Source organism: Pecten maximus, chromosome 15 (genome assembly GCF_902652985.1).
Source record: "Pecten maximus chromosome 15, xPecMax1.1, whole genome shotgun sequence".
NCBI lineage: Eukaryota > Metazoa > Mollusca > Bivalvia > Pectinida > Pectinidae > Pecten > Pecten maximus.
In genome coordinates this window covers 3365208-3477541 of record NC_047029.1, presented here as the reverse complement: position 1 = coordinate 3477541, position 112334 = coordinate 3365208, and the positions used below count along the sequence as shown (strand labels likewise).

Genomic DNA, 112334 nt, shown 5'->3' with positions numbered 1-112334 from the left:
CCATTAGCCTTCAGATGGCAGCACGCTCTTGTATAGTACACCATGTGCTTGGTAGAGGGCACTAATGATACAAGGCTACTACAGTGACCACTAGATGGCAACACTGGTACAATAACAAAGCGACTGACTGCTAATATATAATAAAACGTAAATGACTGACCTGTACAATGATAAGCAGAGGACATTGGAAGGACTCGTGCACTACCAGGTACAGTATCCGACGTATATAGTCCTAATAGACCAAGGGTAATAACCGGCATAGGCCACAGCTGCTTAAAGTCATCAGTAGTTATACAAAACCTGGTTCTGCAACAAGACATGAGAGCTTTTAATGAAGAGCAGGAAATGCTTTATAGCACGGAAACAACAATAGATGGCAGCACCAATGCCTCCATGTAATGGTATCTAGCAGTGGGAACGGATACCGAACTATAGATGGCAGCACCGTGGAATCTTGCAGTGGTCACTAGAGGCCAGCACCGATACATTACAGAAGATGGCAGCACAGTGGCACTGATATTTTACAGCATATGACAGTAACTCTGATCTCCTGCAGTAGAAATTTAGATATCGAGAATGTTCAACTAGAGGTCATCGCTGAAGCATCACATAAGATGGCAGCACGTGTATCTAACATTGAACATTGACAACAGAGGTCAGCATTGATGCATCACAGAAAATGGTAGCGCTGCAGTAAGTGGTCACAAGATGTCAGCACTTATACATTACACTAGATGGCAGCACGTGCATCTAGCAAAGGGTGACCACCAGACGCCATCACCAATACATTGTACATAACACTAGATGACAACAGCACGTGTATCTAGCAATGGGTGACCACCAGAGGCCATCACCAGTACACTTCACATCCCACCAGATGACAACACGTACGTGTACCATGAAATGGGCGGCCACCAGCGGTCATCACCAGTATACTTAGGATCAGACTTCATGACAACACGTACGTGTACAATGCAATGTATGGCCACCAGAAGTCAGTGCTGATGAACTGCGGTAGATGGCAGCACTGGTACATAACAGCAATCAGACGAACACTTGTTTTCTTTATATCAGTCAAGGCTGACTTTGTTCTAATTGTAGGTCAGATACTTTATTTCGAATCAATAGGGTTATCAACATGATGATTATTTATCTTTCATTACTATCTCTATTGCTCCTCTATTTCCAATTCCTTCCCTACAAGCCACATGTGGCTATGGCCATAAAGCGCGCGCAGTAATTACCCAAGATTACCACTGTAATCGTCCCTGTCATTACAAGTAGTCACGGGCTGGCTGAAGTGGGGTCAAACGGTTATACATTTGTATATTGAAATATCGCCTAGCTTGCGACTGGTCACGTGATATCATCGTTTCGTCGTGTATGACAAAGACTGACCGTTATATTTGATTGACAATTACATAGACGTGTTCCTCATGATGTTGCTACCAAATTAAGTATTCAGAAATAAGGGAATACAGAAACCAAAACTGATAATGAACATACATCATTGTCATTGTTTAAATGTAGAGTTGGATGACATTCTGGCTTCCCTGTAGAGTTGGATGACATTTTGGCTTCCCTGTAGTAGTTGGATGACATTTTGGATTCCCTGTAGAGTTGGTTGACATTTTGGATTCCCTGTAGAGTTTGATGACATTTTGACTTCCCTGTAGAGTTTGATGACATTTTGGCTTCCCTGTAGAGTTGGATGACATTCTGGCTTCCCTGTAGAGTTGGATGACATTTTGGCTTCCCTGTAGAGTTGGATGACATTTTGGATTACCTGTAGAGTTGGATGACATTTTGACTTCCCTGTAGAGTTGGATGACATTTTGGCTTCCCTGTAGAGTTGGATGACATTTTGGATTCCCTGTAGAGTTTGATGACATTTCGGCTTCCCTGTAGAGTTGGATGACATTTTGGCTTCCCTGTAGAGATAAATAACAGTTTGACTTCCCTGTAGAGTTGGATGACATTTTGACTTCCCTGTAGAGTTTGATGACATTTCGGCTTCCCTGTAGAGTTGGATGACATTTTGCTTCCCTGTAGAGTTTGATGACATTTTGGCTTCCCTGTAGAGTTTGATGACATTTTGGATTCCCTGTAGAGTTGGATGACATTTTGGCTTCCCTGTAGATTTGGATGACATTTTGGCTTCCCTGTAGAGTTGGATGACATTTTGGCTTCCCTGTAGAGTTGGATGACATTTTGGCTTCCCTGTAGAGTTGGATGACATTTTGGATTCCCTGTAGAGTTTGATGACATTTCGGCTTCCCTGTAGAGTTGGATGACATTTTGGCTTCCCTGTAGAGATAAATAACAGTTTGACTTCCCTGTAGAGTTGGATGACATTTTGACTTCCCTGTAGAGTTTGATGACATTTCGGCTTCCCTGTAGAGTTGGATGACATTTTGCTTCCCTGTAGAGTTGGATGACATTTTGGCTTCCCTGTAGAGTTTGATGACATTTTGGATTCCCTGTAGAGTTGGATGACATTTTGGCTTCCCTGTAGATTTGGATGACATTTTGGCTTCCCTGTAGAGTTGGATGACATTTTGGCTTCCCTGTAGAGTTGGATGACATTTTGGCTTCCCTGTAGAGTTGGATGACATTCTGGCTTCCCTGTAGAGTTGGATGACATTTTGGATTACCTGTAGAGTTGGATGACATTTTGACTTCCCTGTAGAGTTGGATGACATTTTGGCTTCCCTGTAGAGTTGGATGACATTTTGGCTTCCCTGTAGAGTTGGATGACATTTTGGATTCCCTGTAGAGTTGGATGACATTTTGGATTCCCTGTAGAGTTGGATGACATTCTGGCTTCCCTGTAGAGTTGGATGACATTTTGGATTCCCTGTAGTTTAGCAGATCATAACTGAATAATCCAGCTGATACACACTAAAATTAAAGTAAATAAAATCACCTATCTAAAGTCGTTTAAAAGGTCAAGAACCAACGGAAGCTCTGAAGAGTTTTATTAGGACACTGCTAAGGATTGTTTTGGATGTTGGAGGAAAATCCACGGGGGAGACCAACGTACCATTGGTGGGGAAACAATTATAAACCTGTACAATAGCCTCAGCCATAGGCGTGCCTCGAACACGTGTTCTAGGGGAGAGCGGTCTGATTGGTCTGTAAGCTTACATTAAGAGGCGACTAACGTGGGGAACCTGTAGAATTAGAGATATGCTTTCCCGGTCCTCTGTTTGGGAACATGCAAGATAACAATGATAACCTGCTGCACTCATTGTAATAGTTTGTATTTCAACATGTACTTTCTAACTCCGTGTTATTTGTAGTTGATTTTCCTTACGCCATCGAAAGCTTATTTACGGTCTGAACCCCCGTCTTGGCAACATAGATCGTAGGCTCTGTACCGTGAGACTGATCCAATCCGAAGTCTTTAGATTTGGTACGTTGGCGTTGAGGACGGATTAGCCCTTTGTCAGTGTAATGTTATCAGATGCCACACTACCATGCCCTGGTTATTTCATCCATTCAATACACTAATCAAGCTGTTTCTAACCGAAAACCATTTTTTTTTTAAATATGTTATACTGTACGCTCGATAACAAACAAACAAACAAACTGGCAAAGCATCAATATAACTCACAAACAAAAGACGATCGTCATGGAGCCATGTGGATACAGCATGCAAACGTATGACAGGTACAACCAAATGTACATGTACCTCCACAGGTATGTAATGATATGAGAGTTCGCGTGATATCTAGATGCCATAAAACATGCAAAGATACTCCAGGCACACGGACAGGCTCAAACACAAACAATGTACACATATAGTGTACCTGTAGAGTATGATACATGTGCATTGTTATTCTTCATGTACGTACTCCTAGGCTCCCAAATTTCTTATTTTTTTTTAATATTTTTTTTATCATAATATGAATATGATATGGTTTATAGACAACATGTTATGGCGAGGGTTGACACAAATTTTATGCTTCATCCCCGCGTTTAATTCCACTTAGCTTGTTACTGACAGCCGACTTTATGTAATTCCCCGGATGTAAGGTAAATTCTGCCAAGATGGATCTTATCCTCGAAGTCGGATGTCACTTTGGATTCCACACTGATGACGGAGATCCGTGGGGGGATTATCGGAGACACAACCGGGCTAGATGTCCTGGTTAGCTTTATGTCGAGTGATTATTTTCCACGAAACCGTCTGCGGACAGACGACCTTTCCTGTTGGTAAGTCTGAAAAGCGTTTCCTGACGAGATTTAAATATGACCGTGTATTATCTGAACGCCACTTTTTCATATTTCAATGTGAAATATAAAATTGTTACATTTTTATTGCAACTCCCAAAACAGCAATTTTCATAATCGTAATAAATCTACAAAAACAATTGGATCAGCGTCATTTAGTCTCTTCTATCGCTAAGCATAGCAAAGGCATTTAGAAGCAAACATTTCGGTGACGTTCGGCAATTCCTAGAAAAATAAGACTGGCACTGCCGATACAAAATGATGTTTAAGTTCGGGGATAGTTTTAGATTGATGTAGATACCGATAATTGATGTATGGTGTAAATAAAACGTGAATTACAACGTACAGGGGATTACGAATCAAATTGGTCCTTTTTTCAAGAATTGATGACGTCACTATTCCGTAATTGCAACGTTATTTTAAACATCGGATAGCTAATTTCATCAACTTCTCAGTTTAGCCTGTTTAAGTGCTCCACGAAGTTATAAAATGCAGGAGATTTTCCATGTAAATCACAGCGTTTGTCATCATTGTCTGAATGGGTTAAACTTGGAACGAGACTTAGCCGTTTTTGCTTGTGGTCGGTACATGTAAGATATGCATATGCAACACATATTTTAATCGGATGAATTGTGTATTGACTACCTGAGTATATATAGAGAATACATGGTCAGTGTCTTAGAATAAAAGCTGTATTTTTGCGAGGGTAAAGAAAGACAAAAGTGGCGAGCCTTTTTCATAAAAAATTAATATTTTTAAATGAAACGGTATCAACAATAATCCAAATATGTTCGCCTTTTTAAACGTCGTTTGACTTGGAAGTTAGCTAGTCGAATTGACGCGCGTGCTAAGATTCCAAATTACAGCTGTTTTCCGTCACTGTCGTATACAGCAAAAATATATATGGTGGGTGTATTGAAACAATGCGGTGGCAGTTGCAGGATAAAAATTGCTATTGCGCTAGTTAACACCTCATTCCGTCTGTGGTAGAAGTTATATAACCCAACCAATATGATATTTAAGAGTGTGACGTTTGGATGAATACACTAGTACTGTCACCTTCATCAGACTAATGACCAATGTGAAGCGTACTAGTACTTAGTGTCCGAGATGGTATAGTAGACCCGATCGACCTTTAGGATGAAATACAGTTTAATTACATTTTAATAAAATATGAAATAATAAGAAATTAACTTTCATAAAAACCTGATTATAGCATAAATTGTATAACTGTATTTTATGGATCTTAATAAATATCGATTTAACATGTAGGCATTATTACCATGTATTAACAATAAAATAAATATTCCTAGTAGACTAAACAAATGTAAATAGTAATACGAACAGAACAAAAGTAATTTGTAAATATCTATTTATTTATAATAAATTATATTAAAAGCATCAAAGTATTAATATTTATATATGATATAGTCTGATTATAGACCCGGGGCAGACACGGTGTCTTATAGGACTCCAGGTAGACTCGGAGTCCACTTGGAGTGCACTCCAAGTTTACCTGGAGTCCAAACGGAGTGCACTCCAAGTCCAAATGGAGTGCACTCGGAGTGCACTTGGGTGTAACCTTTAGTCTACACTCAACTGTAGCAGTACACCTCACTCGTTGTCACTCATACCCAAGAAAAGTAAACAGAACGGAAATGTGTTCGTTTTGAATGTTGTCAACTACCAGAAAAATGTTGCAAGATAAACAAAATACACGGCTAGTATGTTAAGACACAGGGTTTATTTTGGTGCTCGACACGTAAAACCGAGACAACTCGGCAAAGCCTCGCACCAACATAAACCTTGTATTTGCAACATACAAGCCATGCATTCTCTATTTTTCCTACAACTGGCATCTGCATTGTCGGAATACACATACCACATATTAATTTTTTTTTTTTTTTTACTATATTCGGCAGTGACGGAAAACAGCTGCACAGAGGCAAAAATGTGGCTCGCCTTGTGGCTCGCCAAGGCGAGCCACTTTTGTCTTTCTTTAACTCGCCAAAATACAGCTTATATTTTAGGACAGTAGTTTAACCATGTATCCTACTTTATTACATAGTCGGCCTGTGATCAGGTGAACTCGCCAAATTAAGCGTATATGTCAGTATAGTATATACTCTGGAGCGTTTTTCATTGGTTGTGCGTGCCAGTAAGAAATCGTTTGTGACGTCATAATTGAGACAATTGTGTGACGTCATGAATTGTGAATGGTGAATAAGACCTCCATATTTTGACAATAAAATCTGTGTCAAAGTGGAAGTTTTCTGAATCATGTAATAGAAATATCTTGGATTTGTTTTAATCAAGCTAAGACTCGTTTATAAAATAAAATCTCCTACGAAAGGAAAACATTTAAAACCCTATGTGTATTCATACTATAATTGTACATTATACTACGAACTGAAATTTAAGGAATTAGTTGCAATTGATGATGATACGACTTAACCAAATTTTGAACTAGATTTACATATGGCCTGATGGCCGGTGTCTTGGATCTGAATAAATACGGTCACCATAGACGCGACGGGAGAGAGAGCGCGCGCTTTTTGATACAGCCTGGTATCTGTCTTGAAGGCAGCGACTTTTGTTCCAGTAAAGTATCGCATTCGGGTAAAATGAATAATTCGAATTATTAAATGAGGTTGTTTTCTTCTTCTTCTTTTTTATTGTCGTACTTCTCGAACTTGCGGATGCATAGCTGATACCAGGCCCTCTACTACTTTATAGAGAGGAAAATGTCTGTTCATTTGCCTCCTTTCTTTGAGGGGAGAGAGATCGATGTCTTGTAATATCCTAACTACTCAGTACACACTCTGGATCCTAAGATTTGTAATTGGCCCCTTGTCATAAAACGAAGCACGTCTTGGATACGCACTATATTGTCAGAATCCTGAGAAGATATTTTTGTTTTCTACAGTACAGCAGATATTAATATTCAAACAACATATATTCCAGATGTGTGACGACAGCCAACTTCTCCTATTTACCAATACCTTGTTATTCACAATGTTATATATGATGTTTCCGGAAATTTTTACTGACCGATGCCGGGCCTCGATTTAGAACATTCCTGTTTAGATCTCGAGTTGCGTCCCTTGTTGAAAACGAAAGAAGAAATATGGCCGGTGTCGCCGATGCCACGAAACTAAAGGTACAGTACTGTGAGTGTGACGTTTTAATACGTTGCGATCTATTAGACTTTCACACTATATGTCTTATACTTAAAAATGTAGAACTACGAACAATGAGTGATATGTCGTCTTATTGTCTGTAGGAATATGTAACACAGGATCAAGTCAAGTTGGCAGTTTGCAGGTTTTGTAACAGTTAGGCACCAGGTTGGTGTTACCAGGCATGGTGTCAGGGCCAGAGGAAACTCGGGCTAACGTACACGTAGCTAACCGGCCGGTCAGACATGGTGGGACGTAAAACAAATAAAACCAAACCAAACCAAATCAGACATGGTGTCGCTGCCCGACACTCAGGATACATAATGTAATTTGGTAGTGGTTACCACTTGTTGTAGTACACACCTGTGAGCTGGATAAATGTTAATGTAAAGTTATAATAAAGATTGTGTGTCATGTGCAGATGTATATCTTTGTGTAAAGCATACAATGTATGTACCTTGAACTTTCAAGGAGAATTAAATGGACCTTACTTTAGTAAGACATGTCAGACTTCACCTACATGTACTCCTATACATGTACGTATATGTCAGAGGTCTTATTCCACCTGATTATATTGGTGGATATTGCCAGCCTGTCAAAAGTTTCCTGTCGTGTAAACCTCTAATATTATTGGAGTAGACTTCACCAAGTTCAATTCAAGTAAATTTTATTTAACGATGTCGACGATATATATTCAAAACATGACAACTCAAGCTTCTTTGGTGAGCTTTTACAATCGACATTATACATAAAAACAAGGGTTTACATTAATATAACAAGATATGCTCATGCTGTAACATTACATTTATTCAATTTATATGTGCATAGCACAGCATACAGTACTGCCAAATATAAAGGAAGTGTAAGATATCATATAGATTAAATTTTATCACCTATTGCATAGATAAAGATTTTAAGTACATGCATTTACTGTACTCACATGGAACTTGGAAGGTGAGATACGGTGTCATGTTTGTCTTTGTATAATTGTCAAAAAAGGAAGGAATTATACTAATGGAACTACATTGTACATCATACAAATGTAGTCTGTGTGTTGCATTTACCCTCTCCTGTATTGGATGGTCAGATGGCACAGTGGTACATGTAACTCATGATCACTTGCCTTTCATCAAGGTGACAGGGGTTTGATTCCCCGATTGGACTGAAAAGGCATGGGGTCACCTGTCCAACCACAGCAATTATCCCCTGGTATGGTTTCCTTCTACAGTAAGACTGCCTCATGCTTTGAATTAAAAGAAATAAGTCTATTGAGTTTTTTTTTTGCATCCCTTTGGCAACACGCTAAACTGAAAAATAAAGAAATTGAATAAGTTTCATCAATCTTGTAAGCAAAGGAAATACATGTAAGATTCTGTTTACTACATGTAAATAACCAAGATTTGTTGTGTAGCAAAACTGAAGTTGGGGCTGGAAGCCAGTGGCCATATATATCAAATAATTGGACATATTCCTATCAGAATTCTGAGATAACAAGTTCATGTCCTGGTCAATTAAGTCATTATATTTTTCCTTTCTTATTACAAGTGTAAATTCATGACCTTATATTTTAAACCAGAGTTTTGTAGCATGACTATGGGCTAAACACCAGTGGTTACATGCGCTATATGTAGCTAGATGTAGTTAGAGCATCCATCAAAACTTTGGAAGTCCTGGGTTGAAGTCTTGGTCTGCTGGTTGGGTTGAATTCTTGGTCTGGTGGTTGGGTTGAATTCTTGGTCTGGTGGTTGGGTTGAATTCTTGGTCTGGTGGTTGGGTTGAATTCTTGGTCTGCTGGTTGGGTGGAATTCTTGGTCTGCTGGTTGGGTTGAATTCTTGGTCTGGTGGTTGCATTTTTTGTTCTCAGTTTACCTTTTGGGCCCATCTACATGTAAATATCCACAGGAAATGGTATAGGGTCTTGTGTGTGTCTTTGTTGAAGGAGAGAAGAATGTTGTGGAAGTGGACTGGCTAGGTCAGGCAGCTCAAATGGTCAAGCATCTGTCTATAGAGTTCAGTGGTTCCAAGTTTCAGTCCTAGCTGATCTAGATCTGGTCGTTACATTTTCCTCTCCTGCCATAGGTTCAGCCTAAAATCTAAAATGTTGACCGACATATTTTCCCAAGACTTTTTCGCGAGTCACTGAAACCACCATTTGATATGACCAGAGAGGTAGGTCTGAAGATCTATACACGGCCAAAGGTGTAATATCACAATTAATTAAAGCTTGGTTAATTGCAGAAGTAGAACCAATTCATTGCTTCACTTGATAATTTACACGTGTTAATTAACACACTTTATGTATTAAATAGCTGCATGCTATAACACCACTTAATATAATTATATTACTGAGGTGAAATACAGTTCTGATGATAACATAATTTATTATAAAACAAAAGAAAACAGTGGAACTCTGGGATTGGCTTCTAGTCTCAAATACAATAGTCATATTGCCACAAACACAGTAACAACAGCATCAGGACCACTTGACCTCGGCTTAGGAAAGCAAGGAAGAAATATGATGATAAGCTACTTTGATGAAAAGTCAACTGAAAAAGCAATATCCCTTTATTGATTAATGTCTTGAGTCTTGATTGGTCATTCTGTGTGGCGGTCACTTGTTGATGGTTATGGTCAGTTATAAAGGGAATTGTGAACAAGGCTCTGGTCAGTTTGTTGTCAGAATCCCAAGCCGATAAATGTGCTGACCCGGTCACCTCCTCCTTAACAGTCCGTAGAGAAGTTATGGCAGTATTGGTGTTTACGGAGACACTGGACCAGGACCTACATAGAATGTCTCCCACCCTGATGACCCTCCGTCTAGCTTGGGCTAGTTTGGCGGTCTGGTCTCTCTCTCCGTGAGACAGCCTGATGTGAAGTATTTACTCTTAAGCAATCTGAATCTGTCAGTAAAACTGACAAATACTGGTAATGACTCCAATACATTTATAACGTGGGTCTCTTCTTGGGTAATTATCAGAAATACAGCTACCATTGGGTTAATATCAACGACACAGCCAGATTCAGGAAATACATTCCATTTAATTTTTGACAAAATTTTACAATTTCTTCATCTTATCATTAATACTGACTGCTGAGTTTAAAGCATCACTAATATCCGTTGTATGTTGGTTAACAATTTCTTTATATAAATAGAATACCTTGGAATAGTTGTATTTTTAGTAGCATTTTGCTTCTATTATTTTTGCAAATTTCTTTACCTTCCTTTAATTTAGGGTTTGAATCTTATCTGGAAATCTCCTCCCAGAATTTTTAAACAAATCTGAGTTACCTTTGATTTGGTAGATTTAATATGATGATATATAAGCAGTGTGTTTCTTAGAAGTATTTAGATTTGTCTATTTTATTGAAAGCTATTTCCCCTTTCAGTTCATCAGTACATGTGTCCTAAAATCTCCAAGTCAATAAACTCTGATGAGTGAGTCAGGCCTTTAAGCCTCTTATAAGTTTGTAATTATGATGTATATCATTTTTCCAAAATTTTGGATTGGATGTACATTCATTATGAAATAGTGACACAAAAGATTGATAATAGAACCTGTTTCTCACACTCCATCAATCCGCAAACATTAATCATTTATTTTTAAATTCTCAATTTTAAAAATAAAAAAACATTCTTTAATTTTACAAACATATATATCTGAGATTTTGCTGCAGTGGAAGTATAATTTATTTAATTTCATTGATAATTCATCAATATTTCATAATTCACTGTCAGCTGGGAATGTTCTCCCTGTGATTATATCAGATAAGTTATTGGTATCATCTCAACCTTTGTCTCCGTGGTGATATTTTGTTGCACAGCAATCAGGGTTGCTTGGATTCCACAGAGGAGACTTTGTACATTGATGATGTATGAGAGTCAGTAACTTGTCGTTATTGAGTAACATTAGATAGTAAAAATACAGGTGAATTAGTTAAGATGTTCAACTACACGGCAGGACCCCATGTCTTAAAGTAACTCACAGAACTTTACATGTTGTTATGGTGTTCCAGTCTTTGGTAACATGACACATCTACATGTTGTTATAGTGTTCCAGTCTTTGGTAACATGACACAGCGACATGTTGTTATAGTGTTCCAGTCTTTGGTAACATGACACATCTACATGTTGTTATAGTGTTCCAGTCTTTGGTAACATGACACATCTACATGTTGTTATGGTGTTCCAGTCTTTGGTAACATAACACATCTACATGTTGTTATGGTGTTCCAGTCTTTGGTAACATGACACATCTACATGTTGTTATGGTGTTCCAGTCTTTGGTAACATGACACATCTACATGTTGTTATAGTGTTCCAGTCTTTGGTAACATGACACATCTACATGTTGTTATGGTGTTCCAGTCTTTGGTAACATGACACATCTACATGTTGTTATGGTGTTCCAGTCTTTGGTAACATGACACATCTACATGTTGTTATGGTGTTCCAGTCTTTGGTAACATGACACATCTACATGTTGTTATGGTGTTCCAGTCTTTGGTAACATGACACATCTACATGTTGTTATGGTGTTCCAGTCTTTGGTAACATGACACATCCTACATGTTGTTATAGTGTTCCAGTCTTTGGTAACATGACACATCTACATGTTGTTATGGTGTTCCAGTCTTTGGTAACATGACACATCTACATGTTGTTATGGTGTTCCAGTCTTTGGTAACATGACACATCTACATGTTGTTATGGTGTTCCAGTCTTTGGTAACATGACACATCTACATGTTGTTATAGTGTTCCAGTCTTTGGTAACATGACACATCTACATGTTGTTATAGTGTTCCAGTCTTTGGTAACATGACACATCTACATGTTGTTATGGTGTTCCAGTCTTTGGTAACATGACACATCTACATGTTGTTATGGTGTTCCAGTCTTTGGTAACATGACACATCTACATGTTGTTATAGTGTTCCAGTCTTTGGTAACATGACACATCTACATGTTGTTATTGGTGTTCCTAGTCTTTGGTAACATGACACATCTACATGTTGTTATAGTGTTCCAGTCTTTGGTAACATGACACATCTACATGTTGTTATGGTGTTCCAGTCTTTGGTAACATGACACATCTACATGTTGTTATAGGTGTTCCAGTCTTTGGTAACATGACACATCTACATGTTGTTATAGTGTTCCAGTCTTTGGTAACATGACACATCTACATGTTGTTATGGTGTTCCAGTCTTTGGTAACATGACACATCTACATGTTGTTATAGTGTTCCAGTCTTTGGTAACATGACACATCTACATGTTGTTATGGTGTTCCAGTCTTTGGTAACATGACACATCTACATGTTGTTATAGTGTTCCAGTCTTTGGTAACATGACACATCTACATGTTGTTATGGTGTTCCAGTCTTTGGTAACATGACACATCTACATGTTGTTATAGTGTTCCAGTCTTTGGTAACATGACACATCTACATGTTGTTATAGTGTTCCAGTCTTTGGTAACATGACACATCTACATGTTGTTATAGTGTTCCAGTCTTTGGTAACATGACACATCTACATGTTGTTATAGTGTTCCAGTCTTTGGTAACATGACACATCTACATGTTGTTATAGTGTTCCAGTCTTTGGTAACATGACACATCTACATGTTGTTATGGTGTTCCAGTCTTTGGTAACATGACACATCTACATGTTGTTATAGTGTTCCAGTCTTTGGTAACATGACACATCTACATGTTGTTATGGTGTTCCAGTCTTTGGTAACATGACACATCTACATGTTGTTATGGTGTTCCAGTCTTTGGTAACATAACACATCTACATGTTGTTATGGTGTTCCAGTCTTTGGTAACATGACACATCTACATGTTGTTATAGTGTTCCAGTCTTTGGTAACATGACACATCTACATGTTGTTATGGTGTTCCGGTCTTTGGTAACATGACACATCTACATGTTGTTATAGTGTTCCAGTCTTTGGTAACATGACACATCTACATGTTGTTATGGTGTTCCAGTCTTTGGTAACATGACACATCTACATGTTGTTATGGTGTTCCAGTATTTGGTAACATGACACATCTACATGTTGTTATGGTGTTCGTGAGTCTTTGGTAACATGACACATCTACATGTTGTTATAAAAAGTGTTCAAGTCTTTGATTGGTAATATGATACGTTTCCATGTTGTTATAGATACTATTCTGGTCTTTGGTACTTTAACAGAGGAGGTTTAGAGTCTTTTGGGTTGAAGACTTTGTTGAAGGATAGAGGAATATGGAGGAGCTTCACTGAAATATGTCATTCTTTAAAGCTTATGATTCATGTGTAATAGAAAGGGGTAATGAAGATAGTCCCTGCCCGTGCCGGGCTTCAAATAGCGACCTTTCGCTCTCAAGTCAAACATCCTACCACTAGGCTAAAGGGAAATTCCCCCTAGTCTGAGCTGGTAAGGTGACCTTATACTCTCTACTTTTACACATGTAGTTTTATATATATACAAGTCAGTATTTTCATTCGTTTTTGACTTATAGAGCTCTACATTTAGTTGTACACAAGGCAGAACTCTGGTTTTTAATGCTATAACATACAATGTAGCTAGTTGCATGTAGTTTATATACAAGGCAGTGCTCCACTCTTGGGTAACCTAGCTCACTCATCAGTTATCTCACCTCCTGGTGAGTGAAAAGTGAGAACTGATCATGTTATACGAGACCCAGCGTGCCTTCTCTGGACTGGGTGTTCCAACAAATTACTTCTTAACATTGTGGTTTTAAATATTTGAACGATTCTTGTCTGAGGTCTGGGTGGCAATTAGCCACTCTGATGCAGTGTTCGGTGTGGTGACCCAGGGAATCAGGTCCGTGACTTGTGGCCCTGTGTAAAGTGCCACCATATTCATTCACCTTGTTCCACACCTTACACAAAACTTCCAATATGTTCCAACTTACAATTGGAAAATTAATTTCCTCCAAAATGATCCATTTGTTTCCTAGTGTTAGATTAAAGCGATAGATTTATTTGATTGTTCTCTGAACATGTCATTTTTGGACGCAGGGCCACCAATTTGCTAACCAATTCACATGCATTAATAATAACTCACAGCTGTTGTTGCTAGGAGGAAGCTGGCCCCATTTTGACATTAGGTTATTTTCAGGTACTCAATTACCACTTGATATTTCGTAGGTGTACAAGTTAAATTGCTATTGAACACGGAATCCGGGAATTTATAGATCATTTTACTCTAGTTTTTTAGGTCACTTAGAAAGTTTCTGAAATGTATTTGACTCGTAAATCATTAAAACTATTGCAGACTGCATGATTATAAGTTTTGGGTAGCATATATTCAGGACTTATATTTATTATATTTATATTTATTGTGCCAATATTAATCATTATAGGAAACTTGACCCGAAAAGATGTACATGTATGGTCGATATAAACATCATCTGTCTGTCATCTTTATAAATTGATGTAACACATCATAATAAATGTATTTCAATTCTTTTTCATTCTACAATTAACAGGGCTGTTATAATACTGCCATTTTATATGTACCATTTATCCTCTTGTTGGATATACATGTGATCTAGACTGCATTTATGCACTCATAAATGCAGCCCATCAGATTAACATTGAGGTATAATGGTAGACTGTCGCACCAAATTTAAATACAGAGGTACACCAGGGAACAGAGTTAACACTGTGGTTTATACAAATGTACTTCCGGTGTAGGTACATGTATGTTGGTTTGCTGTCCTTCTCAACTGGATACTCGGAGGTATGCAAGACAGCTGGGTCGTAGTAATAATCTGAATAGTTTAAACAACGACAACAGCTTCAGAGTATGGTTTCTTCCATTTATTCCATGATACTCATAAAAAAATCATGTATTGATATTTCAACACCCAGGAGATGAGTATCATGGAATAAAATTAAATACATACGTACATAATACTGTTTTTATATAATTACATTGATATGTGAAAAAATTCAAAGTGGATGGTTTTGTTTAAAACTAAATTAAATTTTTTTGATTAAAACCAAAAACAAACAGTAATGGTATCATATGTCTACGATATTGGACAGCAATCCTAAAATCCCACATCGGGAAACTTGCTGCAGGTAATCATTAGGAATTTGAACTAGAAAAAATTACACGATACCATGTAATTCCTAGTTAATCTGATTTTGGAAGTGACTAAATACTGAAAAACTCATGCATTCTTGCTGAATTAGCTGCCTTCTGTGTTTAAGAACATGAACCTGGTTGACATTTAGGTTTATTAACTTAGATTTGTCTTCATCAGGATTCTGGAGAGCTCAAGTAGAATAGAAGATAAACAAGGATTGGACTGCTGACTGGCGTAATCTCTATACTGAAACACGTTTCACAAATATTTCATGGAACAATTTATCTGTTACTGACATATACTGTACTATTAATGAAAATCTATTATCATACTGATAATATTTCTGTAAAATTATAAAAATGATAATGCTAAAGATAATTAAATATTACACATTGAAGCAAATATCACAGGACGATAAAAAGCTATTTCATCAGTATTGATAGCAAGTCTCTGTGCCTCTTTGCTAATGACCTATTAATCAGATTTAAGCAATGTCTGTAATCATTAGATTACATTTCTTCTCGCTTGCAAAAAATCTAAAGCTAGCTGCGTGTGAGGAAAATTTAACTTCACTTTGTTCCACTGTATAACAGCAATGAGCTAATTCCTTCAGTATCACAATCTGACTGAATACATTTAAATGCTACAGAACTGACTTGTTAATAAATTTGGATTTCAAAACTTCACAAGAATCCTTATAATAAATAATTTATTGCTGACTTTGCTATATGCTGCTCGATCAACATCTCTGCCTTTATTTAAACTTAATTACTGCTATTCTTGGTATTATTGTGATGTAGTGGATGCTCCAGAAGAGGAAATAATAAAATGTGGATTTTTACAGAATCCAAATAAATTTGGTTGATCTTGAACATATTGGTACATGTATTAATTAACTACCCATTAGAACACATCTGATGTTTCCACGTACTCTTTACTACAGAATACATTAACCTATTCCAAACACTATTTGAATGGCAATTTTATATAAAAAAAAAAAATCTATTGACAAAGAAACTTTACTGGAAAACATTTTATGGCAATAATGAATCGGCAAGAATATTTACCAGTGTCATTTAAATGTGAAAATGGATGAAATTTTGGCTGACAGTTATTTTGCTGAGTTTGCTGGCATGACGAGTCTGTTATTGCTTTTTTTTGGAGAAGTACTTTTACCTTAAGGCCAAGGTCATATCCCATAAGTATGTATAGGTTTCACTTTAAAAGTCTAGGATTTATTTTTGGACTTATCAGAAAAGTAAAATGACTGACATGGGGCCTTCATGGAGGCAATGCAAGGTATAGTCCAGTGGTTGGACGCAGGGTACGTCACCGAAGGGTCTCTATAGTTTATGTCCCAGCACGTGCACCGAGTTGTATCCTTGAAGAAGATACTTTAGTATGCATGATATGTAACTTCATGGTAGGGCAGTGCAAGAAATGTTGGTGTAAGCTAGCTGTTAACACCAAAAATGGCAGCTCCATCTGTAAGCTCCTTAAGGGAGTTGAGAAAGACATTGGCTGGTTGCTAAAGGCCCAATATCTACGTGCACGCCTTATAATTCATGAACCGCATTGAGATGTCTTTGTTGCTATGATATAGCTGTATATAAAACTTTACATGGGAAGTCATTGTCAGTACTTTCTGAATTTCGTTTCTTGGTTCTTCTGTCACTCAGTCTGTTAGCACGGACAGCAAGTTAGTGTCTTTTTCCCTGTCATATTTTGTTTATATCTTCTTTCATTCACTCTGTCAAGGTGTGTGTGTTGAGTTACGGGGTTCACAATAGAAGAACAAAACTTTTGTAATATTTTGTCTATAATATCATCACATCAACAAACCAGATAATTCAGAAGAAAGAGAAAAAACATTGAAGAAAAGTTACATAAAACTTTTAAATATCATACATTAATATTTTGCAGGTACTGCAAAAATGCATGCTTTTACCATGGAATTCCATTGAAAATGTACCTATGTGCTTTTACCATTGAATTCCATTGAAAATGTACCACTCACTCGACCCGGGGATATAAGATCCCACGATCTGGGATCTCCTCGTAACTTAAGTGATCAATTGCTCAGTTTATTAAGTTGGTTGTTCAAATGTCATTTCTGATCTTTATGACTGCAAATTATAACCACTTTTATTAACTTGTTGTGTAAAGATGATAATGTGTTATATCTATAGCATTACCTAACAGTTCGTTTATACAAATGTATCCATCAATTTGTTTAATTCTCTGTTTATCCATGCACATGTATTTGATGAAATTACTATTCTGTGTTTTCTTGTTTACAGATTCTCTGTCTCCATGGATACAGGTAAAACATACTTATTATTTTAAATACAACTGTTTGTAAAATAAGCAAAATGTACAGTATTGATTAAAAGTTATGATCTGTATTAGAGTATAACCTCCCTTACACATTATAACGGTGATTTGTCAAATATTTTAGTTAAGGATACATGCTAAGTTATGTACAGTAAGAAGGACCTATGATCTGTGTTAGAGTTGTTTCCCTTGTCGTATTAACTGACCACCTGAAGTGCCACGGTTTGTAGCAACTGTAGAGTTACCCCCTAACATATATTATGTTATTATGATTCGTGAAGTCAAGGGTACATGCTATCATTCTAATCTGTGTTTGAGTTATTTCCCTTGAATGACTTTTTATTAATGATATGAAAAAAGCTCCTTGAAGGTGTCATTAATTCAAACTGGTATGACTGTTTTATTTCATGGTTCCTTTAAGTGATATTTTTAATTAGAGTTCACACACTGTGTATAGTGTAACAGTTTTGGAGAGCTGTGCATTACGGGCTCTGTTGAATATTTTATTTAAAATATAAATAAAATGAGCATTAATAAATTATAATCCTGTAAAATGCTGATAATGAAATTTAATATTTTATTCCTTTTCAACATTTACACATTCATAGCTTTAGATGTATGACATTGCCTTCATACTTCAAGGGAAACAACTCTTATAACTCTGATGTTGGATTGTCAGCTATTTTTCTTTTCAAAGTCAAGTTGTCCTGCCTATTATAGCAGTGAATTATACTCTCATACTTGTATCAAACATGTGTCTTTTTTTTCCAGACAAAATGCACAGACATTTCGGGAGAGAACAGGCGCATTCCGGAAAATCATTAAAAGTCGAGCAGAGTTAGGTAAGGTTGTATTCTGACTAGGATTAAAAAGAAATACTCCTTTGCTGTCAGCTTGGTATGTGAAGATGTTTTATCTGTCACCGGCACTCTTGTCAAACATTTCTAGTAGGAAGGAGAATGTCTATTAAAATTTGAGTAATCTTCTTCATAATTCATGCATGTAAGTTCAGAAATATTCTTAATCAATTTTAAGAACAACTTACAATGTACCATTATATCGTTTTAAGGTACAATTTATAGTTTAATTATCCAAAGGTCTGTAAACAAACTTTCATTTGTTTTGAAATTTTGTCCTTAATTAACTTGGTAGCATCAGGTGTGACTTACACTTTGACAATGATTACATAATATGCTTCTGTTATATACATTGGATATAAGATTTGACCATTGTAGTGTTTTAGTTTATAACGGGAGGTGCAAAACAACCTGATTCCCAATGTATTTTAGCCTTATCCCCCCCCCCCCCCCCCCCAAAATAAAAACCAAAATGCATAGGAAAAATATTGAGTAAAATGCAGCTTATCCTATAAATACTTTCAAGTTGGTAAATTTAATATTCTGGTAAATAAGCACCAGATCCCTACTGTTTCAGTATGTTGTGTTTAGGACTAAAACTGTGTTATATCGTGTGTTAACACCGAGTCATGTTTTATCATGTGTTAACACTCAGAGTCATGTTTTATCCAGTGTTTGTGACAGCCCCCAATCGTGTCCCTCCATTGCCAGGAGAGGAGGGAGATAAGTCTGCTGACACGGCCACTGACACACCTGAAAAACAAGGTAAGTATTCTGAAACAAATTGTGTGTCAAATACAGGTGTAGGGAATACATACGTGTGCAGATAAACAGGTGTACAGAATAAGTGTGTGTATTGTGTACAGAATGCACAAGTGTATAGAATAAGTGTGTATTGTGTACAGAATACACAGGTATACAGAATAAACAAGTGTACAGAATGCACAAGTGTATAGAATAAGTGTGTATTGTGTACAGAATGCACAGGTGTATAGAATAAGCGTGTGTATTGTGTACAGAATACACAGGTATACAGAATAAACAAGTGTACAGAATAAACAGGTGTAAAGAATACACAGGTGTGCAGAATCAGGTGTACATAATACACAGGTGTACAGAATAAACAGGTGTACAGAATACACAGGTGTACAGAATAAACAGGTGTACAGAATACACAGGTGTACAGAATACACAGGTGTACAGAATATATACACAGGTGCACAGAATAAACAGGTGTACAGAATACACAGGTGTACAGAATATCTTACAAGAATGGATTTTGATATAAATTGTTCTGGAGCATTATTGGGCAAAGGAGATGTAATGTTGTATGAACAGAGGTGTGGGTCCTTTGAGGCCAGAGAGAGGGGGCCTTATTGGTTAATTGAGGTAAATCTTTTAAATCCCTACTACCTGGGTATTCCTGAATGACTGATTAGATTTTTAAAAAATTTGGTCTTGAGCATTATGGGAGAGGGGAGAGCTAATGTTGTACATTTGTACATGTATATACAGAGGATGTAGCTCTCTTGGGACCTGGGGGCCCAAATTGGGGAAATTGAGATAAATCCTTTAAATCTCCACTAATTGTGCTGAACGATTAAATGGATTGTGATGAAATTTGGTAGTTGGTGCATTATTAGGCAAAGGAGATTTAATGTTGTATAAATGGAGGTTATGGGTCCCTAGGGACCCGAGAGAGGGGACCTATGGGGAAATGTTGCAAACAAAAACAAAAATAACTTCTAAATTCCTTCTTCTTAAAGAGTGAAAGGATTTGGTCCCTATATGGATTAAATCATTGTTGGAAAATGCAGCAAAAATGATAGAAATGATTCTGAGTTACTGAAATATCCCTCTGGGCCACTTGGTTTGAAATCTAGGCTATGAAACATGAACTTTTATGGTTGCATGTTTAAATAACCAATACAAAATCGATAGACTCGGTAGATGAGGACAGTATTAAAGCAACTCAGATGTTTATGAGCTGTAGTCTTGATATTTGTTTCTCGTTTAGCTGACCAGATGGGATGGTGGTTTTCACGCAAGGATGATTATTACATGGCTCAGGACTATACAGACTGTTGTAAAGGTTACAAGGAGTCACTGGATGTGGTGGCACAGGCTATAAAAGAACAGGTAAACTTAACTAGGAGTCACTGGACGAGGTAATTTAGGCCATTAAAGAACAGGTAAACTTAACTAGGAGTCACTGGACCAGGTAATTTAGGCCATTAAAGAACAGGTAAACTTAACTAGGAGTCACTGGACCAGGTAGCCCAGGCCATTAAAGAACAGGTAAACTTAACTAGGAGTCACTGGACCAGGTAGCACAGGCCATTAAAGAACAGGTAATATTAACTAGGAATCACTGGACCAGGTAATTTAGGCCATTTAAGAACAGGTAAACTTAACTAGGAATCACTTGATGAGGTAGCCCAGGCCATTAAAGAGGTCAATTTAATTAGGAGTCATGGATGTGGTAACATGCACAGGCTTATAAAGAACAGGTAAATTTAATTTGGAGTCACTGGACGTGGTAACACAGGCGACTAAGGAATGGGTATTTAATTAGGAGTCATTGGACCAGGTACCCCAGGCCATTAAAGAACAGGTAAACTTAATTAGGAGTCATTGGACCAGGTAGCCCATGCCATTAAATAACAGGTAAACTTAACTAGGAGTCACTGGAAAATGTAAAAGTTGCACAAAGGTTATGAACATGATATTCTAATGACTATAAATTCACCGTACTATGGAGTAGTGTTAGAACACCTTTTAGACTGAAGGTCAAGATTCTTCATATTACAGATAATTAGGACAGGATTTATACATGTACTTTGAAGTCCACTCTGTTTTTTACAGGGTCCATTTGATGGTGTGCTGGCCTTTAGTCAGGGAGCAGCTTTTCTGTCCCTGATCTGTGCTCTGAGGGAGCAAAACCCTTCAGGTAAGTAACTTTTTATCTACTGTAAGAAAGTTGATACAAAACCCCTGGAGCAGAAGTTAGAATTTTGTAGTACTGTATAGGTTAGGGCTATTCCAGTAAAATATCTACCCAGCTGTATGACTCCCAAGTTCATCAAAAAGTGACCACCAATAGAAGTCATTAAATTCAAACAGTACCATATAGTAAGCCAAATTTTCTCATTCACCCACCATACATACTTGTTTTTAGTAAGTCATATTGGATATATATTTTTTTGGGGATAGTCCCTTAGTGTGATGGTTGTTTCTATTTCTGTTAAAAGTCCAATCAATACGTCATTAAGGATGGTATTGAATATTGTGATATGGTTTATTTACTTTACAATTCTTTCTTACAGATTCACCATTCCAGTTCGATTTTGTGATCCTGGTTGCAGGGTTCAAGAGTCGTCAGTCCCCACATCAGGATCTCTACTCGACGAAAGTGTCTCTGCCTTCTTTACATGTGTTTGGGGACACAGACAAGGTCATACAGAAAGGTAAGTCAAGGTCACAGAAAATGTGTCAAGAAGTCAACATGAACAGGATTTTCGATGTATATGTAAACTTGTTAGTAAAATAATATATAAAGGTACAGTTAATGTATCTTTTAAATTATGCATGACAACATTTATTGGAAATTTAACAATCTGGAGAATCTTGTACTAAGTATGGGATATTCATATTGTATCCATAGTATTATAATTAAATGATGGTATTGTGTATTACAGAGATGAGTGAAGAACTTCTGCCCTGTTACACTGACAAAGTGATATTACAGCATCCTGGAGGCCATTTTATCCCAGCCTCTGGACCACAGAAGAAGGCTTACACTCAGTTCCTAGATCAGATGCTGGAGAGAAAGAAAAGTCGTACATGATAAATTGTGTATTAAATTAATATAAAAAAGAGAATTGATATCTTTTATTTTTCATCAGAAAAAACGTTGTATATGGATCTATAAATGCTCCAGGCATCTTGTGTAATGACCTATCATCATTATCCAGTGTTGTCCAGCAGAAATATACAAATACATTATTTGTAAGTGTATGTTTGTGAGGGGTGGGGGGTTAGTTCGAAATTAATTCCAAGGAATTAAACAATATGACAATCTCTCTATGGAATTAAATGATATAAATTATGCAGGCTATTTTTCACTAATATTCCTTTGGGTCTTGCCCCTTCATCCCCTGGTGGTTGAAATCCATTATTTATACAAATTGGTTACCCTTCACACGAGGATGCTTCAGACCAAATATGGACCAAATCCTTTCATTTTCCTATAGAGTAAGGATTTAAATTTTTAGTACTGTATATACATGTACCAGCCCTTTTGGCTAGATGAGTTAATAAACGACTTATACAGATGATGATGATAATTTTATTTGTTAATTTCACATACATCATAACCAAGAAGAAGAAACACAATAGCTGAGTATTACATGAAACACTGTCTGATGCTCGAGGAAAGTCGACTATACACTTGGTCCCTTAGAGATATTTGGCATAATTTAGAACACTGGTGGTGCTCATGTAGTTTCCCGATTGACTTGTGACCACTGCCCAAGATTTGCCTTTGACTATTGTTCAAGCTTCCAGCCTAAGCCGTCCACAATTGTTTTAGCTTCCAGTCTAAGCCGTCCACAATTGTTCATTCTCCATATTTCCAGCCTATTCCTTCGATCAGTGTTCAAGTTTCTGGGTTAGGCCTTCCAACCTTGTTTAAGATTCCAGCCTATATTCTTTGACCACTGTCGATATTCCCAGCCTATGTTTTTGAATGTTAAGGTTTCCAGCCTGGCTCTTAATCAATGTGCAACTTTTTTTTTCTATATCACATGACGTCATATTTCATGAAGACTCTAATGCATTAAAGATTGTCCTTGTGAAAAACATACAGAAATAAGAAGAAATGAGCGGTGTAAAGCTGTTTGTAAGTTTGACCTGTCAAACGTGAAACAATGGAGATTATCTTGATCTAGGACAGTGGGCCACGAACCAGTTGTCATACATTCGTAATCTGCAACATAAGAAAGATTTTTTTTTTAAAATTACCAATAATTTAAGATAGTTCTCATTGTCACAACACTCATTAAATAACTACCCAGTTCTCTGTGTCATAACACTAATTACATGTACATAAATACCCAGTTCTTAGTGTTACAACTCTTGTTACATAACTATCCAATTCTCAGTCTCCTAACACTCATTACATAACTACCCAGTTTTCAGTGTCATAACAACATCACATAACAAATACCTATTGAAAAATTCATGAATTCTACTTCATATTATTTCAGATAAAATTCCCGCAGCTAACAGTCAAAATTTGACCTGACCAGAGACTCTGTGAAATGAACACTTTTTGTTATCTATAACTCATTGATACTGATACCTACATACCTTTGGTCAAAGACACATGGTGCACTGCAGGAACTGTAAATAAACAAGAAAAACTTTATTTTTTTATCCCTTCTCTCCCAACATTTTTAAAAATACAAAAATGCATTTTAAAAACAAATCAGTTTATTGGTGAATTTCAAATTGACAGAAGATGAATAGTGGAAAAATGCTTTAAGTGTTTGAAACAGTTGAGAACTTGTATTTAAAAATCTGACAATAAAAAATAATATGTTTTTCAATTAATTCTTTATTTCCGCCAAAATAATGAAGAGTACAATGAAACAGATAAATGGATTAAGTACAGATAAATATTTGAAAATGAGAAGGTACATGTACAGACATACATATACATAGTATAGTGGATCATAGTAATATGATATGTTTCAAGCAATTATCGAAATAAAAGAAAAACAAAAGAATACCATCATAATAACGAAACCAATAGCCCCAACTCAAAATGGATTAGAGGAGGGCAAAATATAAATTTAGATATCAATTTGCATCCAGGCTCTTGACAAAACACAAAGAGAATAAGGATGGATAGTATTGCAACAGCAATACAAAGTCCCCTGCCTGAGCTAGGAGTGTACCTATTTATTTCCCATTTAAAAAAAAATGTTTTTTCGAGAAAAAAAATGTGGGATGCACAACTACATGTTATACTGATCATGTATACCAAGTTTCGTTAAGATCGGAGTAGTACTTTATAAGGAGTTGTCCGGACAACTGTTGCGTGACAGACAGACAGACAGACGGAGGGACGGACGGAGACAGACGGACGGAGGGTAAACCTAAAGTCCCCCCGTTTTTCAAACGGCAGGGGACTAATAAGACCAGGTGTTCGTTGTCCAAGTAGGTGTCTTCTGGTTCATCTACAACCGCCATACACATGGGTCAACTCACGGTTAAGTCACAATCTTAAATGGGTGTTGATGTGGTGACAACGGAACCACTAGGTATATATATCAATAAGCATCAAACATATCTGACGTCATTTCACAAGAAATAGATGATTTCTGAATGAGATAATGATGTGGACCATAACGTTCCCTTCAAATCACGTGTTAAATTGATACTTTCTTGGACTGTCGTCGACATCTGTCACAGAAATCTTGATGGTTGGAGGAAGCTCTTGAATATCAATTCATCTGAGATAAGTAGGCACCGTAGGTAGGGGATGCAGGGATGTTGCTATCTATAATCTGAAAATTAACTTTGGGAAATCGAAATAAATATGCCCTATCATACAGCTTAGTTGTAAGCTGTGCTTGTTGCTTACGTTGTAAGTAAAGATCCTATCAGCATGGCCAGGTTTTTGTTACCGATATCTAATAATGACAAAGTTTTTTGAGTGACAAATTTTTACTTACGTCATCATAGGCGAAGGTAGCTGTACCAGTCTCGTGGCCATGTTGTTGTTGGTCACGGCGTCGGAAAGCATCTGTGGTAACAATAGGATACAGTAACACCTGTATATTCAGGTAAGTATATATATAAAGCATCTGTTATTTATATACTATCTCCATATATGAAGGCCATCTTTTACAAGATGACAATTTTTTATAGAAACAATAATTCATATCAGAAATATTTCGAAAATCATCATCATAAGATGGCAAATTCCACATCAGTATTAGAACAAAATGCCAATTCTCAAAAGAATTTTACAACAATATATATATTCAACAGAACAAGCATTGTTTGCTGCCCGACCAAAATAGTTTTAGATGGAGCAGGCATATATGTTTAAATAGCATAACGCCAATACCATTGATAGCAGCTGAAGTAAGTAGACTGATTAAAACCCTATGTATTGTTGAAACTAATTACACCATATAACAAACATATATTTATATATATACATTTTATCATATAAAAGTAAAACCAGAGGCGTCTCATTTATAGGTCCGTTTTAAAACCTCTGCACTCAAGAAAAAAGCTAAAACCAGGTAATACTGTAAACGTGGTTATTTTCGCGGGGGTTAATTTCGCGATTTCGATATGTAAACTATACGCGTTGGGGTAATTTCCGCGATCGATCCACATTCGTTTGTTGTTCGAGATTGCACAAATTGATATTAAAATAATACGCGTAGCGTAGGGAAATTTTCGCGATCAAAACGGCTCTAATTAGCGTAAATTTCCCCCTCGCGTCAATTTCCACGTTTACAGTATATCATCAGGCCCTGGAATTGCGTTGACCAGTCCATCTCCGTCTCTGTCCTATTAAGCGTAACGTTACGGGGACACGAAGTCTAAGATTATACTACTGATCCCACGCACTTTTTGGCACAAAAAAACTTTTTAATTTCATTTTTTCGTATATATATTCTGTCATACTCGAGATAAACATATGTTATATGTAATGGGAAACCATTCATAAATGTATATAACCATTTATCCACGTTACAATATATTACCTATTTTCGAACTATCGGGCCTTCGGATTATAGGGCAGAAAATACAAATAGCCCTGAAGCATGTTCTTACTGACTGACCTGTAAGGGCGCGAAGTTTGACACACAGAGTTACGAAGTCGTCAAACGACAACACACATTTCCCACCATCTTCAACATAGGAGTACCGCTTCAACAAGGTTGTCGCACTGGCCGGACTCAGCTGAAACTCTGAAAGAGATCAAAGGTCAGTTTGGTTTATTTTGTTTAACGTCCTATTAACTGCCAGGGTCATTTTAGGACGTGCCAGGTTTGGAGGTGAAACCACCGGCCTACGGTCAGTACCCGGCAACTGGCACACGAAGGTTTCGAACTCGCAACCCAGAGGTTGAGGGCTAGTGATAATGTGTCGGGACACCTTAACCACTCGGCCACCGCGGTCCTTTTCAAAGGTCAGTATATGAATGGTTTAAAGTGTGAAAAGGTTAAAAGTGTGAAAGGTCAACAGCTTAAATGACTTTAGATCTGCACTAGCTGTTCTTGTGTTAAAATACTAAGCTCTATAATCTTCAATTGTATCTGGATTGAATACAATCATCTTAGGTCCCGGATTTCATCAACGTTCCTTAATTGAAGGAAATCTCTGATCTGAAAATTTTCTAAACGAAAACATTATTGATTTATGGAAAACTTTTAGACAATGCACCTATAACGCTTTTCTATGGAGAATTCTAAATTAAGGAACCGACAATGCTTTTCAATGAAGAATTCTAAGTTAAGAAACCGATAATGCTTTTCTATGGAGAATTCTAAGTTAAGAAACCGATAACGCTCTTCTATGGAGAATTCTAAGTTAAGGAAACGATAATGATTTTCTATGGAGAATTCTAAGTTAAGGAACCGATAATGCTTTTCTATTGAGAATTCGAAGTTAAGGAAACAATAATGCTCTTCTATTCAGAATTCGAAGTTAAGGAAACGATAATGCTTTTCTATGGAGAATTCTAAGTTAAGGAAACGATAATGCTCTTCTATGGAGAATTCTAAGTTAAGGAACCGATAATGATTTTTAGGTCACCTGAGACGAAGTCTCAAGCGACCTATTCTAATCGCCTTTTGTCCGTGCGTCGTGCGTCCGTAAACTTTTTACATTTTCGACTTCTTCTCCAAAACCACAAAACAAAATTCAATGAAATTTGGCAGAAAGTTTCTATGGCTGAAGGTCAACCAAAATTGTGAATTATATGGTCCCCCCCCCCCCCCCCCCCCCCCCCCCCCCAGGGGCCTGAGGGGTGGGGCCAAAAAGGGTCAAATTGACTAAAACTTCAAAAATCTTCTTCTCTACTCTCAGATATGGTGGAGTCAAACACTCTTTATAGATGAAAGGGTCTTGTGGTGCTTTACCAAAATTGTGAATTGCATGACCCTGGGGTCTCACGTTTGCCCCTGGAGAGGGGGTAAACTTTACTATAGTTTATATAGAGAAATCACATTTTTGACTATTATTTATTGGATTTGTATTGGAACTCATTCTAACTTGGTCAACATTATCACCATAGGATAACATTTTGATGGTATGGAAATGTTGGCCCTGACTGACCCCCAGGGGCTGATGGGCGGGGCTAAAAAGGGTCAAATCGACTGAAATTTCAAAAATCTTCCTCTCTACTCTCATATTTGGTAGAATCAAAAAATCTCCATAGTGGAAGGGTCTTATGGTGCTTTACCAAAATTGTGAATTTAATGACACAGGGGTCTCGCATTTTGCCCCTGGGGAGGGGGTAAACTTTACTATAGTTTATATAGGGAAATCACATTTTTGGCTATTATTTGTTGGATTTGTAATTTGGAATTTATTCAAACCTGGTTAACATCATCAGCGTTGGATAACAGTTTGATAATACACATATGTTGGCCCTGACTGACCCCCAGGGGCTGACGGGCGGGGCTAAAAAGTGTCAGATTGACTGAAATTTCAAAATCTTATTCTCAATACCTATATAAGATAGAATCAAAAACTTTTCATAGAAGGAATGGTTTTATGGTGTTTGACTTGAATTGTGAATTTCATGACCCTGGGGTTTCACATTTGCCCATGACCCTGGGGTTTCACATTTGCCCCTTGGGAGAGGGTAAACTTTGCGATAGTTTATAGGGAATTCATATTTTTGACAATCATTTGTTTTATGTCTATTGGAATTCATTTTAACTTTCTGAAAATTATCAGCAAGGGATGACAGCTTAATATGCACATTTTGGCCCTGACTGACCCCAAGGACTGATGGGTGGGGCCAAAAAGGGTCAATTAAATTAACTGAAATATTTCAAATCTCAGGTGACCGTTAAGGCCCGTTGGGCCTCTGGTCTATTGAGAATTCTAAGTTAAGGAAACGACAATGCTTTTCTATTGAGAATTCGAAGTTAAGGAAAGGATAACGCTCTTCTATGGAGAATTCTAAGTTAAGGAACCGATAATGATTTTCTATGGAGAATTCTAAGTTAATGAATTCCCTTTAGTCAAGGAACTTGATGAAACCGAGTCCTGAATTAACATCATGGAACGACAGCTTCTGAATTATCGTAAAAGAATACCAAAAGCGTAGAAATGGAAGTACTCGTGCATTTTTCTCAATGTGTTGGTCTAAGAGCGAAGAAAAATGCTGAGGATTATAACATAATACAGCACAGCAAAAGCTCACGAAGTATACCAATCTAGTTAGTATTTTACTAAAATCTAATTAAAATTCGTTTTCTAAATTGCAGAGTATCGTAGAGGAGTGGAAATTACAAGTCTAATTTTAATTAGATTGTATTTTACTATTGTTATCATCAGGAGTCCCCATACTTACTGAACTGTGTTGAAATCACAGCTAGTAACTCGTTTGCGTCAGCCCTGTTGTTTCTGTCAAAATCGTGGCCCCTAAACATATTGTGCCATGCAACCAGACATTGCTGCAGCTCCATAAACTCATCCCACTGCATAAATCCATCTTTTGATCGCTAATTCACAATGGTCAAGGGAAACTTTACTTCAGTTTGAATCTTACAGAATGCTTATAAAATCATTATAAATAAGGTCAGTTTATAAGCTACCTGGTCAATCTAGGTTTGGTTTGGTTTGGTTTGTTTTGTTTAACGTCCTATTAACAGCTAGGATCATTTAAGGACGTGCCAGGTTTTGGAGGTGGAGGAAAGCCGGAGTACCCGGAGAAAAACCACCGGCCTACGGTCAGTACCTGGCAACTGCCCCACGTAGGTTTCGAATTCGCAACCCAGAGGTGGAGGGGTTTATTACAGTTGTACCTCGTGTTGTATCTTGTAGCTACTCGACTCTGTATGACACCCACATATATTATTATGTATTACTAGTTATTCAGTTACCTATACTCTCTGTCCATATTTACTCATTTTAAAGACAGACAAAATATACGCCCTTCTGCAATAGTTCACGCTGATCACTATATATAGATAGATAGCTATTATGGTAAAAGAAGCCTGAGGAACAAGGGGGTCTATCGGGCATTTTATTTTTATAAATACTAACCCCTACTCCTAATTTAGTAGGAGTACGGGCTAATATTTCTTCTATAAATACAAACCCCTTCTCGTAATTAAGTAGTAGTACGGGCTAATATTTTATGCTATAAATACTAACCCCTACTCGTAATTTAGTACGAGTACGGGCTGATATTTCTTCTATAAATACTAACCCCTACTCGTAATTTAGTAGGAAAATGGGCTAATATTTTATTCTATAAATACTAACCCCTTCTCGTAATTAAGTAGTAGTACGGGCTAATATTTTTTCTATAAATACTAACCCCTACTCGTAATTTAGTACGAGTACGGGCTGATATTTCTTCTATAAATACTAACCCCTTTTCGTAATTAAGTAGTAGTACGGGCTAATATTTTTTTTATAAATACTAACCCCTACACGTAATTAAGTAGTAGTACGGGCTAATATTTTATTCTATAAATACTAACCCTTACTTTTAAATTAGTAGGAGTACGAGCTGTGTTTTTCCATTTCTATAAATACTAACCCCTACTCGTAATTAAGTAGTAGTACGGGCTAATATTTTATTCTATAAATACTAACCCTTACTTTTAAATTAGTAGGAGTACGTGTTTTTTTTATTTCTATAAATACTAACTCATACTCTTAATTTAATAGTAGTACGGGCTAATATTTTTTCTATAAATACTAACCCCTTCTCGTAATTAAGTAGTAGTACGGGCTAATATTTTTTCTATAAATACTTACCCCTTCTCGTAATTAAGTAGTAGTACGGGCTAATATTTTTTTTATAAATACTAACCCCTACACGTAATTAAGTAGTAGTACGGGCTAATATTTTATTCTATAAATACTAACCCTTACTTTTGAATAAGTAGTAGTACGGGCTAATATTTTATTCTATAAATACTAACCCTTACTTTTGAATAAGTAGTAGTACGGGCTAATATTTTATTCTATAAATACTAACCCTTACTTTTGAATAAGTAGTAGTACGGGCTATTATTTTTTTTTCTATAAATACTAACCCCTACTCTTAATTTAGTAGTAGTACGGGCTAATATTTTTCTATAAATACTAACCAGATATACAGACGCCTGTAAATCAATCAACTAGCAATGAAACGTGTTTTATGACTCAACAAATGTGTGTGACGTGTTGTTCATAGCCAATCCAACAGCTGAAGTAGTAATTGGATTCTAATGCCTCCGAAACATCAGAAAAGAAGTGGAATGCATGTGTATATTAAGCAGGCTTCAAATTAACTACATATAAATAAATTGTAAAAAAAAAAAACTGCTACAAAGACCCCAAACCCTGGTACTGCAAGTTGAAGCTGAAGCGCTTGAAAACGTGGTCAGGTAATTAAGAAAACGACTCCCTGTTCAAAGACACAGATTTCATAGTATTATAGTGCTGATATGTAGGAAACTTATAATTGTTATTTTCCTTAGACATCATCAAGTGAATTGTTATTATAAACGATTTACATGTCAAAATGCACATTTATAGCTAGCTGCTCAGACGGGAAACTCGTGTAAGAAGTACAATGCTCAATATGTCAACAGATTGGGTATGGGCTGGTCCTTTACACTATCATTGTTTAGTGACATTAACAGCTGATGCAGGTTGCTCAATTAAAAGGATACATCCAACATCGCAAGCATTACTCTGGAACAAAAAAAAAAACCATAATATCAATAACTTTACTTTAATATTTCATTTTTTATGAAACTGGTTACAATATCACTGTGATTCTGATCTACAAGATTCTGTCTGCATGCATCTTCATGTAGATCGGAAAAAATATCCAGATCGGAAAAAATATCCAGATACTTAATTAACTCAATTAATCTTTCATATCTGTCACATTATTCTATTTCTGATATTACAAACCATCACTTTGGTAATCCAAGCTGAAATAAGACATTTTTCCCGGAATATAAAACTACGATGTCATTGTTATATTTAAATGAAGTATTGTAGCCACTCATTAAAACATAAGGCAACGTTTTTTACCATTCCTAAGTATGTCATTTCTGCAACTTAACATAAAAATATTTCAAATAATGATACCTGAAGAAGTAATTAAGGTTTGACATTTGATATACAATATAAAATATTGCTCCGGCTAAACTAAGCTAGGACAAAAATGTACTTACTTACACAACTCCCTGCTCCACGTTACTGTAAATAAAATTAAGACAAGTTATCTAGAATACACATCAATGGTAATCTAAGGCATTTGATGTGCTGTCAAAATATAATTCTGGACAAGCTTTATTTCAAGGTATAAGTAATAAAGATAATAAATTCAATGGGTTTTTTTCTGACTTTGAAAATATTGATTTGATGATTTTTAACGGCAAAATTCATAACAGAAATTCACTTCTTATAATACTCAGATAATTTAAACAGAGATCTTTGATAGTGGTTGTCTACCATTTCCCTTTTCATCAGCTGTTTAGATAATAGTAATATTAAAAACGAGATCTTTGATAGAGGTGGTCTGCCTTTTTATATTATTTTTTTTTACTCACTGCCAAAATAGTTCCTGATCTGGGTGGAGTCGTTCATTATGCTTACGAGGTTCTCTGACTGGATCGCATTTCTCTGCTACAAAGAAAATGACAAAAACAAGACTGTTTACCTTCATAACAGTACAATGTACCATGCCATTTTACTGTAAATCATAGCCTTTTGATAAGGTTGAACATGGTTTTATTAACATGAGAATAATATCAACCGAGGTTAATAAAACCATGCATTAGCCGAAATCAAAAGGCTGTAAAACAAAATGTAGTCATATTATAAAATGATTATTTTGATTTTTAAAAGTCAATGAATGCCAGTAACACTCGGTTATGTAATGATAGAGACTCGTGCTTTGTGAAGCATTTGGAAATACTTAACGTTTAATCACCAAACAATAAAAATAAACTAATACATTAAAATCCATCTGTACACGTATTCTTCAAAAACTATTCAGAGTTATTGCTTAATTGTCATGTTTCAATGGCATGCAAGATATTTGACACTGTTGGACAATACCAAGGGGAAGTATATATATAATTAATCTATTTTTAGAAACACCAAATCAACAAGCATTTAAAAAAGGTGTAAACTTTATTTGTTTTACAATGATTGCGACTAAAGTTATATAAACTCTCTTGGCCGGGATGGAAATGCGCGAGGACTCTTGTAATCACTGTGGGACCAAAACAGTGTACAATGTAGTATGGTAAAGTGACACCCCTCCCCACCTATAGTAATTAAAGTGAGTCGCCTTATATTATTGTTTTCAAGTTTATTTTTGTTTGGTTTTTTTGTTTTGTTTTTGTTTTTTGTTCCATTCATTCTTAATTTTTATCATTTTGATTGATTAGTTTCCTCTACAAACGATGACAATAACAAAAAGAGGTTTGGGGTCTGAAAATTTCGGGCGACTAGTAGTGAAGGGTAAAGTGTTTATTATTGGTGACTTTAATGTTAAAGTAAGAGGTGACCGCTATCAGTTTACTGATAACAATCGATCTCGGTTATTCCAGCAATTTTTAGATAAAACTAACATGATCTCGTTAAATGTTCAATCTGAATGCACGGGTCCCATTTGTACATTTTACCCTGAAACAGATAACTCTACTGCAATTGATCATGTACTCATTGAGTCAAATTCTATAGATCTTACCATGTACTGTAAAGTTTTAGACGACGATGGAAACGTTTCAGAACATTGTCCTATTGTCTGCTCAGTAGGTGTACCCAAATCCTTTACGGGCAATACATCAAGGTGTAACAAATATAAGTGGAAAAAAGCGTTAAGCGATGGTTCAATTTGCAATTACCAATGCTATGTAAAACGTTTACTGGATTGTATCAGAGTACCTACTGGAAATCCATCTGGCCATGATATAGATTGTTATTATAACAATATATGTTCTGCCTTGCTTGAAGCAGCTGATAAGTGTATACCAAAAACTATGTATAAAAAATATCAAAAACCTTATTGGGACGAAAGTCTTACGGTATTACATAATGAAATGTTGCACAAAAGACACTTGTGGATACAATCCGGAAAGCGTAGACAAGATTGTCGAACATTCTCGGAATATAAAAAATATAAAACTAAATTTAGACGTCAACTCAGGAAATCATTTGAATCTTACATGAAGAATCAATTCGCTGAAATTGATAGATCGGGTGATCTTGATCAGAACCTTTTTTGGCAACTTTTTAAAAGCAAAAAGTCAGCCTCAAGGGCTAAACAAACTGAGCTGAAATATGAAGGTAAAGTTTTCAGAGATCCTCATGATATTATTAATGGGCGGCGTCTACATTTTCAACATATATTTAAAAACCATGACGATAAGGAATTTGATTGTCATTTTCGAGATGAGATGGAAAAAAGAATCAAAATGTTAAAATCTAGTATACATTCTGATGAAAATTTGTTTTTACGTGATAATTTTACTTTTAGTGAAATAAATTTAATTTGTAAAAACCTTAAATCAGGTAAAGCAGGTGGTCACGAAGGTCTTGTTTACGAACATATTAAATATGCAGGTCATTCTGTAATTAACCATATACAAAACTTATTTAATCTTGTTGTAAAACATGAATATATCCCGAAAAGTTGGAAACATGGTATTATAGTAACGATGTATAAAGGCCATAGGAAGCCAAAAGATGACCCTAATAGTTATAGGGGAATAACCCTTTTGCCAGTATTTTTTAAAATGTTTGAAGTGGCTATTGCGAAAAGAATTAGCCATGTAATAGAATCTGATGTGTTCCCAAATAAACAGCAGTCGGCATACCAGAAGAATTTATGTAGCCTTTGTACAGCTTTTAATTTACAGGAATGTATTTATTATAATATGGAAAATGGTTCAGATGTATATGTATCGTTTTTAGACAGCTCAAAGGCGTTTGATACCGTTTGGCACGACGGTCTACTTGCAAAATTATATGACATTGGCCTTACCGGTAAAGTGTGGAATATTTTAAAGTTTATGTACACGGATATAAACAGTTCCGTATTTTTTAATGGTTTAATCTCCGCTCCAGTAAAGATGGAGCGCGGGATCTTACAAGGAGGGGCTCTCTCAGCCAAAATGTACTTAATTTTTATTAATGACCTATTAGATGAAGTAGAAAGATGTGGTAGGGGCGCTATGATTATCGATAAAACTGTAAATATTCCAACCCAAGCAGACGATATATGTTTAGTAAGCACAAATATTACAAGTTTAAATAAAATGTTAACTATTTGTGAATCATACAGTCGCAAATGGCGATTTTTGTATTCAGCCTCAAAAAGTAAAGTTGTTGTATTTTCAAATAAAAGAACCATAACCATTAACTGTACTTTACGCCTCTATGATAACATATTGCCAGTTGTTTCGGAGATTACTCATGTAGGCATCTTATTAAATGATAAACACAATTCCATTGAAAGAACAAAACAAGCATGCACTAAATTAAAAAGTGGCACTATGGCCCTTTTACGTTCTGGGGTACATCAATGCGCATTAAACCCTTTAACTATAGCTAAAATTTTAAAAATTAAAGTATACCCATCTGCACTCTACGGATGTGAACTGTGGGTACTTTCAAATACTGAATTATTGATGCTAGAAAGAGCTCAACACTTTATTGTAAAGTCAATTCAAGGTTTTGGGAAAAGAACAAGAACTGATATGTGTACTTCCTTGATTGGATGGCTCTCTATAGAAGCGTACATTGATATTAAAAAACTTTTGTATTTAGGTAGGATCTGCAGAATGAATAGAAATAACTTAATCTGCAGAGTATTCATTTCGAGATTTTTTATGTACATAGTGAGCAACTGTAGTCAAAAAGGTTTTATACCCGATATCGTTAGAATACTTAAGAAGTATAACTTATATGAATATATTGTACTTTTTCTTGATGATGGTAGCTTTCCAAACAAAATACACTGGAAGTCATTGATTTATAAATCTGTATCTAATTATGAAACTAATGCTTGGTTGCATAGAATGTCTAATGACGCAGACTTCACACGATTTTTATTGCTGCATGACGATCTTAAACCTCATTATTTATGGCAATTAGCTTTGCGTCATCCAAATTTTCTTTATAATATTGGATACATAATGAAATTGATTGTAACTGTTCGGGTAAGTAATGTTCAGCTTTTATGTCACCACTGTGGCCTTTTCTACACAGATTTTGTAACTCATGTTATTTTGCAGTGTTCTGTAACGGATAATATCCGTGATAATCTATGGTGTATTATAGCATCCATTTCAAGTATAGAACTAAGTACATATCTGCATTCACTACCTGATTATTCATTAATACATATTTTACTAGGTGGTCCAATGAACCATCAGGTGAATGAATCTGATCATGAAGAATTTAGATTAGAGTCCATATATGCCATTAAACGAATGTTTGATTTGTACACATAATTAATACATGTAGTATCATATATATATATATATATATATATATATATATTTATGTACATGGAATATAAGACATATATATTACTCAACTTATATCTACGATAATTAACTACATGTATATGTATATAACATTATATTGTGAACTCGCATGCACTTTTTTGCTTGATATCACTATGTAAATAGTCACGTATTATCTACGTTACATTGATTGTATTTGTATTATCATGCTCTTCTTTGTGGAGGAAATAAAGATGATAATAATATTATTGTTTTCAAGTTTATTTTTGTTTGGTTTTTTTGTTTTGTTTTTGTTTTTTGTTCCATTCATTCTTAATTTTTATCATTTTGATTGATTAGTTTCCTCTACAAACGATGACAATAACAAAAAGAGGTTTGGGGTCTGAAAATTTCGGGCGACTAGTAGTGATTTGAAGAAATTACACAATGCCTATTTCCCCTATTGGGCCTTGTCTCTCTTGTCCAACGGAGCAGTGCTCTTTTATGTAAAAATGTTTCATTTCGCAAAGGAAGTTTCTGATCAACTTTAGTCAAAATCTGGTCAGTCGTTAATTAAAAGTGGAGATTTTAGGAACAGTGGATGGGTGACGGATACCTTGTCATGGCACATGACTTCGGACACGGTGAGCTTAATGAATATATTGAAAATTAACCTTATTAGTTGATAACATTCAATGGAGTAATTCTACTGTGTTGGATATATGTAACACAAGTATGTGTACAATTCGAATCCATTGTTTTTTCGGTTGGAGAATTGCCCCACAGAGGATTTTTCAGGTACATCAAGGGGAATCAAATGTCAGTAAGGAGAGTCGCTTTTTATGTGGGAGGATGTCTCCAGAGTCAATTTTTTCAGGCTGTGTTGGAAAGTTATGCTGTATACATGTATTCGTAGATGGCTTATAACAAAAACGTGTACACCACGGAACATTAGATATTATTTTATTATTATTATTTTTTCAGATCTATGTATGAATTCCATTCCTATATTTTCTCACACAGGTCATGAAGCGTTTGGCCACTACACGTAGTTCGAAGCATTGTCGCATTAGAAAGAAGAATATGGACAAAACAGCATAAATAACCATAATTACCTAAAGGTGTATACTTACCCTATTTTGAGCGTTACATTGGACAGCATTGGTGAAGAGAACTTGTAGTTCATCTGGACTTCTGAATCCAAGTGCCTGGGGGAAAATATTTCATTATGCCAAGAGTGAGGAATACTTAAATAACAGTAGTAACACTCCATGTGATCAATAGATTAACATTTGTGTGACAATATCAGGAGAAAAAAAGGTTAAGATGTGTGAGGTCAATGTGAGGTTAGGGTGAGGTCAAGATGGAATGCAGGAGGTCAGGGGGATATCAGAGTAAGATGTGTAATAAAGTCAATGTGATGTCAAGGTGAGGTCAAGGCGAGAGGTGAAATGCAGTTTAAGGTGAGGCATGTAATGGAGGTCAAGGTGAGAGTATTATATATATATGATATGAATCCAGTAGTCCAGCAATTAAGTATCGTACAGTACATGTATATATCAACAGGTTGAAAACTCCCTCGAAATACAAGCAAAATGAACAGATTTCAAACGAAAGTTGTGGGTATAATCAGAGAAATAATATATGTCTCTGGTATAATCAGAAAAAGAGGAGCGGTTATCAATTAATTATACAAAAATCCGAAATCTTGTTTTTTTTTATACTGGGTACACTCAATCGTAAAATACAAAGTTATCCCGCACAATCAATATTGTCTTGGCTTTCTGGAGTTCCCAACCTGGTCAGGTTTAATTAAAGCACACTGTAGCACCGAAGGCGACAGTGCACATGTTGGACATGGGTAGTTTTATATTACAAAATTAACCAGAAATACCAATAGATAAAACCTATAAGGTATACTATTTCTGACTATTTTTAATATATAAGACTGTCTTGATCTATATAATAATGTCCCCGTTGTGTATACAGCTGTATGGGTACATGTATCTTCGCTAACCAAGGGTTACTCTAAGCTAAGCTTTAATAGAGCTTAGCGTACAGTAAACATTGGTTAGCGAATTCGAAGATAGGGTACATTAGCTGCGATAACGTAGCTCTGAACGACGGACGGACAATTACTGACAGATGGTCGTCGTCAGACGGAGAGCCGAAGATCGAGCATTGTAGGCAGGGTATGAATATTCGTTCTACAATGTAGGGGTACATGTGTACTATACATGTATGTCGCTATATCTTGTAGATCATGTAAAACATCTAATAAAACTGCGCTGCGTGGAATGTTACCCACCTGCCAGGCGTTACATTGGAATGCATTCTGCTGCAACACCTGTCCATACCCGCCGTAATGTTGGCTTGGTTGTTGATAGTGTTGGTAGTTCTGTTGATAGTACGCCATTTTTCTGGATCTCTCTAACGCTTGTATGACAGGTGCTTGTTTACGCTGTTGCTAGGCATGTCAAACTAATAAATAGATCGACACCGTACACCGTACTCTTATATCCGTCATACGAATGTTTACGAACATTACACACAATTTCATGGATAATATGGTCAATGTGTTGTTAAAAATGTATAACTGAGAATTTGATCAATATGTTTCATTTTGTTACGAATTTATGCTTGGCAGATATGTTTTCTGTTGGTTGTGGAAATATAAATTTTATGCAAATTCAGAATTTTTAGATTGAATGCCCATACAAAAGTACAAAAATAAATGAAAAAATGAAATAAAATAAAATAATTAAATAAAAACGTCAATGAAAAAATACCATTTATTATATAAAAAATTATATAAAAATTATACAAAATATCCGCAAAATTCTATAGTAGTAAGACTTGCCTCCCCTTTCTTGGTGTACAGTATGTACATTTAAGTTTCAGGAATTAAGGCCATGCAGATCACATGAAGAACTGTTCTCTGAATGTAAAGGAATTTCAACTTAAGTCAACAAAGTCCATTTGAAAACGAATGATCATTACAGAATATCCATACAAAATGAATGCATAATTTTAATAGTATAACATATACTGTAACAGTAAAACTCAATTGACAATGTGTCGAACATGTTTAAATCGATTTAATAACAAGAATATAAGAACAAAACAAAAAAAGCTAAATGATAAAAATTCTGTTAAGATTGAAATATTTTCAACACTTGATTATCAAAAAAAAAAATAAAATGCTGCTTACCTGGGATATATTCAGGTTTTTTTTAAATATCTAAAATTCAAATTTTGAAAGTAAAAAACAAATCATAAATAGTAAAACGGTGCCTTAAGCCTAACCAATAACCATAACCATACCTACACATATTAAGTTTTTCTGATAGCAAACTTGTAGAGCTTTGAAGCCTCGCTATTACACAAAGACAGAAAGTGATGCCAAAACTCAATTGACAATAAATAAAAACACTTGTTGATATTTTAATTGTTTATTCATACTATTACAGTGCAAAAAAGTGCTGATATGTCAGTTCCACAAGGAAAGTCAACAATTTTTCCTTTCAATTTTATTATCTATGAGATAGTTTTGTAAACTCTTCACATACAATAAAATGACTTTAAATGAACATTTTGTAAAATATATAGCACAGATTTGTCAATAAAATATAGAATATAGCGCTATTTCTCAGTCAATTTGTCAATATACATGTAGAGAGAGAATGTCTCTTTAATTTGTGAACATTAAGACATATAATATGGAGAATTTTCTTGTATATTTTGCCTTTCTAATGTAATAATGTCTTAGTATTTCTACTAATTAATATCAAATGTCAGTATAATGCAGACAAAGTCTAGTGAATGTCAATGTCTAGTTAATTTACCAAAACAATAGGCAAAGCTTAGATAAAATTCAGTGTAATATATAGACAATATGTCCATGCAGTTAATCTACGAAATAATTAAGTGTACCGTTATTTCATTTGTGCATTAGATATACACTGTACATCTCAAAATGAACTTACATTTTTTCCACCCTAATGACATACATGTATTACAATTTTATTTGTGTTTTATCCGAGATGTTGGGAGTCCAGACGACAAGACAGCACATACCCCCCTGGAAAATATACATCCTGTGTTACAATATGACTACTAGTATACTATATAACTTTTAAGATGTACAATTTGTACAATTATTTCACAATGGTATTAATAACTTTGAGTCTCTCTTACTAATACCTGATATTCAGAATTTAACATAAGACACTAACCAGACATGAGAATATTATCCTCCTGAGATTGTATGTTATATATAAGTATAATAATAGGTGGCACATTGGTAAAACACTCAAATGTCTAATTAATTTTCACTTTAGTAGGTGCCAGGAGTTTGATTACCAATCAGATGTGAAAAAATGGGCGGGTCACCTGCCGAACCATGTGGGTTTCCCTGGCTACTCCTGTTTCCTCACAGTAAGACCCTTCGGTTACTTCAATCGGGCCAACTACAGCGATTATAATATCGGTTAGTATAGCTTGTTTCGCAATTGTTGTGAAATAAATAAATTTCACATTTACATTGACTGGGCACTTGAAGATGACTCTACATCATAAAGCTTGTAGAAGTCATCATCACAACCCCAACCTATGAAACCAGCATATGTTCCATATTATTTTATCACATACAAATCTCCACAGATATTACTGTACAGGTTTTGAATAAAGTTTTTCTTTGGGTATAATATTTTATTTGAAGATTTGAAATAATATAACTATCTAAACAATATCACCTTTTCAGCAACATTTTGTGACATAATTTAGCAATATCTAATTAAATATTAATTACATCTTGTACAAAGCAAAGACAAAAGGAAGATATTCTGATTTTGATATAAACACATGCAAAGTCAACAGTACACTACATACATGTACATATATATAGCCTAGCTGTACGAAAAGGGGATAAGTCAAGTACATGTTTTGACCAAGTGTAGCTTCACAGTCAAGTCAGTCACATATTTCAAACAACATCATTTTTATTTCACATTCAAATAGTAACTTATTTGATCACAAACACATATATCCAAGATAACTTTAATTACATCTTAAACTTCACACTTTTCGTGACATAATACATTCAATACATGCACATTTCTACTACACAACATTTGGTGACATCACACATCATTCACATAATTGATGATAACTATACAACAACAACTTCTAAAAATTCATCAACAAGAACACAAACGAGTTCTAACACACACACCACAAAGAGTCTGTAATAACTACATCAGCTCTGTCTGAGGAGAATGATATATTCTACTCTGAGTGAGATTGGACGGCACTCTGGTTTGAAGAGCATTATAATAGTGTGTTTACATATTTGGCACCCATACTTTTTTGCATACATCACATGACCTTCAAGGTCAACTGAAAAAACAGGGAGTCAAAATACAGCATGTAAATACATTGGCAACACTTCGGCCCTACAAAACATGTAGCATATATAGATGTAGCATATAGAGCAAACATTAATTGGCAACACTTAGATCTTATAAGCAATAATTAATAAATTTTAAATAAAATAAATACAGCTCTCTAATTTAAAAGTTAATGTAAAAGATGGAAATCATTATATTTTCATTATAATTCTTTCAGATTCTCACATCACAAATTACATTACTTATTACTATTTACATGGATGAACACATCGATCAGTATCAGTGAAAAAGCATACAATAATAATATTTCACCTGGACAATCTACATGGACTACTAGAGGACCCATTACCATAGTAAACTTTGATCTCCTATCCCTGGGGTTAACTTTTATATATGTCCAGCCAACTTTTGAAATAAACATTTCTAAATATCATGTTCTTTTGCATGCTCTGGATGCATATCATATTTCATTTACTAGTGTTAGCAAGTTATGGTGAAATCTTATATAATTAGAATATGACTGTACTACATTTCAATAAAGAGTAAGGGAAAATAACAACTGAATCAAATCCAATATCAATAAAGATTATAAAACTCCTAAAACAACAGGGTTAAATTCTATTTGTAACCAATGCACTCTCATTTATTGTAAAAATATTTGACAGTAAATCCAAGTAAAGTTTCCCCCTGAATATCATTATGGACAGGTATAATTAATCAATCCAATATCAAATGATGATAACATTTTACCCCAAGTATCGGTCAACCCTCTGCAGCAAGATGATACTGGTATATTGGCACAAGGGTCAGTATCATTGATCAAATGTACAATGTACTTGATTTCACAGTAAGAAAATCAAACTTTTGATAACCATAGGGACTTGACACATTCCTATGACCCAGAGTGAAATATTAACCACAGCAGCTAAACCACAGATCTGTGTTGGGGTCAGACCCTGGGATAAAAATTTCATTCTGGGTAAAAGGAACGCTTCAAACCCCTGTGTTAACAAGTTATTGCTCATAGAGTCTTATAATTCTTCAGTACTCAACTGAAGCACCAACGATTAATTGCTTTATATCTAGTTCAGCAGGTTGTTGTATTGCTGTATAATAATAAATGTACATTTATTACATTCTATATTTTTAACCTTCTATTGAATAATCACACTTAGTATTGCTTCTCATAATTATATACCGGGTATAGATCTAGATCTTACAAGTTAAATTTTGTACCAATACATACACAAAGACACTATTTTCTGTTGAATTGTATGTACATACTTCATTGTTATAAATCATACACATACATCATGTTATATGACTGGTGTATGGCATTACTTAAGTATTGTTATGTTTTGTATGATTATAATTCTTTTTCATTGACTATTGGTTTTGTATATCACACAGGGTTTTGATCATAGACTTATCCCGGTAGTGTTATTTGCCACACAGGGCCCTGTATTGTTAACTGATATATATGCATGATACACAGGGTCCTATATCATTAACTGTTGGCTTGTATGACACAGGGTCCTGTATGGTTGACTGATGTATATGTATGAAACACAGGGGCCTGTATTGTTGACTAATGTGTATATCTAACACAGGGGCCTTTATTGTTGACTGATGTATATATATAACACAGGGTCCTGTATTGTTTTACTAATATATATAACACAGGGTCCTGTATTGTTGACTAATATATATAACACAGGGGCCTGTATTGTTGACTTGGTTTGGTATGATACACAGGGTCTTCTACAATTTTTGTACCACCGACTGTTAGTTTTATTTGACACAGGATCCAGAATCACTGACTTGGTTTTAAATAACAGAGGGTCCTGTATTGTTTGTTTTGTATGACACACAGGGTTCTGCATTTTTAACTTGGTTTGGTATGATACACAGGGTCCTATTAATTGACCTGGTTTTGTATGACATTCAGATTCCAGTATCACTGACTTTGTTTTGTATGACAAACAGGTTCCAGTATTACTGACTTGGTTTCCAGTATTAAACTCAGCAGGGTACATGTATTCCATAATTGAATATGATACAAGGAGTCCTGTTAAGTCTGTTTGGTTACACATGGTTGATTTTGAATGACACCGGGTTCTGCATCGTTGAGGGTCGATTTTGTATAACACACAGGGTTCTTTATTGTGGAGGTTTGATTATATTTTGAATGACACACAGGATTCTGTATCACAGACTTGGTTTTGTATGACACAGGACCCTGTATTGCTTGTTTTGTAACACAGGGTTTTGTATTGTTTGTTATGTATCACAGGGTTCTGTATTGCTAATTTCTGCTTCATTTTACAAACAGCATTTCATATCCATGGCTTTATAGTTAATATTAAAGCTATTTGTTCTGATGATCCTAGACCCTGATGAGTCACCGGTGTTCTATATAACTGTAAGCTTTATCCTCCATATTATAAAAAACCTGTTACAGTATCCTTGTCAGCAGCCATTTGTAAATGCCATCACTGTACAGGTACTTCTATCCTGGTTTATCTTAACATCATACATTGGTACTCTGATCATGACTGTGTTTAACAATTCCACTGTAAGATCAACAAATATGAGAAATATTCTTTGGTATTCCAGTTGTATATGATGAGTTTTCCCTTGTCATAACAATGGTTCTGTTCCATTCCAGTCAACAACACAACCTTTCCACCTGTAAATATTATAATTATCATACATAAACCACAGAATCAGTAAAACTATTGACGTCACCCTGGTAGACTACTTGCCCCTCCCTTCCAACCCATGATTACCTAGGGACAATTTGTCTGCATCTCTACATCAGACTAGTGAAACAGAGGACCTGGGTTGATCCCAAGCCTCTAGTGAAGCTATCAAGAAATTACAAGTAGCCTGCTACATGTACAGTTATCTTAGTATAAGTAGCCACTTGGAGATTTATGAAATTCTGACAAAAAATAATTAGTCTTGATCTCACAAGCATCTCAATGTTACTCAAGAAAAACTTTGGTGGAGGTTTATACTGCAGAAACATACTGGGTTTTTGTTACTAAAGCAATATATGTGCCTAGCCAGCCCCTGCTAAAATAGTAACAGTGATCTTAACCTTGACCCAAAAACCCTGAAAGTTGAACTTCCCGATATAGTATACTATAGTCTTTTTTGTTATGAGAAGTTTGATCAAAATCCCTCAAGGAATGAAACCACTAGAGAACCAACAAACTTCGGCGTTAAGTACATACGTACAAGACAGATGAAGAGGAAACATAATTGTTCAAAAGTCCTTCTGGTAGAGGATTAATAAGGAGTATGTAGTGATAAGGTATTATAGGTTGTAGCTGGAAGAAGAAAACTTACTTGGTTCTAATGCAGTGTTCCATTGGGGGCACTAAGTCCTCTTCTCCTTTTTCGTATTTCATTGTCGTGTCTGCAACACAGAAATCCAGAAATGCAATAGACCAGGTAACTAAATACACACCTTTCATGTCAAAATAGAGACATATATTTCCCATGAAAAATGTCAGATCAAACAAATCACATCACACAACCACTATTCACTTAAGATACTGAATACATGATATACTCATAATACTAACAAGTTTAATGAACTATTTGCCAATAAGTTAAGTAGTGGTAGAAAAAATAAATTTACAGTAAAAAAACAAAGTTTGGTAATGAGGTCAGTACATTATTGTTAAGTAGCGATGGTTAAACCTGTCCACCAACAGGGATAGATGCCCTGATTTCTATCACTGTACCTACATTGATTAAATTCCATTGTGGAGGTACAAGTACCATCAACTGATGACAGATCATTCCAGCTATGATATCGACCAACAAATACAAGCATATTGGGTAAAGCAATACATGTCCCAGAACGCCCCTCCCACCTTATAAATAGACAGTGAACTGGACCCCAAAACCATGAAACTCGAACATGTCGGAGATATTATGGTCCTTTAATATAAATCATTGTGTACAATTTTCATCAAAATTCCTCAGAGAATGAAGCCACGAGAGTGGTGACAAACTTTGGCGTTACGTTCATATGTCTGTACATACGTACAAGACGGACAGAGAGGAAACCAATAGTCCCCTTGCTTTCACTGGTTGGGAACTAATGACCAGATAATCATAGTACTGATATATACTGACCAATGGTCAGCTTGATAAGTTCCTGCTGTCTGGCCAGGCCGTCGTAGTAGAATAGGTCAAACCTTCGCTCTGCCTTCCAGTTACTGACCAACTCTTTATTCAAAGAGAATAGGACACTGAAATGGCTCTCACTGCAAATCACCCAGATAGGGAAACGTGGTGTCTTCAGGTACGTCCCCACCTGTCAACATATAATCAGATAAAATCTGTACAAGACAACCTTAAGATAGGGAAGCATGGACTATTTAACATGTTTTTCACATGTTTTTCACAGTAATCCTATTTAAAAGTTATGTTTAAGAAAATAATTAAATAAAATGTACCTGGCAGGATCCATAATGCTCAAAGAGAGATAACAGGCCTGTGTCGGAGCGGGTGTTGGGGCCCTTCAGGATGGTGCCAGGGGAGCCGTCACCAGATTCCAGCTCAACAACATCATTGAACACATTAGACACTGCCCTGCCAGTCATTATCAGATTCACCATGTCCTGTACATCAAAAACATCATTACTCTAAAGCAAAACATACATGTATGTATACTTGCTTCATAAAAACAAAACCTACCAAACATATAACTTACTTGTACCTGGGAACATATTACTTACATGTACCTGGGAACACATCACTTACATGTACCTGGGAACACATTACTTACATGTACCTGGGAACATATTACTTACATGTACCTGGGAACACATTACTTACATGTACCTGGGAACACATCACTTACATGTACCTGGGAACATATTACTTACATGTACCTGGGAACATATTACTTACATGTACCTGGGAACACATCACTTACATGTACCTGGGAACATATTACTTACATGTACCTGGGAACATATCACTTACCTGGGAACACATTACTTATATGTACCTGGGAACACATCACTTACATGCACCTGGGAACACATCACTTACATGTACCTGGGAACATATTACTTACATGTACCTGGGAACATATCACTTACCTGGGAACACATTACTTATATGTACCTGGGAACACATCACTTACATGTACCTGGGAACACATTACTTATATGTACCTGGGAACACATTACTTACATGTACCTGGGAACATATCACTTACATGTACGGTACCTGGGAACACATTACTTACATGTACCTGGGAACACATCACTTACATGTACCTGGGAACACATTACTTACATGTACCTGGGAACACATTACTTACATGTACCTGGGAACACATCACTTACATGTACCTGGGAACATATTACTTAAATGTACCTGGGAACACATTACTTACATGTACCTGGGAACACATTACTTACATGTACCTGGGAACATATTACTAACCTGGGTACACATTACTTACATGTACCTGGGAACACATTACTTACATGTACCTGGGAACACATTACTTACATGTACCTGGGAACATATTACTTACCTGGGTACACATTACTTACATGTACCTGGGAACACATTACTTACATGTACCTGGGAACACATTACTTACATGTACCTGGGAACACATTACTTACATGTACCTGGGAACACATTACTTACATGTACCTGGGAACACATTACTTACATGTACCTGGGTACACATTACTTACATGTACCTGGGAACATATTACTGTACCTGGGTACACATGACTTACATGTACCTGGGAACACATTACTTACATGTACATGGGAACACATTACTTAAATGTACCTGGGAACACATTACTTACATGTACCTGGGAACACATCACTTACATGTACCTGGGAACACATTACTTACATGTACCTGGGAACATATTACTTACATGTACCTGGGAACACATTACTTACATGTACCTGGGAACACATCACTTACATGTACCTGGGAACATATTACTTACATGTACCTGGGAACATATTACTTACATGTACCTGGGAACACATCACTTACATGTACCTGGGAACATATTACTTACATGTACCTGGGAACATATCACTTACCTGGGAACACATTACTTATATGTACCTGGGAACACATCACTTACATGCACCTGGGAACACATCACTTACATGTACCTGGGAACATATTACTTACATGTACCTGGGAACATATCACTTACCTGGGAACACATTACTTATATGTACCTGGGAACACATCACTTACATGTACCTGGGAACACATTACTTATATGTACCTGGGAACACATTACTTACATGTACCTGGGAACACATCACTTACATGTACCTGGGAACATATCACTTACATGTACGGTACCTGGGAACACATTACTTACATGTACCTGGGAACACATCACTTACATGTACCTGGGAACACATTACTTACATGTACCTGGGAACACATTACTTACATGTACCTGGGAACACATCACTTACATGTACCTGGGAACATATCACTTACATGTACCTGGGAACATATTACTTAAATGTACCTGGGAACACATTACTTACATGTACCTGGGAACACATTACTTACATGTACCTGGGAACACATTACTTACATGTACCTGGGAACATATTACTTACCTGGGTACACATTACTTACATGTACCTGGGAACACATTACTTACATGTACCTGGGAACACATTACTTACATGTACCTGGGAACATATTACTTACCTGGGTACACATTACTTACATGTACCTGGGAACACATTACTTACATGTACCTGGGTACACATTACTTACATGTACCTGGGAACATATTACTGTACCTGGGTACACATGACTTACATGTACCTGGGAACACATTACTTACATGTACATGGGAACACATTACTTAAATGTACCTGGGAACACATTACTTACATGTACATGGGAACATATTACTGTACCTGTACCTGGGAACACATTACTTATAATACATGTACATGCCTGGGTGCATATGACTTACCTGGGTACAGTATCCATGGGCTCCCATCAGTTTACCTGATGGTTCATCCATATCACTTCTTACTCTGTAAGAAATATAATCTTTACATAAGTAAACACTAACTTCAAGTTGATGAATTGTTAATTACAAGAAAAAGGATTGGGATTTAAAACCAATAAATTAAACCATATAATTATATAACCTTTATCGATATACACTGAAAGATATATAGAGATTTGAAATTTCCTTTAAATAACTTTCAAGAAGTTCGTTATTTTGTCAGTATTCTCTGATGGTATTTGACATTTTATAGCACCGAACTATATTCGATGATACTTACAAATCCATAAATCTGGACATGATACATGAGTACAGAGCCAGAATCACTCCACTTGTACCATCCAGCTCAAACTGTCAACACAAAACACAGGCAGAGTTATTTCTAGTTTTCAATGCATGATTGTTATATTTATATGCTTGAAATGTTAGACAATTTTTAAACTTTACAAAATTTTGTAATAGATTTGATAAATAAGTATTCCAAATCTCTTTTTCAGACTGTTTTGAATTGTACAGTCGTAGCATTGGTGTGGATTCAAGTGAAAAAGTAACACCTTTAATAGTCCTGCTTCCATTCCTTCGTCACAGTTTGACAAAAATACAACACACATCAATTCTGATACTCGCCTGACTCAAATTCTGGGTGACAAAACTCTTCAGTTCTGCATGAGTTTTAAAGTGGTTGATCATCAACTGTAAGTTAACAATGAAGGAAATGAATTAAAGGCATGTAGCTTTGTCTAATTTGTTGGTTCATTCTAAACTTCTTATGGCTATTGAAATAACTACCTGACCCCAAGACTACACAATAAATCACCTCTATACATGGTTGGATTACCTTCCTACTACTTCTATGTAATTTATTCTGAATCAATAAATTCTATAGGGGGTACCCCTTAACCAAACCCGGAGTCCTGGGGTGGGGTAGATGTTTTACTGGGATAACCCTAACAAACCTGGAGTCCTGGGGTGGGGTAGATGTTTTACTGGGATAACCCTTAACCAAACCTGGAGTCCTGGGGTGGGGTAGATGTTTTACTGGGATAGCCCTTAACAAACCTGGAGTCCTGGGGTGGGGTAGATGTTTTACTGGGATAGCCCTTAACAAACCTGGAGTCCTGGGGTGGGGTAGATGTTTTACTGGGATAGCCCTTAACAAACCTGGAGTCCTGGGGTGGGGTAGATGTTTTACTGGGATAACCCTAACAAACCTGGAGTCCTGGGGTGGGGTAGATGTTTTACTGGGATAGCCCTTAACCAAACCTGGAGTCCTGGGGTGGGGTAGATGTTTTACTGGGATAGCCCTTAAACAAACCTGGAGTCCTGGGGTGGGGTAGATGTTTTACTGGGATAGCCCTTAACAAACCTGGAGTCCTGGGGTGGGGTAGATGTTTTACTGGGAAAGCCCTTAACAAACCTGGAGTCCTGGGGTGGGGTAGATGTTTTACTGGGATAACCCTAACAAACCTGGAGTCCTGGGGTGGGGTAGATGTTTTACTGGGATAGCCCTTAACAAACCTGGAGTCCTGGGGTGGGGTAGATGTTTTACTGGGATAACCCTAACAAACCTGGAGTCCTGGGGTGGGGTAGATGTTTACTGGGATAGCCCTAACAAACCTGGAGTCCTGGGGTGGGGTAGATGTTTTACTGGGATAGCCCTTAACCAAACCTGGAGTCTGGGGTGGGGTAGATGTTTTACTGGGATAGCCCTTAACCAAACCTGGAGTCCTGGGGTGGGGTAGATGTTTTACTGGGATAACCCTTAAACAAACCTGGAGTCCTGGGGTGGGGTAGATGTTTTACTGGGATAGCCCTTAACAAACCTGGAGTCCTGGGGTGGGGTAGATGTTTTACTGGGATAGCCCTTAACCAAACCTGGAGTCCTGGGGTGGGGTAGATGTTTTACTGGGATAGCCCTTAACCAAACCTGGAGTCCTGGGGTGGGGTAGATGTTTTACTGGGATAACCCTTAAACAAACCTGGAGTCCTGGGGTGGGGTAGATGTTTTACTGGGATAACCCTTAACCAAACCTGGAGTCCTGGGGTGGGGTAGATGTTTTACTGGGATAACCCTAACAAACCTGGAGTCCTGGGGTGGGGTAGATGTTTTACTGGGATAACCCTTAACCAAACCTGGAGTCCTGGGGTGAGGTAGATGTTTTACTGGGATAGCCCTAACAAACCTGGAGTCCTGGGGTGGGGTAGATGTTTTACTGGGATAACCCTTAACCAAACCTGGAGTCCTGGGGTGAGGTAGATGTTTTACTGGGATAGCCCTAACAAACCTGGAGTCCTGGGGTGAGGTAGATGTTTTACTGTGATAACCCTAACAAACCTGGAGTCCTGGGGTGGGGTAGATGTTTTACTGGGATAACCCTAACAAACCTGGAGTCCTGGGGTGGGGTAGATGTTTTACTGGGAAAGCCCTTAACCAAACCTGGAGTCCTGGGGTGAGGTAGATGTTTTACTGTGATAACCCTAACAAACCTGGAGTCCTGGGGTGGGGTAGATGTTTTACTGGGATAACCCTAACAAACCTGGAGTCCTGGGGTGGGGTAGATGTTTTACTGGGATATCCCTAACAAAACTGGAGTCCTGGGGTGGGGTAGATGTTTTACTGGAAAAGCCCTAATTGGTGACCCTTGTAAAATGGTGTAAAGTATTTCAGACTTTGGCAGAGTTTGCAGGGTTGATATTGATGTCTTCCCTTGGCAGCGAATTAAGATGCAGTGACTTAATGAAGGAATGAACACAAGAGACTTTATTTACCGTTTCTGTTAAATCGTCTTGTTTAAATTTCCCTTTCCCTGTCTGGAACTGAGGTTTTCCTGAAGGACTGAAAGTTAGATTTAACAACTGAAGTCGAATACTGATCAACAGCAAGACAAAAACATCATGATGGACTGAAAATACAGTTTAAATTCAGACAATCAATCCATGTCACTATCACTTATAATAAGCTTTTCACTGATAGGAAATGATATAAAGTAACAAAAGATCATCTGGTACTGTTAAAAACAAAATGTAGCTTTTTGCTACTGTAACAGCATATAAGAAAATAAACTTGAAACAGGCACTCCGAATGAACATTAAAAAATTATTTTCTACAGCAAAATATTAAATCAACAGTACGGCTTTAGGCATTTAAGTTTTTTCTATACTGCCTTAGGCATTTAAGATTTTTCTGTACATATATAGACCTTCTAGATTTTTCAGTACACATTTAGACAGTACTTAGGGAACTGATGATATTTTTCTTCAAAACTCTGTATCCAACAATATCATATGTGGACATTTAAACCTTATAAACATAATAAAAATTATGTCAATATTTATATGTGTATCGTGTGCGCCACTTACAGGACTACAACTGCTGTCTTATTCTCACCGGCCCTCCAGAAGATTCGTGCCAGAGCTGTCGCCAGGCAGCCACTACGCTCGTCTATACTGGGGTCACTGCTATAAACAATACAAATACATCAACTGTTCATGACTGAAACACAATAAAGATACAAATCCACTACAGTAGTGATAGAATCTACAAAACAGTTGACTTATTCTAAATTTACTTACAATCTACTGAATGGTACCGGAGTGTCACCAAACAGCATCTCCCGTAGGACACAGGCCTGAACAGCTGCCAATACACCACATGGTCCACCCTATAAGTACCATGGCCCGTCACATGTTAGCTTTGTGACAGTAGGATTCATATATTGTACAGAAGTTCATAATAAATTACATACATGTATACTACAGTCATGAATCTTAATGATCTTATAATTAGTTAATGTTATATAATTTGGTTATTGAGAATATCGTAAGATTATATATAATCTCAATCTTATTGCCAGAAACCAAGCATTAGATATCTAAATCTGACCTTTTTCTGTACAATGCCGAATTTGAGACTAGGAAGATCACAGAAAGTAAAGCTCTGGTACCGCCACTCATCATTAAAGTTCTGGTTGGCATGGCCAAATATGATCGTCTTCAGATTCTGTAAATAAGACACAAAGATAAAACAGAAACATGTTTATTGTTTATCTTTGTTAATTATGACATTGACACCAGGTAAGCCACTAATTAGGGCCATTAAGCACATACATGTATATATGATTTAAAAATATCATTGTTTTTGACTTAAACAAATTGTGAATCATATGAGAGTTATTGTTTTTTCTGTAGTAGTTGCACCAGTCTTTTGCAAAATTACTTCCCTGCATATATGCCAATTATTTTGTACAGCTGCATAGAATGAAATGCTTAGCATAAAGCCAAATGATACCCTGTAGTATCCCAAATTTCCTCTGGACCCAACACCATGTCTGGTGTAGGGCTAGCCTGAGTTTCCTCTGGCCCTGACACCATGTCTGGATGTCTTGATATCTTTAAACTGCTGAAAAAGATTACAAAACAGCTGACAAGACTTACAACAGCTGTCTGTAGAGTTATAGGCCGAGCAGCCACAAGGTTTTGAATTGGTCGTCCTACAGGAAGTCTCGGCCCAAGGTCAAGGTTTGAAACTTCATTGTCAAGGTCATCCACATCTCCAATCTCCACATCACCAACTTTGGTTGAGGTAGATTTAAAAGAGGAAGGCCTACTAAAAAAAATAAAATCATTTTGTTGAAAAAATTTTAAGGAAGAGGAAAACTTGTAAAGTCAAACAATTGTTTAATTATGACCTATGGTATACACTGAACTACCTACCTCTGTGGCTGTGATTCTACCTACCTCTGTGGCTGTGAATCCCGTGAGGACGAATTTTTACTGATACTTGATTTATCAACACTATAGTGAGTCTCCTCCTTCTCAAAAGAGTTCTGACGACGGCTCATCTTCCCAGATTTCACAGGAGTATCAACATTTAAGACATTTTGTATAGATTTACGGTGCTCTATCGGCTTAGAGATCAGTGTATCTATACTTTCCAGGTCAGTTTTTGGTGTCACTAACAAAGGTTCCTTGTTATTTGATATCACTGAAGACGATTCCTTGTCAGTGGAAGATGAGGATGGAATACTTCCTTTCCTGGATACACCTGACATAGGACGCGAACGCTGGGTCCTCCGTCTGTCCTGCATGGAGACAAAAGTTAAACCAAAGTTATAAATTTTATCTATTTTACAATTGCGAAATAAGTTACAAAATCAACATGGAATATAATCAATCACTCTAAATGGCATGGACGAAAGGACACACAGGGTCTTAAATTACTTCCTGGAAAAAAACCAATGTGGATGGGTAGTGACCTCTATACATTTTCATGGTCAGTTAGGTGAACTTCAAATATGTTACCCTAGTCCAATTATTCTGACTATCTCCTTTAATATACTGTAGCAGATGAGTAAGAATTCACTGCTATGTTGAAAAATTCTTTATTGAATTTTTTTTTTTTCATTTTTGATTTTTCAGCCATTTTACTGTCTGCTATGTATAGCCACTTGTAGCACACCAGTTGAAATGGAAACTTTAATTTGACTGGATATTTTGTTGAATTTCTCTCCCAGGGCTTACTCCTGCTTACAGCTCTCATCATTTTTGGGAGTAGGACAACCGATTTGCCTGTAGGCAGTATAATACGATAGGTGAGTTGTTCTGCTGGTTGTCTTTGGCAGTACTGTAATGCTTCAGCGAGGTAGCACGAGATAAGTTGGTAGTTCAGGAACACACCGCAGCCAGCTCCCAAAACACACACACAACACAAACATGCATCTTGGAAACAGGAGGACCCGTCTTTAATTGACCATAGCTGTTGATAGGATGTTAAACAATACAAATAAAGTAAAATTTCCAGTGCTTACTTACATCCAGATTACTAGTAACAGGCCCGGACAGACCTCGATGTTTATTAGAAGAGCGAGGACGAGTTTTTTGTGTGGAGGGAGTGACTTCAGAACTACCCTGGGCTAGGACACCAGACTTTCCTTCTCCTAAAACGGTCTCACTCTCCAGGTTGTCATCTATCACAAGGTCACCAGTCTCTGTCTTAGTCGGGGCTGTAACAAAACCGATTATCCATTTTAACATTCTGAAGTCTAGATCTACAGCCAATTTTTTGGTATGTGTAAAAAATTCTGGAGACAAATTTTTGGTCTGTCCAAAAAAAATTCCAGAGAATGCATTATTTAATGCAAGTATAACAGCACTTAATTATTTTGGAAATGTTGTCTATCTTAACATTCTGGAAGCCAAATTTTAGGTCTGTATATAAAAATTCTGGAGGATGCTCTACGAAGAAAATTGTATGGGTTGAAATGCAAACAAGATGATTACATAATCTCCCTCAAACATATTTTTTTCTCTCTCTCTCTCTCTTTGTCTGACAGGCCATGTATTCCCTATTAATAGTTCTTTTAGACTACATTTAAGTATAACAGCACTTCATTATTTTGGAAATGTTAAGATATATAAAATTCAGTGATTACATTACAAAGTCAGCAGTGATTCTCCAACACCTGATAAAATTGTTACAATAATAATCGGTACTGCTACAAGTGGATGTCTTCAGAAGACCATGCCAGACTTAAATACACAGCAGGAAGTAGTTTTTACCTTCAAATAAAATCATTTATAATAGATAATTTCCCAATGTTTACCTGAACTGATTGCTGCGGAGATGACAACATTTTAAGACACCTACGTACCTGCACTACTGGCAGCAGATCCTATTGTCTTTCTCTTCGATGAAGCAGCAGCCATTGCCTCACTGGAAAACTTGAAGTTCAGTTTGTCTGTTCCTGGGGAGTTTTGTGCTTCCGGACTATGGTCCTGATGACCATGAGCCTTAGAGCTAATTGGTCGGTCAAGGTTTCCCTCAGATCTCTCCAGTAAGAATTTAGTTACCACTTCTATCATAGATCGCAGAGGGTCCAACATCTCCTGCACAACAAAACAATTTTATTAGAAATAATTTTGCTGCATGACTCAATCATGTCATGAAATGTAAATTGGCGACAGTAGTCAGTACCTAAAATACTTACACAATATATGCTAGCATGACGAAAAAAATCTACTTGTATGCATTATACATGGTATATATAGATCATGGGTGGAGGTCGAAAATAATTCAAACAGGAACCTTCTTTAATGGTGCAACATCTTTGACTAAGTGTAAATATGATCAATTCATTAGAAAACAAGAATAGGATGTTGTGTATATATTTTGATACAATAGTAAAAGTTACATACTTTATGCTATCACCGCCCTATACAATTTCGAGATTCTGATCTTTCAACTGAAAATTTGAAGGTGAACCCTTAATTAATTGCATACCAAAGACATTCTACCATGTCATGTCTCTATATATACTCTAAATGTAACTTTCGGTCTTGAAAAGTGGTCATTTTAGGGGGCTGTATAAATTGTTTACTATTAATTATATATTTTCTTACTATGGATGTCACTTGTTATGCATTTTTGTGATGGGAAGTTTATATCCTCTCCACAAAGTAGCAAACAAGCACCTTTAAAATTCCTAAATGACATAAACTATAATTATACATTACCTTATTCTTCTTCATTAGTTTTTCAATTCGTAACTCCTTCATCAAAGCCTGGCGGTTACTGATACATGCATCAGACCTTGGCATTTCCTCGTCCATAGACTGAAGGGTTCCTTTCAAACCCTATAGAGATCAAATTTAAGTAACAATATTATTTCAAAGATGAAGAATTAAACGAAGTTAAATTTTAGTTTACACAAATTCAAGTTTCCAGCATCAGATTTGAGGTGTTTTAACAACAGTATACTAAAATGTATTTCCATGTAATATTAAGATACAAATTCAGATTAACATGTGCACTAATTCAAATGTAGGTGTCTTCCTTTATGAGCTGTTTCACAATGCAAATTGCTGTTTCTTCTAGTGGGGTCGAAATGTCATGATGTGAAGTCGATGCTCCAGCTTACATTCCCAAATACTGTGTGGTAGCTATATAGCACTTAATTAGACTATAGTCGAATCGATGCAAAATCTAAATCAGCTGGAGTGGTTTCATTATGACACCAAACTTAAACCCAATCTACCCACCTAATAGTACACCAATTTTACCAAAAACTGGTATCCATTGATTTTGTTTAAATAAAAAAAATCTCAATAAAATAAACAATATAGTGAATAAACGCTAGGCCAAATTGATAGGTGTATGATCATTCTCTGCTCGTAAATGATTAAATATAGAAAATCTAGATCTGCTGATGATCAGAGACATATATACAGATATATATGTCTCTGTGATGATATCGCATTTTTACAACTGCTTTGCACGTTATGTATCTGCTTAATTTATATATAGACCACTATATACTTTGCTACATGTAGCTAAAGTCTCTGGCTATATTTTGGCTCCGATACCACCATTTATAAGATTGAGTTTCTCGTCGTGTCATCCTCTAACTTAATCGGAGTAGACAGACATATGTGCGGCCCATATCATATAGCACGTCACCTTAACGAACCCTACAGTAGGCCTGTGTGTAGACCAAGATCGTAAGAAAATTCGATTCGGACTACGACTAGCCTAGGTTAAGCTTCGGAAAAATAGGTCGGAAATATATATAATTCCGTGTACCTTTCGACTGAGATATTCTCGAACAATCGAGGAAGCTATAGCCTCGACGCGTAAGTTATTCATTGTGAGGCTATATCACTAACAGTCCATTAAATCTAGACCCGGCTGCTGAAAGTCTAATGATCACACTCATCGTCCGCCATATTGAAACATTCCGCTGAGATCTCAGTCTCGCACAAACGCAATCAAATTTTATTTCAAAACATGACATAAAATATAAGTTTATCACGTATTTTAGTAAAAATAAGGTAAGGCACCTGTTTATATCGTTTTCAACGCTATTTTAACAAATAATAACAGAAAGTGATTAACTAAGATTTTACTTTACACAAGCAAGTACATTTTCTTTTATTCGACCGTTATTGACAAAATTGATATTTTACATCAATATGCATAATTTCTACACCCAAAAGCACGTATTTAATATATAAAAATATTGATATATAAGTATTATAATCAACAGCGTTATATCACGAACACAACTTCCAATAAAACACTACCGGTATATTTGGTTCAGAAAATGATCCTACCTTTAACCGGTGTTTTCCTACTTAAGTTTCTTACAGCGGGAAGGTTTGAGTGGCGAAAGGTTCATGTGCGTCTTGATTTTGTTAACGATGTCTAACTAAATTTCTTCGGATTTTGCGTAGATAATAACCAGCTAACATTACAAAATTGCCAATTGTTGTCTCACCATTATGATAATACCCTTGCGTCTTCTTAGGTTTTTGACCCCCAAATAGTTAAAAGCTTCAGCAGGCCCTGGCAACAGGGGTATGCAGACTTGGACATGCCCCTGTACCGCGATTCTCCTTTTCCACTAATATGTCAAACTTGCTAAATATGGAGACTGTCAGAACGCTAAGTAATAATACATGGATTATACTTTTTATAGTACTTAAAGAATATTTTATTCTCTTTCAGGGAGAGTTTTGGTGGGTATGCAAAGCAGGCCTACAAACGCCAGTTGCTGAAGGCTGCAGTTGAAGCACCAGCCAGTTCCCGTCGGGATACTATGGAAGATGAGAGAATATTGACAAACAGGAACATAATTTCACAGAATTCTAGAGAAACACAGAGCAATAGGAACCCTACACAGACAGTTGGTATGAAGAATGAGGAGTTATCTACGCAGACTGGTGGATATGTACCACAAATGGATACACATTCCACACAGAACACAGGGTTAAGCAGTTTAACACAGACTGAAAGAAACTTTACCCCAAGAGATATAGAGTACACCGGTGTAAATGTTGAGAAGAATGGTATGCAGCACAGAGAAAGTTTACATACAGAAGCCATAAGAGAGAAGAATGATAATATTCTACAGGTATGAAACCAACAAAAACTAAAAATTATGCCTTTCTTATCTAGACAAACTTAGAATCTTGGTTCATATTTGATAAATTGATAACCTGTTTAATATAACACAGGCCTTAGATTAATTAGTCTTATATAGGTTTTTGTTTCATATTGCACATTTGAAATTAAACAATTAAGTTCCTATGCTTAACAGTCCCACTTCTAATTCCTAATTTTTTCACAATTTAAGAACCAAGTATACTTTGTATCAATTTGATTTTTTTTTATTTGTTTATTTTTGATCTGTATTTTAAGCAGGTTGACTTTGCTGCTTGGGTACAGTGCAGTTGATATAGCTTTGATTATAAAGTTATGTATAGACTGATGCACATTACAATTGACTCAATCTGTATAGTAGATAATTTTTAATGGGTTTGTGAAAATTCTATGCTTCAAATCATCCAAATCTGTAAACAATTATGTACATTTTTGTTATATGATATTAGGAAACGGCATCATCTGCACGACAGAAATATCCTAATGATATGTCGGCACATGACTTTGAATTTAATGGCAAGGTAAGTGAAATAGTTAAAAGCATATTTCAAGTTCAATTTATTCCAAGGACCTATCGGCCCATAAGTGAAAATAACAACATGGAAATGCATAGGTATACAATAAAACAGTTACATGGTCGGAGAGTGTTCAACATAATATTGTAAGCTTATCCATCTCATTAGTTTAACAAAATAATATTTAACTATTAACCTTTTCTGCCCTTTTTCTAAAAGCTAAATGGATAAATTTACCAGTTTTATTTAGTTCTTTAACATTATTCACACTTAATAATTTGACTAATTTGAAAACACTTGGCTTTCTGTAATAATAATGTTTAATATATTGTTGACGAAGATCAGAGTAAAATGGACATTGTAGTAAAAAATGATACTCGTCTTCAATTTCCTCTAAATTACAACAATCGCATAATCTGTTAGCCCTAGGAACATTATGTTTTCTGCCATACTCTATATTTAAATTATGTGACGAAAGTCTTAATTTAGCTAGACACTTTTTATAAATACTATCAATGGGCTTACTTAGATAAAATTGTAAACAAAAATTATCGACTAAATGTTTATATACTACACCTCGTGATGTAGCATTAATTCTATTAATGATTTCTTGCTGATACACATCCTTAATTCTATTTTCTATAACACTATACGTATAACAATCAGTTGCAGTATCATGCCAGAGATAAGAAAGGCCTACTTTATCAAGTTCATTTTCCATTCATCATTCGACTCAATTCTCTGTTCCAAACATGCTTTTAATATACAATTTGAAGTACTTTTCAGTTTAAGCCAATACTTAAAATTTTTTAGTTTCCTGATAATATATAATGGGAATCTGCCCAACTCCAAATAAAGAAAATCATTACATGTAGATTTATTAACTCCAAGTAAACTTTTACAAAAGATGGTATGTACTTTTTCTACGTCTGGTGCTTTATGATGCCCCCATATTTCACTTGCATATCCTAATATACTATTTATATATGTATCAAACACAGAATATTGTGTCTTAATATTAAATGAGTGACTTTTCAACTTACTATTTATGGAAAAGTAAGCTTTCCTACCTTGGTTAGCAACATGAATTTGAGTTTTTTTGAACTTTCCATTATAATTGAACAACATTCCAAGATAATTAAATTCATTAACTACTTCTATATCTACATTATTATAAAACCATTTTTCATTGTCACGCAGTCTACCTCCGTTCCTAAATATCATGATTTTAGTTTTATCAACATTAAGAGTTAATTTCCATTCATTATTATATAGATACAATGCATTTAACATTTCTTGGAGTGACTGAGGTGACTCTGCTATCAGAACGGTATCATCCGCATACATAATTAAAAATAGATTGATCAAACCAATTTCCACTGATTGGCAGTTCTCTCTAATAAAACACATTTCACAATCATTTACATATAAACTGTACAAAATAGGCGACAAAATTTCTCCTTTGAATAAACCGATCGTGTTTCTATAGTATTCTGACAATACTCCATTATGTTTGATGCAAGACTTTACATTATCATATAAAGATTGTATTATTTTTAACATCTTTCCATCAATTCCCTGTTTTATAAGTTTTGACCATAAACGGCTTCTATCAATTAAATCAAAAGCTTTTTTATAATCTATAAAGCAGCAGTATAATCTTTTTTTATTTTTCAATGTTTTGTTAACTAAAGTTTGCAGAACAAAAATAGCATCAACTGTAGAAAAACCAGGTTTAAATCCAAACTGAGCATCCGTTATTACATTATACTGTTTATCCCATTTCATCAGCCTCTTATTAAGAATGGATGTAAATAATTTGCCCATACAGCTTATTATTGTCAAACCTCTGTAATTATTCGGATTATCAATATCACCTTTTTTGAAAATTGGAACTATACAACCTTTTGACCAAGATTCTGGGAAAAAGCCAGACTGAAAAATATTATTGAAGACATTTGTAATACATGGTAGCAACTCAAATTTCTCACAATCAATAAAAAATTCATTTAAAATATTATCCTCACTACAACTTTTGCTCCTTTTCAGATTTCTTATTGCAGCAACCACTTCATCCTCACTGATTTGTAAATCTAATTCGTCGAAAATTGTCTCACCAGCCGTAATTGACATGTCACCATTGCCAAAATCATCATTGTTTAAATTAGACTGCATTGTCCTACTTTTAGTTTTCGAGAAATATTTATAAAACTGTTTTGGGTTATTCTTACGAATCAGATCTAACATATTACCTTCATGTCTGTTATATTGTCTTTTCAACCTGTTTTCAAGTCTTTTGTACAATGTCTTTTTTTCTATAAGGATACGATAATTTTCATCTGACTTAGAGCAGTTGAAGTTTCCCAATGCATGTTTATAGTCAAAATATTTTCTCTTACATTCATATGTAAACCATGGCTTATCATCTGACCTTTTAGAGCTATGTTGAACATTCATATTGTCATTTTTCGCACTCACTTTACGCACGTCACAATAAGGTAAAACACATGTATTAACAAGTTTACAAAAATCATCAATAACACCATTAACATCATTTTGTGAACTAACAATTCTATTCCCAATATCTATAAGATTATTTACATTAACACTAAGATTATTTCTAATAATATTTACATTTTCATTTCTCCATTTAGACACATAATAATGAATAACATATTGCTTTTGAAAACTTGTAACTGATGCATAACAATTACAGCGTCTACGTATTGCATGCCTATGACGTCATGACAGTATGACGACATAATTTAAACATGTACTATTCAATATAAATAACATACTTTCTACATACATATATAATGTATATACAAGAACACTACATATAAAAACTGTGATCATAATTTCCAAAACGCATTTAATTTAGTTACTTACAAGGAGAGTTTTTCTTTCTGCAGTGGCATGTAACAAAAATTTACCCAATCTATTCAAGGTTTTAACACTTTTACTGGAAAATAATTCTATCAATTTATAAACACTTGGACGAGAATAATAATACTTAAGGGTTATAACTGTAATATTTTTTTACGTTATTGAGCAATAACACAAAAAAACTGGGGTGTACTCTGAATAAATCGCGAAGCGGTTTATGAAAAGAGTACACCCCAGTTTTTTGTGTTATTGCTCAATAATGTAAAAAGAATATTACAGTTAACCCTTATAATTTAATTAACAACGATAAGAAACATTTTCATTAAGTATAACATGTTTATTTTACTCCAGATATTTAAAAACACATCGATAAATACAAAATCCCGTGAACAACGATTACTCCGCTGACGTCACAGTCAACTTCCGGTATAACTGAAAGTAGTTCCTTTTATTTTTTTATGTTATGAGATGATAACATAATTTTTTGAGCCAATGAAAATGCTTGTTACAAGCAAAATTAAATTATTTTTTGATGTATGTTTTTCTTAGTTCAGAATATGCAGGACAAAGAAGCACAAAATGTACTTCGTCCTCGACGTCATTTTTGTCACAAACTGTGCAAACTCTTTGACTTCTAGGTATTTTATTGTAGCGCCCAGATTCAATATTTAGACTGTGTCCTTGCATACGGAATTGACTCAATAACTTTTTAAATTTATAATTAATTGGCTTAATAAGATAAAATTGAGTATTGAAGGTATCCACAATATGTTTGTATAAATAACATTTCGACGATATATCAAACGCACTGCGTAATTCTTTAATAAATACATCATGAAAATAGACTGATACACATCACAATTGACATATATAGTAGACAATTTTTAATGGGGGTTGTGAAAATTCTATGCTTCAAATCATCCAAATCTGCAAACAATTATGTACATTTATGTTATATGATATTAGGAACAGGCATCATCTTCACGACAGAAATATCCTAATGATATGTCGGCACATGACTTTGAATTTAATGGCAAGGTAAGTGAAATAGTTAAAAGCATATGTATCCTATACAAGACTTGTGCTGCAGCTGTTCTGATTAAGTCTTTAAACACACAATTGAAATGGATCCTACTTTTTTCAAGAAGTCCCATCATACCACAATTAAATGTATTACCTGTACAGCCAATCAGCGTTAAATAAAATGGATCTTTAAGGAATTTCCTTTGGAAATTAAGCAGCCTTTGTTCTTGTTCTATGATCAGATAATGCATGAGTGGAAAATTAAAGCCACGATTAATTTCCATTGGTTTTCCATATGAAATTTACAAAATAATTAAGGTAGTTTTCATTTTAATAATCTGTCTGGCTTTATCGTTTCAAGGATTGTTTAAGAAAAGAATTGTGAATCATCTAACTCTTAATTAAAAAACAATGTCAGGTTAATTTCAGAAGATCACACAGTAAAATGGACAATATACATGCATGAGCTAGCTAGCTAGATTGACTGAAATATCTGAATGCGTAATTGAATTGCTTACAATGATATAGACAAATATATTTTGGCATGCCAATCTCAAAATTTGATGTAACAATTCACTTTCCCAACGGTATATTGCTTTAAATTTAGTTTAATTTGTGAAACTCATAACTGTGCATACATTATTATGTACATGTATGTTACTTTAATATATTTTCTAAATTGCTTCAAAGCCATTTATGAGGAGGGTGTCTCTGGCCCAGACATTGTCAAAATCTATCGTTACCTGGGAGTTTACAAGCTCGTCATTCAAGGACACAGTTCAATGAAGATCAATACCAGAGGAATATAACAGAACCTTCAAAGCTGAAGGACTTTATGGGGACAGATTCCCTTATGTAAGTACTAGGTCATATCAACAGTATTGTGATATTAATGATACACGTGTACACAATGCACCTTGTTAGTTTACCAAGTTCAGTCAAATACTGTGTACAGAGTTCTCTGCTTTTAAATACTAATATAAGATTTAATACTGCTCTAATGTAAAGTACAGAATATTAGCAGGAACTATACAGTAGCTATAGAATATAGTATTTTGACTGAGTCATCCATGTTTTTTGAAAATAATGATGCAATTAACAATTTGCAGTTCTTACAAAAATCATAACCACATTTAAAATTAAACTGAAACACTTCAGTTTTAGACAATAATTAAGTTTTGACATTGTAAAGTTTCCATTTACTATTTTTTTCTTTTTTTTTCTTAAAATTTTGGGTTTGTGGGATGTCAACATACATTATTTTAATTTTTAAATCATCTGCCCGAAGTTTGTTCAAATGTGGTTTAGAAATGTTTCTGATAACCTTGACCTACATTCAAGGTCACAGGGGTCAAATAGGCTGAAATATATAAGCAATTTCTTCTCAATAACCATGAGGCCTAGAGACATGATGTTGGGTCTGTATCATACTGAGGTAAATGGCTGCCAATTAAGTTTGTTCAAATGTATGACCATGACCTACATTGAAGATCGCAATGAGTTCACGATAGCTGAGAGATTCTGAGACCTGATATTGGTTGGGCCATAGTATGCTGCAATGAATTAAGGACTACAAAATCTATTTCCATGAATAAACCAAGTCTACTCTGATATCTAAATAAAATGGTAATCAACTTAGAGTATCTGCATAATTAATGACCTAGATCAACTTCAAAGTTGCTCTAGAAGCGGGTGAGCGATACAGCCCATTGGGCCTCTTTACATTTGTAGATAGGAATGGATGAATTTTGTTGCAAAATCAGACTAAAAACCAGTGTTTGATAGAAAGCAAAAATCATTACCATAAAGCAACATGAAAACAAAAGATGTGAAATGAGAATTAGTATTATCATCAGATTTGTTTAATATCTTTTCTACTTTTAGAAATATTTTAACAATTAAGAAACAGACACTCTGAATACAATGTGATATGGGAATATAAAGTCAGCTAGTGTAGATAGAAAGAAAACCTATTTGTTCAGTAGCTGTTTGATGTAGTCCCCATACTGCAGCTCCAATGATTATTAAAATGTGTGACAGGATCGACAGAACACAAAAACAACAGAAAAAGAATATACGTGCCAGTATGAACTGCCTAACTCTCCTCATTCATGATTTCAAGGTTAGTTTTTTTTACTCTATAATGATAATTAAATTTTCTATCACCTGTAAAATGACAAATGAGTTCATGAAATTGTGCAGAATTTCAAGTCATGAATATTTATGAACTTTGGAATTAATTAATTATTATTCATTCATCAAGTGCTTTGCTGAAAACTTCATGAAATATTATGAATGATTGTGCAATAATAATATCATCATGAATTATTCTTGAACTTTTATGCATGTAGCTGAAAGTCATCAAAATGATTGACTGGTAAAATACATTATTTATATTTCTTTTATATTGATAGATTGATAATGCTTATAATTTGATTTATTGAGACTTATTGTGAAATTTGAGTGAAACTTTAAACTTTGTGTACTGAAAAAATTGTTATGAATTTGGTGCTTTATTCTGACAATCTTATAAATCTTTCAGATCTGGTACAAACGATGGAAACACAAACGCTGGGAACTGCCTCTGCTCATAAAGTACATCGAAAAAATAGAAAGTATGTTATATACAATGTAGATACACAATGTGTACATGCAAGTGTTGTGTACAGTACTAAAGGAGAACATGACCAGACCTGTAAGAAAAATATGACAGAAATTTTTCTGTAGATCTAGATAGAGTTGTCAATTATCCTAAATTAGCCACAAAAGCTTAATTAATTAGTTTGTCCTTAAGTTTTAATATGATGCATTTTCTCAGCTATAAATAACCTAGCACAAATTAAGCACCTGACTGAGACTGGTGTCGGCCATAATAACGAACTTCTGTCAGAATAACCATGAACATCTATAGAGGCCACCTGTCTTTAAATCTTATTTTCTTTGCTCCCTTGATTGGCCTTTACAGACATTTTGAACAAAACTTGGTTATATATTTGGTCAGAAGAAAAGAAATTGTTGTTGTGAAGGACTAAATGTCAAGTTTTTTATTTATTTATTTTTTCTGTAAAAAGTTAAATGAAAGTCTATACTGATTTACACACTGATTTTTACACTTGGAAAGATGGCATATTTGAGAATGAATATGGTGATTTCTAATGATTTTGATCATACACATTGTAGCTTGACCCGATCAAGATTAATTTATCAGTATAATATAACAGCAATATAGACCATTTAGCCTCTTTAAATAATAAATACACTTTCTAACATTTTGAGTGTCCATAAATCTCATGATTACTAATTCAGACTCAGACTTCTGCAATAAAGCAATAATATAAGCACCATTCCCTGATCCTGATCATCATTCCCAGATCATCATATTCTGATCCTGATCATCATTCCCTGATCCTGATCATCATTCCCTGATCCTGATCATCATTCCCCGATCCTGATCATCATTCCCTGATCCTGATCATCATCCCTGATCCTGATCATCATTCCCTGATCCTGATCATCATTGCCTGATCATCATTGCCTGATCATCATTGCCTGATCCTAATCATCATCCCTGATCCTGATCATCATTCCCTGATCATCATTGCCTGATCCTAATCATCATTCCCTGATCCTAATCATCATTGCCTGATCCTGATCATCATTGCCTGATCCTAATCATCATTGCCTGATCCTGATCATCATTGCCTGATCCTAATCATCATTCCCTGATCATCATTGCCTGATCCTGATCATCATTGCCTGATCATCATTGCCTGATCCTAATCATCATCCCTGATCCTGATCATCATTCCCTGATCATCATTGCCTGATCCTAATCATCATTCCCTGATCCTAATCATCATTGCCTGATCCTGATCATCATTGCCTGATCCTAATCATCATTGCCTGATCCTGATCATCATTGCCTGATCCTAATCATCATTCCCTGATCATCATTGCCTGATCCTGATCATCATTGCCTGATCCTAATCATCATTCCCTGATCATCATTGCCTGATCCTGATCATCATTGCCTGATCCTGATCATCATTGCCTGATCCTAATCATCATTGCCTGATCCTAATCATCATTCCCTGATCCTGATCATCATTCCCTAATCCTGATCATCATTGCCTGATCCTAATCATCATTGCCTGATCCTAATCATCATTCCCTGATCCTAATCATCATTCCCTGATCATCATTGCCTGATCCTGATCATCATTGCCTGATCCTGATCATCATTGCCTGATCCTAATCATCATTCCCTGATCCTAATCATCATTCCCTGATCATCATTGCCTGATCCTGATCATCATTGCCTGATCCTGATCATCATTGCCTGATCCTAATCACCATTCCCTGATCCTAATCATCATTCCCTGATCCTGATCATCATTCCCTGATCCTGATCAATGTCCTTTTGATTAATCTTGTAGGTAACTTTGGGTCCGGTCTTGGCTCCCTGTTTGTATTTGCCCGCTGGGTGCTGTGTCTGAATATTGGACTGAGTGTACTTTGGTCAGGCCTGGTCATACTTCCAACAGCTGTTACATTCTCCTACAACAAAATCACAGTGGATTTCAACTTTAAAAATCTACTGGATGGCAGGGTGAGTGTTAGGACAGCAAGTTTTAATTAAGTACTAATTAAGTTTAACAAGTGGAAACCATGCATGTAGCAGACACTTTTTGATTTTGACACAGCACATTAGTTTTATGAAATGATATTTATTTTCTGTGCATTATCGAATCATTTATATGTACATGAGTAATGTATAAAAAATTATATACAAAATGTGTATTTTGTTATGTAAACTGAATTTAATTAGCTAAACAACATGTGTAACATGCTATGTTTAAACCTATAGCTAAAATATATCTTATATGTGCATACCTTTAGATGTTGTGAAAGTTTACATTGATGTTTTCTTTCAAAAGGCCCTTACCTATAATTTCTGAATAGAACATTCGTAAATAGGAAATTTAAAATGAAGCATATACTTTGCTATGTACTACAGTTATGTTGCACGTCTTTATTCATAAAAATCACAAAATTATGTTTCCTTATAGTGAATTGTAAAAGATAGAACACTTTCCATCATGAGTGGATTAAAGGCATATTTAGATAACATACAATGTATTCATGTTTCTTTTATATAAATTACCAAGAATTCTGCCTTTTATACGACTGTAGTAATTCCTTTTTATTTATCACCAGTGTCAGATACTGTCTTAAGATTATTAATTCCCACTGCTACTTCCAGTGTAAGGGTTTTGTACAAATCTGAACACCAATAAAATCATATACAATATTTCTGATTCCCACTTTGTCACCAGTGTTATACCTATATCAGATGTCTTTTTAATTCACCACGAAAATAAAGGTAATATTGTTTACTTAATTATATGATTTACAACATCAGCAACTGTCAAGTAATTCCAAATATCCACACATTTGGTATATCGATCAGTCTCCCATAATAATCTCTGTATTGCCAATATATCTACTCTAAGATATAAGTGTACAGGCTCTATGAATTAATTAAAAACTATACACAACCACAGACAACTCATACAACTACTGTTTTACCTGGCTGTCTCTAGCACTTTTCTATTACATTATGTATACTGTTCTTCTAACTGCTCCTCGCTTTCCTACTAAATTACACTCCAAGTCTGAATTGGAAGCTCCTTAGGAAGCTCCTTCCACACTCCAGAATTCCCTAGACTCTACATTTGTATACTGACCTGCTCTCTACAAACTCCCTGTGCTGTACATGTCTGTCCCCTTTAACTGAATTCTGATAAATAAAACCAGGCTGCTGATAAGGTGAATTAAACCTGCTGAGGTCAGCTCACATACCCGGCCTGTATATCTTTCTCACAAATTAGACTTCCCCACCAGAATACTAACAGTCATTTGATTTATTAACTCCCTACCAAAACAGCAATTAGCTATGGCTACTTAACTGCTCTAACTTTAACACTGCCCTGGACAAGCCATGGATAAATACAAGTATGTACACAATCAACAATACCACAGTACAATACATTAGACTGCCCCCTGTCTCAAGAATAATAAAATTAGAAATCAAATTGAGTTTTCTAATTTTGGTCCCAATTGATCCTTAGATTCAAATTAGAGAATCTTGTATTAGGAAAATTAAAGGGAGATAATCTAGTATTAGAATACAGCTGATCACCTTTTTTACAAAATACATGTACTGCCCATTCTATAGCACAATAGCAATACATATTGAAACTGGTTATGTTGGATAGAATAAACATATGGAGAGGATATTGTTAATATGTTTAAATAGGTTATGTGTGCAAAGTTATTAAAATACTTCATATAAAGACATAAGTAGATCGACAATTAAGCAATCTTGTCATTTCAGGGAGCAGTGGGACAGTCCTGGTTATTCTTTGGAAAATATCAGGCAAAAGTAGGCAATGATTACTGGTTGTCTGTGGCATATTTGTTCCTCCTACTTATCACCTACTTTGGCAGTCTGCTACTGATCATGAGGAGGTATAAATCATCTTTAATATAAATCAATCATTCATTTAATCATTGATGTCAATCTTTTTTAATTTCATCGGGGTATGAAAAAAAAATTGTTTGCAAACTGTATGAATCCGCGAAGCAGATTCTTACAGAAGTTTATAATTAATTTTTGAAAATAATTTTCTCATTTAAAACATGTTTTATTTACAATTTTACTGGTTTTATATGGGATTCTTTTTCTCTAATCACTACAGAACGTCAATTGTCGTATTGTGACGTCACATTTTTCGTGCCATTCTCGGATTTTTTTTCATAGTGGTATGAAAAAAAAATCTCAACCAATCAGAAAGCCGCATTCTGCATACAAATAATGGAAAATTGATTATATAGCTGTATAATTAACTAATAAACTTATGTTGAACAAGTTATTTTGGGATGCACAGACATAATTTGCAAAATTCCATTTAATAGTTTACAAAGAATCTGTCATCATGAATATCACCATCAATAAATTTTTCTACCTAGGTGTAAAGTTAGCTATAGCCTGTCTCTGTTGTGTTGTAGTATTGGAGAAGCCAGTCTGCCAAAGTCAGCGTCCCCACTCCAGAGCCACAACAAGTTCTCACTTCTGCTGTTCACATCCTGGGATCACTCCATCACCAATAAGGAGGCAAGCAGTAACATGGTGTATGGTATAGCCAGCATCATCAAGGTACATCACCTAAACACTTCAGTCTTATTTAAACCCAAATGAATGAAATATCTCATTAAGCAAGAAGTCCTGGAGAGACCTGATATTGTGCCTGTAGCATGCTGGGATGAAGGGCTGTCAAAAATGTTGAACTTGACCTTCATTCAAGGTCACAGGGTCAAATGTGCTAAAATCTTGAATGACTACTTTTCCCTAAGTAAGAGGCTCAGAGATCTGATATTGGTTCTTGAGCATGCTGGGTTAAAGAGCTATCAAGATTGTTGAAATGAATGACCTTGACCCTCAATCATGGTTACAGGGGTCAAATATGCTGAAATCTTTAAAACAACTTCTTTTCACTAAGCAAGGGGCACAGAGACCTGATATATCAAAACTCAGGGGAATGTTACGGCTCATGGGCATCTAATGTTCTAAGAAACTACTGCAATTTCTCAAATTTTGTGCCAGTTAACAATCTTCCCTTTTAAATATTGTCTCCAAAATTTTGCATGATTAATTTTTAGGTTGATTATCTTCATTATTCATCTATCTAAATAACTCATTGCATGGTATCGCACACTGTACATCAAAAACTGATCAAATTGGGAAAAAATCATGCATTCTGAAATAAATATGAAAATATAAAAAAAAAAGTCATGTAAATACTGTTATTATATTGTAAAGATAATTGATTACCTGAAATAAATGAGTTTTAATTTGTCGCCAGGACAACCTGTATGAGGTAAAGGCATCCGATGCTGAGCGTAAACGCAGTGTGAAGGAAAAGCGAGGCATTTACTGTCGTCGTATCCTGGCCTGGTTCTTTACCATGTAAATACACTCCTATATTGGGTAACTTTTTAATCCTGTGTTGTGTGCCATTGATTCTCTTTACTGTAATCTTCTATATCATGCGGATTGTTCATTATTAAGCATTGTAAATAAATAATTTTTGGTCAATTTTTTGGAGACAGATTATCTCCTGGGTACTTATATATTAATATCTACAAACTACAGATAAAAAATGTGTTCATGATTTGGTGTCAATAGCTCATGATAAAGACAAAAAATCCTTTTAGGGCAAATCAAATCTTTAACCATTGTGGACACTACATAAGACAGTTCTTATGCTTCACATTGGTCATTAGTCTGATGAATTAAGGTAACAGTATTGTCATCAAAACGTCACACTCTTAAATATTATATTGGTTGTGTCATATAACTTCTGTCATAGTTTATTTCCAGTCTGTTGGTCGGAGGTGGGTGTACACTCATTGTCTTCCTTGTCATCTATAATGTCTCCGGTCTAATAAAGGAACAGGTATTTTATCACATGAATACATTCTATAAATGAAAAAACGCTTTTATGAAAAAAGTACATTTTGATCAATTAAAAGATGAAATTACGATTAGGTTGTTAATCACTGATACAAAACTACAATACAATTCCCTTCACCATCTGCGTTTACCCTAGCTGTATGTAATATAATTAAATTGAACTGGTTGCAGCTGACTATAAAAAAGTATAGGATGATATTAGTAATTATCGTGTTACAGGGAGATGTGAGCCTATCTGAGGACAGCTTAGTAATTGTGTACAGCACTCCAATTATCTTCACACTCATCAATGTCCTGGTGCCTGTGTGTATCAAACAGGTACATTATGAATTTGATTTTATGTAAAAATATTGAATGAAGCAATCTTTAGCTTGTAAAGTGCTCCTATATCGACCATCTCTTATCATTTTAATCACTTCTTAATTAATACCTGAAAGCATGTACTACTGTATCAATTTCATCAAAATTCTCTCAATAATATCTTTCACCAGTTCAGTCTAAATCTTTAAATTCTCCCATATTTTCCCTCCCCTAATGATCTCTTTAGTGTTTTTCTCACACTATACTGTCAAATCTCAATTTTAATCATTTTCACTTTTAAATCCCAATTTCATAATTGACACACACAAACATTCTTTCCCAGTATTTTGTACCTATTTTAAAATCTGTCAAAAGATAAAATAAATTGTGTTTACTTCAGTTACCCAAGTTGGAAGATTATCATAGCGGAAGAACAGAGCTCTACATCACACTGGCTCGAGTCTTCTTCCTCAGGATGGCTAATCTCTTCTGTCTGCTTATATCTTTGTACACCAATATTAGCTCCCATGTAAGTCTATCAAACACCTTGTTGTCAGATAGGTTGAATCTAGTGACTAGGTCAGAGTACCCACGTCAAAAGTTTCCCTCTAGAAACTAAAGTTTGTCAAATTTCTTGTTATATCATTTATTAAACATATGTGCCCTTATATATAATTTACTTGATATCTGTTTTATGTGACCGTTTGTTTACCTTTCTCACCACAGATTGAAGGTGGTGGATGTCTGGGAACTGTCATTGGTCAAGAGATCTACAAACTGGTTGTCATGGATACCATCATTCATGTAAATTCCCCTAAGATACATATGTACTGTAAATATAGAAATTACTTCCCTTATGCTGTAATGTAAGTAAGTTTATAAAATAGATTCCCATTCAGCAAGGATTGAAGGGTTCCACCTGTAATTATATGATATGTGAATCTGGTCAAAGTTTGCTACAATGAAGACAATCTTGGACTTACTGTGTTTTGGTATTTTCCAGGTAATATTCATTACTACTTTCAAGTTTCTACCTTATTACTGGACCAAACAGAAGTCTGAATTTGACCTGTCATCAGCTGTACTAGTCCTTGTGTACAGACAAGGCCTGGTGTGGGTAAGTCTTAACTGGATGACCTTAACAACATTTAACCTGACCTTCACAAATTTTAATAAAAGTGGGGACATGATTTATATGCATGCTATATTACCATATTGTAGATAAACATTGATAAGTTGGGTGGTCATCCATGTTTTTGCGAGTTAGAAACGCATGCAATTATAGTCTGCCTTTCAACAAAAACTGACATATTGTCTGGCCTTGGTTTGATTCCTGGATTGGGTGTAAAAGGACAACTATCCATGTCAATACACTGGATTTTCTTAGGTGGAGTTTGTTTGTTTTTGTTTAACGTCCTATTAACAGCCAGGGTCATTTAAGGACGTGCCAGGTTTTGGAGGTGGAGGAAAGCCGGAGTACCCGGAGAAAAACCACCGGCCTACGGTCAGTACCTGGCAACTGCCCCACGTAGGTTTCGAACTCGCAACCCAGAGGTGGAGGGTTAGTGTTAAAGTGTCGGGACACCTTAACCACTCGGCCACCGCGGCCCCTTAAAGGTGGAGTATCTGCTGCTGGGACTCCTGTAGGGAAAAGTAACAAATGATGTGTATAATATAAATATTATGTTTGTAGTTAGCTCCTCACACATAAAGACTTAATTAAATTCCTGCACCCTTCAACCTAGGCCAATAGTTATGACTCAAGAGTTATGAATAGCATGTATTGATACAACTTGTTTCATAATTTTGTTTTTTTAAATATGGATACATGTTTGTAATAGATATATCATGCAACAGGTAGATATGTATTGTCATGCTGTATATGTGTTGTAGGTGGGGACAATAGCCTGTCCATTGATGCCTCTAGCTGGTGCCATTTCTTGCCTTGTGTTTTTTATCACCAATTACCATGTTGTGCGATGTGTGTGCAGACCTCCTCTGAAGCGGTGGAACCAGTCCCGTAATACCAGGTTCTTGATGGGATTCCTTCTCATCACAATGGCTGCTGTCATATTACCAATGTCTGTGGTCATAGGCAGGTGTGCACACTCTTCATTGTCTTTTTAATAATACTTCCAAATTGGCTCTTGCAGTGCATCTTTAAAATTGGTCTTTAATTTATACTAACATCATCTATGTTATTGACAAGTCACAGATGTCTTCATCAAAGAGTCAATTTTTATACATGTAAATTTGTGAAGAAAATGCATGTTTAATTTTTGCAGTCAGAACCTTATCCACTTGGGTCAAACATCCTCCTCCAACCGTTTCTGCGGACCGTTTGGGAGAGGACGCCCTACTGATGCCTACAGACACTTTGTCGCCCAACTCGACAGCTGGCCAGGTCAGGTGTTAAAATGGCTGGGCTCCGATATTGTTACCATCCCACTGGTCTTTATCATCATGTAGGTACCGATCTGTGTCACTTCCCTCATTATTGTGTCAGTAAGGCACCTTCCTCTCCTTATCATCATACTGAATATAACGAGGCCATACCCTCTCTGAACTAGTCAATATGTGAGCAGAGCCCCTCAAGAAGGCACCCTTCCTTTAACTAGGTCCCCCCCTGTACTCATTAATGTAAATAGGCCACCCTTCATCTAATTAGGTCACTCTCTATCTGTACTCATTAATGTAAGAAGGCCACCCTTCCTCTTACTAGGTCACCTTCGTCTCTAACTAGGTTACCCCCACTCTGTACTCATCAATGTAAGTAGGCCACCCTTCCTCTAACTAGGTCACCTCCACTCTGTACTCATCAATGTAAGTAAAACCTCTTCCACTAACTAGGTCACCCTCACTCTGTACTCATTAATGTAAGTAGGTCACCCTTCCTCTAACTAGGTCACCCCCACTTTGTACTCATCAATGTAAATAGAACCCCTTCCTCCAACTAGGTCACCCCCCCCCCCCCCCCCCCCTCTGTACACATTAATGTAAGTAGAACCCCTTCCTCTAACTGTACTCATTAATGTAAGTAGGTCACCCTTCCTCTAACTAGGTTACCCCCACTCTGTACTCATCAATGTAAGTAGAACCCCTTCCTCTAACTAGGTCACCCCCCCCCCCCCACACCCCCTCTGTACTCATCAATGTAAGTAGAACCCCTTCCTCTAACTGTACTCATTAATGTAAGTAGGTCACCCTTCCTCTAACTAGGTCAACCCCACTCTGTACTCATCAATGTAAGTAGGCCATCCTTACTCTAACAAGAGATCCCAGAGGGATCTTGGCGCCCACCATTGAATGTTCTTCATAGGTTCCATGTCAGATTGATCTTTTCCCTACTTTTCTCTTCTTCTAAGTCTTACTAATCTGTGTAAATTCAGAAGAAGCCTCTAGTACTTTTCAAACAAGGGCAACCTATATATAAAATTTAAGATTTAGGCACCAAGGGGGACCTATACATGGAATTTGAGAAAGATTCCTTCAGTACTTTCTGAGAAATAGCGATAACAAACTTCAATTGTCAAAATCCAAGATGGCTGCCTGTCGGCCATGTTGTTTTCCGATTTGTCTCAAAATGCAATATGCATAACTAGGCACCAAGGGGAACCTACATATGAAATTTCAAAAAGATCCCTTCAATACTATCTTAGAAATAGCGATAACAAACTTCAATTGTCAAAATCCAAGATGGCTGCCTGTCGGCCATGTTGTTTTCCGATTGGTCTCAAAATGCAATATGCATATCTAGACATCAAGGGGAACCTACATATGAAATTTCAGGAAGATCCCTTCATCAGTTTCTTAGAAATAGCGATAACAAGTTTCAATTTTCGAAATCCAAGATGGCTGCCTGTCGGCCATGTTGTTTTCCGATTAGTCTCAAAATACAATATGCATAACTAGGCACCAAGGGGAACCTACATATGAAATTTCAGGAAGATCCCTTCAATACTAGCTTAGAAATAGCGATAACAAACTTCAATTGTCAAAATCCAAGATGGCTACCTGTCGGCCATGTTGTTTTCCGATTGGTCTCAAAATGCAATATGCATAACTAGGCACCAAGGGGAACCTACATATGAAATTTCAGGAAGATCCCTTCAATACTAGCTTAGAAATAGCGATAACAAACTTCAATTGTCAAAATCCAAGATGGCTGCCTGTCGGCCATGTTGTTTTCTGATTGGTCTCAAAATGCAATATGCATAACTAAGCACCAAGGGAAACATATATATGAAGTTTGAGAAAGATCCCTTCAGTACTTTCTGAGAAATAGCGATAACAAGAATTGTTTACGGAGGGACGGACGGACGGACGGACCACGGACCACGGACGCAGGGCGATTTGAACAGCCCACCATCTGATGATGGTGGTCTAACTAGGTCACCCCCCCCCACCCCCCCCCCCCCCCCCTTTTGTACTCATCAATGTAGGTAGAACTCCTTCCTCTAACTAGGTCAACCCCACTCTGTACTCATCAATGTAAGTAGGCCACCCTTCCTCTTACTAGGTCATCTCCCCCCCCTCTGTACTTGTTAATGTAAGTTGCACCCCTTCCTCTAACTAGGTCAACCCCACTCTGTACTCGTCAATGTAAGTAGACCACCCTTCCTCTAACTAGGTCAACCCCACTCTGTACTCATCAATGTAAATAGACCACCCTTCCTCCAACTAGGTCACCTCATGTACTCATCAATGTAAGTAGACCACCCTTCCTCTAACTAGGTCAACCCCACTCTGTACTCATCAATGTAAGTAGGTCACCCCCCTCCCTCTGTACTCATCAATGTAAGTAGAACCCCTTCCTCTAACTAGGTCAACCCCACTCTGTACTCATCAATGTAAGTAGGCCACCCTTCCTCTTACTAGGTCACCCCCCCCCCCCCCCCCCTCCCCTCTGTACTTGTTAATGTAAGTTGCACCCCTTCCTCTAACTAGGTCAACCCCACTCTGTACTCATCAATGTAAATAGACCACCCTTCCTCTAACTAGGTCAACCCCATTCTGTACTCATCAATGTAAATAGACCACCCTTCCTCTAACTAGGTCAACCCCATTCTGTACTCATCAATGTAAGTAGGTCACTCCCACACTGTACTCATCAATATAAGTAGAACCCCTTCCTCTAACTAGGTTGCCCTGCTCTGTAATCATCAATGTAAGTAGGCCACCCTTCCTCTAACTAGTTCACCCCTTCTCTGTACTGCACAATATCTTAAGTAAGTTATCATCCTTTATTCCTTTATCGTATACATATTAGTGACCCATTTTCTTTGTTCAAGATGTCATTAAGTCAACCTTTGAATAATCTTCTTTTTATTGTCTTAAGAATAGATGTCCTTCTTCTTAGGCACCTATCCTGTGCCCCCTCTCTCTCTCCGTCCTAATTATGCAATATTAGGTAATAATTTGTCTGATCATCATTGCATGTGATTGTATGACTCTCCCTCTATATGATTTGTATTTTGATGTACAGCATTACAATCAGTGCATTCCGCTTAATTGGGTACATTTTGTTTGCATATACATTTGTAGCTATAAGTCACCCAGTTTTTTATTCCTTGTCATATAATGGATTGTAAAGCTGTTCATATATCATCTATATGTTACAGAGCAGTACTGAGCTACCAAGGGAAGCTTCTGTCTGGAGAAAAGCATTACAGGGTCCTGCTTCAGGCTGAACTTCAACAGGTGGGTACAACAATTCAAATAATTCCATGGCAGCTCTAAATGTTAACTTCATGTTTATTGGCCGCAGTGAAACCATAACACAAATACTCCATTTTACCAGAAGACTGTGACACATGCATCATTGAAATGTCTAAATGTAAAAGTATACATGTCCATACAAATATTTAACGTGTTACATCAACTGCCACAGTGGTGAACTTTCTAATCACTACTGATCCAGAAAAAAAGTATGTTACATGTACGTTCCCGGACTTTTCCGTGCAGGTTGTGAGTTTTCTCGACTATCAGCATCCTGATTATCGCGGGTCCGCAGTACTGTCAAGCTTTGTTACCTCGAACTCTGATAACTCGAAGACTCTGCTTATCTCAAAGTAAAAATTCAGTTCCGACAGAAAAAATTCCATATCAAATATACTAGGTTACCTCGAATACTCGGGACATCTCAAAGATTTTTAAAGACTGCACTGACTTTGAAATCGCGAGGTTGGACTGTATGTCAGAGTAGTTACATTTAACTACAATATGTAAATAACTTGTTCATGACTCAAACAAATCAACATCATTTTAGCGGTGATGATTGAAGTATGATAAAATATCTAGTTGCATGTTTATACCAACTTGGACATAGTTACATGTATATTAGTTTACAACTGTTGGTCATTTTAACACCAGTATTAGTCCTGGGTGGAAAACAATAGACTCAACGTATACTGCATTACATATATCTTGTTACTTGTTGGAGAAATGGATAATGGTATATAAGTAAAATATGCCAAGTTAAGCTTGGATGATGGCTCTGGTTTTAATTTTGATGTTCTGTTTTAATAGGAGAGAGAAGATAACCAGCAACTCATCAAAAAGCTACAGGTGGTCGGTATAGGCATGTGACAGAAACTTATGACTGTAGGAAAAACAGAAAGGAAGGATGCTGACTGAAACACAGAATATAGACAAGCTGTTTTACTCAATATAAGGATTCATTAATTTTCAATTCCTTACACAGCTTTGAAAATGTTCTCTCACATTGAGGTACCCAGCAGTCTGAAATGTTACAACCATCTGAGGTAGAATTCAATAAGGAGCAAGGTCTGTGCTATTTGCAGATAATGTTTATGCCAAGATGTGAATTTGCTGTGGTGAATAAACATAACTTGATGTAATGATTATGTGATCTGTGCTGCGACAAGAATTTTGGAGTGTGTCGGCAACTTGGTGCAGTGACAAGAATTTAGGGGTGTGCCTCAGCAGTCCCTTGCAGCGAGAAGAATTTACAGTTGGAACACTGCAATCCCTTGCAGTGACAGAAATTTAAGGGTTGTGATGGCATTTCAATTTCTTGCAGTGATAGCAATTTAGGGATGTGATGGCATTTAACTTCTTGCAGTGATAAGAATCAGGCTTCTCTTAGCAGAGACCAGTGTTGGGTACATTTTGCAATACTAGCAAAATATGGACAAAAACAGTCACAATGAAAGTTCTGAATTTATAATTATGACAAGTTGATTGTTAACTTAAACACATAAACATGTATCAGGCATGAAAATGGACTGATTGGTGTAGTTAGGATGAGAATCTGCCCTCATTTTATCATAATTGTATATTTTCTGGTGCTGATATAATAAAGGATTAGTCCTTAAATTCTCATATTTCAAAGCAAAAAGTTTGTATTCTTATTCAAATAAAAACAAAAAAACGTATTCGTCAGCTGTATGATTTGCATATTTAATCTAAATGCATTTGGTCTCCTAAAAGATATACTAATTCTCTACCAAAAATATTCAAATATCACAGTAAGCCAGCCTCTGGTTTCAACTAGGATTTATATCATAGATTACAATGTTAAGTTGGATAATTATAGGTCAAAGAAATGTGTGCAGTTATTTAATTAATTACCTGGGTAAAGCACAATTATTACATGTATTTTAAGTGTAAAACTATAAACATTTGTATGCCCCTTGTGACATTCATTTTTTTCTCCTTAAAACAAGGAAAGAAAAAGGAAAGATTGTTCAGTGTTAAAAGATACTGAAGATATCATTATACTTGGCTAGTTCATTTGAAATTCTCTGATTTGCACAGGAAAATTATAACTAAATAACTGCTTAACACATATACAATGTACAGTGTACCCTGTATCCTTTTGCATCATATCTCAAATGTAAAGAAACATTTTCATCATCTAAAAAAATATTCCAGGACAAAAATATATTTTGCTCAATTAAAGGTACAATAATTATATAAATATGACTTTGACAAACCTTTCTATCTAGTATAGAAGTATTGTGAACCAGTATGTACAAGGATAAGTCCTATATATGCTACCTACAGATTGTCATGTGGCAGACAAGCTGGAATCTATCTTGCTTGCAATTGGTACTCACTATCAATATTCCAGTGAAATATCTAAAAGGGAGGACTCTGGGTTTATCAACAAGGACCACTAAAGCAAGCAATTTAATTCAAAATATGTAGTACATTTTAACAAGCCACATTGTCTCCAGCACCTACCGTGCGTAGAATTTCTTTATCTGGAGTCCTCCCATAACATATAAATTTTTCGGGAATAGCCCTTAAGGTGTATATTCTGTACTTGATAATATAACATAACATAATAAAAAGGTCAATATACTGGTAGTCTGTCTAAAAACACTAAACTTGATCAGCATACCGGTTTTACTAGCTTCACATAGGCACCATTCAAAATTAAATGCTGTGTATTTGGCATTCCAAGTTTTCTTTATATATAAGAAAATTGCAAGAAGCCAAGTGGGTCTGCATCACTCAACTTTTCTTTAAATATAAGACAAGAGGCCCAATGGGTCTGCATCACTCAACTTTTCTTTTAAATATAAGACAAGAGGCCCAATGAGTCTGCATATATCACTCAACTTTTTTTTAAATATAAGATAATTGGTCCATTTTAAATATTCTTTGGTCTCTTTACATAAAAGTTGTTTAATATAATGACAGTGATAACCTTGGACACTGTTGAAAAAATGAAACAGCCTTCCGACATAGTTAATTGATAATATAATTTTCCAAAGAGGCTTTCTGATGTTACAGTACGTAGTAAGTCGATTGAATAATTGGCTAAAAAAACCTTCCAATGCAGTTAACTGATCTATTGGCTTCGTTAAAAGGTCTTCCGGTGTAGTTAGTCAATTACCTGATTGGTTAAAAAGGCTTTCAAATTCAGTTAATCCATATTACATAATTGGTTATAAAGGACTTTCGATTGGCATAATAGGCTAACTAACTATGAAACATTTTTCTGTTTACTTAAAACTCCAATACTGCATGGTTGTGATATACTAAAGTCTATACCAATAACTGGCTGTCTTGAAATCCTAGAAAATTCAGATTTATCTCAGTTCAGTATATAATTTATGCTATATTCAAATTAAATGAAAATGCAAAAATCAGAATTTGCATAATTTATGACTGAAATGTCAACAATTAGCAATTTTATGATAAATAAATTATCAAATTAGTTGATGTTATTAAACTAAAGTAACTATAATTGACATATCATGTCCCATCACTATCTTGACTAGTGCTTTCCTGTTTGTTACAGGGTACAGAGATCTATATTGGTTACATAAAATATACAATTTAATATAGCAATGATATATATATGAAGCCACAATTAGAAACCTGGGCTATGTGAAAGAAAAAAATTGTCAGAATATATGAATGAGTAAAACAGTTATGCACACTTGTAAAATAGACATGCATGGGTAAATACATATTACATACTAATACATGGTAAAATAACACCGTAAAATTAATATCACATTTAAATGCATGTAGCACATGGACTCAGATCTGCTGGAAGACTTGCATTGCATATTCATTTTTCATATTTACATGTTTAATGTTGCTTTCAAAAATTTTGAAAGTGCTATCACGAAAATGTATTTCCCTATATATGACTATACATGTTAAACATTTATCAATAACAACCTTATAGATTAAAAGTTAGATACAGTATCAATAGCATTCATCAAATGTATAGTACCACTCAAACAGTAAATGTATCATTACAACCAAAGTTTAAAAGATGTCATACAGATTTCATAGCACTTCTGCGACCTAAACATTTCGAAACTGAAAGCAACAGTATGATATGAAGACATTGCTGTAATATTCTTAGTGCCATGTTCTTTATTATTTGGACACAAAGGCCATGCACTTAATGTGCAGGGTCTTGACATGTTCCCAGAATGAAAAATTAAACCTAGACCAATTAAACCAAATCAATGATCAAGTGTTCGGACCCTAGGATTAAATTTTCATCAATAAGTGATAAGTGATCGGACCCTAGGATTAAATTTTCAATAATAAGTGATCTAGGGATCAGACCATAGGATTAAATCTTCATTCTGGGTCATAGGACAGGGCTTTTTCTGGAGGTTTTTTGGGGCCGTTAATGGGCCCCATTCCCAATAGAAATTATCTCAGATTTAAGCCAAATTTTCCCTTTACTCCTGAAAAAGTCTTTCCCAATTCATCAATTTTCTTCCCAAAATGAGACAAAAAGGTCCCATCCTAAACCAGTGAGAAAAAGCTCTGTAGGAACGTGTCAAACCCCTGTGACTTCATGGATATGATTAGCCTACACATGTACACTCTTCCTTCATCCAACGTCAGCCTTTTCGAGCATTCTCACACAGTTTGTAGTTTACAGGTAGGCTGGTCATGCTTTGACGTAGGCACATGCTGCAGCTACACTGACATACAGGACGAAAGTCAAACCTATTAATGTCTGCGTAAAGGTGCCTGGGGATGAGTAGAGTTTAAATGACAGATCAAATAGTGTGATCACCATCACAAGTGTCATAACAGCGACCAGCGCTCTACAGCACCCTGTAACAGTAATGCGTACTCGTCCACCACGGATAACATCCAACATACGTCCCCAACACCCCTTCCTTGTTGGAAGAGGAAGAAATGTGGTCTGCTCACACTCATTTTTTAGACGTCCAAAGTGAAATAATCTGTATTGCCCAGCTTTGTGGAGCTTTCCAGGTAAGAAGGAAGGGTGGTGGTGTTTGAGGGTTTGACCAGCCAGACCCTTCCGACACTCGGACATACTACTCTGATACCGACGGTATGTATCTATGAGCTCCAGACTGATGTCACCCTCTTCCAGGTTTTCCAGGAAATGAGTGCCACGCTGGAGTTGGTCTCTATAGCTAGATAATTGAGTGGAGTAGCGTTCTAGCTCTGCAACACTACCATCATCTGTGATATGGCTAATTAGGTCATCTGCCTGGGCATCAATCTCCAGAGTGAGGGCCCGTGCCTGAGCACGCAAAGTCCTCACACATGCATCCTGGTTCTGCAGGATTTTGGTCCGGAGGTCCGTCACTTCCCCCATGACCCTGTCGACTTGAGTCAGATCTAATCCTACCTGATCAAGCTCTGTTTGAAGCTCTCCCTGGGCCAGGCTTAGTTTACGTCCAAGAGGCTGGGTAATGTGTGTCTTGTGCTCCTCGCACACACAAGTCATACACACCAAGGTGTCACATGTCCCACAAAACATATGAAGTGCTTCTCCCTCGTGTGTGGTACAGGTGCGCTGTGATGACAGCACCGTACCAATGTTACCCGTCTCGATCTTCATGATGTTTGCCTCCTCCTGTATTGCATGACTGAACAGACGGTGGTCGTGGATACAAAATTTACATATATCAAGGTCACAGTTGATGCAGCGGTACTGTGAAACTAGCCAGTCTCGACGACATACATCACACACACCGAAATACGGCCGTGCTCCGATCTCGTCCTGGATACAGTTGATGTAGAAATTGGGTGGGAAGTCTTTAACCCCTCCTCTAGGTACACAGACGTCACTCCTATAACACAGGATAAAATAAAAACATTGACTTCTATATTTCATACACTATAGATATGATACCAACTAAACCGTTCAGTCTAGTTTATCTAGCTTCCACTTACCTCAGCCATGTGTGTGTGGACAAATCAATGTTCCATATAAAATTATTTCATTAATCAAACTGTTTCACAACCCAAACACAAAAAGATGACTCAATTTAAATTATAAATGAGAATGAAGATTACTGGGCATTAAGGTGGCTGGATTATTTACTAAACATGGAGTGGCTGGATTATTTACTGAACATGAGGTGGCTGGATTATCTACTGGACACAAATTGGCTGGATTATCTACTGGACACAAATTGGCTGGATTATCTACTGGACATGAGGTGGCTGGATTATCTACTGGACATGAGGTGGCTGGATTATCGACTGGGCACAAATTGGCTGGATTATTTACTGGACACAAATTGGCTCGATTACCTATTGGACACAAATTGGCTGGATTATCTACTGGACATGAGGTGGCTGGATTATCTACGGGACATGAGGTGGCTGGATTATCTACTGGACACAAATTGGCTGGATTATCTACTGGACATGAGGTGGCTGGATTATCTACTGGACACAAATTGGCTGGATTATCTACTGGACACAAATTGGCTGGATTATCTACTGGACATAAATTGGCTGGATTATCTACTGGACACAAATTGGCTGGATTATCTACTGGACATAAATTGGCTGGATTATCTACTGGACAAGAGGTGACTGGATTATCCACTGGACACAAATTGGCTGGATTATCTACTGGACATAAATTGGCTGGATTATCTACTGGACATGAGGTGGCTGGATTATCTACTGGACATGAGGTGGCTGGATTATCCACTGGACACAAATTGGCTGGATTATCTACTGGACACAAATTGGCTGGATTATCTACCGGACTCAAATTGGCTGGATTATCTACCGGACACAAATTGGCTGGATTATCTACTGGACTCAAATTGGCTGGATTATCTACTGGACACAAATTGGCTGGATTATCTACTGGACACAAATTGGCTGGATTATCTACTGAACACTAATTGGCTGGATTATCTACTGGACACAAATTGGCTCGATTACCTATTGGACACAAATTGGCTGGATTATCTACTGGACATGAGGTGGCTGGATTATCTACTGGACATGAGGTGACTGGATTATCCACTGGACACAAATTGGCTGGATTATCTACTGGACATAAATTGGCTGGATTATCTACTGGACATGAGGTGGCTGGATTATCTACGGGACACAAATTGGCTGGATTATCTACTGGACATGAGGTGGCTGGATTATCCACTGGACACAAATTGGCTGGATTATCTACTGGACACAAATTGGCTGGATTATCTACCGGACTCAAATTGGCTGGATTATCTACTGGACACAAATTGGCTGGATTATCTACTGGACACAAATTGGCTGGATTATCTACTGGACACAAATTGGCTTGATTACCTATTGGACACAAATTGGCTGGATTATCTAACTGGGCTTTAACGACTTTTAACATGGCTGATTATCTATTAGAATTATAAGGAAAGTGGATTGAAACTATCTACTTTGTATGTAGCGCGATTAACTTCAGGAACAAAGATGACTGAAATCTACTGGAGAGAAGGACTATTTATTAAATAATTTGTAAAAGCAACTGTTTCAAAATATTAACAAAACAGCTATTATCTGTTCACACATGGTCACTGTTAAACAATGACCAAATAGCACTAAATGCAATACACGACACAAATTCTATCGATTACTTGGTATGGACCATATCTACAATTGTGATGACCAGAAGACCTATAAAGGCCATAATTATTACCTGCATTGTGGACACCTGAAAAGTCGACCAGAGGAGGAGGAATGTCGGACATAGTCCAACAAACAGTTCAGACACACAGAGTGGTGACAGGGCAGGATCCGTGGGTCCTGAAACTCGTCAATGCAGATTGGACACTGGAGAATCCGCTCCCGCAGTCGCTCAATCTTATCTCCCTCTATACTCTTGTCACCCTCCATACTGACTCTCCTGAAACCAGTACCAAATTAAAAACTTGTAGTATTCTGTGTGTAGTATTCTGTGTAATCTAATTACTGGTATTTCTAGGCATGTGATAATAGATTTTACATGGTACAGCTAGCGTACCTTATGACAGGGATTTATATAGATGGTATAGATACATTATCATTCTCTTATATTAGCATTTTTAGATTTACATGTATACATTGCAGTAAAACTAAAACATGAGTTTAATTTCATTGTAACAAGTATTTTATGGACATTGGTGACCCCTAGGCCTGCTGAGGCTGTATTCCTGAAATCATTCTCATGCCAGGGCTTTTTCTCACTGGTTTGGGAAGAGTCCTATTTGTTTCATTTTGGGAAGAAAATTGGTGAATTGGGAAAGTAAACTGCAAATTTTGGGAATTTGGCTTTAAAATAAAATAATTCCAATTTGGAAGGGGGGCCATTAATGGCCCCAGAAAACCCTCAGATTAGCAATGTCATATGCTTGAACGCCTATAGCTACCTGAGGTCAAACGTGTATCAGGGGCCCGGGCTAGGTACACAACCCAGTGTGGACAGGCTGAGCTGTAGCATACCTCAGTAGTGGTTGGCTTTTGGAGAGAGATTTATCAGGGGTTACTTCCCTTTATTTTGATCTGTCGGGTCCGAGACTTCACTTGTGAAATATTTAATGTATAGTGTTTATAGCCCGACAGTCAATGATGGCTGAGAATGAGAGAGGTCTGAGGGGCTGACATGTTCAGTTCAGAAAAGTCAGTCAGCTACTAATTCTCAAGCTCAACTTCATATGTAGGAGTGAGTTTCACCAAACAGTCCAGCCTAGAACGAATATTCATACCCTGCCTACACTGCTCTCCGGCAAGGTATGAAGTCCCTCCCATTGCCGATAGTGTAGCAAGCCCCGATGTGATTCACATCGGGCAGTATTAGCAGTGGTAAAATTTTTCTCGGATAAAAAAACACATGTAAATTGATGATTCTGGTATCTATTATGAATATTCAAGCAACAAACCTGCACATTACTTCAAATGTTTGACAATAAATAGTAAAATCCAAAATGAGCAAGACACACGGAGATATCAGTTCAAACATACCGCCATCTTTGATACAAGTGTAAAGGTCAATTTCCTTATAAGGAAATCAAAATAAATTGATGCTAATGAGGTTTCCCGCGAGATTTCAACAGAAAAACAGATTCGGAGTAATATATCTCGGTAAGGAAGGTCAATTCATTCTGAAATTATTTAATTACGCAAAGTAAGATTCGCTTTCTTCACAAGAGTTACAAAAGAGTGGTTAAATATCTCTGATTATGTATTTATTTAACGTAGTAGCTTCATCCATATATGGATCACGGGTTCCATATTTGGGTTAGAATCCTCGCGAGAGTTCTTCGAGAAGTATCATGGCGAATCACGGAGACAACTCCGAGCAGTATGATATCAGAATATGCGAATTAAAGATTTCTAGATTAGACGGTAGGCTAATACATTGCAAAATTGTGTTAGAAATGTTTAATTATACGAACTATTACTCCAAAGTTAAACGATATCCGCTATTTGTAGCATTTTCGAGGTTCACTGTTTTGCTACATTACGAGCAATGGGAGGGAATCGTAGCTCTGACGACGACCATCTGTCAGAAATTGTCCGTCCGTCGTCCAGATCTAGAGCTACGTTATCGCAGCTAAGTCCAGCCCTGAACTCACTCAATTCCTAATTCCCAGGGAGAGAATCCCCTGGTGTAAGCATGGTATCTATGATGATTCTGGTTGTTATATTAACAGGGTTTTATATCCCAGTTAGCTACATAAAGGTTTTTTTCTAATAGATAAGAATAAACTATATTAGATGCACTGTTAGTTAACATTTGACACTATCTATATTAAAGCTAGTGGACTAATGTGTCATCTTTTAATGGCCTTGTTGAGTCTGCATTACAGTGTGGTCAATTATGTCAAAATATCACTTCCTCCAGCAGACTATAGCTATTCCAACTATCTTAAACTATGCTGTTAAATATATTCGTTTCAGTGGTGTTTTCACCGTGGTACAGTAGATATATACCAGTATTTCCGGCAAACTCTTAAATTGTCACGAATTAGTGTGCAAATCATCGATGACGCAAAACACGTATAGTTACCACAGGTACTTGGGGTAAGAAATTACATTTGTATATATATACTATATAGCCTCGTATTACTATATAATTTTATATAGTAATACGAGGCTATATAGTATATATAGTGTATATACAAATGTAATTTCTTACCCCAAGTACCTGTGATAGTTACACTGTACGTACGTATGGCGTACATGTAATACATTGTATACAATGTTTGTAGCCAGAAAATGTACATGTCTTACCAATGGTTTCTAACAGCCAATACACTTTTCACGTCCGACTTCTATTCTGAACCATACCGCGATCTCGTCTCACTCTTGTCTCTTTCTAACGCGGCATTATGATTGATGCCGTGGTCCAAGTGCGCCATTGATAATATGCGTCATTTGGTCCTGAACAGTTAACGCCATTTGGTACAAGCGACTGATACTGTCAGGCTCTACTTTCGTTTTAGCCTTACATAATATTCTGCCCATATCTGATCTATCAGAGTGACCTCCCCTTGTCTGCTGATTTCAATGTACATATCCCTGCTGATGGGGACCGAAAATAATTCTCATTGTAGGCTTCGAGTTTTTGTTTATTGAATGATTATCAATAACATTATTTTTCGAGACAGATAAGGTCGTGTTTCGCAATTGTCTGGAGCAAAGCCCTTTGTCTTTATACATAACCTTGGCCCACTTCAAGATTCTAGAGTCTGACCTACATGTACATGTACATATATGTAGTTGGCAACCTATTCGGTTGAAAAGAAGCAGAGACATCTATATACATTGTATGTCTCTGCATTATAGAAGGCAACAATAGGTATTTAACTTTTAACAAAATTAAAAGCCATCCAAGGGTCAACAAAGAGATTTAGTAATATATCATCAATAAGCACATTAGGTGTAAATTTTTTTTTTATAACTTTTTTATTTTCAAAAGCATTTGATAATAAAGACATATACATGTTATATCCACTCACATACAAGTATACAATTCATTCCATTATCATTCCCATCCTTCATCAAAATCATCATCTTTCTCGTTAATCGTCTATTATTTGTTTAATATTAACTAGAGCATATCATCATCATCATTATTCATCATCATCACATTCAAACATTTTCACAATCATCATCATCATCATCATCATCATCACATTCAACATTTTCACAATCATCATCATCATCGTCATCATCATGAGTTCTATCATCATCATCATCATCATCATCATTATCATCAATCAAAATCATTCATAATAATTATCATAATTATTGTCTCATCATCATCATCATCATCATGATCATCATCATGAACTCTATCATCATCATCATCATCATCATCATTATCATCAATCATAATCATTCATCATAATCATTCATAATAATTATCATAATTATTGTCTCATCATCATCATTATCATTTTCATCAATCATAATCATTCATAATAATTATCATAATTATTGTATCATCATCATCATCATCATCATCATCATCATCATAATCATCACAATCCTTCATCCTAATCATCATTACTATCATAATCATTTTCTCATTCTTGTCATCATCAACATCATCACAAGTTCTCATGTCATGATAAAATAATAAAAACAAAAAATCAAAAACAAACAGACATATGATGTTTGTGGTGTAAGGAACATATGGACAGCCATGAGTATTTCTGCAAAGCAGATAAACATGTATAACTTCCACACACAACCACACATACCTGCACACATATCCACACCCACCCTCCCACACAACCTAAACACTCATAACTCATCCACCTCACAAACACATAACACGCACATACACCCTCACCACATAGACAGTACAACCAGACACACATACAATAAACATTAAAGGGAAAGAGACATATATCTAATATATCCATTCAAATAAAGTGATCAACTTACAGAGAGAGAGAGAGAGAGAGAGAGAGAGAGAGAGAGAGAGATAAGCCACATTTACTTACAAGGTATATTCTGTAAGTGTTAGATGAATAACAAAAAAAATAAGAAACCTAAATAAACAATTAAAGCCAAATGTGGAGACTTGGGGTTAGCTGTGTACATATAGTAGGGAAAATAAAATTTAGTGTCGGATAAGCTACATTTCCAGGATAGGTTTCCATTTTCTCCAATTAATTTCAAACTTCCTTCTCATGTAGATGTTTTTCCTATAGTTAATAAAGCTTTGAATAATGAAGTGGTCTTTAATAACATTAATAAGTGCATTGAGGCTCAAGGACTTGTGAAGACATCTAGTTTTATATATATAGTGTTTAATAAGAATTAAAATTTCATTATCAACAGAACTTGCTTGAGCAGTTAATAGTCCAAAAAGAAAGGATTCCTTATTTATCAACACAGGAATTAAAAGAATGTCACAAAGAGTTTCAAGTCCCTGTAGCAGTTTCTGAACTTCTTGACATTCCCATAAGCAATGGATAATAGTTTCTCTCTCCATATTACACAAAGAACATAATGGACTAGGATATAAATTTATCTTGAAAAGAAAAGTATTTGTTACTAAAATATGATGTAAAATTCGACTCTGAAACCACTGTAACTTGGAATTTTTTGTGACAGTAAATGGGATTCTAAATATTTTTTGCCATTTCTCAATATCTGACTCATCATTAAACTCTTCATTCCATTTTTTCACTCCAGTAGGTGTTGATGCTGGTGTAATAAGGTAATTATAAAAATCTTTACACCCTTTTTTACTCTTATAGAATATTTCAATGAGAAGAGGTCTGAAAGGTTGGGATGGCCTTTCTATCTGAAAATCATATTTCCTAAGAAAACGCTTAGCTGCTGAGACTAATCATTGGTACTGCAAGAAATTTGTATTAATTTGAAAATTATGCAGAAATTCATGAAATGAGTAAAAGGTCAGATTATTAGAATTTTTAATAAGGTCATTTACTGTATGAACAGATGCCTGAAACCAGTTTGGATAAAAAACAAAGTTATTTCCTACTTGTATATCAGTATTGTACCAAAGTGGAGTTTTTAGGATTGAAACTTGTGTAACTTCCCTCATCGAATTAGAATTATTCAACCTAATCCAGCCTTTAAAAACATCCTTCCAAAATTTATTTTTGCAGTTAGCTCGACACAGAGAAATATATTCCCTACCACAGCTTTGTAACTTTTTTTTATTTATAACCAGATCTAACAGTAAATTCCATTTTCCTGATGAATGGAGTATTCTTCTTGCCCAACCTAGCTTAAGAGCATCTATAAAAGAATGCAAGTCTACCATTTTCAATCCCCCATCTATATAATTTTGAATTACTACATCTTTCTTAATTTTATGAGATTTACCATTCCACAAAAAGTCAAATAATAAGGTGTTAAGTTTAGTAATACATTTTTCAGGTGGGTTAGGTAAGGTAATGAACAGGTAATTAAACTGAGAAATAAGTAGAGACTTAATAATACTAATTCTACCAATTGGAGTCAAGCTCCGCCTACTCCATAAGTTAATAAGAGATTTAAGTTTCACAATTTTTTTATCAAAATTCATTTTGGGGATCTCATTTAAATCAACAGCGAAATCTATTCCTAAGAAAGTAAATTTTTCCATTCCCCATATTAGATTCAGTTCTGGCAAGAAAGTTTCCTGACTATACTTTCTACTACCTATCCAGATAACCTGTGTTTTGTTAGTATTAATATTTAGCCCGGAAATGTTTGCAAAACTGTTAAGTTCATAAATTGATTCTTTAAGGGACCTCTCGGAGCCATCTAGAATTAAGCCTGTGTCATCAGCATATTGAACATTAAGAATATCTACATTTTGAAATTGTATCCCTTTAATATCTCTATTGTTTCTTATTCTTGCCGCTAGGACTTCAACGCAGAGGATAAAAATATATGGAGCAATAGGGTCTCCTTGGCGACAACCACGTTGTATATTTATAGGTGCTGAAATGTTACCACCTTGATTAACTGAAGAAAACACATTATTATGCAAGATTTTTATCCAATTTCTAATATTTAACCCAAAATTAAAAAATTCAAATACCTTGTTTATAAAATCCCAGGAAACAGAATCAAATGCCTTTTCAAAATCTATCATAAGTAACATACCAGGAATATTTAACTCTTCTGCATAGTGCATTACATCATAAACTGTGCGAATGTTTTCCCCAATATAACGCCCTGATAAGAATCCTGTCTGGTCTTCACTGATAAGTTTTTCTAACACTGTTCTTATCCTATGAGAAATAATTCCTGAAGCTATTTTATATGTGATGTTCAAAAGTGAAATTGGTCTCCAGTTTTTTAGAAAATGACGTGGCTTATCTCCCTTTGGAATACATGTAATTATGCCTTGTCTTTGAGTAATTGAAAACTGACCTACCGAAAAGCTATAATTAATTGAACGAACAACAAATTCACCTAAGTCTTTCCAAAAAGATTTAAAAAATTCAGCCGTAAAACCATCAGACCCTGGGCTCTTATTATTTTTCATATTTTTCAAAACCTGGCCAGCTTCTTTTAAAGATATTTTACCTTCTAGACAGTTTGAATCAAAATCACTTAACTTTGGAACATCACAACCTTGAAGATGGACATCTAAGTCAACATTATCTACATCCCTAAATCTATATAAATTTTCATAAAATATTCGCACTTCCTCTAAGATATATATTCCTGTTTTGTAATTATAATGTTATCATCTCTATGAACTTTTGGAATAATTTTAGAGGTAAAATTCCTATTTTCAAGGTTAAAAAAATATGAAGTTGGTTTCTCCCCCTCCTCAATCCACCTTGCTCTAGATCTAATCATACTACCTTTTATCTTCCCTAGACGAATAGACTCCCAACTCTTTTTTCTTATTGTCTAATTCATCCTGGTCTGCATTATTATTAGCTTCTAAAATTTCTATTGTTTTCTTAAGATCTTCTTCTCTAAGATTCTGCTGTTTTTTCCTATAAGATGCATAAGAGATAGATTTTCCTCTAATTTCCATGAGCAAAGTCTCTAAAAATAACTGGTCATTGATAAAAAATTGAATGTCACTATTGGGAATAAGATTAATGGAATTATAATTGTACACAGGTAAACAGTATTGTAACTTAATGCGCTCAATAGTCTGTTTTATTGTATTTAAGTACTCCGGCTCATGTAATAACGAGTTATTTAATTTCCAGTAACCTCTACTTCTTTCAAATTCATTTATTTTTAGCGATATAACTGTGGCTGAGTGGTCTGATCTATAGCTAGGTTCGATACTTGATTTGTTAATACTCGATAAAAGGTTTTCTGAGACTAAAAAAAAATCTAACCTGGCCTGTTTTACTGGATGAATTCTACGCCAAGTAAATCTTCTTCGGTCTGGATGATGTTCTCTATAAATGTCATTCAGATTATAATTTTCAATAATTTCCAATACCTTTTCCCTAGCAGCAGAGTTATTTATATTAATGTAGTTATGATCATAGTCTAACTCTGGGTTCAGAACTAAATTAAAATCTCCACAGATTATTATATTATCATTCCCAAAATTATCAATTGTATCTGATACTAAGTTATAAAAGCCTGGATTATCTCGGTTTGGGCCATAAAGAGAAATAAGTGTTGTCCTTGAGCCTTCAATGTTTATGTCTAGAGCAAGAAAATTACCATTTAAATCCCTCTTTTCCTTGTGTACCTTGCATTCAAAGTTATTATTTAAAAGGATTGCAACACCACGTGAGCTGGATGAAAAGGAACTGAAGTAACTGTCATAACCCCATTCATGTTTAATAAAATTGTCTTGGTCTACAGTGAAATGTGTGTCTTGTAAGCAGAATATGTTATATTTCTTGTCCCTGAGATATGAAAAAACGTCTTTCCTCTTTACCCTATCCCCAAGTCCCTGACAATTAGCCGAAAGCACAGAGATATTACTCATGTTATACTTAAGTTAACATGATATTAGGTGTAAATTTGACTACGTTTGAATAGAGGTCTAGATCTAGTCAAATTTGGATAGTTTTCATTTTGTCGACCCACTCATACATGTACATTTTTTTGTACGTTAAAATTATGTCGACCCATTAACATTAAAATGTTACCAAAACATCAATCAAATATAGTTGTTGGATAAGTAATTTTTGATGAGATCTCAGTTTACTCTTCCAAGATGACCGACACACTTGTACTCTCAGCATCACTATTTTAATATTTTGCCTCTAATTTTGCATATAGACGCCGTTACATGTGCCTCCGTGGCCCAATGGATAAGGCACCGGCCTCCTAAGCCGGGGATTGCGGGTTCGAGTCCCGCCGGAGGTTTACTATTATTGTTTTATCAAGATACTTGTATAGATATAAATACTACGATATTTATGAATTAAGGATCTCCAGCGTATTTTTTCTTTTTTTTTTTAAATACCGTTTCTGCTTGTTTGTCTGAATTTGCACAAAAATCGATCAACGGTCCATGTATATTTACCAAAATAAAATTGCCAAATGACGAGTTCCTGTTTTTTCTCTGCATTTAAATTAAAATGAAATATTTTGAATTGAAAAACATATTACATATATATTACTCATAATATTATGTCGCTTTAGTTTCTGTAAAGAAAATGTTGCTTTGCTGCTGCTCACAAAATGATAAGAAAGAAAGGAAGGAAGGAAGAAAGAAAAAACGTAATTAATCAGCCTTGCGATTTCCTCAGATAAATGTGTCTACGGGCAAAGGAATGGCCAATCAAAACATCAGGATATATTTTGCATTGAATATATACTGAGTATGTCAAACAATTCGACAAATTAAAAAATGTACTTTGGACATGTGTCATCATTTTTATCACTGTTAATTTTGAATATATACTTAAGAAATCGCTGAGGGTTCAAGTTACATACATGCACTGTAAATTCTACTGATGTTTTTACATGAACGTAGAGGCTTAGGGAAAAACACATTAAGATAATTTACATTCATCTTTTTTTTTTTGTGTATTTGTGTGCATTTTTTTTCGGTGCGATTTGTGCATTTTTTTTATAATTTTAAAATCTAATTACCGTGTATTTAATTACATTTCAGACTACATATTGTTATGATCCCACCGCTGATCACCCATTTTTATGAATCTCGACCCCACTGCGGGTACCAGTGTAACCTTTTATTGTTGTTTTCAGTGTTTTAAATTCCACTACTTCGCAAACCACTGCCACCAATTCAAAATTATCTGTGCAACACAATTATGTAAGACTATATTTACATTTTATCTTCAACATCATACCTCAAGTAATTTCCGCGCATGCGCACTCAAAACCAGCCACTTTTCTCACCTATGACTTACTGTACCTGTTCTTAGATAACATTTAAAGCTACATGCACTTCTCACCTTATAAAATAAAGCATTTACCACAAACTACTCAAAATGACGATTCTATCCTGTCTCAGGCCTAACTTCTCTACATTCTGTTCCTCCTCACCCCACCCTCTACTCTTTAAAAACCTAAATGCTCAAAACACTTTCATCTCTTATGTTTGATCGTTCTCTCAAACTGCCCACTTCAGCAAAATCTTCCTAGACTAAAACGAGGCTGCTGATAAGGATAACTTTAAACTGACCTTTCTGCATAAGACCTGCTAATATAACTAGAGACATATATACATATATATGTCTCTGATATAACCGAGACGTCAGCTCATCCGGCCTCCCCACTAGAATCCACACCGTCACTCTAATCTATAACCCCCAACAAATATAATTACATATGGCTACTCACTGCTACCTGAACAAAACTTCAACACTGCCCACGAGGCAAGGCTAATAAAATACACAACAAATGGTATACATAATAAACGGTTAAATGACCGGTATCATGACAGCTTATCACCGATAGTATCTTAGTACATTGCATTACGCTGTCTGTAGCATCATCAGTCAAGTCTATGCCCTTTTCTCTCTCTCATGTGACTTGAACAGAAACTTGTTTAATGTTCATTAAGTCACCTTTTTTTCTTTTGAACATCTTATTCATTTTTGTTTCACAGTTCCACATGACAATTTTACATTTTTAACAAGATATAACTTCCATATTTAAGACATATTACCTCAATCAATGGATTGTACATATGAGTATAGCATGGTATTACATGTGTAACAGGAGAGGAGAAAATGTAGCGGCCAGATCGGGGTTCGAACCCGGGACCTCCGAACACTAGCCGGATGCTCTACCAATTGAGCTACCTGGTCACCGATGATCGACCCAGTCCAGTCCCGCTACACACCTCCCTCCTTTTTTCCAAGTCTTTGCCCTCAAAGACACACGAGACCCTTATACCACCACCATGGGTATTTTAGTTGGGCGCCAATTTTGTAACAGGAGAGGAGAAAATGTAGCGGCCAGACCGGGGTTCGAACCCGGGACCTCCGAACACTAGCCGGATGCTCTACCAATTGAGCTACCTGGTCACCGATGATCGACCAAGTCCAGTCCCGCTACATATGTATTATCATGCGTTAGTCTTGTTCTGTGTTCTAGTAACAACACTAATCTATAGGACACAATATTAGGTATGGCCCAATTGTCCTCAATTCTCAGTGTCTAAGACATTGTCACATGGAGATTAATATTTTGTTTTATCCTGCAACTGCCACCGCATTGTCGGAATACACCCACCATATATATTTTTGCTGTATATATTTTAAGACACTGACCATGTATTCTATTTATCCTGCAACATGGTAATGGTAACGTCGCTTATAATTGGCTGATACCGCGGCGTAATAATTTCTTAAAGAAAGGAGTGCGTCAACAATATTAAATTCCACAGGGAATAGTTTATTTGAATGTATTTTTTATGTTATTAAGCTATAACACATACCAACGGAGTGTAGTTTCATCATATACCCTTCACGTTATGTTTAGAGTACTAGAGTACTTGTTGACTTGAGGAACATGTCCGGCCGGAGCCTTGTGTCGACGATGCACGGGAATACCAACCTCCCGTCAAGGTCTACCTGCAGCTCCCAGTCCTGTCCTCTGTCCAGCAGTGATGTTCTAGCTGCTTTTCTTTCCCTCGACTGTCTCACTTTGCTTTACAAACACCTTTCCTTTTCCTGTTGTTGCCCTTGGGCGCTATTTCCTTCTTTCTTCCTCCACCACTCCTGCCAATTCACGCAAGACCTTGTCATGACGCCATCTGTAACGCCCCTGTGTGAGTGCTACCTGACATCCTGACAGTATGTGAGACATTGTCCCTCGCTTTCCGCACAGCTGGCAACTAGGGTCCTCTGTCATTCTCCACTGGTGAAGATTTGATGGGGACGGCAATGTGTCGTAAACTGACCGCAGCAGAAAAGCTATCCTGTATTGGTCCTTCCTCCACAACTCCGACCATGACAGTTTCCGCTCGGGTAGTTCCCACTTCAGCCACATCCCTTGTTTGCCCAGCTCCACTGCTTTCGCTCTCCGTTTGTCTTCCTCTACCCGTCTAACTTCAGTCTGTACCATTCCACGTCTCTCCGTTGCTGTTGCATTCTTCCACTGTTGAAAGTGCACCATTCCTAACCCTTGCCTTCCCGTGCAGATGTTAATTCCCACCACGTCACGTAGTTGCAGCATACTCTCGGCTTGGTCCACTGATGTTGATGCTGACCACTTCCTTCCTGTTCTTGTCTGGATGCCTGCTCCACTGACTCTGGAATCTGACGAATCCCTCAACGTCATAACCAACCGGCATTTTGCCACCTTGAACTCCTCCACTACTGATGAAATCGGGAGTTGGAGTTTTGGTGATCTGCCGTACAGTCCAACAGAAGTGAAGCCTGGTGGGACTCCCATCCATCTCCTCAAGTAACTCACTGATCTCTCCAATCCCTCGACACTCGTGACGGGAACCTCGTAAATCAGCAACAGCCACATCAGTCTTGGCATGACCCCCACAGGTACTTGGGGGGTAAGAAATTACATTTGTATATATATACTATATAGCCTCGTATTACTATATAAAATACGAGGCTATATAGTATATATATACAAATGTAATTTCTTACCCCAAGTACCTGTGCTTCATCCATGATTTTGCTTGGGACAATGTGTTCTTAACTGATGTGTTGTCTATGGTGGCATATTTCTGCCATCGTGTTAGTTTAGGTCGCGTTACGGTAACGCGACTTGTCGAGATAGCTAAGTCGACATGTCGAGTTATAACACGACTTGCCGAGATAGCTAAGTCGACAAGTCGACTTATAACACGACTTGCCGAGATAACTATGCCGACAAGTCGAGTTAGCTTATCACGACCGGTTAAGTAAAATATCATGGATCTCGACCAAAATTACGTTGTTGCCCATATATGCCGTCTAGTTATTTTGCCGAGATAAGATATTAATAGACTCTCGTGCGCGCGCTGTCTCGGAACGTTTCAGGACTTATCGTACAGTACTTCTACTTCTACTTCAATCGGAACCCCTCGTCATTTTCTCTGAAACTAGCCTACGTTCGCAATCGGAACCCCTCGTCATTTTCTCCTACGTTCGCAGACGGAGGCGAGGTGTTCCGATTGCTACGTTCGCAGACGGAGGCGAGGTGTTCCGATTGACTTCTACTTCTACTTCTACCGATTGTTGACCTCCTTCAACATTATGAAGATGCTGTCAATGATCTGCGCTATGCTTAAAGGGAAAAATAAGAAGTAGCACTAAATTATCAGGTTAAAACTATGTACATTGAGGACGAAATTAATATTTGTAGGAAGAGAGCTGGGATTTGAAGGCAGTAATAGTGTTTGCAGAGATGAGATCAGGAGGGAGTTTGTTCCATTCGGATATGGTGTTTGGAAAGAAAGATTCTTTACGACAGGTGGTGCGGCAGTGCGGGACTTGATAGGAAAAGGAGTGTGATAGTCGAGTTTGACGGTTTTGAGTGGTGAGATGATTGTCTTTGTTGATGGCAACAAGGCTGTGTGTGATTTTATACAGCATAGTGAGTCTGGCATCCCTACGCCTGTCTGAAAGACTACGCCAGCCTAGTCTTTGGAGCATATCGCCAACACTGGATGTGTTGTGATACCTGTGTGTCACAAAGCGGGCGGCTCGTCGTTGGACCATTTCTAGTTTGTCAATGTCGTTTTTTAGATGTGGGTCCCAAATTGTACAAGCATATTCTACTGAAGGCCGAACTAATGATTTATATGCTTGCTGTTTCACAGAAATGGAATTGATGTTTAAGTTTCGTTTTAGAAAACCTAGTGTTTTGTTGGCTTTATTGCAGATGTTTTGTATGTGGGGGCCCCAATTAAGATTTTGTTGGATGGTAACTCCCAAGTACTTAGCTTTATCCACATGTTCTAGACAATGGCCATGGAGATAGTACTCATGTTGCACTGGGTTTCTACGTTGGGTAACGGAGAGGACATTACATTTTTTAGGATGGAATGCCATTTTCCACTTAGATTCCCAGGCTGCCAGTTTGTCTAGGTCAGACTGCAATGTTTGTGCATCCCTGTCTGAGGAGACAGTGATATAAACAATAGTGTCGTCAGCGAAAAGTCTGATAGAGGAGGATAAACCTTGGGGCATGTCGTTTATATAAAATAGAAACAGACTTGGTCCAAGGACCGACCCCTGGGGTACCCCTGACTCTATTGGTACAAGTGAAGAATGTTCGCCTTCGAGGACTACTGACTGGCGTCTGTTTTCTAGAAAATTTCCAATCCAGCGGTGTGTATTACCCACAATACCATACTGTTTCAATTTGTGAGATAGGAGCTTGTGGCTGACTTTGTCGAATGCTTTCGAGAAATCAAGGATGAGGGCGTCGGTACATTTATTTTTGTCAATATTTTTTGTAATGTCTTCCACAAACTCTAGGAGTTGGGTTTCACAAGATCGAAATTGCCGAAAACCATGTTGGAAAGGGTATAAGATATTATGTTGGTCTGCATGAGACATTATGCTGCTGACAATAATGTGCTCAAGGAGTTTGCTGCAAATACATGTTAGAGAAATAGGTCTATAATTTTCTGCATCATACTTTGAACCTTTTTTATATATAGGAGAAACATGTGCTGTACGCCAGTCAAGAGGGACTACGCCAGTATTTAGAGACTGTTGGAAAATGTGTGCCAGTATTGGAGCTATTTCTGTTGCAAGTTCTTTCAAAAATTTTGGTTTGATACCGTCTGGGCCTGGGGCCTTTGCGGGTTTAAGGTTTAGGAGGAGTTTCTTTACACCCTCTACAGTGATGGTGATGTCTTCAATGGGTGGAAATGTTGGAAGGCCCAGGTTATATTTTTGTGTGAGCTGTGCATCTGAGAAGTGTTCTGATGGTGTAAACACAGACTGAAATTGTTTATTTAAGATGTCTGCCTTTGTTGAGGGATCAGTTATTAGTTTCCCATCACTTTTTAAAGAGGGGACACCTGAATAGTTTGCTTTTTTGTGTTTAATGTATGTCCAGAAGCGTTTCATTGGTGAGTAGTCGTTTTCGCCAGAAGAAGAAATAGGGGGGGAGACAACATCTTCAATATATTTCCAATATGACTGCCTAATGAGTTTTTGTGTGTTGCTCTTTAGTAATTTGTATTTGTCTCTATCTTCTGTGCGTCCTGATTTTTTCATTTTTTTGTAAAGTCTAAATTTGGTGCTGATCAGGCGCTTAATTTTGGGTGTTATCCATGGGTTTCCATCTTTGCTTTTGGCGTTTCGACTTTGATAAACTGCAGCTGACAGACGATAATTAAACAGAGTGTAAACTGACAGAGAGTGGAGCGGCCTTGTCGTCCTACGTGCATGTAAGTACAAATTCACCGTAGATATATAAATATTCAAACGACAGGACAAATTTATGATTAATTGGCTTATTATAATTAGTCAGTCAGGATTTTACCTGTAAGTTGTTGTAATCGTTTTGATTCTATGCAGATTCCTATCTGTTTTTCCTCTCAATTTGTAGCATTATTTGAAATAATATATTGCCTATTGAATTACACCTACAGTGTGTGTATGTACAGCACAGGTGTTCGGCAGGTTCTAATAAGATATTATGAAAAACAATTAGGACTATTGCACACCCTATGCGCTAGAACGAATAGACTATACGTATCCATCAGCAATCGTCCGTCCGTCGTCAGAGCTACGTTATCGCAGCTAAGCTACCTGTCAACAATAATGTAATATCTGAAATTCCAAATTGAAAATACAAAAACATATTTATAATATGCTTATAAAAAGACTATAGACCGGAATTTTAACCATAAAACGTTAACTAAACAACAACAACAAAATCACCAAAAAAAATCCACTAAAATACATTGTACTGTAGTTAGACAGATACAGATGTACATGTATACGACTAATACGTATATTCATACCCTCCCTACACTATGCTCCTGGAGAGTATGAATTCCATCCCATTGACGATAGTGTAGCCAGCCCCGATGTGATCCACATCGGGCAGGTTATATTTAATTTTAATGTCTAAAATTTCGCATTTCTCAAGTAAAATCCACATGTAAATGAATTGTTCTGGTACCGGTGAATACAATCAATATCCTATTCACAAACCTGGTAACTGTAATATTCCTTTGACGAAAAGTGTTAATATCCAAGATAAAAACAACACACAGTAAAATCTATTCAAATATACCGCCATGTTTGATTTCAATATTCCTTATAAGGAAACAAGATTTTCCGCAAGATGTCACAAAGAAAAAAGTTTTGAAGTTGATAAAATTCAGAAAAATAGTGCAAAACATTCGGAAACTGAATTATTAGACAATATCAGTTATAATTAATCATAAAACTTTCAAAAATTGAGTAATCAAGTCGGTGACAACATATTTCCTAATTTTTCCATCGTAGTAAAAGATTTGTAGGTCATACCATATAAGGCAAGATGCAAATTATATGTATACTGAAACCTGATCTTTTTCCTTTGAGAACAGAGTGACCAGCTGTGAGATGGCATTCAAGGCTTTCAAAGTGTGGACAAAAGATAAGGAAAGGGGGAAATTAATTTCCGCGGATAGGCTTGAAGAAATGTTGGTAAAAAGTAAGTTGGTGTATCTAATTTATTTTTCATGTATAAAAATAGGTGACTAGTACCTTCGATCATTCCTATAAATTTTATAATATTTACTCCATTGTGTGATTAACAGTTTAAACAGGCTCAATAGTTTTTGCTGACCAGTTATATATAAAGTCCCAATTCTTCAGATTGAGTCTTTGGGATATAGTGATTAAACATTGAAATATTTAAGTTCTCAAAATTTTTAGGAGTTATGAAATGCAGGACTTGTAGCAGTCCTTGAAAGCATTAAAAATGTTGAAATAACTGCAATTGGCATTTCTTATCACTAATTCATTCCAATGCAGTTCATATAGAATGTCAGACTTCTAATGTTGTGTAATTGTAGTTAGGACAACATTTGAACTGGAGTCCGGAACTAGTAGCTTTGTGAATGGTCTGATCATAAATGATTTTCTTTCCACTTTTTTATAGGTATTTCCAAAAAAGGTCCATGGGAAACGTTTACTCACTGCTTGGGGGACTTCAAGCAAAATGTTATCTCTTCGACAATGTTTTGCTTGTCGGATTATGTGAAATTACACTGCTTGACTACAAAGCCGAGAGTATACCTTATGTCAAAACCAAAGGTAATTGTAGGACTATTATGACAAAATGTCCATGGGTTGATAAGTGAAAGTGGCCATGCAAAAAAGAAGACATTTTCAGTGTCAAAAATAATATATGGCTGTCCCAAACAGGACATATTTAGTCATGACGCTGTTCATCTACAAGTAGGTCAAAGTTCAAGGTCAGAGAACAGATCTTGTAATTTCTTACCAGTAAATATTTTGCTATGACTAAAAATGATAGTTGCTTAGAATCAAGTATGAATTCTTTATGACTAATGATCAAGGACACTAGGTCAAAAGTTTAGATCACTAAAGGTCAAATGCTGCAATTGCCTATTGCAAAAAAAACAAAAAAAAAACAAACTTGCAATTATTGTAAGAATGTATAATATGTATACAGTAATGTGGTCATTTGCCTCTTGTTGACAAAGAGTATCATCAAGAAGTACTTTAAATGCTGCCATCAGCAATTATGGATTCTCACGGCTTTAAGTATTTTTGTTATACTGCAAATGTTACAATCAGCTAGTAATGGACATCGAGGTATTTGGTGTTGATCTATTTTTCACTCACCTGGCCCTAAATAATTATTTAATAATAATAAATATTCTGACCATATTTTGAGGTGTTTTAACCTGTGATTATTTAATGTTTATGGTATATATTCCAGGCCACAGTAAGTGTCTTTGATATACAGTGAAACCTCATTAACTCGAAGTCGCTGGTGACCGTGATACAACTTCAAGTTATCCGAGTATTCGAGTTAAGCGTTGCTGAATTTATAGAATTAAGTTAGTTCGGGACTAAAAAACACTTTGAATTATGCAGGGTTCTTCGAGATAAGTGAGTTCGAGTTAACGAAGTTCGACTGTATTTTAGTGTGTCTAAACTAAATTTCATCAAATATACTAATATTTATATTTTAGGCCAAATTAAACACCTTAGCTCATTAAAGGTGAGGCAGCTATAAAATGACATTTTGTACCAAAAATTATTTATTTCTGCTGAAAGTCCAGCCATTGTTCAATTACTTCAAATAGTAATAGCTTTCTTAAAGAATATGGCATGGCAATAAAATTGTATTAAGGAAGTACAAAATATGGAAAAAACGCTGGGAGATAAACTTTGGGGTTGAAAATACAGGATTTTTTGTCTTCCACCGAGAGTAACATGGTAGGTAGGTATGTGTTTGAGTGACTGAATATTTACATACAAATCACCCGGGCCTTTTCCAAGCATTGATGAAAGAGAGGGCTTCTCTGTACATAAGCATTTGTCACTTGACAAGGTGTGCACATTGAACCTGACATCGAAAGGCCAAAAAACTAGAAAGTGATTCATTTGTTAACTACAAAACTAGGACATATGGGATACATGTATTTAAAGTCTTGTGTTTCTTCTAGGAGGATACAGATGATGACTGGGACTTACCAGATCTGGACCTGGATATGTCCAGTCCGGAAAGTGTTAGCTTACTCCAGGAGAGATTGTAGCTGTCGACGTCCCTGAAGCTGCTGAGATGTTAGACGTCACTGTTGATAATGATCATTCCTATCAGACTTCAAACACTTCTCCAGTGGTAAGTTTATGTAAACTGATACTGCTATCTTTAGCCCACCATCATCAGATGGGTGGCTATCCAAATCGCCCTGCGTCCGTCGTCCGTCCCTCCATCCGTAAACAATTTTTGTTATCGCTATTTCTCAGGAAGTACATGAGTGATCTTTCTCAAATTACATCTGTAGTTACACCTTGGTCCCTAGTTGTGCATGGTCCAATTTGGGACCAATCGGAATTTAACATGGCCGACACGTAGCCATCTTGGATTTTGACAATTGAAGTTTGTTATCACTATTTCTCAGAAAGTACTTGAGGGATCTTTCTCTTTCATCTGTAGGTTCCTCCTGTATTTTAACAATTGAATTATTGTTAGCCTATTCTGAAAGAAGAGAAAAGATCAGTCTGTCATTCGACTGATATAGATCATTCGATGGTGGGCGTCAAGATCCCTCTGGGATCTCTTGTATTTGACTGCTGTCACCTTGCATGGCTGCTTAGACACAATGCTCTTGCAACCAAGATTTGACCGAGTTACAACTGGGAAAAGGTGAAGTCGCAACCAAATGAGGGCCTTACAATAGCATGATAGAAAAAAATGGATATCACAAGAAAAGCAAACAACATAAAAAGACTGACACAATGACACAGAAAAATCCTTTTTTGTGGCAAAGCGATCTGTTTTGAACAGTGATATGATGATGACTAAGTGCTTGTAGGAGAAATCACAGTCCAGTTGTACAATTGTTAAAATCACACGATTTGGTGGGCCCGCGGCCTAAATTCCAAATATTGCCATTCAAATGATTTTATTTACCCATTATGTTTTACTTCCAAATATTTTGTCTTGGTAGTTTTAATACTACATATTGAAGCAATTTTGTTTTACTGCAAAACTGTCATTGTGTGTAAACAAAGATATAGATGTTTGTACACATACTTAGTAATCATAGTGTTCTTTTATTTTGTAGACAGTGAATTTGCCAAAGATACCTGCCTGTCAGATCTGTACAGATAGGTATTCTGATTCCTTCCTTGAATGTGGCCATATTCTATGCTACGTCTGCACAGTTGAACTAGAAGAAAGAGGAAAACAGTGTCACATTTGCAGGAAGTCATTCACAAGAATTTCAAAGTTATTCTACTAAAAGGAGCCCACCATCATCACATCTAATCATCTTGTTTGGTAAAATATCTTAGTTTATCCATAAACTTCTGTCTGTATTCAAGCAACTGTTAATATCACCATTTCTTTAAAAAAAATGCTTGAGAGATATTTCTCCAACATCACTTATATGTTCCTTTTGGTTCCTACAGATGTGCAGCTTTCAATTTGGTCTGGAACAAACAATGTTGACTGGCAGCCACTAGCCTTCTTGGATTTGTTCAGTCAAGTACCAATGGATTCTTTTTTTATTATCTTGCATTTAGTTCTATATGATTTTATCTTTTAGCTTGTTGTGTATAATGCAGTTTGAGACTGATCACAGAACAATTTGGCCATCAGATTTTGGGTTTAGAAAAGAATATATCATTATTTCTATACCTCGAAAAGTAAATATATGTTCAATAGTTGGGCTTAAAATCTATATATATATCTTTTTTGGGAGGGATTCCCTAATTTCATTCACAAATAAGAGAAAAACAGAAATGAAGAAATTTGTTGTAAAAGATCAAAGACCATTATTAGGAGAGGGCCACCAATCTAAATCTGAGGTCTCTATCATCTTGATTTAAGCTAAGTGTGCCAAAAATTGAGAAACAGGATATTTTTTTAAGTACACATGTATATATATGTTTCCAGTTTAACTTGAGTATGAAGCATTGGTACATTGTACATGTACTGCCGTCCAGTTGTTAGATTTCTCTTAAATGAGACATAAATCTTGTCAATCTTAGTGTTAAACATAAAGGTCATTAAGACTAATCAGTATTGAGTAAATTTAAGACTTAGGTTTTGTTAACAAGAGGAACATGACACAATACATATATGAACCGTAATTACATGTAGAATATGATGTGACTGGATTATATTAATTCACCAATACTGTATATGTGCCGAATACATGTTTTTATGCAGGAATTTGAAGTTATACATATGTAATTTTAAAACTCCATATTCAATATAAAATTGGAGCACTTTTTAGCTCAAATGCTCAAATTAGCTGACCCCCTGGGGGCCTGAGGGTGGGGCCAAAATGTGTCAATTTGACTATAATGATCGCTATAACAACTTCATGGATATGGCCCATATTTACCTTCAAGTGTATTGAATGCCTTACTCACAGTATTTCACAGAAGTACAATTGTGGCAGATCTGAAACTTTGCCATAGCTATTGAAATATCCAGGTGAGTGATACAGGCCCTGTGGGCGTCTTATTCGACATAAACTACAAAAGAAGTCATTAGCTCATATTTTTACACTATCATGTCCCCCATTTGAGTAAAGGGAAATAGTGTTTTAGTATGGGTTCTTATAATATTTTCTTGTCCAGGCAGTGATTTCTAAACTGTTGGGTCATATTCGACCTTAACAAGTAGCAACGTTTTTAGGTACATGCATATATGTCCCGTCATTACTGAAAGCAATATCCAATAAGTCTGTTACCAGTATAAAATTTAATTCCTCAGAGAGGTTGCTGTAAAAATAACAGTACATGTACAATGTATAATGTACATTATATGGTAAAATCACACCAGAATTTGCTTTCTTTTTTATAATTTAGTTGAATAAATGTTTTTACATGAAAGTTTATGCTTTTATATGCTTTTATATGCATGCAGTCTTGTTCAATATACATGTGTTCATACATCCATTCATCTGTATCTCATTTTTGTTATTGTGTTCTCGCTTTTACCTTTCTTTTCAATTATTTTTTTCCATTGAGAAATGCTAAGTACCATCTTATTTTAGCTAATTATTATTTTAATTATTATCAATTCATGCCATGATTACTTTACTCTGTTAGCTGTAAAATGTTTTTCATAGTTGAAGAATAGTGTTCCATCAAAAGTACAGAAGCCTAATTGTATTTTTACATTTACTACATTACAATATATATATAGATTTTAGGTTATTGTGACCTATTGCAATGGCCTTTTGTCTGTTGTCATACGTCGTGTGTCGTCCTTTGTCCATTAACTTTACCTTGTGAACATGATGACTTGAGACTTGTATCATAAAAATATCAGACATGTTTTCATATGGAAATGTCAACTGGGGTTTGACTAAACTTTGTATTTAGCCTTATATCAAAAAGATCTCAGGACAAGTTCGAAAATGGGAATTATTCTAAGGTAACTTACAGAGTTATTGTCCTTTAAAATAATATAAATTTTTGGACCTTGTGATTTCGATAACCTTATAATTTAGTAAACATTAATCATGTTTGATGAAACTCTGTATTCAGCATTAATTCAAAAATGGAACGCGTTTTGGCTCTGGATAACAGTCCTAATTTGTATGGGATATCAGGTGGCTGCGTTATGGCTCAATGGCCTCTTGTTAATAATTCCACTTTACATATCATTTTAATCGTATGTCTAAAAAATACTGTATTATAAGTAATGTTCATCAAGCATGGTGACATATGTTATAGATCAGGGACAAAAGGGGTTAATTTGGTTATATTGATAAGACTTTTTCTCTGAAACTAATCAACATATATTGCTATTATAGTACCGGTAGCATCCCTGCAAACTGGTGGGGATTGTTCAAAAATACCCCAGGGCCCAGAGGGGCGGGCAAAAAAGGAGCTAACATGTTATTGGCTACCTGTGTATGTTGATGTAAACAAATTTCACATTGTTTAACTTTTGAATCAGACAGCTTGTTGTGTTAGTAAAATGCATAATTGCATATCAGAGTACTGTTGTGGCATGTCCCAAACTGGAAAGTGTAGCATAACTTAAATAATAGTTTTGTCATGTTTACTGAAAATCGATATTGAGGTCAGCAATATACAGGTGATATACAGGCCCTCTGGGCCTCTTGTTGTTGATGTAGAAACTAGTAGTAATGTCCTGTTTGCTTAAATGTTTAGAGACACAATTTGGCAATATTACGTGGTACTGGACCTTAATGAATAACATGTTGTTGATTGTCCTTGTAATTTAGTGATCATCATGAGCTCTATAGATCATTATAAAATGATATGCATTGATTGAATCATACCAAATATGATATAACTATTTCTGGTGTGTAAAATAGTCTTTATCTCCTCAGGTGGAAGCTACCACAGAATTTAATATTTTATTTTACATGTGATATTATTTTGGCAATCCTGATCAGACAATTACATTGTATTTGTACTTACTTTAGAAAGCATGAATATGGTGCGATATATTGTATCAATACCTCTTCAGACATTACGTTGTACATCATTACATGTTGTTAATTATTATATGTTTGTTTTACAATTATGTCTCATGATATGAGCTATTTTTTATTAAGGTTAAATTAAAAAAATTCCGATTTATTCAGTTTACTTTGTATTTTTATTAGTTCACATGGCATAAATTTGACAGTGAGCTTATGGTATGGTGCAGGAGTGGGCGTGTGCCATCCGTCAACTATATATGCAGCTGGATACTGATATTTGGCCAGAGGTACTTGGGGTAGAGTACATGTACATTAAAAATTACTCATATGAATGATCGCAATACAAATGTATTGCATTAATCATGATACAAATGTATTGCAATATTTTTTAACAATACAATTTTCGTTACATCCTTTTTTTTCGATACGATAAGATACATAAAAATGAGGCTACAATTAATTACATTGGTCAATTGTTTAGAATCATGAATCTACAAACAATAATGTTATGAATTGAACACTTTCAAAGTCTTGTCATTAAAATTGTCTTAATCATAGTATCATAACACATACATTTGTTAGTTCTCAGACCAAAGATTAGTCAAATTAAATAAGTCTTACTTTTTACATTTGTCTTTGAATGAATAGAGGATGTTATATTTTGATTCTCAATGCAATTAAACATAGCAACTAGAAAGATGTTGAGTTGTAAAGAGAAGTGTATCATATCGTAAAGTATCGTATAGCAACCAAATATTGCGATACGTATCGTATTGAGACATCAGTGTATCGTTACACCTCTAACCTGTTTTCAAGATCACATGGGTCAAATAGAGAAAATCCCTTGGAGAATCTAGAAGACCAAGAGGCCCGATATTTTGCCAGCAGGTACCTTAGTGTTATGAAGGTTCCTCATATAAATGACCTTTACCTATTCTCAAGGTCACAAGGGTGAAATAGTTAAAATTACTTTGAAAATATTCTTCTCAAGTTCCAGAAGACCCAGAGGCCAGATATTTCGCCAACAGGTTCCTAGGGAAGAGTGCTATGTTTTCATATATAAATGAGCTTGACCTATTTTGAAGGTCACAGGGGTTAATTTGTTAAAAATTTCATAAATCTTCTTTTCAAGTTACAGAAGACCCAGAGGCCTGATACCCTAAAATCTCCATAAGCTGTAGCTTATTTTGTCTTTGGTAAGGAATTCCAGGAGTGTTTTCAAGGCCGTCTTATTTTCTAAGTCATTTATCCTAGGAAATACAACTTAATTTCGAGACCGGCTGCTTTTGAAACTTTTGACCAGTGAAAAAAATATATCAATAAGTAGCACTCAATTAAGCACTATTCTTGATTACTAAAATCGTCTATAACATACATCATACAGAGGTTGACAGATACACATGTCTTTCGATATTTAATGCTTAGTTTCAAGTAAGGCCTATTTTCAAAGCCGGCATATTTTATACTGCAAGAAATCCAAGGCTTTTAATCTACATTCAAGACCGGCTTTTAATCGCCCTGCTTCCGTGGTCCGTGGTCCGTCCGTCCCTCCGTCCGTAAACAATTCTTGTTATCGCTATTTCTCAGAAAGTACTGAAGGGATCTTTCTCAAATTTCATATATAGGTTCCACTTGATGCTTAGTTATGCATATTGCATTTTGAGACCAATCGGAAAACAACATGGCCGACAGGCAGCCATCTTGGATTTTGACAATTGAAGTTTGTTATCGCTATTTCTCAGAAAGTAATGAAGGGAAGGGATCTTTCTGAAATTTCATATGCAGGTTCCCCTTTGTGCCTAGTTATGCATATTGCATTTTGAGACTAATTAGAAAACAACATGGCCGACAGGCAGCCATCTTGGATTTTGACAATTGAAGTTTGTTATCAATATTTCTCAGAAAGTACTGAAGGGATCTTTCTCAAATTTCATATGTAGGTTCCCCTCAGTGCCTAGTTTTACATATTGGGACCAATCCGAAAACAACATGGCCGACAGACAGCCATTATCGCTAAATCTTAAATTTTATATATAGGTGCCCCTTGTTTGAAAAGTACTAGAGGACTGTTTCTGAATTTACACAGATTAGTAAGACTTAGTTAAGGCTATCGAGTCAAAGGTCAGAATATGCATTGTATGAAGTGTTTAACCATTTATTTGAAAGTGTAGATCAGCTCCTTTGGCAGTAAAGAGTGACAACTTGTGTATAATCAGTCATTTTATTAAGAAAGAAAGTAATCAAAAGTCAGCAAGAACAGTACCAATAGGTCTAAGAAGTTTGAACGTGGGTTTATGACCCGTTTAATGTGTCGAACAGCCTTTATAGACAATTATCGCCTAACAAACAACTCCTCATGTGATGCAAACTTTGAATCTTTTATGTCAACAAATTGCTTGCTCTTGTTGAAGATGTAAAAGTAAATACATGTTTACCACTAATGCCTTTGACTCGATCAAATGCCGTTTACAGCATATTTGCATTAACAAAACATGCTGGTTCAAGCAGTTTTATAACTTCCAAGTCACTTCCTATCTTGTACATTCTTACACATAACATACATGTAGTCCTTCAAACATCGAAATGGATTCCTACATGAACTTTGACAATAGGATCATAATGTCACTCAATGTCGTCAATGAAAAGAATTATGTTGCAGAAAAGATCAAGTGCTTCATCCCTTGAAGTAGGTGGATAGTGTAATCCATGTTCTTGGATAATATGATTTGCCAGAACTTGAAATTCATCACACACACCATTTGCTGGTGGAGCGTGGCAGTACTCTTGTACAATGCCATCAATATTTCCTGGTAGATCCATTTTAAAATCTTTTGTAGCAAATACTTCTGGTTGGTAGAGAACATCTGGCATTCCTGCTTGGTCTAATTCTATGTTCATTCCAATGGCGCACTACATCTTCTAAATCCTTGCTTACAAGCTTTATGAAACAATATCGAATACATTGCAAGTGGATCTCATCAGTTGTATCTAAAATACCATGTTCAGTCATTGATTTGAACAAATCCATCCATGATTGCCCACACATAGAACGAAGATTCCTCCAGAATCGTTCAATTCTGGTATTTCTGAGAGAGGAGCCATACATGAAACTGGAAAGTCCTTGAAAGGGATCAGTGTGGTTCCAACGAAGAGCATACTGCAGGTCACGTACAACAGAGTTCTTGGTTCCTTTATCGACATAAATAATATATGGCACACCGTTTATCTCTCGAACATAGTTTATGTAAAAGTGTGCAATGTACTCTGGTTTTTTGTTTGAGCTGCATGCTTGCAGCCACACAATTCGTCTCGAAAATCCATCAATACCTGCATGAATGGAAATTCCATATGGTTTAAGTTTGTCCCAACCATTGCTATGGATAGCAAAGTTTGGGCCTTTGTTAAGGTAGTGACGGCGTCGAAACACACGACGACTCCGAGCAAGAACACCTTCAGCATCCAGTACTGATAGAGAGAGTCTTACTGTTTCTGATGAAACGTTGATGTCATGATCAGTAATTAGTAGTCGCCTCCTCATTGCTCTGTAACCAATATTCTGTCCAGTATTGGACAATTCTTGCAAAATTGCTCTAACTATATCTTCTAGTGGTGATTCGTTGTTTCGTCTAAATAAATTCATTCCTCGAAGTATGCGATGAACTTGCCTTTCACTAACAGCTGTGGCATGACGAAGAGCCATAAATCCAATGATTTCCTTTATAGCATAGCCAGTGATAGTATATTGCTATCAAGTCATCTTTGTTTAAAATTGCACCATCATTGACCATCAGATTATCAAACACATGAGCTCCAATGTATTGATTCCCATTCATCTTTCCTGCAAGAAAAAAATATATACGATAACTTAAAAATGTGTAAATAGCAATAAATATAATACATGTATATACAGTTGAGTATTCAGGGCTGAGTTTGGAGGAATGATATGACCGCCCTCTGTATTTTTGTAAACCATAAAAAACCAACCTGTTTGTGTCCACTAGTG

General features: G+C 36.0%; 8 protein-coding genes and 1 non-coding gene across 12 annotated transcripts in view; 5 read left to right on the top strand and 4 right to left on the bottom strand.

Moving 5' to 3' along the window:
* Positions 1–7326: 7326 nt before the first annotated feature.
* Positions 7327–23054, top strand: LOC117343676 (esterase OVCA2-like). 2 transcript variants are annotated; one of them, XM_033906136.1, is made up of 9 exons: positions 7329–7396; positions 17829–17851; positions 18634–18704; positions 19392–19484; positions 20737–20834; positions 20994–21017; positions 21585–21669; positions 22046–22186; positions 22418–23054. In XM_033906136.1, exons 1-9 carry the CDS (start codon positions 7364–7366, stop codon positions 22564–22566), a joined length of 717 nt encoding a protein of 238 aa, XP_033762027.1. In that variant the 5' UTR covers positions 7329–7363; the 3' UTR covers positions 22567–23054. The 2 variants fall into 2 exon arrangements, with proteins under 2 accessions (XP_033762026.1, XP_033762027.1); XM_033906135.1 differs by lacking the exon at positions 20994–21017 and having other exon boundaries at positions 7327–7396; positions 20737–20858.
* LOC117343677 (sorcin-like) lies at positions 23054–38936 on the bottom strand. The gene is made up of 10 exons (XM_033906137.1): positions 38763–38936; positions 37588–37662; positions 32546–32621; positions 32168–32192; positions 31655–31676; positions 29335–29485; positions 26588–26716; positions 25460–25530; positions 24090–24122; positions 23054–23706 (listed from the first exon to the last, which is right to left on the bottom strand). The coding sequence occupies exons 1-9, from the start codon at positions 38868–38870 to the stop codon at positions 24096–24098; spliced, it is 684 nt and encodes a 227-aa protein (XP_033762028.1). The 5' UTR covers positions 38871–38936; the 3' UTR covers positions 23054–23706; positions 24090–24095.
* Positions 38937–39890: 954 nt separating this feature from the next.
* On the bottom strand, positions 39891–57643 carry LOC117343761 (probable ubiquitin carboxyl-terminal hydrolase MINDY-4). Its single transcript, XM_033906248.1, has 17 exons — positions 57499–57643; positions 56433–56552; positions 55571–55805; positions 54732–54922; positions 53658–54001; positions 53355–53526; positions 52804–52920; positions 52494–52582; positions 52281–52379; positions 51690–51756; positions 49548–49613; positions 49201–49271; positions 48882–48945; positions 46338–46502; positions 46015–46195; positions 45217–45286; positions 39891–44551 (listed from the first exon to the last, which is right to left on the bottom strand). The coding sequence occupies exons 1-17, from the start codon at positions 57559–57561 to the stop codon at positions 44503–44505; spliced, it is 2163 nt and encodes a 720-aa protein (XP_033762139.1). The 5' UTR covers positions 57562–57643; the 3' UTR covers positions 39891–44502.
* A 375-nt stretch (positions 57644–58018) lies between these two features.
* Positions 58019–64067, top strand: LOC117344090. The gene is made up of 5 exons (XM_033906740.1): positions 58019–58071; positions 58423–58828; positions 59307–59378; positions 63225–63296; positions 63972–64067. Exons 1-5 carry the CDS (start codon positions 58019–58021, stop codon positions 64065–64067), a joined length of 699 nt encoding a protein of 232 aa, XP_033762631.1.
* LOC117343654 (transmembrane channel-like protein 7) lies at positions 63223–79446 on the top strand. Of its 2 annotated transcripts, XM_033906110.1 has the most exons (17): positions 63223–63296; positions 63972–64136; positions 65322–65403; positions 65824–65896; positions 67718–67890; positions 69679–69812; positions 70353–70500; positions 71207–71310; positions 71725–71800; positions 72037–72135; positions 72518–72646; positions 72844–72921; positions 73121–73234; positions 74011–74216; positions 74403–74582; positions 77739–77817; positions 78646–79446. In XM_033906110.1, the coding sequence occupies exons 2-17, from the start codon at positions 64117–64119 to the stop codon at positions 78703–78705; spliced, it is 1755 nt and encodes a 584-aa protein (XP_033762001.1). In that variant the 5' UTR covers positions 63223–63296; positions 63972–64116; the 3' UTR covers positions 78706–79446. The 2 variants fall into 2 exon arrangements, with proteins under 2 accessions (XP_033762001.1, XP_033762002.1); XM_033906111.1 differs by lacking the exon at positions 63223–63296 and having other exon boundaries at positions 63944–64136.
* A 68-nt stretch (positions 79447–79514) lies between these two features.
* LOC117343655 (E3 ubiquitin-protein ligase TRIM56-like) lies at positions 79515–88269 on the bottom strand. The gene is made up of 3 exons (XM_033906112.1): positions 88105–88269; positions 85532–85738; positions 79515–83675 (listed from the first exon to the last, which is right to left on the bottom strand). Exons 2-3 carry the CDS (start codon positions 85726–85728, stop codon positions 82514–82516), a joined length of 1359 nt encoding a protein of 452 aa, XP_033762003.1. The 5' UTR covers positions 85729–85738; positions 88105–88269; the 3' UTR covers positions 79515–82513.
* Positions 88270–94073: 5804 nt separating this feature from the next.
* On the top strand, positions 94074–94146 carry Trnar-ccu. Its single transcript has one exon. It is a non-coding gene; the product is annotated as a tRNA-Arg (tRNA).
* A 6346-nt stretch (positions 94147–100492) lies between these two features.
* On the top strand, positions 100493–103974 carry LOC117343832. The gene is made up of 4 exons (XM_033906354.1): positions 100493–100606; positions 101759–101865; positions 102316–102470; positions 103856–103974. Exons 2-4 carry the CDS (start codon positions 101775–101777, stop codon positions 103943–103945), a joined length of 336 nt encoding a protein of 111 aa, XP_033762245.1. The 5' UTR covers positions 100493–100606; positions 101759–101774; the 3' UTR covers positions 103946–103974.
* Positions 103975–110536: 6562 nt separating this feature from the next.
* Positions 110537–112334, bottom strand: part of LOC117344234 — a 5755-nt gene continuing 3957 nt past the window's right edge. For both annotated transcript variants that reach the window (XM_033906910.1, XM_033906911.1), the window contains exon 2: positions 110537–112169. In XM_033906910.1, the coding sequence (XP_033762801.1) occupies positions 111153–112031 (879 nt within the window). In that variant the 5' untranslated portion in view covers positions 112032–112169 and the 3' untranslated portion in view covers positions 110537–111152. The remainder of the gene's footprint in view (positions 112170–112334) is intronic.

Bases quoted from the DNA above. Each gene is read 5' to 3' on its own strand.
- LOC117343761 (XM_033906248.1), bottom strand. From the start codon at position 57,561: ATGAATAACTTACGCGTCGAGGCTATAGCTTCCTCGATTGTTCGAGAA. The intron at 54,002-54,731 runs GTAAGTAAGCAC...GTCTCCATGCAG, and splicing joins CTGTTACTAGTAATCTGGAT to GACAGACGGAGGACCCAGCG. The intron at 51,757-52,280 runs GTAAGTGGCGCA...TCTAACTTTCAG, and splicing joins AAGACAGCAGTTGTAGTCCT to TCCTTCAGGAAAACCTCAGT.
- LOC117344090 (XM_033906740.1), top strand. From the start codon at position 58,019: ATGATCCTACCTTTAACCGGTGTTTTCCTACTTAAGTTTCTTACAGCG. The intron at 58,072-58,422 runs GTTTGAGTGGCG...ATTCTCTTTCAG, and splicing joins AAGTTTCTTACAGCGGGAAG to GGAGAGTTTTGGTGGGTATG. The intron at 58,829-59,306 runs GTATGAAACCAA...ATATGATATTAG, and splicing joins AGAATGATAATATTCTACAG to GAAACGGCATCATCTGCACG.
- LOC117343832 (XM_033906354.1), top strand. From the start codon at position 101,775: ATGGCATTCAAGGCTTTCAAAGTGTGGACAAAAGATAAGGAAAGGGGG. The intron at 101,866-102,315 runs GTAAGTTGGTGT...ACTTTTTTATAG, and splicing joins TGAAGAAATGTTGGTAAAAA to GTATTTCCAAAAAAGGTCCA. The intron at 102,471-103,855 runs GTAATTGTAGGA...TGTTTCTTCTAG, and splicing joins ACCTTATGTCAAAACCAAAG to GAGGATACAGATGATGACTG.
- LOC117343677 (XM_033906137.1), bottom strand. From the start codon at position 38,870: ATGGCGTACTATCAACAGAACTACCAACACTATCAACAACCAAGCCAA. The intron at 32,193-32,545 runs GTGAGTAAAAAA...TTTTATTTACAG, and splicing joins GATCAGGAACTATTTTGGCA to TAACGTGGAGCAGGGAGTTG. The intron at 25,531-26,587 runs GTCAGTCAGTAA...TTGTTACCACAG, and splicing joins CAAACTTCGCGCCCTTACAG to ATGCTTTCCGACGCCGTGAC.
- LOC117343655 (XM_033906112.1), bottom strand. From the start codon at position 85,728: ATGGAGGGTGACAAGAGTATAGAGGGAGATAAGATTGAGCGACTGCGG. The intron at 83,676-85,531 runs GTAATAATTATG...CCTGTGTTATAG, and splicing joins TTCAGGTGTCCACAATGCAG to GAGTGACGTCTGTGTACCTA.
- LOC117343654 (XM_033906110.1), top strand. From the start codon at position 64,117: ATGGGGACAGATTCCCTTAT. The intron at 69,813-70,352 runs GTATAAATCATC...GTTGTGTTGTAG, and splicing joins CTGCTACTGATCATGAGGAG to TATTGGAGAAGCCAGTCTGC. The intron at 77,818-78,645 runs GTGGGTACAACA...CTGTTTTAATAG, and splicing joins TTCAGGCTGAACTTCAACAG to GAGAGAGAAGATAACCAGCA.
- LOC117343676 (XM_033906135.1), top strand. From the start codon at position 7,364: ATGGCCGGTGTCGCCGATGCCACGAAACTAAAG. The intron at 7,397-17,828 runs GTACAGTACTGT...TCTTGTTTACAG, and splicing joins CCGATGCCACGAAACTAAAG to ATTCTCTGTCTCCATGGATA. The intron at 18,705-19,391 runs GTAAGGTTGTAT...TGTTTTATCCAG, and splicing joins TAAAAGTCGAGCAGAGTTAG to TGTTTGTGACAGCCCCCAAT.